At 48.4% G+C, this 140,128-nt stretch overlaps 5 protein-coding genes, 1 non-coding gene and 1 pseudogene across 30 annotated transcripts in view; 4 read left to right on the top strand and 3 right to left on the bottom strand.

Annotated features, from left to right (window-relative positions):
• FNBP1 (formin binding protein 1) overlaps positions 1-57,757 on the top strand; it is a 136,400-nt gene extending 78,643 nt beyond the window's left edge. The window contains exons 5-18 of one of the 18 annotated variants that reach the window (XM_032418587.1): positions 640-702; positions 1,117-1,221; positions 23,907-24,035; positions 25,160-25,306; positions 30,813-31,010; positions 31,947-32,129; positions 35,209-35,292; positions 37,853-37,867; positions 41,513-41,622; positions 46,895-47,027; positions 48,425-48,546; positions 48,828-48,967; positions 50,619-50,777; positions 54,605-57,757. In XM_032418587.1, the coding sequence (XP_032274478.1) occupies positions 640-702; positions 1,117-1,221; positions 23,907-24,035; positions 25,160-25,306; positions 30,813-31,010; positions 31,947-32,129; positions 35,209-35,292; positions 37,853-37,867; positions 41,513-41,622; positions 46,895-47,027; positions 48,425-48,546; positions 48,828-48,967; positions 50,619-50,777; positions 54,605-54,612 (1,596 nt within the window). In that variant the 3' untranslated portion in view covers positions 54,613-57,757. Of the gene's footprint in view, positions 1-639; positions 703-1,116; positions 1,222-23,906; positions 24,036-25,159; positions 25,307-30,812; positions 31,011-31,946; positions 32,130-35,208; positions 35,293-37,852; positions 37,868-41,512; positions 41,623-46,894; positions 47,028-48,424; positions 48,547-48,827; positions 48,968-50,618; positions 52,190-54,604 lie in introns of those variants that run through there. The other 17 variants (XM_032418593.1, XM_032418591.1, XM_032418588.1 and 14 more) reach the window with 17 other exon arrangements.
• On the top strand, positions 33,329-33,436 carry LOC116641458. Its single transcript, XR_004301177.1, has one exon. It is a non-coding gene; the product is annotated as a U6 spliceosomal RNA (small nuclear RNA).
• A 3,610-nt stretch (positions 57,758-61,367) lies between the features above and the next one.
• Positions 61,368-101,542, bottom strand: USP20 (ubiquitin specific peptidase 20). 6 transcript variants are annotated; one of them, XM_032418625.1, is made up of 26 exons: positions 101,462-101,542; positions 89,972-90,136; positions 88,745-88,841; positions 84,640-84,693; positions 84,148-84,210; positions 83,645-83,776; positions 82,590-82,698; positions 82,064-82,133; positions 80,393-80,506; positions 79,342-79,420; positions 76,492-76,939; positions 76,070-76,210; positions 75,651-75,766; positions 75,202-75,374; positions 74,484-74,578; positions 68,812-68,845; positions 68,566-68,611; positions 67,495-67,675; positions 67,291-67,417; positions 66,411-66,580; positions 66,241-66,322; positions 65,184-65,292; positions 64,242-64,344; positions 63,321-63,392; positions 62,772-62,948; positions 61,368-62,629 (listed from the first exon to the last, which is right to left on the bottom strand). In XM_032418625.1, the coding sequence occupies exons 3-25, from the start codon at positions 88,823-88,825 to the stop codon at positions 62,788-62,790; spliced, it is 2,760 nt and encodes a 919-aa protein (XP_032274516.1). In that variant the 5' UTR covers positions 88,826-88,841; positions 89,972-90,136; positions 101,462-101,542; the 3' UTR covers positions 61,368-62,629; positions 62,772-62,787. The 6 variants fall into 6 exon arrangements, with proteins under 6 accessions (XP_032274516.1, XP_032274514.1, XP_032274519.1 ...); XM_032418623.1 differs by having other exon boundaries at positions 61,368-61,693; XM_032418628.1 differs by having other exon boundaries at positions 61,368-61,693; positions 82,590-82,686.
• Positions 101,543-101,716: 174 nt separating this feature from the next.
• Positions 101,717-108,304, top strand: CUNH9orf78 (chromosome unknown C9orf78 homolog). Of its 3 annotated transcripts, none has more exons than XM_032418419.1 (9): positions 101,717-101,856; positions 102,179-102,238; positions 103,133-103,184; positions 103,314-103,384; positions 104,120-104,197; positions 104,977-105,174; positions 105,977-106,113; positions 106,208-106,306; positions 107,612-108,304. In XM_032418419.1, the coding sequence occupies exons 1-9, from the start codon at positions 101,774-101,776 to the stop codon at positions 107,701-107,703; spliced, it is 870 nt and encodes a 289-aa protein (XP_032274310.1). In that variant the 5' UTR covers positions 101,717-101,773; the 3' UTR covers positions 107,704-108,304. The 3 variants fall into 3 exon arrangements, with proteins under 3 accessions (XP_032274310.1, XP_032274312.1, XP_032274311.1); XM_032418421.1 differs by having other exon boundaries at positions 101,734-101,851; XM_032418420.1 differs by lacking the exon at positions 101,717-101,856 and adding an exon at positions 101,886-102,025.
• Positions 108,305-109,490: 1,186 nt separating this feature from the next.
• Positions 109,491-116,297, top strand: TOR1A (torsin family 1 member A). The gene is made up of 5 exons (XM_032418897.1): positions 109,491-109,749; positions 110,208-110,473; positions 111,374-111,549; positions 111,647-111,774; positions 115,663-116,297. Exons 1-5 carry the CDS (start codon positions 109,572-109,574, stop codon positions 115,911-115,913), a joined length of 999 nt encoding a protein of 332 aa, XP_032274788.1. The 5' UTR covers positions 109,491-109,571; the 3' UTR covers positions 115,914-116,297.
• A 2,727-nt stretch (positions 116,298-119,024) lies between these two features.
• TOR1B (torsin family 1 member B) lies at positions 119,025-124,397 on the bottom strand. Its single transcript, XM_032418912.1, has 5 exons — positions 124,139-124,397; positions 123,254-123,519; positions 121,662-121,837; positions 121,055-121,182; positions 119,025-120,722 (listed from the first exon to the last, which is right to left on the bottom strand). Exons 1-5 carry the CDS (start codon positions 124,350-124,352, stop codon positions 120,481-120,483), a joined length of 1,026 nt encoding a protein of 341 aa, XP_032274803.1. The 5' UTR covers positions 124,353-124,397; the 3' UTR covers positions 119,025-120,480.
• Positions 124,398-128,235: 3,838 nt separating this feature from the next.
• Positions 128,236-128,621, bottom strand: LOC116641352 (annotated as a pseudogene).
• Positions 128,622-140,128: the final 11,507 nt, after the last annotated feature.

The following is a 140,128-nucleotide window of genomic DNA, read 5'->3' as shown; positions in this document are numbered from 1 at the left end:
GGTACGTGAATTCCTCCTCAAAGCAATTAAAAACAAAGATCTAAGTGATTGTTGTGTTAACGAACGTTCCTGTTGTTTTTCCAAGTGCTGTATGTAGGTCTTAGAATTCAGTATTATCATATCAGAAGTTTTAAAGGGAACTCTGTGACCGTTTGCATTTTCACTTCCTCTTTATTTTTTTAACCCTTACCTTTCTTTGGCGTGCACGTGCTAGATAGTCAGTATTTAAATGTGATTGAGGGGGTGCCTGGCTGGCTCTCTGTTGGTAGAGCACGTGACTCTTGATCTCAGGGGCGTGAGTTCAAACCCCACGTTGGATGTGGAGACTACTTAAAAAAAAATGAGGGGCGCCTGGGTGGCTCAGTCGTTAAGCGTCTGCCTTCGGCTCAGGTCATGATTCCAGGTCCTGGGATCGAGCCCCGCATCGGGCTCCCTGCTCAGCGGGAGGCCCGCTTCTCCCTCTCCCGCTCCCCCTGCCTGTGTTCCCTCTCTCACTGTGTCTCTGTCAAATAAATAAATAAAATCTTAAAAAAAAAAAAAAAAAAAAAAGAAATATGAATTTAAGCAGATGGATTTTTTTTCTCACGTGTGAATGTGAGAAAGAGGGGGTGCTAATCCCTCTGTATTTTCTGCTTCCAGTACTTCCACGACGGGCGGAAGGCACAACAGCACATAGAGATCTGCTGGAAACAACTCGAATCAGTAAGTGGACAAGAAACAGCTCAAGAAATGCCTGTAGACTTTCTAATTTGAGTGTGAGCTTGCATCGATCCGTAAGTGCAGAACAAAAACACCAAAGGGATGCCATGCCCTTAGAGATTTTCTCCAATTTGAATTACATTTGTTTCTAGACACCATTATCGAGACCAGAGTGTGGAGCCCAAAGAGCTCAAGCAGAGTGTTTTTCTAAAAACTCATACGGAAAGCACAAAGGTTGGACAGGTGGGGTGGTTATAAATGCAGACTGTAGAATAACTCTTTGATGTTAGGACATACAACCAAGCAGCTCAGAGGAGAAAGCTCTTTGGGGGATTGAGACAAAATGATACGTTCTCATAGGAATCCCACGGCTTCATTCACACCTGCTCTCCTGTCACCACTTGCCTTTGCTTTCAGAGTAAAAGACGATTTGAACGGGACTGCAAAGAGGCGGACAGAGCGCAGCAGTACTTCGAGAAGATGGATGCGGACATCAATGTCACCAAAGCAGATGTTGAAAAGGTGAGGTGACAGTGAGCTCCCTTCTTTCACTTGCCCTGATGCCTGTCGCCTCTCCTCCCAGGCTGCCTGTCCCCAAGCTCTCCTTTTTTTCATGTCACCGCAAAAGGCCACTCAGCCTGGGAAGAGCTGTTAGCATTTTGTGTCCCCCATCTTGGGGACCAGAGGCTGACTTCTGGGGACTCTCCAGTGTTGTGACTGGAGCAGTTTGTGGATTTGTGTCATCCCCAGGATGATGACTGGGAGACGTCGCCTAGGAGTGGCTCTCGCGAGGTGGGGGGTGGGGGTGGGGGCTTCCGGAGTCTGTGGTTTTCCCTTAATGGCTTTTCAAAGAAAAAGTCAGTCCCTTTAAAAGCCAGAGCAAACCAGTTCCGTGCCATCTGGCAGAGCTCTGTGGCTTAATGCTTCCGTTGGGGAGATAAAGGGACTCGCAGGCTGGCCTGACTTTGGAGGTGATTCATTCAGGTTGTTAGCAGGGTGCATCTGGGCGTCCCATCCAGGGCTCTTTTCTAAATGGACTTGTGTCGCAGTTTGGAATATCATAAAGCTCGAACTGTACCTTCTTGTGGTTCCACATCTTTCTCCCGAGAAGCTGAGTTTTCTTTTTCTAAAAGTTATCAATGCAGTGTAAACAACATTAGGCTGTTAAATGACTGTATTCATCCCATGGCTGCCCGGGGCTGTTTCGGCATCTGCAGCGTCATGCTTTACGTGGGGAGAAACACAGCGTTTTCATAGATTTCTTTCACTTTTGCCAGATTCATGGGAGATGGGTTTAGTTGGAAAATAGTGTGGGTTATTTAGTTACTTGTCCAAGTCTGCCAAATTCCTTGCTTAAAGCCTAGGTATATATTAGCATGCCTTCCTCGATAATTATCTAATATATTAAAATACACATCCTCAATGTCTCTATTTGAGCTGGAGTGGGGATACTTTACCGAAAGATGTATTAATGAGCTGATAAAATTACCATAAATTACCATCAATTTGTCATAAATTCCTATGAAATAACCAACTCCCCAAGGGATTTAAAATGTGACTCAGATAAAATAGATTGATCCAGAGTTTATCAAAAAATCATTTGGGGCTAAATGAGGTATGTCAGTATATGCATAACATACCTAGCAAAGGTATGCATTCTTTATCAAATATTTTATTATTTTATTATCATAAATGTAAAATCAGAGTGATTTTTATTCATTTAAAGATTTTTTTAAAAGAAATTGCTTTTATGACCTTTTCTTTTTTTTTTTTTTTTTTTTTTTTAAAGATTTTATTTATTTATTCGACAGAGAGAGAGACAGCGAGAGAGGGAACACAAGCAGGGGGAGTGGGAGAGGGAGAAGCAGGCTTCCCGCGGAGCAGGGAGCCCGATGCGGGGCTCGATCCCAGGACCCTGGGATCATGACCTGAGCCGAAGGCAGACGCTTAACGACTGAGCCACCCAGGCGCCCTATGACCTTTTCTTAATATAAAAGCTGTCCATGCTTATTACAGAAATTGCTTATTTATACCATTTTCTCTTTTGGAGGGTCAGGTTTCTGAAATCATTTTTATTCATATTTTGAGAACCCCAAATTTATCATGGAGCTTCCCTTGTCTATTTTTATTTTCTATTTCATTTAGTTTCTTTTTCTTCTTTGCCTTCCTCTTCTTTGGATGTATTCTCTTGCCTTTTCAGAGATTTCTTTCTTCTTGCCTACCTCCTTTCAGTTTTTCATCTTTCCTAATGTGAGCATTTAAGTAACACATTTCTTAGGGCGCCTGGGTGGCTCTGTCGGTTAAACATCCGACTCTTAATCTCGAGCTCAGGTCTTGATCTCAGGGTTGTGAGTTCAAGTCCCACATTGGGAGCCTACTTTAAAAAAAAAAAAAGTAACACATTTCCCACTTATGTACAATTTTATCTGCAACCCACGAATTTTGGTATGGAGTACTCCTATTGTTTATTTTGAGATACTTTTCATTTCCTTTACTATTGAATCTCTCCTGTGATTTATTTGGAAGCCTCTTTAAAAATCTCCAATTGTGGGTGCCCGGGTAGCTCAGTCGGTTAAGCGTCTGCCTTGGGCTCAGGTCATGATCCCAGGGTCCTGGGATCGAGCCCTGTGTGGGCCTCCCTGCTCAGCTTCTCCTTCTCCCTCTGCCCCTCCCCCTGCTCATGCTCTCTCTCTCTCTCACTCTGTCTCTCAAATAAATAAATAAAATCTTTAAAACAAATAAAAATTTCCAATTGTATGACATTTAAACTTATTTTTTCTTTATTGATTTCTATAATTTAATTACATCATTATTCAAGGAAGTCTGAGTTTGAGTCTTGGGTATTTGTTGAGACTTGTTTCATGGCCCAGTACATGGTCAGCTTTTATTGGCATTCTGTAAGTAATTGAAAAGAATGTGTATTATCCGTCTGTATGTATTTTCATTAGAACCAACTTGCTGATGATGTTATGCAAATCTTCCCATTATGAAGATTTTTTTTTGCCATTTGTTGTATCATTTTTTGAGAGAGATATGTTACTTCTTTGTGCTTTACTTTTCCTGTTTGTAAAAAGGGAACACAGAAGAACTGGATTTCATCCAGTCTGATGGTCTTTTCCTTTCCCCTGGAGAGTTTGGGCTCATGTATACCATCTCATCTTGTTTTCTCTTTGTCTCACTTTCTCTGTGTTCCCTTACCTCTTGCTCTGACACTTTTTGTTTCTTGCCTTCTTCAGTTTTGAAGTTTTTGTTTTTACTTTTCTCATTCCGTCTTTCACCTATATGAGAGATTGGAGATTATGTATTCTCTTTCTGTGCTTTTATTGGTTGGCCTAGATATTTTAACATACATATTCAACCTAAACTACGAAGTAATTTGGAATCTTTACTAATGTTTTCCCAAACAACCTTTAACTAAACCAGCTCCCTTTGATTATCGCAGTTTATTTGTGATTATTTGGAGTTCCATTATACAAGTTAGGCTTTCATAATTTTATACGGTCCTCTAAGTGTGCTTTCTACTTTCTTTGTTCACCATTTCTTTTTGTATCTGGGATCTTATTCCTTCTTCCCAAAGGACATCCTTTAGAGGTGCCTTTAGCAGAGATTTATTGCAGTAAAATTCAGTTTCTGTTTGATTGGAGTGATCATCACTCTCATTTTTGAAAGATGATTTCTCCATGTATACAATCCTAAGGCGATTGTATTCTACCTGGAGGAGGAACTTAATTCTTCCATCTTCTGGCTCTCATTTGTGTTAAGTCGCAATGGGGAAGAAGTCAGTGTAACTGTTAATCCTTTGAAGATAATGCCTTTTCTTCTTGGTAACTATGGAGATATATTTTTTGGTCTTAGTTCTTCACTGAAATTTCACTATAATGTATCTATCTGTGAATTTCTTTTTTATCTTGCTTTTGATTCGGTGAGTTTATTAGTTTTCCACCGCGTGTCTATCTCTCATTCTGCTAGTTCATCTGGAACCCTGATTATTAGGTGTAAGTTAAAACTTCTACTCTGTATCCTGTCTGCCTATTAACCTGTATTTCCATTTCTCATCTCTTGGTCTTTCTCTGTTGTGCCCCATGTAATTCCTTCAGATATAATTTTCCTTTCACTAATTCTTTCTTAAACTGTGTCTAATCTGTGGTTTAATGTATCTATTAGTTCTCTAATTTCGGTTACATTTTCACTTCTAGAAGTTCCTTTAGGCTCTCTTTAAAATCTGTGTAGTCTTTTTGTTATTTTCTTGTGACTTTGTCACATTTTCATGTCATATTTTACTTATTTAATATACCAATTTTATATTCTCTATTTAATTAATTTCAGCATCTACAATCTTTGTGGGCCTGATTCTTCAATTTGTTGTTTCTGCTGACTTGCTCATGGTGACTCATTTCCTTGTGTATTTTTGTGATACATACATTTCTGCTATAATACCATAAGTGCATTGTTGCAAACCTTACGTTCTGAAAAAATACTGCTAAAAAAAGACAAACAGGACTTCTGGGGGGAAAATAGGCCTAGAAACAGATCACTCAACAACTAGAGAACTTTGTAACCAGAACAACAACCCTATAAAACTGGGCATCTGCATCGAGCACCACAGCCCTTGTCCTTCAAGATGTGGGTCTTTCGGAGTATTAGGACCTTCAGAGATGTAGTTTCTTGGGAGCATTCATTTCTGATGAGACTACTTTCATCAAAATGAAAAATCTGATCCAAATGGTAGTTTTTGGTAGTTATCCATCGTTTTCACACAGGGGGAAATATCTTCCCAGTTAACATTAACATACTGTGAAAAACTGCATACAGACTAGCAAGGCTTTTATGTTGTACCAAGGTCATAGTCCTATATTTTAGTCCTATAAAAAGGTATAAATCACAGCAGAAAAACATGTGAGGTACAGAACAGACTGGGTGATTATGAATGTATGTTCCTTGGGATTTTATCTGTGTCCAAGGTTTAAAAGGAGTTCTCCAGGGAGCTGACATTCCCTGGGGTTGCTCCCAAGCCAGGACTGTGTCAATCTAAATTTCCAACTGGGGGTTTGAGATCCACACCTGCTGTGTGAGTTCTGGCCGTTTGTGTGGTTCAGAAATTTCCATGATGATTTTTTTTTTCCTTTGTTTATCTCCCTCAGGCCAGACCCAAGTTCGTTATCGGAAGTGCAGTTGCCGGGTCCAGTTATGGCTTTCGGACTTTCTGATAGGTCCTGGCCAAATTGAATTGTTCTCCTTGACTCTTTTTTACTATTTCCAAGGATATATTGTTTTTTCATATCCCGAGAACATCATTTTGTTATTTTTACGCAAGTACCATTTACGTCCTCTCCAAGGATCTGATAAATTACCCGATTTTAGCATCACAACTTCGAAGCAGGTAGGGCAGTGTCACAACATTGGAATTCACAAGTTCTTTTGCCTAAGAGTATGACTTAGAGCTCTGTAATTTCCCCAAACAAACGGCAGTTTGACTGTTAGATCAGTGCTCTGCTTCATCGCCAGTGAAGCCTTTCGTCAGAATCAAGCTGAAAGGATGTGATGTTTCAGTTTTTGTTGCTACATAATGTAATTTCCCATTGTGACTTCTGACAGTCTTTGAATCTAATATAAATGTCTTTCCCCCCAGTGTCCACAAATGATTAAATTATCCGATTGTATTAGAAATAACTCACCCTTTCTTGTACAGCAGTCAGCTCTGCACACTTGGAACGATATGACCGTGTTTACAAAGACATAACCCTTCCCACTGTCAGCAGAATGGACTTTTCTAGATTACATTTGGGGTGTGATGACACAGGTGATGTGAACTATATGTGCACGCATCTTCTAAACTACTTAGGATCTGAGTTTGAGCCTGATTTTCTTCTTCTTCTTCTTCTTCTTCTTCTTCTTCTTCTTCTTCTTCTTCTTTTTTAATTAAATGCCCCACACTTATTCATAAGCACTTTGTTCAAATCATCTGAATCTGCCCAAGTCCATGTGGAGCATCAGTAGACTTGCTTTGTGTTCAGCATCAGTGTGTAGCCAGATATTTAGTAATTTGCTTACAAGAGGGTTTGTGTTGTCCTTGAGGCACCCAGTTTAACTAAAAATAAATATATGTTTGTAAAATAGACATAAGAAAAACTGGTAGTTTTATCTCTGGGCCAGTGAATAGATTTGGATGTTGTGAGGATGCCATGTTCCTCAGAGGAATGATGAGGGAAGAAATAGCTCAATGGAATGGATTTTATTGGTGATGAAACTCAAGGAAGTATGCAGTCTCTTTTCCTTTGCCAAATGCAGCTGTTGGAAGGTTTTGAACTTGAAGACTTAACATGAGTTCTAGTGATTAGGAATTAGGTGATCTGGATTTGCAGAAGAACCAATATATGTTAGACTAGGTCATCCTGTGGCTCATGATCCATGTGCTTATGTTGAAAGTAAAACCAGACCCTTTCTTCCTCCCTTTTAATGAGGTGGAAAATATAGTCCTTACCATCTGTTTTGTAATAATGAGAAGTCAAAGGACTGCAAGGGAACATGGAAAAATCAAACAATATATGTCTTACTCAAATACAGGATTCTCTTGTAAAATAATGAGGATAAGGCGCAAGTATTCTATGCTGTCGCACCTCCCCCCATCCCAGGCCCTCCTCAGACATGATCACTCTTGCCACTTGATATGTGTCCTTCTAGAATGTTTAAGATAGTTTTTTTTATTGGGGCACCTTGCTGGCTCATTCAGTAGAGCATGCAAGTCTTGATCTCAGGGTCATGAGTTCAAGCCCCACATTGGGCATAGAGCTTACTTTAAAAAAAAGGTTTTTATTGAGGTGAATTTACATACAACAAGGCGGCCACGTCGTAAGTGGACTGCTCAATGAGTTTTCACACATATATGAAATCATGCGCCAACACCTAACACAGGGGACATTTCTAGAACCCCAACAGGCTCCCTTGAACACTCCCCCACTCCAAAGGTAACTATTATTCTGACCTCTATGATATATTAGTTTAGCCTGCTTCTGTATTTCATACAAATTATTCAACACATATTCTTCTGTCTGGCTTCTCTGACTCAATATTATGTTTGTGAGATTCATATTTTTGTTGCATATGGTGCATATTTTTTGTTGTTTATGTTGCCCACTTGTGATTGCCATGTGGCATTCCATGTGTGGATATACCACAATCTGTTTATCCTTCCTTGTGTTTGTGGGCAATTTGGATTGCTTCCATACTGAGGCTAAATTAAGGAAAAATCTACCATGAACATATTTATATGGGCTGCTGGTGGACATCATCTCTCACTTTTCTTGGGTATATACTTGGGTGTGGCATCCTGGGTCATAGGTGTGTACCTGCCTCTGGCATGATGTCAAAGAGCTTGACAAGGTAGCTGTACCAATGGACACTCCTCTAGGGGTTGCTTCTCATCCTCACCAACAATAGGTGTTTATCAGTCTTTTTATTTCAGCCTTTTGGATGAGTGCGGAGTGAAATCTTGTAATGGTCTTAATTTGTGCTTGCATTTTCTGGATAAAGGATGATGTTGAGCATTTTTTGAACCATGTGAGTAACCTGTCTTGTAAAGTGACCAAATCTTTTGCTCATTTTAAAAATAGATTTTCAGGGCACCTGGATGGCTCAGTCGGTTAAGTGTCTGCGTTCAGCTCAGGTCATGATCCCAGGGTCCTGGGATCAAGCCCCACATCAGGCTCCCTGCTCAGCGGGAGTCTGCTTCTCCCTCTCCCTCTGCCCCTCTCCACCCTGCTCATGCTCTCTCTCAGATAAATAAATAAAACCTTAAAATAAATAAATAAATAAAAATAGATTTCCTTCTTTTCGGTGTAGAGGTATTCTTTATGAATGTGTATATGTATGTGTTTATACATATGTTCATAGGGATGTATATAATTATACAGTATATTTTTATGTCTCACTTCTTTTGATGAGCACAACTTACCAATTTTAATAAAGTCCAATTTACCAGTATATATTTTTAAAAAGATTGGTACCCTTTGTTTTCTGTTTAAAATATCTTTGGGGTGCCTGGGTGGCTCAGTCGTTAAGCGTCTGCCTTCGGGTCAGGTCATGATCCCAGGGTCCTGGGATCGAGCCCCACATCGGGCTCCCTGCTCAGCGGGAAGCCTGCTTCTCCCTCTCCCACTCCCCCTGCTTGTGTTCCCTCTCTCGCTGTCTCTCTCTCTCTGTCAAATAAATAAATAAAATCTTTTAAAAAAATAAAATAAAATATCTTTACTTACCTCAGTAAAGCCTTTTGGTATGCCTTTAATTGTTAGGTGGGTGATGCTTTATCTTACAATTTTCATCATTGCTATCAAAATATTGTTGTATAATGGAAAAGCCTAGACAACCAGAATATTATTGTTTCCAAGTCACACATTTTTAAGGCTCATGCTTAGTTGCACAGAGAGACCGTCTCTCACTGGCCCCATCTCTCAGAAGCCCGGCGCCATCAGAACTGACTTGGTGCCAAAGGACCGTTGTTCCTTGACACTCTGAGCAATTAAACTCTTCATCTAGTCGCCCCCCCCCTTTTTTTTTTTTGCAGGTTTAGAGCATAGTGTGTAGACAAATGGGCAACTGATTACTTTTTAATGGAGTCAGTATTTCAACCTTTATGTAGTTTGGAGATTTCTTTGGAAGAATCAGAATTTTAAGTAACTATTTGTTTATTTTATAAAAATGTTTCTACTAATTCTTTTCTTGCACTTTGCTTCTGCTTGGTACAGCTTTTTACCCAACTAAATCTTGAACTTGTCTATTTCTGTTTAAACATGGAGTTACCCTATACCTATTTTTGTTTTTTTTTTTAATTTCAGGGAATTCTAATGGAATCATGACTTCATGGTCTCAGTCTCATTTTCAAAAAACATGTAACGGGTTGAAGAATTCCTAAGTTGCAAAGTGTTCATGTTCACCGTTCATTCCCTGACCCATTATCCCCCGACTGTGTGCTGGCCAAGCCTGGTGGCCGCACATAATCACACATTCCTTGACTTTAAGGAGCTTGCCTTTCATTTTCTTCCTGGTACTCAACTCTCTTTGTTGTGAATTTTCCCGTTTGCCCTCTAACCAACTCTTCAATGGCATTTTGGTGACAAAGCCTTTATAGTCAGGTTTTATCTGTCACTCTGCTTTGGAAGAATTACATGCCAGACAAACTTGGGTGAGGAGCAGTGCCTAATCTCTGCATTCTGATAGAGCCGCAGCTGGTTAGTGTGGTGTTGGGATGAAAAAGGAAAAGGTTATCAAAATGAATGGAATGTGAACTAATATTTCTGAACAGAGAGAACAGTGTTTTCTAAATGCATGCATTACACGGAGTTCACCCATGTCAGGCAATGAATAATTCCCTTTCTCTAATTCGCCCTTGCCTTGTGACTGCTGGCTCTTACATAATTTCTAAATGCAAAATAGGATATTGTTTAACAAAAACTGCAGTTAGTGGTTACAAGTAGCTACAGTAATTGTTAGAGTTCGAGTTATGTTTTTAAACTCTGGTGTCAGTTTCTCCTTCCTAGAGGTCCAGTTTCATTTATCTTGTATGAATCTTTTACTGAAGTTTATAGGCAGCTGTTTGCCATGAAACAGTTAACATGGCTTCTTTATTCAAATTCATTGCAATTCTGAATATTGGCTAACCAGAGGAATTCTCTATAGGATGGGAGAAGTTTCCTTACCCGGCTTACTCGTGAGTGTTATATAACCTGATTTGAGGAAATGTTTTAAAAGTTAAATTAAATTCAAATCCCGACCATCAGCACTCGGAAGAGCGGGTCAGTTTCTCAGGGAGTTTGCATTTCCATTTCTGTGTAATATTATGGCTTCTAAATTACGTGGCTGTGAACGTTCTTTGCTTTTTAAATTCTACAGAGATGTCCCTATTATGAGGTAGATTAGGAACTTCTGAGCCACTTATGAATGAAGGTAGAATTGTAAGGAGTATGTGATAAAACTTCACGTTTCTGATTATAATAAAATACACGTGCTCTTTTTTATATCATATGTTACATAATAGAATAGTTTAAAGGGAAAAATAAAATAATAATCTATGCTAATTTTACATAAGAATGAAGGAATTTACTTTGAATGATTATCAGTTTGATAATTATCTCAGTAAAATAAATGAAATGTAGCAGTTGAGGAAGGTTTCTTTAGTTGGAAGCTGTGCTGAGGACTCCGTAAGCACTGACAGGGTAGGCTTACTTCTATTCTAACTGAAGCCAGCTGAATAGCAGAGTGTTAAATTTTTTTACCATTTGGGGAAACAGCCTCTTGCAAGATGACTACTTTAGTCATTGTACGTATAAGGAATTGTACTATTAAATTTTTTCACTGCCCTTTCTCTAACTATGAGGTTTGACATCTTTATTGAACATGGTAATATCTTGAGTGCTTTTCCCAAATTTGTTTCATATCAAATGTCTGACTGGTTATCTGAAGGAATTGTTCACTGTAACAATTTAGAAAACAACCAAAAAAATTTTTTGAAAGAGGAAGTGGTTAGTCTGAACGCAGGAAATACATTTTGCAACTGCAGCTTGATCTTTTTTGGTTTAAAATGCTTTTTTATTTACGACGAGAGAAAAATGTGTACAATTTAAAGGAGACTCTCAAAAATGGATATTGTTGCTATAAGTGGATCAATGTTCAAATCAAAGATTCTAGAGAAAACACTTTTTGTTATTCTCTTGTTTATGTCTCTATCTGTAGAGTTTATATTCTGTGTATTTTTTCTCTCAGTATGCCTGTATTAAATGAACATCCTGAATGGTTTTGGTTGTTTCTATTCTTAATATTTGTCCTGGGTAGTAATGGATATGTTTTCCTCTTTTGACACTTCACATGGGAAATGGAATTTAATGGAAATTTTCTCCAATTATTAGATGTGGAATAAATGTATTTATATTTGGAAACAGGACATAACTTTGATCTGTGTCATAAGTGAACATTAGTAGGATGAGTTTTGTGTTTTTTAAAGGCTGTGACATTCCATGTTAGTTTTACCATTAAAAATGAATTTGGGGGGGCACCTGGCTGGCTCAGTTGGTAGAGCATGCAACTCTTGATCTCCAGGTCATGAGTTTGAGTCCCATGTTCAGTGTAGAGATTACTAAAAATAAATAAATAAATAAACTTTTAAAAAATGCATTTGTGATAGGAATGTTGAAACATGCAATTATTTACTACAGTTAAGTGTTCCACACAAAAGTATTCAAGTTGCATTCAGCTCCAAGTTTTAGTTCATTTGCTACCAATTGCTACTATCTCTATATTGTAAACCTTAATTTTCATTTACTTATTTCTGAAGTAAGTGGTTTTTATGCTAAAAAAATGGAGTTTGGTTAAATAAACCTCCAAAAAGAAACAAGGAAGTCAAAATGTCAAAATCTCAAGAATATCAGGAATGTTGGGGGTGGAGGTATTACCAAAAGTGAATTTATATAGAGATGAAATACTTCTGGGGCGCCTGGGTGGCTCAGTCGTTAAGCGTCTGCCTTTGGCTCAGGTCATGATCCCAGGGTCCTGGGATGGAGCCCCGCATCGGGCTCCCTGCTCTGCGGGAAGCCTGCTTCTCCTTCTCCCTCTCCCCCTGCTTGTGTTCCTTCTCACTGTGTCTCTCTCTGTCAAATAAATAAAATCTTTAAAAAAAAAAAAAGAAAGAAAAGAAATACTTCTGAAAGCCTCTTCAATGAAATAGTTGCAGTATGCATTATTTATTTACATTAAAATGTTGACATGAGAATCTACCTTAGCCTTGTTTTAGTGTTCCTAAAAGCATAACCATTGACAAACTCCAAGTTAATCTGCAACATAGTAATGGAACCCAGTAAGGCATTCTCATACCCCAGACCTGATGATTAAGATGACTTAAGTAAAAATAATATGAATATAAATATATATATTATATATGAACATATGAATATGCATACAAAATAAAAATGAATTAAATTCATAAAAATGATATTCACTTATTGATGTGTGTATGTGAGAGTGTGTGTAGCGTCAGACACTTGGCACTCACTGTTCTAAAGGCTTTCTTATGGCAACTCAATAAAATTATTTTATTTTATTTTATTCTGTTTTATTTGCGGGGGGGTGGGTAGGGGCAGAGGGAGAGGCAGAGAATCCCAGGCAGGCTCCATGCCCAGTGCAGAGCCCGACTCAGGGCTCAATCTCACAACCTTGAGATCCCAACCTGAGCCAAAATCAAGAGTTGGACGCTTAACTGACTGAGCCACCCAGGTGCCCTATCATTTAATAAAATATTTTAATTTTCACTGATAATGAATGGCCTGCTTGGCCAAGAGCTCGTTCTTAATCTTGCTACTACATAGAAGTGGGTTCGGATCTTGTTTCTACCACTCACTAATGGTATGGCATGAGGCAGCTTGCTTCATCTCTGAGCGTGTTTCCTAGTCTATGAAATAAGGATAATATTGTGCACCACAAGGGCTTGTTGTGAGGTTTAAGTGGAATGTGATACACATAAAGGAGAGACCTGTTTTTGGACCGCAGTTAATTGGTCAACACTGTTGTCATCATCTGTATTTTGCCTGTTTGTGTCCTTCTCTTTTGATTACTTCTGGCTCCTTCCTCCTGCGTCTTGCTCCTTTGACCTACTGTGAATCAGTTGATATTTTGAACATTCTAGGCATGTAGGCATTCCACAAGAATATTTATTGAACAAATAATGCATAGCTTCAATAGGATTACAATAGGTACCTTTCATGAGGGCTCTTGTTAGCCAATAATGATGAAATGGAGAGACAAGGAAAACTTGAGTCCACTGGAGAATAAGATAGAGTATCATATGTTATATGCCAAACTGCATGGTGAAGATAATTAGAACAATAGCAGTTTGAAAAAAAATGGCTTATGAGATACATCGTATGTAAAATCACCCGACCCTCTGAGCAGCAAATACTGGGAGTTCAAAGTCGTTCATGGATTCTGCATCTGTAAAAGCTCTGTGCAGATTACAGGTTGTTGAGATAGGCCTGAGGACAGAATTGGGGCGTGAAGATGAACGATGTGTAGAAATGGAAAAGATGGAGCAGACAGAGAGCAACTGAGTGGAAAGAACCCCATCCAGGGCTCTGTGGGAAACATGCTACCCATGTTGACCTGCCTGGTGGGACAGGGGGCTGAGCAGGATCTCCTGGAGAGATGAAATGAGAACAGATTATGACAGATATTAAAAGAAAAGCCAAATGGCAGAATGAACATGACCCTGATGAAATGCTATTGAACCTCCTTCTCAAAAAACTCACACTGGAAAAGTGCTTTATATTTTCTAAAAGGCTTTTAACCCCCTCTAGAATTCTTTTGGATAAAAAGGGTAAGGCTATAAGCTCTTGAATTATCATTAGCCTTAAGTGGCTACTAGATTATGTTAAATGAGCTCTTTACTGTTAACCACTGTAGACATATAAGGCAGGGCCAGTGTCGTTACTTCTTACATATGATTCCTCTCTGGGTTACATTTCTTCCTTCCTGGATGATAGGTTGTTTTACTTTTTTTTCCATGAGGGTTTGTGAGCAGTAAGTTCATTATTTGTCTGAAATGTCTTTATTTTGCCTTCCCTCGAGTGTGATAGTTTAGCTAGGTGTAAAATTCTCAGCTGACGTTTATTTTCTCTCAACACATTTTGAAATATCATCCCATTGTCTTTTATCATCGATCGTTCCTCTTGGGAAGTTGGCTGTCTACTTAATTGTATTCCTTTGTAGATATTTGACTTTCCTTCCCTGGTTGTTAAGACCTTATCTTTGCCTTTGGTGAAACACTATGATGTTTCAAAGTATACACTTTTTTATTTCTAATTTTCCTGCTTGGGGCTCAAATGGGAGTTTGTTCCTTTTGTAAATGTAGGAAAAGCTTTCAGGTGTTAACTCTTCAAATGTTGCCAGTGTTTCATTCTCTCAAATTGTTGGTTCTGGGACTCACAGTAATTGTGTGTGAAACTTATTTTATTCCAGGTGCCTCCTAACTTCGTTTTCATTCCTTCCCTTTCTTTATCTCTATATATTACATTTTGTGTAACTTTCTTAGCTACTTCATGAATTCTCTTCAGTTATTCTATTATTTAACTCACGTTTTAAAATTTCAGTGACTGTATTTTTTATTTCTAGACATTCCATTTGGTTCTTTCTCAGATATGCTTCATCTTTATAATGTCTTATTATTTTCTTGTGAGTTCTATTGCTTCTTTTATTTCTTTAATTATTTTAAATATTCTTGTTTTCCCACTCTCTCTCTCTTGCTCTCTCTCTCAAATAAATAAATAAATAAATAAATAAATAAATAAAATAAGTAAAATAAGGTATTAAAAAGGGGGGGCACCTGGGAGGCTCAGTCTGTTAAGTGTCTGCCTTTGGCTCAGGTCATGACCCAGGGTGCTAGGATCAAGCCCCACATTGGGCTCCCCAATCAGTGGGAAGTCTGCTTCTCCCTCTCCCTCTGCCCCTCCCCCATGCTCTCGCTCTCAAATAAATAAATAAAGTATTTACATATTCTTGTTTTATATTTTCTTCCAAATTGTTCTTTTAGCTTAAATTCTTATGGTGATAATTTTTCTATTGTATCACCTCTCACGGTAGTTTATTCCCTTGTGCATTTATGATTATTATTGTCTTTTTCATATGAGTGTGTCTTCAATAGGGATGGTTTTTTCTCTGAGAATATCATAAAAGCAGGATTATATGAAAACCAGCAAGATTTTATATTGGTTTCTTCCAGACAACCTGGGACTGCTTTTTATGTTAATTACTTGGGTCGGGAATTCTTGTACCATCTGTATAATACATACAAGTTTAAGATTTTGTTTCTCAGAGGACGCACTTCCTCTACTCCACCCCATAGCCTGAGACCTTAACAAGCTTCCTTGCTGTCTTGTCTGGTCACTAGAGAAGTTTTGTTAGGTGTCACCCAGCTTAAAGAAAAACAGAGAAAAATGAACATTGAGATTAAAATAAAGGGCCTGTGGTCTTATGTCTTGAACTCATTGATGAGATATGCTGAATACCACATGGAAGATTTTTAGTATTAAACCCTACTGATTAAACATCTGCTGTGACTTGGGTACTCAGGGTGAATAGCTGCTAACCTACCACCAAAAACACATCAGATCTCTTCAGAACAGGAAGCCTGTATTTTCTTTCCTTCGGGAATGTAACATGACTATTTTTTTTTTCCTCTTCTGAGGAATGTATCTTTTCTAGAACAGCATTCCATATTTTTGTTCTTCACGGTAGCACCACGGCCATAGAGAATGATCGTTTGGGCATTAACTTTCTAGAATCTAGGCTGTCATTTTCAGCTGTATGTATCTGAAACCTTATGAGTGTCATATTCTGGGGTGAAGTTATTAAGGTGAGAGGGAGAAGAGAAAGAGGTAATCTATTTCTACCCTGCCACAACTGAAAACTCAAGTCTCTTGCCAATGACAGTGCATTAGAAACCAGGGAAGAGAAGGGAGCCAAGTCTTGGAGACCATGATTTATATTTTACCAAGATCTCTGAGCTCATACCAAATTTTTCACGAGCCTACCCTGGAGCACTGCCAACCTCAAAATGAACAATATCAGCATTGGCTTCTCTTTTAGCAGAAATGGTCACTCACCTTGAGTAAATAGATATTTCAAATTCTACTTTTCAAATAAGGCAACCAGGGTATAGCGGAACAGAAGGCCTTTTCTTAAAACTGTTTAGCAAGTGAATGGCCCATGTGGGATTGAGATGCTGGTCTCATTTGCTATCTTCCCGTGTACTCTCCTTCTGTTTCAGTGACTGTGCACCAAAGTAACCTACAATACTGGGGCTAGAAGTTGTAAGACTGTTGGGAAAAAAAAAAAATCAGGAAATTGCTGAAATATTTCAAGCATATTTCTTTGGTTAACTTATTTTGAAGTTTTTCTCTGTTTTGTATTTTAGCTGCCTTTATAATTTATCAAAGACAGACTCATTGTTTTGGCAAGTCCCAGGCCTGGAAGGCTCCAACAAAAACTCCCAGCACTCCATCTGAATAGGAATTTTTAAACGCATTCTTAGTCTTGAATTTAAAAATGTATTCTAGATGCAACAGTTTGCTCGGAAATTTAAACAATGCCATTTATCATATAACAACATTGCTCCAGACAGAGAACTTTTTCATCTCTTCCTTTGCTAGTATCCCTCCTACTACATTATCTTTTTAGAGCTCTTTCTTTCTTTTTCTTTTTCTTTTTCTTTTTTCTTTTTCTTTTTTTGTGGGGCGTGGATCTCAAAGGCAAGCCATACCTCTTCAGCTTTTAAGTTTCTGGAATTCAGCATTAGAATTTGTTTCTTTAACTAATCTTTTTGGCAAAATAGAATATTCCTTAATCACTCGTATAAGAAGTGATCACTATTAATGTCTTATTTTTACAATAATCGAATTATGCTGTGAATACTGTTTTGGAAACTGAAAAAAATATTTTTTTAAATCACATACAGCTTTCATTTTCCCTAGTCATTAAATACTCTTTTACAATTTTTTTTTATAGGCTACACCTTAGGCCATCAAGGTTATGAGATATCTTTAACCAATGACATTACTGGGCATTTGCTTCAAATTACTGTCTATTATAAATAATACTGTGATGGATATATTCTGTGAACATTTAAAATGATTTCATTAGCAGGGCGCCTGGCTTTTCACTCAGTCAGTGGAATGTGCAACTCTTGATCTTGGGGTTTGTGAGTTCGAGCCCCACATTGGGTGTGGAGAGGACTTAAAAAGTAAATAAACGTAAAAATGAATGAATGAATAAAATGATTTCATGAGGATGAATTCCCAGAAATAGAATTGCTGAGTCAAGGACTCGAGGAGATGAGCTTTACTGACCAATCCTAGAGAAATCCAGTATACCAACTAGAGTTTTCAGGGATTCTCCACCAGTTGCTGTGTGGGTTTTTTTTTTTTTTTTTTTTTTTTTTTTAAGATTTTATTTATTTATTTGCCAGAGAGAGAGAGAGCACAAGCAGGGGGAGCGGCAGGCAGAGGGAGAAGCAGACTCCCTGCTGAGCAAGGAGCCCCATGTGGGACTCGATCCCAGGACCCTGGGATCATGACCTGAGCCGAAGGCAGACAGTTAACCGACTGAGCCACCGAGGCGTCCCCACCAGTTGCTGTTTTTATGGATCTCAAAAGTACCTAAAAAATAGGTCAGAGTATTCAGTGGCCCCGTCCTCCCTCATATGCTGCCAAAGCATGCATGTTTCTCATTAACCCGGCGTGTCCAAAGGAAGGGTGCGCTGTTGGTCGGAGCTCCTTGCCGCTCTGAGAATCACCAAGTTTGCCAGCTGTCGATTGGGGATCGTTGTAACGTGCTGGTGTCATTCGGTGGCATCACTGCAGCTGTGCTTCTGGAACTTCCCACTGACTTGCCCCAGGCTGCCTTATCTGCTCTCAGTTTTCACAGATCACAAATTAAGGACTTCAGGTTGTCACATTCCCAGTGATCATCAGACAGAGGAATGAGCAGGCACTTTGACTTTCTAAACCACCCATTTCTGTAAATGGGAATTATTTACAGCAAGCAAATTTTTGTAATCGGGTGAAAAAAGAACTAAAGGTGGAGAGAAGCCAGATAACCCAGGTTATTAAATTTTATAAGTTTAATTTTATCCACCATATATTTTTTTAAGTCATCTCTACCTCACTCAGTGTGGGGCTTGAACTCACAAACCCCGAGATCAAGAGTCACATGCTCTACTGACTAAACCAGCCAGGCTCCCCAGTTTTATCCACAATATTGAGTCAGTGGCTCAGATGATTTGAAGGAGGGTGAATTTGGAGCCAAGAGACCCACTGGATCCTTGCTGTGCCTCCAGCCCAGGCTGCTAACCCTTCTGGATCCCGGTGATGGCAGTCAAGCTCTGGAGCTGCCCCAAGTCTCCAGCTATTGGATAATAATTATGGGCAGCCTGGCAGTGGTGCAAAATCATGAATTCCGAATAAAATCTCGATTTAGCCCCCTTTTCCGTCCAGCCTAAAATACAGTTGGTTTCTTTTTATGATGATGAAATAAAACATCGAAAGTACAGCTGCCCGGGAGAACCTTTACTGTCGTTTGAGCTTACCAGTGGTAACTGTAAATTATTCCTCACTGCTGTCCCCAGATTTTTGGGAGCAAAGGATGGGCCTTTTAAATTTGTTCTATTACATGCTTTTAACAAAGGAAAAAATGGCTTTCCAAAACCTCTGAACACTGCTGCAGTAAATGGTTTATCACTTAAGGACCAGCAGTGTATATAAAAATGTGGGAGGTCTGAGGCCATGTTCAAAAAATTAATAAATCTCATTATTTATTTACAGTAAATATATAAATGGAACCAGTGCATATTTGCCCATTTTTGTGAAAAGGTCAAAAGCCATGAGCAGCCCTGAGAAAAGACCTAAGTGTATAATTTCTTAAGCAAATCGACCATGTGCCCCACGTGAAAGCAAACATGTTTCTTAGTACGCCTTATATTCTCTGCTCATGACAGCTGAGACTGAGCCAGCAGTGTTGTTTTCTTCCTTAATATCTGAAATATTAAGGGGAAAAAATAACACTGAACTGAGCAGGAAGTCGCAGCACATTTTGGCCAATGCTAATAGTCTAAATTTAACTAACTAAATGGATTACAGTATTTTTATCTTTAAACCCATTAGGATTTAGAAGCATCGGGCTGCAGTTCAGTTTCTAAATTATTGTTTTCTTTATTTAGAAACTGCAGCTCTGACCTTTTGGGCAATCCAGCTTTACTTCCATAGGACATTTAGAGGGGTCGTGTAAAAAGCCAGTGAAGTCATACTCAAAAGAGGTACATACATAGGCCTGTTTGGATTTATTTGGGGAGATTCCCAAGGGTTTGTCAAAGAAATTCTAAAGTTTAAATTCAGCCTTTCTGATTGACAGTGAAAGTGGTCTAGATCTTATTCAAAGATGTCTATGATTTACAGCCTCAGGCGATTGTGGTCATTCTGGACTTTTTAAAAATATTTTCTCTAAATTCTATAACTGACTCATTAAAAAAAAAAAATCTTCTGAACTTCCCCCTGCACTACAAGATGCAGTGTCTTGTATTCTTAGAATGATAACTTTAATTGCAAGATACAAGCTTATGGTGTGGCTTGGGAAGGAAGTACCTCTTGAAGATAATAGTCACTATTTTTAGACTGACTTAAACAGAGAGGAGAAAGAGTGATCTTTATGATCTTCATTTAGCCTTAGACTAGGAGATGCACTCTCTAAAATATCTAGTTACTTACTGGTTACTCCAGATAAGTTTTCAAAAGCACTTTTAAAGATATTTTTAAAAATGTATTTGTAATGAGTAACTGACTCAATGCTAGTTTTAGAGAAAGATTCCTTCTAATTCCATTGCAAAATAAACATAACAGCTTACTAAACAAAAATAGATTTTCCATAGTAAAACTTATTCAGAACAATGGCACATTCCTGGGCCCGGGATTCAAAAGTGGGTATTAATTCAAAGCAGCTGGATGCTGGGATTGAGAACAAGACTGTCCTGTCTTCCTGCCTCAGCCCTGCAGAATTTGATGTGCGACAATATTTTACTGCTTTTAAGTGCTTCTCTATCCTATTAGTGAGAGAGAGGGGGTGGAGGGAGAGAGAGACTGTAGGAAAATTCCTACAAAGACTATATAGGAATACATACACTTTGCAACCTTATGTCCACGTTTTTGCATTCAAGAAAAACTCCCAGAGAGATCATGCTTCTTTAACATAAAAGGTAGACCCATTCCCTCTGATTGTCTGATTTGTTTTCTTCTATTCAGCTAACTTTCCAGGGCTGGAGTTTTATACTTTTTTCCTGATTTCAGCTTCTTCCACAGTTCCCATCTAGTGGTCCCTAGTTATGTTTTGGGATCACTGTAGATAAAATTTGTAAAGGGCATCGTGAAACTATTATGAGTTAGTATGCTAACGAAAGCAATTATATAACCCAAGTGAACACATTATTATTAGAGATTTAGGGGAACTGAGAGGAGAGGATCATTGCCACTTCCAACCAGATGGTAGTGGGGTACTCCAGCAGGGCACCCCAGTTCTCATGAGTAAAACATTTCATGGTTAGTATGATGGGTTTATTGTCAGGAAGTTTGTATCTGCTTGTGGTGTGTGTGTGTGTACATGTCCATATGCACATACCTACACATGCATAATGATGACATTCAGCTCTCTGTTTCAGAGCTGAAGCTATTTTAAAAACTCACCAAGTTCGAATAATTTCTCCAAAATAAATAAGGGGACTCCATCTTGTTACTTGTTACTTTTATTTACAAAGGAGATGAGGAAACAACCCCCCTCACCTTGAATTTTGGTAAGACTGTTTCTGAGGAAGGTTTGTAAACGAAATAGAGAATTTTTTAGAAATTTGAGGTCTACCTGGGAGTTTCCTTGGTTTTTTTTTTTCATATTCGTAAAAAAGTGATACATGATAAAACTAAGTAATTGAAAGAGTTAAAAGGTTTTTTGTGTTGGAAACATTAGACGAACAGATGGTATGCGCGTAGGTGGGAAAGCTATTATTTAAACAGAGGAGGGCTAGTGTATACTGGAAGGGCATAGATTTTTGAGGATAGCTGGGGACTTAACATTGTGGGGGCCAGATTAATATATTTACTAGTGGACACGGTAGAAGCGGAAGCCAGAGCATATGGTCAGGAAGGGAGTTAACAGGCTGCCGACAAAGAGGAAGAATATGGCCGTTGAAGTAACCAAGGGGAGATGAGAAGTGGATAAAAATGGTTTTGAGATCCCTAAGGGCCTTGAGAACCTAAAAGAACCTCAGGTGATAAGGAAATCAGTTTGGCAATATTTATATTGTTAACCTTTGTCTGAAAAGTGTTCGAGAAGAGAATGAAGGAGGCAGCTCTGAATGACCACGCTGGGCTTTCACCAACACGCTGATGAGTGAAATGTGTCAAGGAAGTGAAAATCAGGTGAAGCCTCCAAGTCACAGAGGCAGGAAACCATAAAGAACACCAAGATGCGGAAAATCTGGTAGTAGATGCTACCAATGATCAAACAAAGTGGGGCGTTGACTTTACTTTTGAACGCGTCCATGTTCTTTTTTGTCCGTTTAAAAAACGAGTGGGTTTAGTAAAACAAAACAAAAAACACACAAAGAAACAGAAAGTTCCCGTAGTTATGTTGGAACAAGGTCCTTTTCCTGTTGTGTTTTTGGCTCGGTCTGGTAATTGGCCAAGTCACCTGCCAGCCAAGCCACTCTTCATCTGACAGGGGGTGGTTTTTGCCCTGCGTGAACTTCAAACTGTGTTTGAGATTCATGAGGTCATATTTCTCAAGACATCTCCAAAGGGCTAGATGAATCCAAGGTGGGATCTCCAGCGTAACCATCAGTGGTATTTGTGGATGACTTCAGAGTTTACAGGCATTCTTGTTCAAGCTTTAAAATCAATTCTGGGTGCACCTGGGTGGCTCAGTTGGTTAAGCGACTGCCTTCGGCTCAGGTCATGATCCTGGAGTCCCGGGATCGAGTCCCACATCGGGCTCCCTGCTCAGCGGGGGGTCTGCTTCTCCCTCTGACCCTCTTCCCTCTTGTGCTCTCTGTCTCTCAGTGTCTCTCTCAAATAAATAAACAAAATCTTTAAAAAATAAAAAAATAAAAATAAAATAAAATCAATTCTGCAGGGGCACCTGGCTGGCTCGGTCACTGGAGCATGTGACTCTTGATCTCGGGGTCATGAGTTCAAGCACCACATTGGGTGTGGAGCCTACTTAATTAAAAAAATAATAAAATAAAATCGATTCTGCGCCCTTTCGTGTGGGTGTGTGATTAATCAAAATATTAATTAGAGGAGAGAAACAAATGTATGAATTTTGTTATTGATTATTTAGGAGAAGATCAATGCAGGAAAACACAAGATAGCACATACTCATACACAAACAAAAAACACAAAGAGGGCGCCATATTTACCACTTCTTTTTTTTTTTTTTTTAAGATTTTATTTATTTATTTGACAGAGAGATAGAGAGCACAAGTAGGCAGAGAGGCAGGCAGAGGGAGAGGGAGAAGCAGGCTCTCCGCTGAGCAGGGAGCCTGACATGGGGCTCGATCCCAGGACCCTGGGATCATGACCTGAGCCGAAGGCGGACGCTTAATGACTGAGCCACCCAGGCGCCCCAAATATTTACTACTTCTTTAAACTGTATACTAAAAGTAAACATCTGGATGCCTCCCTGGCTCATTCATGGAGCATGCGACTCTTGATCACTGGGTTCAAGCCCCATGTTGAGTGTAGAGATTACTTAAAAAAATAAAAATAGGAATGCCTGGATGGCTCAGTTGTTTAAGCATCTGCCTTTGGCTCAGGTCATGATCCCAGTTCTGCATTGGGCTCCCTGCTCAGCAGGGAGCCTGCTTCTCCCTCTGCCTGCTTCTCCCGCGGCTTGTGCTCTCTCCCGCTCAGATAAATAAATAAATAACATCTTTTTAAAAAATAATAAGTAAAAATAATAATAAACATCATGGAAGTGTTAGAAAGGTCCATATAGATCAGGGTTCCTATGCCTTTGTAATTCATGAACTCCATTGAGAATTGGATAAAAAAATTTATGGATTGGGGTGCCTGGGTGGCTCAGTTGGTTAAGTGTCTGCCTTCAGCTCAGGTCATGATCTCAGGGTCCTGGGATCAAGCCCCGCATGAGGCTCTCTGCTCAGCGGGGAGCCTGCTTCTCCCTCTCCCTCTATGCTCTCGCTCTCTTTCAAATAAATAAATAAAATCTTAAAAAAATTTTATGGATTCCTCCATCCCCTCCTTAAGAAAAAAAAAAACTATATATATTATATAAAATATATGTACTATTATAAAAATATATGAGCATAGATTCCCACAGGGGCCATCTAGGTAACATAAATATGTGAATTGGGCCAAGTGCAGACAATAAAGAATAGGGACACTTGTGTCAAACTAGAAAGTAATGCCAAGTTAAGACAATAGAGAATGGTAGGGTTTGTGAAAAACTAGGATGCACATCCTTACCTAAACTAAATTCAAATTCTAAACAATTTCTAGAAAATAACACCTGCAAAATATAACACATTTGAGGTAAATTTGACTGCAAACCCCTGCGGTTTGCAGTTCTAGGCTCTTATTATATCTAAACATGGGGGTACTCTCATTTTTTGTCCCCAGGCACGACAGCAAGCTCAAGTACGTCACCAAATGGCAGAGGACAGCAAAGCAGATTACTCATCAATTCTCCAGAAATTCAACCACGAGCAGCACGAATATTACCATACTCACATTCCCAACATATTTCAGGTAAGTAATTCAGGCTTCTCAGATTGGCTTTGCCTTTAGAGACACATGGCTTTGGAATCATGATTGCTGGGCTTATATTGAGTATTTACAGAATTATAAATTTCCTCAAACTGAAGTCACTTTTGAAAGCAGGGAGCGCCTGCGTGGCTCAGTCAGTTAAGCACTTGACTCTTGATCTCAGGGTCATGAGTTCAAGCCCTGTGTTGGGCTCTGCTCTGGGCATGGAGCCTACTTTTAAAAAAAGGGTATATATATATATATATATATATATATATATATATATATATATATGTATATATATATATATCAAGCATTGACTGGCAATAAGATGAAATATAATATTAATCTCAAGGTTAATCAGTGACCTTTGCAGATGTCCTCAGTTTGCACCTGCAGCCTTTCTTTGCTAGTCTTAGAAATACAATTCTTAGATTAGCACCCTCTTTGCTAAAAGGACCATTCAGATTATAAAATGCCAACTTAATTTTAGGAGTTCCTAGCAGAATTCATACGGTTGTAGAATTTGAACAAATGACAGTCCTTTTCTTTGGATTGTTTTTCTTTTGGCTACTTTAGGTTGTCAGAAATGGCATGAGAAAAGTTGTAGACATGTTCTCCCACTTTGGGAATCTTTTACAACTTGTGAACTGGGGTCCAGTTGTAGAAAAAATAACAAGTATCTGCTTCTTCATGTCTACACACACAGGAAACAAGAGCCTCCAGCTTGTAGACGGAAGATACACAGTTACCTCTCAGCCTGTGTTGGGTTGAGACCATTAACCACACCAGGCTTTTGGTAGAGTGAAATACCCGATCAAAGGCGGAGGAGAGGTTTGAAATGTATCACCAAATGGTGTCAATGATAAAAGCACTTCAGCTTGGGGTTCTCACTGAAATTGGGATGGAATCCTATAAAGTATACATTTGGACAGCCTAACAACTCATAAAATATGTGTACAGCTGGTGAAGATGGAGGCAATAATGATAATGATCATGTAGCTCTAACCCTACCAATTGGCCCATTTCCGTCCCAGACTATTTGTTCGAGGTAACAATGCCGCTGAAAACAACTTCCGTGAGTCATAGTGGACCAAATTAATTTCATACAAAATCTAATGTTGCAGAAAATACAGGAGATGGAGGAAAGGAGGATAGTGCGAATCGGGGACTCGATGAAGACCTATGCGGAGGTGGACCGGCAGGTGATCCCGATCATTGGGAAATGCTTGGATGAAATAGTAAAGGCAGCCGAATCCATCGATCAGAAGAATGTAAGTATTGTAGTTTGGACTTAATTTACAACGAAGGACTCCTGGTTCCATTATTTCTTTGCCGCCGTCCACAGTGACCTCACTGAGTCATCTCGAGATGGGTAGTTGCTTCCAGTGCTCACGAGTACTTTGCAGCAGTGGTAACACCACTTTTGAGTGTTCTGTTCAACTCTCGGTGTTTTGGATTTAGCTCTCAAATTTCTTTTCCAGAAAACACAGATAAGTCTGAGACATTGCAGAATTAAATTGTTTTCCTGTCAGTTGGCTGAGTAACTCCCCACATCGGGATCTGGTTCTTTAGGTCACTGTTGACATTTTGCAGGCCAGATAATTCTTTATTCTAGGGCACAGTCATCTGTCTGAGAACACTACTCAGGGCCAATGTCATTCATTTGGATTACTTTCCTAGAAACCTATTTCCCTCAACAAAAATATCAACTAGGACACCAGCATAGGCTTTTACAAACATCTATTAATTTGCAAAACCAAATATTTAACAAAAAGCGATGTCATAAATATTCTTTGTCATAAGAGCATCTTAAAATGAATCTAGGCAAGGGACCAAAGTGGTCTTTCCTGTATGAACATATCTTACATATAGATTCTTTATTGCTGTAAGGACATTTTAGGTGTATTAACATATTTAAGGCCATCTGTGTAAAAAAATTGTTATCGACCCAATGTGCAGAAATACTTCCAAATGTGTTAACTAATAAGTGTTTGTAGGAAGAATGGTTCCAGTAGCGGGCATATTTTTTTTGATTTTAGGATTCCTTGATCTCTATTTTATTAACATCTATTCACCTGGAGCCTCCTTCTTCAGTGATTTCAGCTAACTTTTTTGAGGAAAATTACTAATGCTTATTAATTGTGTTTCCCCCACAAAACTACATTATGCCAAGAAGTAGTTTCAGGTGATCAAACCATCCTTTCCTTACAATGAACATGTCTTTATTTGACGGTTTTATCTCCTTTAAGCATCTCCAAAGAGAGAGAGTCCTTTTGCTGAACACATGTCTTGGTTGAGACACATGTGACTGGTCATGCATCCATGCAGTCCAGTTTCCCGTTTTCTTACCACCATTACCTCATTGATTTTGGACATCTCTGCATCCTCAGTTTCAGACAAAGTCTTTTTTTTTATTTCTTTTTTAAAGATTTTTCTTTATTTATTTGAGAGCGAGAAAGCACGAGCAGGGGGAAGGGCAGAGGGAGAAGTAGGCTCCCTACTGAGCAGGGAACCCAACTTGGGGCTCTATCTCCCAGGACCCTGGAATCATGACCTGAGCTGAAGGCAGATGCTTCACTGACTGAGCCACCCAGACACCCCTTGGACAAAGTCTTTTGGTGGTTCATAGATGCCTGGCTCATGGAGGGAGATCAAGAAATAGTCTTGGTGAGGCTTTCTCTCATCACCCTATTTAAAATGTCAACAGTCACCAATGACTGTGGAGAGTGGTCTTTTAAAGGGAAATAATAATAGTGAGGTTTATAAGGTAAGCCTTCACCTCTGTTGAATCTTGACTTTTTTCCTTAGCCTCATTGACTTCTGGCATTGATTAAAATCTGAAACAAGCCTGATTTTAATTTCTTATATTAGAAGCTTGGAAATGTCTTTTTCCTTGAAACTTCACAATTTTACAAGATCATGTCTGAATGATGGTTTCCCTTGAACAGTTTTACCTGGGAAATTGTGAGCACCCTAGATTTATAGGATATTTCTCCCATTATGGGAGCCTTGTTTTCCCATTTTATCACTGATCATTCTTTTTCACCTACGACTTTTATGTTGCTAAATACAAGGGTCTTTTCTAAGTCTTCATTCAAGTTCTTTTTGTTGTTGTTTTAAAGATTTTATTTTACTTATTTGGCAGAGAGAGAGCAGGAGAGCACAAGCAGTGGGAGCGGCAGAGGGAGAGGGAAAAACAGGCTCCATGTCGAGCAGGGAGCCTGATGCGTGGCTTGATCCCAGGACCCTGGGATCATGACTTGAGCCGAAGGCAGTCGCTTAACCAACTGGGCCACCCAGGCGCCCCTTCATTCAAGTTCTTATTCAAGAATTTGAACTCTTAGCAGCACCAGCCCCCGCTTGACCACCCTCCTATCTGCTGTTCCTTCACTTGATTCCCAGGAAACCATACTGTGATGGCTTTTCTCCTCACTGACTCAGTCTCCTTTGCTTGTTCTTGTTTTCCTTCTTCTTACCATTTAACTTGGGAGTACCCCTGGGCTTTGATCTTGGACCTGTGTACTCTCCACATTCGCTCCTTAGAGTGATCCGTAGACTCTTGGAGCATTAAGTCCCATCTCAACTCTGAATCACACATGTTACATTCCCAGCCTGGACCTGTCCCCTCCACGGCAGGTTCATACACTCAGCTGCCAAGTGGCTTCTCCACTTGGATGTCTACTACGTTCCTCAAGCTTAGCATATCCAAAATGGAGCTCCCGGTCTGTCTTGCCAAACCTGCACCTCCTTTAGTCTTCACTCTCTCCATCATGGCATTTTCATCCTTCCGGCTGCATGGATCTTGGAGTCATCTTTGATACCCTCTTCTTCTGATACCTGCATCAGTGTGTCAGCCAATTGTATTGGCTTTACTTCCAAAATACATTCAGAATCCACACAGCTCTCACCACCTGTATTGTTACCCTCCTGATCCAAGATCTCCATCCAGTTGGATTGTGCAGGGAGAGCCTGGATTACTGCAGGAGATGTCTAACGTCTCCCCACCTTTGCTCCCCACCCCATTCTTAACACAGAGACCAGAGGTGTTCTTTTACAGTAAGTCAGATCACGTGTCTCCTCTGCTCAGAGCCCTCTGTGGGCTTCTGTCTTACAGGAAAAGTCAAAGCCACTGTGGCCTCAAAGTCCTAAACTATCTGCAACACCCTCCCTCCCCATTTATCTGTCTGACGTCACCTATTCTGTATTCTCCCCAGTGCTGTAGCCACAATGGCCTGCCTACTATTCCTAAAAAACTCACAAGTATGCTCCTACTGTGCTGTTCCCTTTGCCTGGAATATTCTCCCCATAGATATCTGCCTGGCTCACTCCCTCAGCCTCCTTCAGGGGTTTACCTGAATGAATGTTTCATTTTGCTCTTTTTTGAGAATTCAAGGGTCAGATATTTCTTAATCCATACAGATCATCTTTCCTGGCACATTCCCTTCCTCTTTCCGAACATCCCTGCTCTGTTCTTGTGGTGCATCTCAAGTTTATCTTCTCTTGTAGATTCAGCTCCTAGCAAAGTTAGTTGTGGTCTTGCTGCTTTGATCTTTGCTATTTTTATTCTAGTTTTCCTTTGATCACACATACTCTTTATCTCTGCCTCTTCGTGTTTTCATTTTGAGAAACACTGATGGTAATTTTATGAAATGGTTCCCTGAACATTTACTGAACACCTACTTCCTTCCATGCATGGCGTGCTCACCACGACCCGCCAAGGAGAACCTCGAATTCAGAGAGGTTGCAGCCCTGCCCAGGGCCATATAGTGAATGTGTCCATCTGGTTCCAAACCCAGGTTCTTCCCTTATTTAGAGTGTTAAAACAGGATAAGCATTTGGGAGAAAATGAGGTAGGAAAGGATGCTAGGAAGTACCCGAGGGGGTGGGCTGGCTATTACACCAAGAAGTTACATTTGTGCAAAGACTCGAAAGAGGTGATTGAATAATTATTTAAATGGGATAGGAGGACAGAAAGCTCCCAGCTCTGTTAGCCCCCCCGCAACAAACTGGATGTCCCCTCTCCCCCTTAAAGCAGTCTCAGAGTCACATGATTACTTAGAAGTTCAAACTGGTTTATTTATGTATGGTTAATTTCCATTTATATCAAATGACCGTGTTTTCATTAGAGCACATCAGTGAGTCACTGGCACACCTGGGCTTGTAGATCTGCATCTGCTCGCGTACGTTTGACTGCATGTGACAAGAACAGTAGCGTCTTACACAAGGCCATTTGTTTTTCCTCTCACATAAAAAATGTCTGCAGGCAGAGGGTCCAGCCCTGGCATGGACAGATGGTCTGTAAGTTCTCAGGGACTCAGGCTCCTCCTAGTTCACAGCTTTTGATGATGTGACCTTCAAACTCAGTATGGCTTCTGGAGCTCCAGCCATCACATCCAAATTCCAGAAAGCAGAATATAGAGAAGGACCCATGCCATCCCTTTAAAGAGTCTTCCTAAAATTACACACCATCCTGTCTACATCTCAGAGATCTCAGAGGTCAAAACTTAGGTGGCCACTTCCTGCTGCTCAGAAGGCTGGGAAATGAAGCCTTTAGGTGGGTGGCAAGGTACCCAACTTAAAATCAGGGTTCCTATTCCTAAGAAGGGAAGGTAGTTGGCTGTTGGAAGATAATCAGCAGTCTGTGGCCCATCTACAAAGTAAGTAGTAGCTAAAATAGCTATGACATACCAAAATGTGGGCTTATATTAAGAATTGAGATCTTTCCAGGGACGCCTGGGTGGCTCAGTTGGTTAAGCGTCTGCCTTCGGCTCAGGTCATGATCCCAGGGTTCTGGGATCGAGCCCCATATCGGGCTGCCTGCTCAGCGGGCAGCCTGCTTCTCCCTCTCCTGCTCCCCCTGCTTGTGCTCTCTCTCTCTCTCTCTCTGACAAATAAATAAAATCTTTAAAAAAAAAAAAAAATTGAAATCTTTCCAGATTGTCTTCTCTAGTGTTTTTTTTTTAAGTCAGATGATCATTGACTTCAAATGTTACTACGAATCACATGTGCTTTTGTAATACTTTATGTATACATCTATCTATCTATCTATCTATGACATCATGATTGTGATCGCCTTACACATTTGTCTGCACCACCCGACCCTGAGAAAGATGTAGCACCCAAAGTTCCTAGCAGGGTGCACACCCTAGAGTAGGCGTTCAGTTCATTGATTTATTCAGCATTTATTGCGCACAGTTCTCGCTGGGCACCATCTAGGTCTAGGGATACAGTAGAGGAAAAACAGATGAGAGCTTGCATGTGAGTGGGGGAGGGTCTATGAACAAATGCATCCATAAGGAAAAATCATGCAATGAATTAATATCCCTGAACCACAATGAACCAAAGAAGTGAGAGAGATTATCTACTCTTTGCTTTGACTTTCTGTATGCTAAACTACCTTAAGAACTCCTGGTGAGAACCAGACTTCTGTATTACTGTATTTTTCAAGGGAAGTGCATAACAGTAGCCCATTTTTTTCTGCTTTTAGCAAAGTCCTTCTTACTTAATATTTGTTTCTCCAGCTGCGGAAAAATGGTTATTGAGAATATCTTTCCATCTCAGCTAGGCATATAGCTTTTTGAATAGTGCTTATTCTTTCTAATGATAAAAATATTACTAGAAAAAAATCTGTTATTAATCAATATAGATAAAATTCTATAGATAACTATAGAGATACAATTCTTTACGATAGCATCTGTATGAAGCCATCAAAATTCGTTGTGTCGAAAGTATTTGCACGTGTTTGAATGCATTCGTGTTTGATGGGTGTAATTTCAGGATTCCCAGCTGGTAATAGAAGCTTATAAGTCCGGGTTTGAGCCTCCCGGGGACATTGAATTTGAGGATTACACTCAGCCGATGAAACGCACTGTGTCAGATAACAGCCTTTCGAATTCCCGAGGAGAAGGCAAACCAGAGCTCAAGTTTGGTGGCAAATCCAAAGGAAAGTTATGGCCCTTCATCAAAAAAAATAAGGTACTGATGGTTGGACCAGTGTGAAATGAGTTTTATCAAGTGTGGAGATTTTGACTTTCTCTGTTAGTCTTAAAAAACAAAACAAAACAAAACTTAAGAATGTAGGTCTATAGTTCACAGAATGCAAAAAAAGAGCTAGAATGCTATTTTATTTTAAACCATGATTTCTCTTTGGTGGTGGTCCCTTTGCCATGGCCATTTGTCTTATTTCAGATGCATTGCCACCTGACTCGTGTCACCCACACTAACACTGACCTCTACTGACCTCTCGGCCATTCCCCATCATGCCTTTCACTGCTAAGTCCACTAGCCACCTGGTCCCCTCGGCTGGGAGGGAGGGCACTGCGCAGGATTTCTCTAACAATTATCAGCAGCTCTGATTGAAATTGTTTCCACGGGTTAATAGCTTTGTTTTTGAATTCATGATAACATGTTCCTCCATGAACATCGTGCGTTTTCTTTTGGTAGCGTGGTACATAGGTGCATGACAGTGTTAACCTGGGCGTCACATCACTGTGCTCTGCTGAGAATAACTGCATATTTAATTTTTCAAAGACTGTCTTGCTGTTTTGACAACCTTGGCATCTAAGGTCCTTTACATTCTCTCATCAAGCTCTGGTGGTTTAGATGGTTTAGAACTCTTTACCCTTCTGGCCTTAACTGGTTTAGCGTAACTAATCAGAAATGTAGTTTGCATGTGAGAGTCTGCATGAGCTTCTTGTCAGAGATTTCTTGCTCTTCTTCCATTGCTTTACTTACTAAAACCTCCACTTTTTGTCATATTCTACATGTTTTCTTTTGGACCATGGCCTAAATATTTAATCGTTTGTGTTTTACTTGCTTTGGATTTCAAATATTATTTGATGCTTATTTTTGTTTTGTGTCTTATCTTCTTGTTTCTGATTTTACTCTGTCACTGCTCCATCTTACATGTAGCTTATGTCCCTTTTAACATCCCCCCATCAGCCTCCCCCTCCTCCCCCTGCCTCTGCCTCACCCTCTGCTGTTCCCAACGGCCCCCAGTCTCCCAAGCAGCAAAAGGAACCCCTCTCCCATCGCTTCAACGAGTTCATGACCTCCAAACCCAAAATCCACTGCTTCAGGAGCCTAAAGCGTGGGGTAAGTTCTGCTCTGGAATCCCGTCTCTCTCGTGCGCTCTGGGTGCATGTGTCGTTCTGCATGACTTATTTTGTTTGTGAATGAATCCGTTGTGTTTTCCCATAACACGAAACAGTAAGGACCTGGGATTCACCATAGCTAGAAAGAAGAACCACAATAGGAGGAGGAGAGAAGAAAGAAGGAAGCAGAATGGATGGAAAGAAGAAGAGAAAGCCAGCCAGCCGGCGCAGAGTCCTTTTGGTCTCGAGCACATTTTAGAAAGTCTTTTCTCTACTTCTCTTTTAAAACCTCTAAGTCATTAATATTCTACCTTGATTTTACCGAAAAAGGAAGCTTAGATTCAGTTTCCAAAGCCAGTGACATCTGAGATGAGGAATTGGAAGTCACTGTAGACTCAGAAAGTGTTTGCTTGGTAATTACTGGAACAATGTGAGTGTCACAAAGATACTTCTCTCTGAGCTAAGCTTCGGGGTTCGAAGGGGAAATGGCACGAGGTTACAGTGGTTTCTTTAGCTGTGTTGGTGAACTTATAAGATGGTGATAAAATACCTGTTGGCTGGAAGAGACCTAACGCCGGATTTATCTTTAGAGGCTGAGATAATAAGCAACTGACATTTATTGAGCACTTACCACGTACCAGACTGTTCTGTGGGATCATTTACTTTTCTTCAACTGCCCTATGAGCCTAGGTACTACGACATCCTTATTTTCCTGATAAGAAAACTGAGGCCTAAAAAGATGAAGTTAGGAAGAGGTAAAGCTCATTGTCTGAGGTTCTGTGAAGTCCACCCTCGGGGAGCATCTGTTATAATATGGTTGACTCACGAGTGGGTGTCCTTTAGATCCCAGCTTGCCATTCGAATTAGGATCACCTGTGCTAAATTCACAGTTTTGTGCAATTGATCCCGTAACCAAAAGGAGTTACCAGTTTGGTTTACGGTAAAAGATTGGAACAAAGTCGTTTGGAGCCTCCCAAATAAATCGAACTGATCAGTGTAGTCTAAGCCATCCCCAGATATCCTATATAATGAATAATGAGGTGTGGCGATCAAGAATAAACAGACACGTGTGCCCAGTAAGGTCTTTTATCCTGACCTGTGGGGACTGCAATACAGCGGTCGTGGGATGTGTTCTCGTACAAACATAATTTTTACTCTTCCCTTCCTTTGGGTAAGAAAGAAGGTAAATGTATAATAGCTGTGACTAAAACAAGGGGCGGCACATATACTAAAATTGGAACGATACAGAGATTAGCACGGCCCCTCCGCATGGATGACACGCAAATTCGCGAAGCGTTCCGTATTTTAAAAATAAGTAAATAAATAGAATGAAGTACAACTCCCCCCCCAATTCTTTAAATGCAGAGTTCCTTTAATAAGAGAATCTCAACATTTTATGCAAAGAATACATATAGTTGGCGAAATTATCTTGTCTTAAGGTTTCCCAGCATATCAGGTTAAGAATTAGAAATGTAATTTCCTCAAGATTTCAAGAGAGCCATTGTTAGAAGGCAGAGTGTAGCTTCAGAAGTGGATGATGGATCGCGTTGAGCTCTATAATTAGATCTCAGTTCCTGGCTCGATCAGGCTGGCTTTTAAAACTCCCCGTCCATCCTGCTTGCTCATGGAAGAATTTCCAACATCTGGCCAGGGTGTTTTTGCGACATTATAAAGTTTCATGTTAACTGTAAGTCAGTTAACCCATCTCTCTGCCACTTGCAAAACCTTTACAGAGCACTCATTTGTTATATTTCTAATAAGTACCTCTGCATGGTCTTTTGGAACCTCACGTAGAGTATGCTGAATATTTGTGATTGTTTACCATTTGTTTCTGTGTCTGTTTCATTCTCTCAACACTACACAGTCTGTTGGTTGCAAATGGTTTTCCGAATCTGTGTTTCATGATGTTCTGTAAATGTTTAGGAAAAGACCAAAGAATGTCAGTAATCAATAAGTGTACAGGAAAGATGGCTAAGAAAAATATAACCCTTCAAAAACAGTGAAATGAGAAACAAGTTATTATGATGATTTAGAGGAAAATCCCTCTTTTAAAAATTGTAATGAACAAAGTGAATTTTATTTCTTACTCTTTAAATCTGTGCTCAGCAAAAACTCAGTCAAAAATTTTTTTTCTCAATGCTTTGTTTTCCTGAGAGTTAACACACACACGTACACATTCTAGAAGAATTAGTAAATAAATAGAAACACATTTCTGCTTCCTTCGTTTTGGGTCAGCCTGTTCTTAGTGAGGGTCAGATTTGAGGTGCCTTCCTTCAGGAAGTAGAAGTGAACAAAAAGAAAGAAAAAAAATGAAAAAGGAAATGCATCACAGAAGTAAAATTAGGAAGTTCAAAAATAAAAAACAAATCTGAAGTTTGGGAAATAAATTTGATTTTAAAGCAATCTCAACCCAGAAGGTACACAGATTACAGGGCCCATGATGAAAATGATACTGTCCTTATATTTCCTTTATTCTTACTTTTTAACTTTAAGACTGTTGTGCCAAAGATAGGAAAAGTGTCCTAGAATAATAGATCTGTGATTTTAACACATCTTTTAATTTATTGTGTTTTGCAGCTTTCAGATCCAGATTTCAATCCTTTGTTCCTATTATCTGAATGTGTAAATCCTATGCAGACATTTCTTAGCATAGGCGATTTTGTGTCTAAATAATTAACCAGGATAAAATGTTTTTTTGTTGTGCATCATTGGCATCTGTAAGAAAATTTTGTTTCACTGAACATTTCTAAAGTATGCCACCTGAGCATTATTAACCATTTTCTCATCTTTACCTAAGTCAAGGAAAAATGAAACTAGATAGTATGGTCTCGGTTTGCAATTTACAAATGTAATTTTGTTGTCTTAAATTAAGATTTCTCTTTCTGCTCTGGGCAAGGGCCTTCTAAATCTAAAATATGGACCTAGTTCCCACGTGTTTTAGAGTTCATTGCATGGAAAAATCCCACCGAAGTTGGTCAAAAGGTTTGGAAAACCCTTACCGATTGTTTGTCAGATGTTACAATTTCATGGTTACTTTAATTTTATTTATTTTATCTTGTTCTCTTGCTGATTATTGGCAGACTCAGTCTTTCAGTTTTCACAAAGAACTCATGAAGAGGACGATAGGGAAACCCACGTATGCTTTTGAAGCTAGGGACTATGTTGTAAGTTTACCTGGGACGGCCAGGGCATACGGTCATGGCACAGGTACTAACCCCTATGACAGCACCAAGACCGGGGACCTGGCAATGAAATTCCCCACGGGGAGACCTGGACAGGGGAAGGGCCTCATTGTTAGTATAAATTCAACCCCAAGCTACTTCATCTGGAAAGCTTGGGTGGGAAAAGGATCCCAACTTCCCAAGAACAACCAAGCTGCCTCAAAATGCCAATGGACCGAGCTTGGCTCTGCCCCCCCTTCGCTGATCGTGACTGCCATCTGAGATGTCAGTGGGTGTGATTTTACGATGGGTGTGAATCTCACCCATAAACGCAGCCGCAGAGCGTGGTGCCCGGAGAAGGACACTCTTACACACGGCAGTTGTGTAGCTCGTACGAGGACCCACATCCCCGTTTGAAAGAGGTGGATCCGTCGGGGGGTTATGCCATGACGCTTGGAGAACCAAAACAATCACTGGGGCGTGAGCAAGGTCGTAGAGTAGTCACGTGACTTCCCACGGACCTTAATTAAACACAGTTACTTGGATATTTATTTTCACTGTCCCCTTTCTTCGTACTTGAGGTTAGTACCTGTGGCTGAGCAGTAACACATGGACCCGCTGGCTCTGTGACCCCCTCATGTGTTATTGACATGTGTGGCCCCCAAGCCTCTATACTTGTTGCCTGAAACTGACAGCTTTTTAGCTCCTCGGATGTCTCGCAATGCACTTAATGCAGTCTTTACAAGTATTCTCTTAAATGATTCGGTTCCTAATGTTAAATGATCTAACTGGTGGGCTTACAACTTAAGACCGAAAACCGGTGTAGGATCGTTACAAGAATACCACATCCCGTGATGGTGCTTCTTGTAGATGACCCATTGCTGTCCACTTCAGAACATTGAATCTGTCTTGAAAATCCGGTATTTCCTATGGGTCCTCAGATTTATTTGCAATCCTAATGACTCATTTTTTTTTATTATGAAGTGGTAATATTCCTATGCTATTAGTTTTGGTGGTAGAATGCTTCTTTTGGAACGCTTAGGAAAGAATATATAATTGATATATGCATATAAGTAACGGAAGTTAGCCGAATAGAGAACAGGTAGTATACGGAGTTCAAACGTCAGGTCTTTAGACAATAATGTGTGAGAAAACATTTGTAGGGGGTAGTGTGCTTTGTAGGGAAGATATTTGCAAAGTTTTCTGCTGTGCACCCTGAGTGTTGTCTGTAAAGAACTCAAGTCGTGACCAACCGATCTGTGCTAAAGCTCACAGGAGGGGCCCACAAGAATAGTCAGGAATGTGCATGTACGTACCTCGTTCTCCCAGAATTTTGTCTTACTGCTTCTTTCCTTAAAGTCTTTTTCCCCATAGGGGTGATTTCTTTAAAAGCTTGATGCCTATTTAAAAAGAAGTGTCCATTTTGAGTTCATCTTAAGAATAAGATTTTTAAAAATCCGGGTAAGGAATTTTTAACACCCTGCACTCTCAATTTAAAATCAGAGGGCGCTTTCTTTGGTACTTTGTCTCCAACATATTTTTGATCCTGCTGCAGCTGCCTGAACTTTTAGGATTGACGACAGCTAAGTAAAAATTCACCGCGCTCTCAAAACACTGCTTTCCAGCCATAGAGCATGTCTCACCTGTTAACGAAGAGCCACATGTTTCTTTTTTTCTAATTTGGAGATGCCTTTTAATCTGTTTTGTGCCCAGTAATCACTCTACCTTTGCTAATCTCCAGGCCCAGCAAAATTGCACCAGCTGTCTCCTGATAATTGTCAGGAAACCCATAGCAAGGAGTACCCCTGGGTAGTTGAGATAATTGGCTGTTTCCTAACAGTAACTTTTAGGGCAGCTACCCCTGTTAGTTCCCCAAGTGCTGTGTAAGCCCCGTGGGTAGGGCTCAGAGTGGATGGAGAGCCCCTGAATACACCTTCCACCGTGCCGGGGCATGGTTAGCGGTGCCAGAGTGTCGTCCTGCCTCCAGCCTGGTGCAGAGAGGCTTTCGGGATCCTGCAGATGGTTTCCTAGAGCAACTTCCAGCCCCTAGTTACCTGTTCACCCATTCAAGAGTTTGCCTTCATGCCTTCGAGAAATGCCAGTGTTCGCATTTATTAGAGTTCCTCAAGATAAATACATTACTTGTACGTTGTGGAAACAATTGCTCTTGAGACGCCCCCTGTAAGTAAAACTCTCCATGTGAAACGTGGTGAACAAAAGGCGATGTGATTCTTTTTGTCTTTTATTATCAGCATGTGTCACCAACTGCAAACTTATTTTAGCTTATATCCAGGCTGATGTGATCCACACAGAACTGTGAACAGAAACTCTCCTTTTCTATCTTTATTCTTTGCCCTGGCAACATGGCAGCTAAAGGAAGGTTTTGGCAGGGCCCAGCCCCTCTTGTGAACGTTTGCACAGATCTGCTGCAAGTCATTTTCACAAGCGACAGGTGAATTTATGTGTTATGTTAATACGATGCAACTGACCAAATTCCTCTTCTTCTGATGTGTTGTCTCTCTCTTTCTTTTTTTCCCGTTACCTCTTCAATTTTTACGTGAAGCTTTCTCTCAAGCTGGTAAGCACAATTATTCTATGCATGTCCCGAATCTAATCAGGTTTTTTGGTGTATGTTTCTGTTGCGTGTGCTTTCGTTGGTGTTTCTTCGTTAGACCTTTGCAATCCAAAGGTCCAGAATCTACGAGGGGCGATCTTAATCTTTTCAAGTTGCTAAGAAAATTAACGCTTAACTCATGATTTGGTTTCCTTTCTTATTGGGGCCTTAAGAGGAGGACAGATGTTAATAAACTTTATTTAAATGTGAGCATAAATATAAATATTCAATATCGGGGAGTTTATTTATTGGATCATTTGGAATAAAAGTAAATTTAACAGCTAAAGATGCTCCTCCCTGGGAGCCACAGAAGCAGATGAAAAACACAGAAAGCCTGAAGGAGACGTGCAGGAATGGTGCCAGTCTCAGACTCAGGTCCAAGGCAGCCTGCAAGATTCGCAACCAATGGGATCTTGAAGTTGCAACATAAATACGTGGGTGCCTTGTGCATAGCTGATTTAAGAAATCACAAGATGACTTTATGGACAGTTAAAAGAGCCTCCTAAGCCTTTCTAAAATAATTTACTTAGTATTCTGTGTTGTTCCTACCTAATTGCATAGCCCTAGGAAACAGACTAATCATTAAACTTATTAAAAGAAACCCTTAACTCTATAACCCCTAACTATACTTGAGATATGTGTAAGTTCTCAACACCACAGCTGAGAATGTCCTAAAATTATGGACAGTGATAAGCTGCAATAATTCAACCAGGAATGAGGTCAGCTACTTTATGCACTGCTGTTGATGATGCAGGATAATAGTTTCTGGTTGTCCTGATATACACATTTGTATGTGTGTACATGGATACATATATGTGTGGATATCCAGAATTTTTTCAACCTGACTCAGTATTTGGCAACCAACCCGACCCTAGAGAAAACATTTTATTAAATGGAACATTTCTTAGACTGTGAAATAAAATCCCCAGACGAGTCCTTAATTAAGGTCTCTACGAGAAGGAAAACATTCTAAATGTTTCAATGAACTGTGTTCAGTGGCAGCATGAATTTGGGAGAAACTGGATCAATTAAGTAGGAGTCTCTCAGGTACCGGGGTTTCTTCCTTGCCCTTTCTGTATTTCTTCTTTTGCCATTACTTGGAAGCCAGTAAAAAAAAGTGAAGCATTGCCTGGGGTGAAAAAAAAGTGTAAACTCTCAAGAAGCAGCTCATGCTTGTGCTATTGGGGAGAGATGCTCAGAAGCAAGCATTTGAGTCCAGAAGTGTGAAACAAGGTCCTCCTAGAGGCTTAGCCACTTAAAATATCCATATACGCGTTGACCCCCTCTTGCAAAACCAGCGCCACTTCTGGGGCCAGTCTCTTTCCAAACTGGGCCACTCCAAAGATTTCAGAAAGTCTGCTCTGACTCAAAGCTAGAAATATAAATTCCTTCATGGCAAAATGAATCATAGGTCAGAATATGGTTTAAAATAATCCAAGCCTTAATGGCCTTTTAAGGTACTTCCAGACACCTGACGCACCTTTGGATCTAGAAGCCGTGACCTGAATCTCCAAGGGCAATGCAAAGTTTGAGGCACGGTTCACGAGATTAGTTTCTAGATAACAATACAGAAACACAGACTACCTATTGAAAGGGCCCTAATTCGTTCATTTATTATTTAATGGGTTTTAGTTCTCGTAAATAAAGTTAAATTTTTTGCTGTAGAGGGTATCTGTTAATAAGTCACAAGTGCTGTTTATACACTGCAAACCTTACACCTGCTCACAGTCTACACCTGTGTCCCATACGGTAGCCACCCATCACGTGTGCCTATTTAAATGTTCATGAATTAAAATCCAATAAAAACGTAAAATTCAGTTCCACAGTTGCACTGGCTGAGTTTCAAATGCTCAGTAGCTATGTGTAGCTACCGTATTCACCAGTGCAGAGATGAGAACTTTTCCATTCTTTGTAGAAAAAATTCTTTGGGGCTCCTAGCCCGTCGTTAGGCTTAGGAACTATTGATGAATTAACACTGAGCGCTCCCTGGATTTCTGGCTTCTGAAGCAGCGCGTCTTTTGTTTTGTTGCATTCCAGCACCTAAAAACAAAACAAAACAATCCCCTGAATTTTGGAAAACATGCTCATGTGATTTAAGTAAAATCAGCATGAATACAAGGTATTGTGCTTTCAGGCTCGGTGACGGAGCTGAGCGAAGTGAAAAGCACACGGTCCAGGTTCCAAGTATTCCAACACGATAATCGCATAGGGGACAGAAAAAACAAGCCTGATTTATTTCTATCCTGAAGATGAGTTGGGTTCATCTAAGCTTTAGAGGCAACTGAGCTTGCTTGGCTTGCCGTGAGGGACTAGCCACTTGTGTTCTGGTTTCACTCATCTCTCCCTCTTTCTCTTACGCACGGGCACACGCACACACGCACGCACAAGTCTAAGAACATCAGCTGAAAGGCCTGTGCGTGGCCTTCGACTAAACTCTGCTGCCTCACACGCTCCCAGCACAGCCCTGGCACTCTGTCCTAAGCAGCCAAGGAACCTGGTCACAAGCACCATGTCAGCTGCTTGGCAAATTCAGCTCAGTTTTGGATTTATATTACCCGGGTCCTCTCTTCCACCCACGCTCCCAAGCCAGCCTGTTTCATTGGTTCGAAAGTAAAATCTCTTCTAAAATTCCTTGGCTTCTCCCTGGCGATTGAATACGTTTCTCTTTCTTTATGAAAATCGCTTCATTGAAGCAAAGGCACTTGATCACCGACAGCTTCAGCCGCAGCTTCTGACACGTAAGCATCTGCAGGAGTCTGGAAGCTCGCTGTTGATGTGTTCTACTGAAATCGCCTGCACCGAGGAAAGCTACTAATTGTTTCTGAAAGGGGATCAAGATATCAAAATAGGCTCCTTCTGCTGGATTGGAAACAGCTGGCTTGGATTTCGGGCGCTGGGAAGTTGGTGTGGAGGTCGGGGAGCGCATTCTATGTGGATTTGCTGAGGTCACCCTACAGATGTCAGAAAGGAGTGACCAGACTTTGAGAGGCCGTGGAGGGGAGAGAGGGGGAGAATAGATGTTTTAATGTCCTTCCCCCCACCACATTCTCTGAGGAACCAGACGTCCCATCTGTCACTTGGTGGGGATGGAAACTTTTGGCCTCAGCCTGTGTGGCGAAGTGGAAAGACTCCGAGTAGGGAGTAAAACAGTGCCTTCGACATGAGACAGTTGATGATGGGGGCACTTGTCCCTGTGTTGTATGAGGGAGCAGAAACCTCAAACTTCCTTCACGCTCCAGTGTTGGCTACCAGCGCTGACGGGCAAGTGAAGAATCTGCCTCAGAATTTCTTTTTCATCGATTCTCGTGGGGGGGGGGGGGGGCAGAATTTTTTCTTCCCCTCCCTCCTCCTGCAGCCTTGCTCCTTGCCTTGGCGGAGGTGGTTTGGCCAGCAAGCCTGGACCCCGAACCGGTGTGTGGGACTTTTTTGCAGTTTGCATGCATTGATCTTGCATCTCAGCTGGGTGTCGTGGGAAAGAGCTTCCCTTTAGTTCATGAGAACACATGCAGACATCTGCATCCCCTGGTGTCTGGGGAATGTGTCCTGCGGGCTTCACTCGGTGTCTGTCCTCAAGGAGGAGCGCCGGCTCATGCCTGTTTGCATTTGCAGGGCGCCACGCCAGAGGATTTCAGCAACCTCCCGCCCGAGCAGAGAAGGAAAAAGCTGCAGCAGAAAGTCGATGAATTAAATAAAGAAATTCAAAAGGAGATGGATCAAAGGTAGAGTGGAGCGATACTACTTATTTAGAAATTCAGGTTCAGTGTGGAAAGATGGGAATCCTAAAACAGCTTCAAGAGAAGTGATTATTTCAGCCGTGTGGTTTTTTTCATGGAGGGTCTACTGGATGGCTTCATTACAGATCGGGAGAATTCTTTTAACAAATAGGTTTTACTCTCAGTTTGGAGAACAAAATACATTTGGCTATCTTTTTTTTTCCTGTATTTCTGTACTTTTTTTTAATTTTTATTTCTCTTTAAGTTTTAAATTTTAATTCCAGTTATATTAGTTTCAGGTGTACAATATGGTGGTTCAACACTTCTACACATGACTCGGTACTCGTTACGATAAGTGTCCCCTTAGTCTCCTTCACCTGTTTCACCCATCCCCCACCCTCTTCTTTTTTTTTTAAATCTTACGTATGTAGCTGAGTTTTTTGTACAAATGAGGAAGAGATACGTGGTGTGAATCCTGCCCCCTTCCCTTGCCCCACGTTCTAGCTTTGGGTCTAAAATGTCCTTGTCTTTCTATTTGAGGATAAGTGACAGTCAACCTTTCCAGAGGTTCCCGTGTCTCCTTATCTTGTTATAGAGCGTACTGATAGTGTCTAGAAAACAGATCATAGTATGTCTTATTACACACACACCACCGGCCATCAGAGTTATGATGTTTGCCTGCTCTTGAGAAGCTTCTGCATCAAGATCCCACTGCTGGGGTTCCCGGTTTTCTGAGCTGTTTTGTAAGTTTGATCCCAGGATGGTATATATGCAAAAAATAATAAGAAAAGATTTGATATCTCTTCATTTGCGCTTCCCTTCCCACATTTATAACCTGTAGATCTTTTCTGTCACTTAGGGGTTACTTGCTAATGAATCTGATTGAAAAACCACTTTATTAATTGTCTCTCACCTTATAAATTCTCAGAGTGAATTAGGTGAATCATTCATCTATTTGAGATTTTCTAAAAGATAACTTGAGATTTTGTGCCCTGTACACAGGCCAAAAAGTGATTCTACATAAATTTAGTTATGGCGGGGACACCTGGGTGGCTCAGTTGGTTGAGCGACTGCCTTCGGCTCAGGTCATGATCCCGGAGTCCTGGGATCGAGTTCCGCGTCGGGCTCCCGGCTCAGCAGGGAGCCTGCTTCTCCCTCTGGCTCTCTACCCTCTCATGCTGTTTGTCTCTCTCTCTCAAATAAATAAATAAAATCTTTAAAAAAAAAAATTTAGGGCGCCTGGGTGGCTCAGTTGGTTAAGCAACTGCCTTCGGCTCAGGTCATGATCCTGGAGTCCCGGGATCGAGTCCTGCATTGGGCTACCTGCTCAGCAGGGAGTCTGCTTCTCCCTCTCCCGCTCCCCCCTCTTGTGCTCTCTCTCTCTCTCACTCTCTCTCTCAAATAAATAAATAAAATCTTTAAAAAAAAAATTTAGTTATGGCGAAGCTGGGGTTAAAATTTGGTTATGCAAAAAGCCAACAAACAAACAAACAAAATTGGGGAAGCAGTACAGTTTAGTACATGGCAAAAGAAAAGTAATTGCTTATTCGTTTACTTCTGGTAGAGCAACTCCTGAAAAATGGGTGGTTTTATTTATTTTTATTTTTTATTTTTTTAGAGCGAGAGAAATCGGGGTGGGGGCGTAGAGAGGCATAGGGAGAGAGAGACTCTCAAGCAGACTCCACACCCAGTGCAGAGCCCAATGCGGGGCTCAATCCCACGACCCTGAGATCATGACCTGAGCCGAAATCAAGAGTCGGATGCTGAACCGACGGAGCCACCCAAGCGCCCCAAATGGGTAGTTTTATAAACCCTATTACAGTGCATAACAAACAGCACATAGAATTAACTTCGGTTTTGTTTTGTGTTAGAAATACACCTCATGAGATGAAAATTTTCTTTATCCTTTTTATTACATGTGGGACCATATATAAAAAGGGTCATGTATATATAAACCAGTTAAATCTCGGGGTGTTGAATAAGTAATATTCTGTATGGGAGTAAGAAGTTCTGGCTCGGGTATTTGAAACGACATTGAAAAAGGTCGTGGACACTATTGTCCAATAGTTATACAGAAAAATTTCTCTGCCACTTGGGTTGTGGCCGTGGAAGCTGGTTAACCTTTTAACCCTCACAGCGGCCTTGCTGGTAAGAAGGCAAATCCAGTTTAACCATTTACTTGATGACTGTTTATTGAGCATTTACTGTGTACAAGGAAGTATCCTAGACCCTGGGAATAAAGCGATGAACAAAACACATGAAAACCTCTGCTCTCATGCAACTTGCATTTTGTACAAGAGGGACAAGGCAGGACTAATCAAAAGCACAAAGTGTGAGGGCAGATTTAAAACACCCTGGGGTTCAGGGGTGCCCGGCTGGCTCAGTCAGAGGAGTGTACGACTCTTGATCTCCACGTTGTGGGTTCGAGCCGCACGTGGCATACAGAGATGACTTAAATAAATAAAACTTAAAAATAAATTAATATACCCTGGGTTCAAACCTGGTTCCGCCTATTTCTGTTGCAGACTTTGGATAAGCTTCTTAACTTCTTCTTGATCTTAACCTCTTAACCTTACCTCGGTTTCCTCATCTTGAAAAGGAAGTTAATAGTGAGGATTAAATGTGTCAGTGTATGGAGGTGCTTGGACCAATGCCTGGCACATAGTGTCTATAAAATAAAATGAGTATGTTCAGTGTCAACAGACTACATGTCCCAATTAGATTTTCAGACTGAAAAACAAACAACCCAAAATCCACCTGTATGCTACCTACAAAAGGCACATCTAACTCATAAGGTATAAAAAAATAACATACCTCATAAGGTATAGACAGATTGAAAATAAAAGAATGGAAAAAGATATACCATCCACGCGCTGGTTGACCAGTGCCAGCCAGAGGAAGACTGACTTTCAGGCCAAAAAACCCCTCAAACTATTAAGCTCAAGAAGTTCAACTTCATAACATTAAATGCTTTGAGTAACAAACAGCCCAGTTTAAAGCTGTAGGACTGTCTGATCTCAAAACATAAAAAAGGTTATACTATTAACCCTTTGCCATGAGTATGTACAAGAAATACAAACACATCACTGTTGGGGGAGATGTTTAATGCTCTTCTCTGAATAACTAGTAAAACAAATTAACAGATTCAGGGTAGAATATTTAAATAATATAATTGACAAAATCGACCTCAATCATGTCTATCCAATAATTGCATGGTGCACATTCTTTTCAAGCACACACACAACATTTCCAACAATTGAGCATATCCTGTTTTCACAAAGCAAATCTCAACAAACATCCAAGGGTAGACACCATTCAAGGTGTGTTCTCTGAAGCCTGCAGTAAAGCTGGGTACCAATAACAAACATTTAGAAATTAAGAAATGTAGCCCTAGATAACTCAAAGACTAAAGAAGAAATCATAAGAGACATTGGAAACACATACCTGTACCCCTGAAACAAATAATACATTATATGTTAAAAAAAAAAAAAAGAAGAAAAGAAACACACTGACAGCACAACAAAGAGGAAAAAAAAGAGAGACATTGGAAGATACTGGAGCAGAGCTGAACCTGAACCCATATTCTATACATCAGTTACTGGGCTGTCACTAAGGCAATGCTCATAAAGGGAACGATATCTTTCCATATGTATTAAAAAATGTGTATTTTTTCCATATGTAAAAAAAACACTAAACATCAGTGAGCTAAGTGTCCATCTCAAGAAGTTAGAAAAAGCACAGCAAATTGAACCAAAGAAAACAGAAGCAAGAGTGTAAATTAGTGACATAGAAAAACATACGCACTCAACAAAGAGGATCAACAAATCCAAAAGTTGATTCCTTGAAAAGATGAACAAAATTAAACTTCTGGAGAGACCTACCAGGAGAGACAGGAGGAGGAGAATCAAAGGTAATGGATCTCGACAAGTCTTTCGAGAAGTTTTGCAGAGAGGTAGGACAGTAGCTCGAGGTGTAGCCATAAAGTCAAGAGAGGAATTTGGTAAAGGTAGACACTACAGCTTGTTTGTAGTAAGAGCATTTATTCATCTCAGATACTTACTGAGCATCTACTGCGTGCCATGTAGTGTCCCGCCACTGGGGAGATACCAAGTTAACAAAAGAGCTTGAGCCCGGAGAGCTTCCATTCTAGTAGGAAGAGACCGACAATAAACAATAACAAGCATAATAACAACTTACATAATGTTGGAAAGCGATACACGCTGTGGGAAAGAAGGAAGTGGAGAAAAGTCAGGGGGCGCGGGGAGTGCAGGTGGAGGGGGAGGGCTGTAGTGGAGGTGGGACCTCAGGGAAAGTGAACAGTCAGTACCCACAAAGGAGCAGCGGGTCGGAAGGGCTCAGAAGGGCTCAGATGCGAGGGGATGGGCCCAGGCCTGGTGAGGACTTGTGGAAATTCTCTTCCTGTTATTTCTGTATTTTCAGTTAAACTATTTCCCATGACTCAAAATAGGGTTTGGTTCATTGGTCTTATGTTGTATAACAGGTTGAGGCTGCCTTTTACTGAAGCTCATTAAAATTGGCCCCCTTACCAGCTGCAGAGTCATTTGCTCTAAACTTTTAACACCTCGAACCCTACTAAAAGTCTCTCAGAACCAGAGTTCAGAATTAATAGAGCTCTTTGGTCCCAGAGATAACCCCAAGCTTGGCTGCAGCGCTCCTGTGGGGATTCATTTACTCAGGTTGCTGTGGGCGGGCCGCCAACACGATTTCAGGAAGGGTGTGGGATCTTGCGATATGTAGCTTTGAGGCTCAGTTACCCGCCTGTCATGGATACCAACTGTGGGTTTGGTTTCTTAATAGTTGAAAGAGTGTGTAATAAAATTTCCAAAGCAGTTAACCGTGCTTCTCCATGAGGGGAACATATGGTAGCCCACAAGACCAGGATGCAGGCTGGAGCTTCGGTTTGCACGAAAAATGTGCGTCTGGGTATTTGGGCTTTGTTTTTGTTGTTGTTTGGGGCAAAAGGCAAAGGCACAGGATTGATTTATGTTTCTCAGTTGCTGAGGGCAGAGGGAGGTACCACATACCGTTCAGAAAAGGCAACCGAAATGTTCATATCCATCTCTGGATTATACAGACCTCGGGAGCAGAATTCTTACGGAGTTTTAGGATGAAAGCCGGCCCCAATACTCCCTTCCAACCCACGTGGTGACATCGCCTTCCCGTGCTCCCATTCACACGGCGTGCAAGATGGTGGGAGAATACACTAGGCGGGTGACATTCACCTTTACCGTGTCCTGCTCCCTCTTTTTTTTTTCAGAGATGCCATAACAAAAATGAAAGATGTTTACCTGAAGAATCCTCAGATGGGAGACCCAGCCAGTTTGGATCACAAATTAACCGAAGTCAGCCAAAATATAGAGAAACTGCGGCTAGAATCCCAGAAATTTGAGGTATGAAAACGCTGTGGGTGGTGAAAAGCTCTGTTGGAAAAAAAAGAAAGCGAGGAAGGGCTGTGGATGCTGTAGAACACCAGCCATTCGTGCAAGAGGTGCGGCTGGAGGGTGTCGGGGGGGCTTGGCAAGTTGTGATAAAAGGAAAAGTGGTCACCCACCGGCTGTTCTGCCCCTCGGCATGCCCTCTGCCCAGGATGTCCCCTAAAACCGACATGCACGGTTGTATTTGGATGCGTTGTTCTTTGGTTTAAGCGCTTCGCTTAGTCGGTCCTGTTCCAGCGCCTGTTGATGATGGACACAGTGGCCAGTGTGCCATTGTGAATCCAGAAGTGAAAAAAAATCAAGTCAAATACGTTATGGTTCTTACAAAGGACCCATCATCAAAGGGTCATAGAGGTGACAACCGCTGAGAGACACAAATTAGAAATGAGTAGGAAAGATAAATAATAAATGTTTTAAGGAGGGAGAGAGAAGCACTCGAGAGCTATGGACAGAGGGCTTCTTTTACCCACAAATTTCGAGGCTACAGAACATGGAAAAATATATCAGTGACTGATCGCTCCAGTCGGAATCGGTTACTTCTAGCAACGAAGGGTCAGATACGGCTTTTTAAGATTCTTCCTAGAATCCGTCAATCAGTTACGACTGTTGGAGGGTTTAGAACCTAGAAATGTTCTTTCCTGGTCATTGTTATCCTTTGGCCTTTTTTACACTATTTCCAATGTTGCCCAAGATAATTTTATCTTTTATCTTATTTGATTTCCTGTATATACGTTTCTTTACTATTAAAAAGAGTGACATACTCCTCAAAACAAGAAAAAGTGAGTGTAGCTTTCACACTGAGTCACCGCTGACGCGCGGCAGGAGTCTCCTCTTCTCCGGTGGGACCTCACGGTCACAAACTTTTGGAACCAGAAGGAACTAGAAGCGACTTACCTGAAATCACACAGCTGTTTTAAAAAGCCCAAGAGTAGAGGGGCACCCGGGTGGCTCAGTCGGTTAAGCGTCCGACGCTTGATCTCAGCTCAGGGCTTGATCTCAGGGTTGTGAGTTCAGGCTCTGCCTCGGGCCCCACGCGGGGCATGGAGCCTACTTTAAAAAAAAAAAAGTTTAAAAAAAAGTGCAAGAGTCTAACACAGTCCAGCGCTCTTTCTGCCCCATTGTGACAGTTGCCTAAACACGCTTGCTTCTACTTCTCCAACGTGAGATGCACTAGGAGCAGTTGCCTATGGGTGCCTTATACAGCTGAATGCAGAGACCCTAGAGACGGGGGGGTCCTTCTCGAGTCTCAGCTTCAGTGACCATTGAGCCCCCCGAATTTGGGGCCTTTAAGACTCCCTGGCCGGGCCCTCAGCTGAGCTCAGAGCAGCGTCTTTGGTGGCTTTTGCTCGCAGGCCTGGCTGGCGGAGGTGGAAGGCAGGCTCCCGGCGCGCAGCGAGCAGGCCCGCCGGCAGAGTGGAATGTTCGACGCCCAGAACCCGGCCACGGTCAACAACTGTGCCCAGGACCGCGAGAGGTACAGTATCTACCGCGCCTGGCGTCCGGCGGGGAGCAGGTTGGCTTTGTGTTCGGGTCCCGATTCTGGAGGCTGCAGACGAGCGTGAGGCACTTGCTCTGTTCCCAAGAGCCCAAGATGCCTGACCTGCCCCTTCCCCACCGCGCGGGTCCCTAGTGCCGCGTGGGGCGGTGACGGAGCACGCGGGTGACCTGCGATGGCCTTGGTGACGGCAGTCCGGGGGGGGTGCAAGCGCGTCACTGGGCAGTCGCTATAGTTGCTGTGTGGTTTCCTTTCTTGAGCAGCCCGGATGGCAGTTACACGGAGGAGCAGAGTCAGGAGGGTGAGGTGAAGGTGCTGGCCACGGACTTCGACGACGAGTTTGATGAGGAGGAGCCCCTGCCTGCCATCGGGACCTGCAAAGCCCTCTACACGTTCGAAGGTGACCTGCGTCCGCCCGGTTCCCCACTCACGCACGCTGTCCCTTCTCCTGCTGTGATTGGACCTTCTTCCAGATCTTTCTCTCTCGTCTTACCCTATCGTTCTGCTCACCGTCATCATCATCATCATTTGGTTCATGGCTGCACGTTTTGCCCGTTGGTCCGTACAATGGAACAGTTTCCGTGCAGCTTACCTGCAGCAGATAGTGTGAAATAATGATGATTTCATCCGTTCATCCAGTATTTCCGGGAGCTCCTGTCTTGTAAAGCCCCCAGAGGGGTGGGATGCGGGCGAGTCAGCGTGGCATCTGCCCCCGGAGAGAGCAGACACACATTTGGGGGAGGTCAGCTGACAGCACTTACAGAGGTGGGGCCCGGAGCGATGGGGGTTCATGGGACTGCGAGCTCACTTCCTTAAGAGAATTAATTCAGGGAACTCTCCAGGCTGCTCTGCCCCCAAGGCAGGGAGGTGAGAGAAGCAGGGGCCCGTGTGGCTGGAGCTTAGACGTCTTAGGTAGGAGTAGTGGAATCTGAGGCTAGGAATGGTGTCCTTGAGGGGGGAGGTGGGCAAGAATCGTTTGGATTGTTTTGGGCCACAGTTGAGGAGCTATTGAAAGCGTTTGAGCAGGGAGTCGATACCGTTAGAGCTGTACTTAGGACACGTATTGTCCTGTGTGTGGGGCCCATCGGAGAACAGGGATGAAGGGTTCGAAAGACTAGCCTGGAGTTGCCAGAACGATGTCCCGTAGAAAGATATTAAGGATGCTGTGGAAGAAGCGTCCGAGCTCAGGGAGGTTTGGGAAGCCCTGGGACAGATGGATCTTCCAGAGCGCCTCACGACAGACCACGTGTTCAGTGGGACAAGAAAGCACCAGTTCAACGTCGCCAACTTAACCCCATTCCCACGCCCTGGCCCCACCCCCACAGCCCCCCTGTGAGCAGCTCCCCAGACAGTCTGCCCTTGAGAATTCTGTGTGAGCAGTGGGGCGCTAGACTTGGGCAGTTATCTTAGCAAGTGGTCTTGGGGACCCCCGTTTAATTAAAGAGTGGGCCCAGAGAGGTCACGGTCAGCAAACTGCTCAGGCCCCTGGCTGACTGGAAGCGGGGAACAAAGACGGGAGGAAAGGGAGCGGATTCCTGAAGGTGCCCTCCCGGGGCGCCCCTGAAGTGGAAAGGTAGGAGAAAGATGTAGTTTGGGAAGAGACACAGCGAGGCCAGGTTTAAGAGCCAGGGCCGACGCTGGAAGTGGACACGTGTTTCAGGCCCAAGAAGGGGAAGCTTAGCTACCAGCAAGAACCGGGATGGGAGAGAGAGAAGTGGGGATAGTGTCTGAAAAGGTGTCATTTAAGGCCACAGGTGGTATGCTCCCCGCAAGAGACAGAGGAAGAGCAGAGCAAAGATGTCCCCTGGGGAAGCACCTGGCTTCCCGGGGGAGGGGGGGGGCAGCTCTGGGGTAGCTGGAGAAGGGTCCCGGAGAGCCGCAGTGGGAGGCCTGGAAGCTTCTGCGTGGTAGGAGGAGCCCTTGCAGGGCAACGGGGGAGGGGTCCGTGCATCTGTCGCTCGCCCGCTGCACCTCTTTCATTGCCAAGCTCCCTGTTTGCGCTCCGCCTGGATGTGACGAGAAGCTGACTCATTCTGATCTTGCTTCTCCAGGTCAGAATGAAGGGACCATCTCCGTGGTTGAAGGAGAAACACTGTACGTGATCGAGGAAGACAAAGGCGACGGGTGGACCCGCATTCGGAGAAATGAAGATGAAGAGGGTTATGTCCCCACTTCGTACGTCGAAGTCTATTTGGACAAAAATGCCAAAGGTGCTAAGACTTATATTTAATACAACTTAAAAAAAAAAAAAAACTAAAAAAAAAAATTGGAGTTGTCTCTCCCCACAACTATGACTGTTCCTGGCGGTTCTTCCAAAGCGTGGCTGGAGGATACCGGACCGGAGTGCCTGTTGTCACATGGCCACGCGGTGGGCTTGTAGGCATTCGACACCCGAATTTCCATGGCTAGTTTTGACTATAATCACGTTTCACTTGCTCATGAAATATGACGCGGAAAGCTGCCAACTGCCAATTTACAATTCTGTCATTTGAAATCGGATAAACAGTTCTTCTGGCAGTATCTGTAGGTATCCAAAAAAAAAAAAAAAAAAGTTGCCTTCTAGCTTCTAATCGCTATTTCTGAATTTAAAGGTCCACACACATCAGAGGGGTGGGTAAGACTTCAGTTCTATCTCGCAACTGCCGTAAATGGAACCCCCTTAGAAAGTGTTACATTTTGTAACTTAATAACTTGAACTACGCTAGTTTGTTTAATCTTACAATCATTTGCTTTGGAGGAAATCATAAATAAAACCTCCCCCTCCTTGAGGAAAGAGTAAGACGAGTCCTATATTGGTACTAAACGTGTGTATTTTTCCTTAAACGTGTTTAAGATCATTGGTAGATCGCCGTGATTATCCTCTCCCCTCCGCACAATCCCAGACAACCAACTGAAATCTGGAAAAGCTTGGTTAACAATTAACCAGTTGACTTTTACAGGAGACCACTGAGCTCCCCGCTGCCACTGACAGAGTCGATCAGATGCCCTGGTGCTGTTTTGATCACTTAGAGAAAACAGCATGCTTCTGTTGGAGGTTTTGTGGCAAGTGGAGCTGTATTCAGCTCACACTTCCCCAGGTGGGGCTATAAATAGCAGCAGCTGCTTCTACACGCAGACCCCAGCTCCTCACTTCGCAGAGGTGTTTGGGGTTTTTGGTTTGTTCGTTTTTTTTTAATCCTTGACATCTTTAAGACCCAAAATATGAATTTACTGAAAATCGTTTTAGAATTGCTAGCTCGTCTTATACAATGAACTATAGCCAGACTAAAATAAAGTATTTCACCATCTTGAAAGGGATCTGGGTCACGTGGGGATTTGCATTTTTAAATTGGCAACATAGGTAATGAAATCGATCACATGCATAGAGATGGGTACCCAGCCCAATGTGTGTGCCCATTTCAAGAATCTACCCTGAGGTGACAGAGAACCAGCTATGAATGGCTCACAATAAAGGTGTCAAGTTCCAATTTACTTTTTATTTGGCTTTGAGAATTATTTATTCATGTCCTTCCTACCTTTAAATAGGAAATTAGCTCCTTGCTTTTACATCGTGAGCTCCTTTTATAAGCTCAAGTCGATTTAAAGCTGATTCTACCAAAAAAAAAAAAAACCGATTTAAAAATCAACAGCTGCTTATCATCGGGGTGTGGCAGCTGGCCAGAGTTACAGGTGCTTGTTGTAGATTCTAGCAGAAAGTTTGCTACATTCCCCAAGGACCACCAAAATGGAATTTAGTAAATGTTAATGACAGCCTGATTTTTAAAACACGTTTTATTGTTAAATAATGATAGATTGCCAGGAAGTTGTAAAGACAGTCCAGAGCCATCCCGTGAACCCTTCACCCGGTGTCCCCCAGTGGTGACTTCTGACGTAATGGTAGAATAATGCCCAAAGCAGGAAACTGACATCGGTCCGCCTGCTTATTAAAATATCATTTTGTGATTCAGATTTCTTTTGCCTTGTTCTACCTTTGCTGATGTAATATCGATAAAGCCATTCACCCTGGACCCCAGACCTCTCAGGAAAATCATTTCTGTTCCCCTTTTTAAATATTTGCCGCAAGTAACTCAGCTGGCCCTGAAACCACGGGGATCCCTCTTCACGAGCTAGGGGAGGTTACAGCACTAGGCACGGACCCAGGCGAACGGGGGACCTCAGATATTAAAACCAGAGCTTTCTGTCCGATGATGGGACTCATTTCCAGCCTGTGAACTGCTACAGGAAGCAAACCAAACACTGAAAAAGTCTTAAAATGGCCGAGACAACGTGAGCCTTTGGAAGCCTCCCTTGGAAAGTATGGCATTCCATGACGTTGTTGTGGGTTTATTTAGGTTTTTGTGTTTTTTGTTTTTTTCTTAACAGTTGTGCAAATTTGATTCAGAAAATGGCTCAGTTGGTTTATGGGGGGCGGGGGGGCGTGTGTGGGTTTGGGCGTGTAATTGAATGCTCATGATTTTAAGTTGTGTGCCTCAGGCCCTTAGCACAGGCAGCTGCGGAGGAGGGACAGAGCAAGTGTGCCTTGGTGCCCGCCGGTCAATGCACCGAGTATTAGGAGAAGTCCTGAAACCGTTCCCAAAGAATCAGAATTCCCATTTCTGCCCAGAGCATACTCTGGTTTTTCCTACCCTCCCCCCACCCCCGGTTATCTGCTAAAATGAAAGAAGTCAAGTCTTGGCTTGTGGGTAAAGTTTTCTCCTTTTATTTTAGAGACACATTTAGAGATTACTCGTGTATGCGTAGAAGCCTGTCTTCCCCACCTGGTTTCTCAATCTGCTCGGCACCCCCAAGAACACTGCCCCCCCAACCCCTCCCAGCCCGCGGGGAACTCAAAGCAGCTGTTCTGTGCCCGTGCACACGTGTGTGTGTGTGTGTTTGTGTTGTCGTCTACAATGTGACTATTTAATAATTGCCAAAATATTTAGACTAGAGGAACGTCCAATGGGTCAGTTGGATTGTGACTGTCTTCTTTTATGGTTCAGTTTGGTTTTTTAAATTGCTTTCTGTTAAATATGTCCATAATCCCCCCACCCCCCCACCCCCCATCTATTTGTATATACTGCCATTTAAAAACTAAAAGGATGACTTGAATTCGTTGTTTTAACGTTTGACTCTTTTGTCTGTTTTACTGGTGCTTCTGCTGCCTAATGACCATTTTTGTTTTTGTTCCCGCGGGGGAAGCCGGAAGGACTAGGTCCCCTGCCGGCCACTCCAGACTTGAGTTTATTGTAGACACTTGTGTTCTGAGTAAGTTTTGTCCCAGTATGGCCAACATGATTGTCTCTCTCTCTTCTCACCCTGAAAGAAAAGAATCTGTCTGGTTCCTCTTAGTTGTACCCTCGTATCTGCCTCTCTAATAAACGTATTTTTCTCAGTGTTGTGTATTTTAAATGATTTTTCACCTTTCCGAGAAAATGATTCTGTGTAATCCGGGTATTTAACTCTTTTGTCTTCAGTCATGGGGAACTTTTCCAGCCAAATGCTTTTTTAAAATTCTGCCCTCCTCCCCCCCCCGCCTTTTAAATGATGACACCTTCTCTGTCTCTCGCCCTGCGTGCACCTGAGGGCTTTACGAGTCTGTCTCTCCTTCCTCTCCTACCCCCTCCAGATGAAGAACTTTCACTGTTGATTGCTGAGTAGACGCTGAGTGACACGTTTTTCCTTTTCGCCAAGATTTTACTTTTTTTTTTGTAAAGCACCGAGAGTGTCGGTCAGGGAGAGAATCGGGCCTTGAAATTCCTTGCATCCTCCTGGGAAGCGGGTCATGTTTCTTTCTGCCGAGACTCGGCGGCCCCAGAAAGAGGGGCCGGGGGTGGGTGGGCGCGGGTCTTCCGTGTGGGCCTCTCTTCCCTGCAGGGAAGGCTAGCCCGAGGCGACCTGAAACCGTGAAAGTTCCTTATCTCAGACGTGCCCCGTGGTAACACCCCACTGCTCTAAAGCTGTCCCCCTCCCGGGCGGCGCAGTCCACGGAGCAGACTGCCCGCCCCGGACCGCCGGCCTCCCTCTAAACACTTTCTCTTCCTGTCTTTTTGTGTTGTAGGTTCCTAGAGGCGGCTGCAGGAGCTGGAGCCTCGGTGAGCCTTCCCAGGAGAAACCCTTCGGCCTGCTCGTCTCCGCAGGCCCGGGCGCCAGCGCGCACAGACGGCTCCCGGGCTGGGCCGGCGCGCGGCCCTCCGACGACATCACATCTCAGCCTCAAGCCGCGTCCCCCCGACCCGCCACGCGGCTGCTTGCCGTTTTCTTTCTTTTCTTCCGATAGCATGCTTCTCGTGGCCCGGCTCCCCCCACGGCCCGTCCGGCCACCTCTCCGGGGGCAGTTCTGTCCCTGTCCCCGTCCCCCCACCCCCACCCCACACGGGGCCACGGAAGGCAGCTAGACACGTGCTCCCTCCTTCCCGGGCCCCTGCCTTGGCCCTCAGTCTGCCTGGCGCATCCTGGCCCGTCCACGGTTCACACTGTGCCTTTCGTGAAAACTTTGCCACTGGTCTCCCCGGGGGAGACTAACAGAATCTGGACAAGGAGGGTCAGGCGTGCACCAGGCGGACTGAGCGCCCGATGTCATGGATGGGTTCCCGCGTCCCGAGTCCGTTGACTCTTCGGTGGTCCTTTTCTGGTTAGGGGTCCTCACCTCATACTAAACATCGGCCCTTGCAATGTTTCCTGGCCTGAGAGTGTCCGTGGGGGGCGCTGGGGGACACGGAGGCACGCACACGCATGCATGCATCCCCTCCATGGCGTGCACACGCGCGAGCACACACACGTTTTGATTGGGAGCCTGTGCTCCGTGGCCTGGAAAGGTCTACACCGGAAGTAAATTCCATCTCCAGGGCCACACGCAGAAGCGTCCACCTTTCACGGGGCGAGGGAGGGTCCCAGCCCACCTCCCTGCCATGGCCCTGTGAATGGGAGCTGCGGGACGTGGCACTTGAGCGAGCGTCTCACCTCGGCCCTAGCTCCTTGCAAAGTGACAATTCCCGTCTTCCCGTGAATTCCCGAGATTCGCATCTTAGGATTCTAGCGCTTTCCTCACCAAAGAGCCTGTGAGGCTGGCGGTCCTTCAGGTGGTCCTGCGGCCACGGCTTCCGCATGTTCTCACGTGCTCCGAGGGCCACGGAGACTGGATGGAGTTGGCTTTTTGAGTGAAGTTCCCTTCCTCTTGCGGATCCTTGAGGAAAACGTGAGGCCGTGTAGCCCGTGGCCAGTCATGCCTTAGAGCAGCCTAGCTTCCCTTCTCTGGTGCAGACACGGTCGGGAGGAGTCACTGGCTGCGAGTTTCTGTGAACGAGACACCATCCAGAGCCCAAGAAGGAAATTGCCCTCTGTCTTCTCTCGTTTGGCTGTTGGTAACTAGGTGGTCACCTCGAACATCCTCAATTCTTCTCGACCTTTATGAATCTAAGACAAGGATGTCTTACGGGAGCCGAAGGGACAGAAAGGACAGGTGCTGGGCCTGTGTTCAGTGGCCAAAACAAGGTTCCTCTCAGTAAACCAGGGTTGAGCTCGACCACACACCCCCTTCCGAGAGAAACCTCCAGCAAGCAAATGCCTGGGGAAAGCAGGTGAAGAGAAGTGGCTTTGGGTTTAAAGGCGAGCAAGCAAGCGAGCATGAGCTGCCCCCTCTTCTGTCTCTCTGTCTCTGTCTCTGTCTCTCTCTTGCCCTGAAGGGGGCCAGGCCCTTCGGGTAAAGACTACCTGCCTATCTGCCTGGACGGCTGAGGCCGTGGGGGTCTCGGGGCTGCTCTGTTGGCAGCAGGCCTCCGTTCCCCATGGCGGCGGGGAGCTCCTCCACCTTGTGAGAGGGCTGCTTGCCAGATGCCCCGGGGCCAGGGGGGCCGGGCCTCCCCCGAGTCCCTGCAAACCTGCAGGTGTGTGGTTAGGCCGGGCCGTCCCAGCAGCTCCACGGAGGCTCCTCCGCCAGCCCCGGGGTGTGGGGGGTGGGTGGGGTCAGGAATCTCTAGGAACCTCTGAATCTCACCAAGCCAAGCTGACTACTCTCCTCTCCACAAGGATGCTAAATGGTTTTTTTTAAATCGATTTTAGAGCCTCAGTAATGCATGTGCATTGCATCTTTCATATTCTGGGGTCAGGATAGATTCAGTTCTCACAACATAGGGAAAATGGTATAAACTGCAGTGATTGGTTCTTTTAATGTCTGTTAAGCCCAATAGAGAATATGCTCGTATCTTGTAACCCCTGCGCCTTTTTTTTTTACTCCCTTCTGTACCACGTGTGTCCAGAAAGGAATGGATCCTTAGTGCTTCTCCGTGTTAGCCTTGGTGTTTGCCCCCCCCCCCGCCCCCGCCGCTGGCGGGTCTGTGCCGTTGTGTGGGGAGGGGAGCGCTGCAAACCTGAGCTCATTCAAGGAGATAAGTCATTAGAGGATAGTTGAGGTGTATCCTTTACTCTGGGGATCCTCCTGGGAAATCATCCCTATAGGAGTATGGACCAGTTCCCGTAGAGTAGGGGAACTTCTCCATCTGCTTCTCGGGCCCCCCCCCCCTCCCCCCCCCCCGCCTGTCGTTTCTCCACCGATGCTAGAGTAGTGTTGTTGTAAGAATGACTAAGTTTTAAAGCACCTGCCCTGAACATGACCTAAAAACAACGTTTTTCTGCTGGAAAGAGAGGAACTTGTCATTCACCCAGTTTTTCCTTTGCAAGATAAAAAAAAGGCATGGAAAGCTGTTGTGGGATTTTCCTTCGGGGGTTTAGCGCGCTCACCTCGGAAGCTTCCAGGCTGTGAGGCTCAGGCCAGATAAGCTGTTGCAGCTTATCTCGCAGCACAGAGGCCCCCCTCAGGCCTTCTGGTGACATCTGTAATTACAGGAGAGAGTTTATGGAACGCGAAAAAGTGACATGGATGCTAAGTATTTTTCCAGAAATCTTAGTTTCATACTTCCTCATACCTCTGCCTCCCCGCGCTGGTGCCGTCAAAACAATTCTTTAAAGAGTGATCCAAAATTCTATTTTAACCTGATGTTGAGCACCTTTAAACGTTTTGGTTTGTGTGTGTGGCACTAATTCTAAACTTTGGAGGCATTTCAGTGTTGTAACGGCCCCCTGCCATTGTGAAGGTTCTGGAATTGCCCATTTGTCTCTGGAGATGGAATTAAACCAAATACAGTGCTTCCATTGGAAGGCTTATATTGACCTTGTAACTATATGTTAATCCTCTAAATGTTAAATAAAAGTATAACCTCTGTTATGTGGTCATGGGACTGTTTTGTGGCACGAAGAGGAGACCTCGGGCCCGGAAGCAGGCCGGGGCTGCTGGGCCTGGGTGGGGGAGGGGGGGCGGCTGGGGCTGGGCCCGTGTGCACCTCACTGATTTACTGCGTGAACCCAGGACAAGTCACGTAGCCATCCGCTCAGGCGCGCTTGCGACCTACTAGTTCTACCCACCACCCCACCTGCTGGAGGAAAAGCTGTGGGGGACACTGATGTGGGATTCAGGTCGGTTCAGTACAGGGATTTGGGGGGGCTCCTTAGGAGCAGGAAATTTGTTTTCCATGCACATTCAGCAGGCAGCTACTCTAGGTCTTCAGGGCCCCTATTGTGGGGGGTGGGGGTGCCGGGACCACGGGGCACGTTGGCATTCTGTGGGCAGTCTGCTCTGGCAAGTGCTCGAGCCCACCCTCTTGGTAGCCTGGCTGCAGTAACCACGGGCTTGTGCGACACTGAAGGGGGGAGGACTCCAGCCTGCCCCTCCCCCAGGATGTGCGCAGCGGGAAGCCCCGTTTCCCTGCCAGCATGGAGAATCCCACCCCAGGCCGTGGGGGGAAGGTACAATGATTTGTGCCCACCTTTTTAGGTCCTAAGGCCCCTCAGAGCTGTTTTAGTACAGTCGGGAGGGAGTGAGGTCGCAGCAGAATTGCTGGGGGGGGGGGCGGTAGGTGAGGCCACCAATAAGAGGCCAGGCCTCACCTCGGCCTTCACCTCCTCCCCCAAACGGATGTGAGTGGCCTTCAAAAAAGCAAGAGCTCCTGACTCCGAAGGCAGCAGACCTGTCGGTCAGGCTCCCCCAGTGGGCCTGGGAGACTCAGCAGCCCGCCCGGGGGCAGGGCCGGGCCTCCGCGGCCTCTCCTGGCCTCAGGGGCACCAGCCGCACCCAGGCCCCGCAGCACGGCCGCACAGGCGGCGGCGACCCCTAGCGGGAGAGGGGCCAGCACAGAGGGGAAGGACACCCCGTGTCGGGGACCGGGTGACCAAGAACACAGTGGAAGCGGGCTGAGCCAGAGGGGGGGGGTGGGGGGGTCAAGTGTCCCTCTTTTTTTTTTCAATTAAAGCAAAAGAGATCTCTGGAGTTGTTGGCCCCACGGGACAGCCCGGGGAGCCAACTCTGAATGGCTGCAGCCGAAGTGAGGCGCTGCAGGCCTGTGGGAGGGAAGGTGCTGGGGGCGGCCGGCCAGAGAAACGGCTGGCCTAGCTCAGCGGGGCTAATGTCCCTGAGTCCTGGGCAGTGAGGAAGCCCCGTCCCTGGCTGGAGGAGGCCTCGCCTTCCCTCCCTGGCCTCTGCTGTTCTTTTCTGAGAAGGGGAGGCAGCAGGCCTGTGGCCAGCACCCTCTCGGACCCGGGATTAAAGTGCAAACCTGGCACTCAGCAGCCACTTTGTGAGCATCAGGAGCTGCTTCCCCCGAAGTGCATCCATGAGGCCCTGGTTTAAACACTACCTGTCCAGGGGCGCCTGGGTGGCTCAGTCGTTAAGCGTCTGCCTTCGGCTCAGGTCACGATCCCAGGGTCCTGGGATCGAGCCCCGCATCGGGCTCCCTGCTCAGCGGGAAGCCTGCTTCTCCCTCTCCCACTCCCCCCTGCTTGTGTTCCCTCTCTCGCTGTCAATCTCTCTGTCAAATAAATAAAGAAAATCTTTAAACACTACCTGTCCAGATGGTATAGTGAGCGACCTGTACTTAAAAGACCTCCCATCCACTGGGGGCATTGCTGGGCCACAAAAGGTGGAGCAGAATCGGAGAAAGGCCCCCCTGTGCCTTTGTCCTCAGAGCTGAGGGGCTAAAAGCTGTGGGAGGAAACAATGGGGATCTCCTCATTCTCGGCTGTTGGGCCCGGGAAGGAGGCGGGGGGTGAGATGGGGCGGGAAGGATCCCGGGCAGCATTCTGCTCCCTCAGTGTGCACATCCTCCCACCGGTGGCACCAGGCTGCGCCCTGTCCCCCCTCCCAGCTCCCCAGACACCACCTGGGCCAGGCTGCTCACTGCTCTCAGATCCAAGGAAGGGCTGGAGGCGGCATCCTAACGCGTCCCTGGGACGGCTTTCCAGAACACACATTGTCTTACAGTGTGGCCTGCCCTTTTCATAGCTTCTCCTCAGGGCGTTCATCTCCTCTCTGCTGCAGGCAGAGGAGCCAGGGGGAGGTGTGCTTCCCCCGAGGCTCTGTGGGGCTCAAAACGAGGTGGTGTAAGACTCGCAGGATCATTTATGTTTGCACTGAATTCCAACTAGAACCAAGGTAGGAAGCTACACTTTTGGGGGGGGCCTGCACCTTGCAAATGCATTTTCTGATGCGGGTTTGTGAGCAGAAGCACGGGCAGCCGCTGGCCCCACGCTCCCCCGTCTGTGGGTAGAGGCTCTTGTCTCCTCTAAGAGGAGCGGCTGGAGGGAGGCCCAGGCCCAGCCGAAGGCAGGAGCCCGACGGCAGCGGGGGAGGGGATGCCTGCGGAGGAAAGACAGGAGGTGGCCTCCCCACTGCCCCGGGCTTCCGGCCCCACCCAGTCTGTGAACATCCACAGTCTCCTGTTTTGTCTCCAGATTCCAGCATCTGAGTTTGGCGGAGCCACTTAAAAGCCTGGTATATCAAGGGAAAATATAAAAGAAAGATTTTAAGGCCAATTTGGCACCTCCCTCTTTCTCCCCCACCTTCCTGTAGTACAGTGAGTATCCCCAAACCTCCGAAATCAGGCAATCCTTCTTCATTCTCATCTTCCATGGTAAACAAGGCCAATCACAAAATCCGTACCCCGAATTCCGTGTGTACAATGTTCAGATGTGAGCAAAGCTAAAAATAGTGCTTAGACTCCGATAGACACGGACGTGGGAAAGCTATAAAGAAAAGTGAAGGATGAAGGACGGGCAGGAGCTACTTCTGGGGCGGGGCGAGGTGGGGCTGTGCTCAGGAGGGACCCACAGGGGCTCACGGGGCCTGGTGATGGCAACGCCCGGGGGGAACCATTCCTGATGCTGAACATGGGTCTGCACACTCACATCTGATGGGATTTCACAAGCATCTGTGCTCCAAATAACACACAAAAACCTCCCATTCTTCTCTCCCCACCAGACCCCAACAAGTATAAACAAAAACCAACCAAAACCACAGGGAGAATAAAACACCAGCATCCTCAAGTGCCGGGGAACTCCCCGTGTACGACCCCAGCAACCGTGATGCTGTGATTGGAGGAGCCAATGTCTGCCGTCAGCCGAGGAGGGAAGGGTCCCTCCAGCTGTGGAGCCCTTGCCCGCCCCGGGGAGGGTAACCCCAGCTCGCAGACGTTACCCCAAGTGGCCGAGTGGCCGGGGGCGCGGCGCCAGTAGGGGACCGGCCCGTGGGATGTGCTGGCCTTTCCCCTCCCCCCCCCACATCTGGCCCCACTTCTCTGGGTCCGGGCTGGTTCCAGGAAGATGTGTCCGCGGCCCCCTCTTCCTCGTCCACTCTTGCAGCCTCCAGACGCTGTCTGGTTTCAGAGCCCTGCCAAGCCCCGTCCCTTGTGTGGTGGTGGGGACCGCTGACCCCCCAGCCCGGGCTCAGGCCCCCCGCTAACACAGTGAGCTGCCCGGACACAGACGACAGCGGGAGCTGTGGGGACGCGTACGTATTTATTAGGACATTCCGAACACCGACGAGGCCACGCCGACGGGGCGGCGAGTTTACAACCTGGCGCAGAACCTGTCACCGGCGGGGTGACGACGTGTGGCCGCCCAGCCCCACCACGGGGTCTCCTGCTGGCTGCAGCAGGAACTTTCAAAAGACTGTAGCACATGTCAAGGGACTCCAGAGCGGCTTGTTCTTCGATCACATGCTGCCTCGGTGGGGAAGGAACCGGGTAGAAGGACTGCAGTGAGCTACATGCCGCGCCAGCGTCCGGGGCTCTGCCGGAATTCCAGCCACATCTGCTTCGAGAGACTGAAGGCCACGGCGTGTGGGGGCCTGGGTCCTGAGGCCCCTTCCCCGCCCCCGTTCCCTCTGGCCCTGACGAGGTGGGCATCTGGCCCCAGCAGCTTCGTCCAGGGGCATGGGCGCCCCCGGAGGCAAGGCCCAGCCCCCGGGGCTCATCCCAGCGCCCCAGCGTGGCCTGGCTCAGCATCCAGAACAGGCTTCCACAGCCGACTGAGAGCTGCCCCAGAGCCACAGCTCCCTGGGCTCCCCATACAGTGTGGCGAGAAACAGGGAGCCCCCCAGGGAGGCCGCATTCGCAGCAAAGCACAGTGACACGGGGCACTTGTCACCTGGTTCCCCGGTGGGGACGAGCAAAAGCCAGACCGTGGGGCCACCTCGGCAGCAGGGGAGCCAGGGACCAGCTGCCTCCAGAAACAACCCCCACCCCAGGTCCCCACCGCACAGGAGTCCAGAGTCGTCAGCCTGCAGGAGAAACGCTGAGAGCAGCCCAGGGTTCCGGGGCCTTTCTGTGACACTGGGGATCGGGGCCGAAGCGGGGCCTAGGGAGGAGCTGGGTCCGGCACCCCCACTGCTCCAGCTCAGGCCTCTGCACCCCAGCTCCCTGCTGTGCGTCCCGGGTGCTGGAGCTCCTCCCGCCCCTCGGTCCCTAGGCCACAGCCCCTGACTTGGAACTCCAGGGACCCAAGCTGGGCCCGAGCGAGCGAGGGGGCGGGTGGGGGACACAACGACCGTGACAAGTGGGCACAAAGACCCAAGTTAAGGAACGTCGCAGAGCCCTGGTCATTTGAAGAGCCCGAAGTGGATGTATTTCCTGGTTGCGACATTACTCCCTGGAACCCAAACGACTTTTCTGTCTCTTTACACATCTGGGTTTCCCAAACGGCCAGCCTCTCTTCCGGGCACAAGCACGCCCTCTGCAGGGAGGAGGGCCAAGGCGGGGGCCTGTGGGGACACTTGGGTCACTCAACCCGGCGGGGCCCACGAGAGGGTTTTTCCAAACAGCCTCACGGAAGGTGCGTTCAGGGATGCGCTCTTCCAATGCACAGGGGACGGGAGAGGGTCTCTGCAAAGGGAGGGGACTTACAGACTGGCCCACCAAGTCACACGGCCCGGGTCTCGGCTTCGATCTTCTGCTCCCCGTGTAGGCTCTCTGGGTCCTGGAGCTGGGCCACGCTCTGTCGGATGGCGATCTCGGGGCCGCCGCCATACAGGTTGTTCAGGTAGACCCAGGTCTCCTCTGAAATCTGCCCGTAGTCAGCTCCTGCGGGGCCCCAGAGGCCACGTGGTCGGGGCTGGGCTTGCGCATGCCCCCTCACCCCGTCCGGGAAGCCATGGTCTTGGCCGTGGGGGCTCCGGGAGGTCTGGGCCCCACGAGGGAGCTTCCGTGCAAAGCTGCTCAAGAGCAATCTCGGGCCGCTCCACGGGGACGTCCGTCCGCTAAAGACCCCAGAAGGCACATCTCCACTGCCACCCGTTTCCCGGGGTGGGGGGGTGCCCGCAAAGGGCAGGCAGAGGCCAGCACAGGGCCCGGGTAGGAGTGGCGGGGGCTCCCAGAAGGACTGACTGGCAGCCAGGAGGGACCGTGGGGAGGCTGGCTGGCCAGGGAGGCAGGCCTGAAGCCGGCGAGACTCACCCTGCTTCAGTTGGATGTGGCCGCTTCCTTTGACCTGTGCAATCCTGCTGTTGTCAATGGGCCCAGGGGGCTCTGGAACAGACGCGGCTCAGGCTCAGCGCCTCTGGGCCCCTGCAGCAGCGGGCAGCCCCCCGGTCCCCAGCACGGCCCTCCAGCTCTCAACAGGTAAGAGCCGTTCTCAAGGCATGACTCCAACACCGCGACCCCAGAGAGGCCGTCCGGGGCCCACGGGGTCCGTGTGACATCCTCACAGGGGCAGGTGTTGGGCACCGGATGCTCATCCACAGAAGGGATTTCTGGGACCCGGGCACTGGCTTCAGAGCCCCTTCCCCAAACCTCACGTAATCCTCAGCCACCCTGGGCCTTGAGAGCTGTTCCCAGAGGCAGGGGGAGGACCGGCCCAGGGAAGAGCTGGCTGAAGGCGAAGCCGGGGCCCGAGCGCGGGCTGCAGCGACTCTCCAGCCCCGCCGAGCCTGCCTGCCTCCCCCAACCCTAGGGAGCCCCCGGGGCGCGCCTGGCACCTCACCGCCCAGCAGGGCCTGGACGGCAGCAAGGCCCCTCCCCTTGCCCCGAGGCCTGGCTGGTGCTTGGGCCCTGAAAGGCCAGTGTCCCGTGCATAGAACCTGCTGACCCTGCCGGGCCCCCCAGCCCTAGGCTGGGAGCCACGTGTGGAGCTCGGGCTCTGCTGTTTCTTGCCGGGGACTGCGGATGACTCTGGGAGGCAGCCTTGTCTGGGCACCAGCAGGGACAGGACGTGAGGAAGGGGTGAGCAAGCCGGCCCCTGTCCTGCCGCAGCAAGAAGGCCTGGCCCTGGGCGCTGGGTGGCCTGGCCCAGGTGGGGGGGGTGGGCCAGCGATCCCGGCCCTGGGGCAGGGGGAACACCTGTGCTGGGGGCGGGCGGGGGGGCCGTGCTCCACTCACCGTTGTCCTTGCCCTTGACAAAGGCCTCCCACTCCCGAAACCACTGCATGCTGATGCAGTAGATGACAGCCGGAGACTCCTCCGCCTGGAAGGCTTTGTTCAGCTGGGCCGCCGGGGAGAGTCCGCAGAGGGGAGCGTCAGCACCACTGCGCAGCACCCCGCTGACCCTCCCCTCATCCCCAACTCTTAGAACACACCAGATACTCCAGGTAGAAGACTTGGGGCTCCCAGACAAGTCCCACCACTCCAACGTCTGCAGGGAACACTTGGGGGGATCTCTCCAACCGAGACCACAGGCCGATGCGGCTCCCCCCACTTAACCGAATGCGCTGATTTGCTCCATTAACTCTTCTGACCCGTCATTTTTCCACGGGCACAAAGCTCAGTGGCCTTAACTGTCTTTCACCCACGATCCACCCCCGAAGGGCGGGTGGTCCCCGGTCACCCTGTTCCGAGCAGCCCCGGGCCTCACACACGCCTGCTTCCTTTCCTGAACAGGATCATCCTGGTCGTTTTGCCACTTGCTTTTTTCACTTAATGCACCTTCCGTGTCACTTTGTAGAGCCCCGTGGTTCTCACTAGCGGGGAGATCTGCCGCCCAGGGGACATGGCCGATGTGTGCAGGTGATTTTTGTGGTCACTGGCATGCGGGGGGCCAGGGATGCTAACTGTCCTCTCACACACAGGACAGCCCCCACAATAAAGAGTCACCCAGCCCCAAACAACAGGGCTCTGTTCTTTTCAGAGCTGCTCAAGCAGAGGGACCTGAGCCTCCAGAACTCGACCCCCTGAGAGCAAAGCCTGCACGTCTGGCCGCTCCGTTCTCCCACAGGACAGGTCTTCCAAACAGAGCCTGACCGCACACGGCTCTTCAGTCCCCGGCTCCCCACATGTCCCCCCCAGAGGCCAGAGGCACGGCACCCCGCCCCCGCCCGCACGCACCTTAATGAAGGTGTCGATCTCGATCCGCCTCCGCTTGGCCAGCGCCTCGATCTCCACCTGGCAGATGCAGCACACGTACAGATGGTTCACGGCGGGGCCGCCCCCAAACCTGCGCCCGGGGGGAGGGCAGAGAGAGAGAGAGCGCGCGAGCGCACCCTGAGGGAGGGGTCCGGGAGGGGAGGCGGCAGAACGTGACTGCCCTCCACTTGGCGGGTTTCTCCTCCTCCTCCGGGGAGCCTCCCTGATGCCGCCCTAGGTGCCCGGTGCTCGGGCCTGTTGACTTTTCTGTCTCCCTCACGCGACTGGCAGGGGGACCTGCATGCCAGTGGGCCCGCAGCACCCGGCCCCGCACCTGGCCCAGGCGTGTCACAAAGCTATGTTTAAAGGCTAAAGGGCAGATTAACATTCTTGCTTCCTCTCTTGGCTACTGGGCAGGAGCCGCTGTGGCCAACAGCCCACCCGGCCAGATCCCGAGGACGGTGTCAAAGGGAGGCAGAAGCTTGTCCCTCTGCAGGTAGGAGGGTGAATTCCCACGGGATATGGGGACACATCTCCCTATGGGGCTCTGACCCACCCACCACCACCGGCCAAGTCTGCACCGGACCTGCCAGCGGATGGGGCAAAGCCTGTCCGAGGAGAGGCCTCCCCGGCCTGTCTGATTACTCTCTTAGGGGGGCACATCCTGCCTGCCCATCTGCAGAGCGACCCGGGCCTAGGCAGGTCCTCGACATGAGAGCCACGTTTCTGGTCCTGAGGGACTTGAACCTGGAGGGCCTCAGGCCGCACAAGCCCCAGGCCATTGAGCTGGGCCGGCCCGAGCCAGCACGCCGGGGACTATCTGTGAGAGGGACCTGCTGGCCTTTGCTGGAGCCAGCCTCTGTCCCTCCCGACTGTCAGGGTCCGACGGGTGCCCGCAAGTGTCTTCGTCGCTGCAGTCACGCGCAGGGAGGCTGGCAGCTACTTCTAGACAGCGTGGGGGCCCCGGTGGCCTCTGCTCCCGGGTCCCCTCCCGGCCCCACGGACGGCGGCCCGGACAGGAGCAGGCACGGCACCTTACCTGTTGTACAGGTGCTCCCACACGTTCTGGGGCAGGATCACCACCAGGTCGTCGATGTAGTGGTATTTGTGGGGCGGGATGCCTGTGGAGGGAGGCACAGGGATGGAGTGCTGGGGGCTCGGCCGCCCGCCCCCTCCCCCCCACCCCGATCACAGAGGAGGCGCCCTCACCTCCGTGGGAGCAGAGGAAGGTATGATTGGTGATGGGCCCCGGCTCGGCGAACGTGTTGAACTTGTTGAGCCATTCTCGAGACACGTAGAACCGCAGCAGGCTGGGCTCCCGCATGGCAGCCAGGGACACCACTTGCTGCCGTTCCCGCACAGCCTCCTCACTGCTCTTCCTGCAGCAGGGGTGGGGCAGGGGTGGGCAGAGCAGGGGTGAGCAGGGGTAGAGCAGGGATGAGGCAGGGTTAGGGCAGGGGTGGGGCAGGGATGGGGCAGGGGTGGGGCAGGGGTGGGCAGAGCAGGGGTGAGCAGGGGTAGAGCAGGGATGGAGCAGGGTTAGGGCAGGGGTGGGGCAGGGATGGAGCAGGGTTAGGGCAGGGGTAGAGCAGGGGTGGGGCAGGGATGGGGCAGGGGTGGGGCAGGGGTGGGGCAGGGGTGGGGCAGGGGTGGGGCAGGGATGGGGCAGGGGTAGAGCAGGGATGGGGCAGGGGTAGAGCAGGGATGGGGCAGGGGTGGGGCAGAGTTGGGGCAGGGGTGGGGCCGGGGTGGGGCAGGGGTGGGTAGCGGAGCCCCTCAGGATCCAGCAGCATCTCAGCGGCCCCACCACCCCTGCCAGAGTGCAGGCCACGATCACTCCCACGGGAGCACTACGGGAAGACCCAAACTCAACTTCTTGGGTTCCCCGCTTTCCCCACAGCCAGAAGGCTCTTTCTTACAAGCTGGAACCCTTACTGCCCGGGGCCTAGAACCTTCCAGGCTCCACCCCCCACCACAGGCACCCAGAGTAAAGCCCCAGGGCGTAGGGGCTGGCCATCCCGGCCCACAGGTCACCATCTGTCCTTGACCCGGACCCCTCCCCGCCGAGACAGCCTGCCCGGGGCCCCACCGGTAGAAGAGCACGTAGGCCTCCGCGTTCTGCACCACCGTCTCGTGGACCTCGGTGACATACTGGTCGTCGAACTCGTACCACTGCCCGTTGATCACGTTTTGGCAGTAGGCGATGTAGTGGCCACCTGCGGCGGGAGGGGCAGGCTGGTCACGGATGCCCCAGGGGACGGGGACAGGGGTGAGGCAGGGGCGGCTGACTCACTGCCTGCCGTGCCGTGGTGGCAGATGACCGAGAGGAGGTCGTAGGTGGTGATCTGGGACGTGCACTCCTTGGCAAGGAATGGACGCAGGTCAAGTCCCTCGAGGGGGAAGGAGACGTGGCTGCTGATTTTGAACGAGTACATGACCTCGTGCCGAAAGCGCTTCAGGTGGATGCACAGGATCTGGGGGGCCGGGGGAGGAGGCGGCGGTCATTCCAGACAGGGCTGGCCGGGGCCCTGTGACCCCCGGTAACGAAGCGGGGGCTCAAGGCCGGGCTCTGGGACACCCGCCGGCCCACTCAGGTCTCGCCCTCCAGGTGAGCACAGGAAACGAAGCAGCGAGAGCCTTCCGGAGGCCCAGGCCGGCTGAGGGGTCCCGCCCACTGGCCGCCTGGCCACTCGGAAGAGCTGTGCGCGGGAGCTGAGCTAGCTCGCTGCACGGCCCCGGGCAGGGGCGCCCCCGCAGGCTGTGCCCGAGGGCGGCGCTGGGCCGGGCAGGAAGCTGACCATCAGAACTCTGACTACCAGTTCTGTGGCACCGACTTCCCCACAGCTTTTCCACGCGGGCTTCCCAAACCTGCTCGACACCACCCAAGCACCCGCATCCCGGGCCACGCTCCTCTGCGCTCCGGCCACGCGGCCCTTCCTGGGTTTGGCCAAGCCCGTTCCGGCCTCGGAGCTCTGCCTGCCTGCTCCTTCCCGCTCTCCCTCCACCAGGCTGAAGCCAGCCCCTGTGCTCAGGGCTCACTCAGACCCACTTCCCTCAGAAAGGCCTTCCCCAACGCAGACGGCCTGGTGGCCACGTCCCTCCCCAGACACCTGTCTTCCTCCAGGTGGCACCCTCCACCCCACACCCGCAGAGTGTAGGGGGAGCTGAGGGAGGGTCCCAAGTCACAAAGTGAGAGATGAGCCCCTCCACCTGCCAGAGCCTCCCCCCCCAGCAGGTCTCTCAGCCGAAGCAGGAGACGCCCCCCTGCCCTAGGCCTCTTCAGCTCGGGCTCCCTGAGGCAAGGGGTGACAGCTCCACCACACACCAGAGGCAGGCAGAGACCGCGGGAGGCTGCCCCACTCACCTCGGGCAGCCGCAAGACCTTACAGTACTTCACCCCGTTCCGCAGCCTGGCGGGGAAGAACGGGGGAGAAGCGGTGAGCATCCCGGTGTGCGGGCAGAGGGGCCCGGCGAGCACCCTCCCCACACGGTCACCTCTGTGAGGTCAGGGTCAGACTCTCTGGAGGAACCAGGGAAGTACGTGGGACACAGACAGACCGAGGCGTGGGAACGGACCACCGGGGGGAAAGCCCAGAACACACACACTTACTTTTTACACCGTTCACAGCTGTACATGTTGTCACCTAGGGCAGGAAATGCAGACAACGGTGAGCAGGGGCCGGAAGTGGGAGCCGAGGTGGACATAACGATTTATGCTTACGAGACACAACCCGATATGCCGCCTGCAAGAGACTCACTTCCGCTTTAAGGGCACACGGGCTGAGAGAGAGAGGGATGGAAGGAGACATTCCCTGCGGATGGAAAGCAACAGAACAGAGGACGCTGTACTGACATCACATAAAGTAGACTTTCAGTCAAAATCTGTCCCAAGAGACGAAGAGGGTCACTATGTAGTGATAAAGCAGTAATTCAACAAGAGGACGTAACCATTGCAAATATATGCATCCAACACCGCAGCACCTAGATATTTCAAGTGAACATTAACACAGCTGAAGGGAGAAATAGTCAGCAATACAATAATAGTTGGGACTTCAATATCCCACTTTCAACACTGGGCAGATCATCCAGACAGAAAATGAATAAGGGAACCAGACCTGAATGACTACAGACCAAATGGGCCTAACAGACATATACAGAACATTCCATCCAACAGCACCGGAATACACATTCTCAAGCGCCCACAGAACATTCTCCAGGACAGCTCCAGGAGCTGGGCCACAAAGCAAGCCTTAATGAATTTGGGAAGATGAATATCATATCGAGTATATTTCCAACCACAGTAGTATAAAACTAGAAACCATGAACAGGAGGAGAACTAAAAAATTCACAAACAACACACGCCTCAACAACAGACAAGTCAAAGAAAAAATCAAAAGGGAACTCAGGAAGTATCTCAAGATAAACGAAAATGAAAACACAACGTACCAGCACATACGGGATGCAGCAAAAGCAGTTCTAAGAGGGAATCTCATAGCAATAAACACCTACATTAAGAAAAAAGAAAGATCTTAAATGAACAACCTGACTACACCTCAGTGAATTAGAAAAGGAAAAATAAATTGAGCCCAAACTTGGCAGAAGGAAGGAAAGAATAGAGATTAGAGCAGAAATAAGTAAAACAGAGATGAGAAAATGAATAGAAAAAAAGTCAGTGAAACTAAGAGTTGGTTTTCAGAAAAGATAAAATTGAAAAAACCTTTAGCTAGGTCAGCAAAATGAGAGAGAGAAAGAGAGAGAGGGAGGGAGGACTCAAATAAACGAAATGGAAGAGGACCCTTACAACTGACACCACAGAAATACACAGGATCATAAGAGGCCCTACAGCCAATTAATTGTACACCAACAAACCGGATAACCTAGAAGAAATGGATACATTCCTAGAAACATACAACCTACCAAGACTGAGTCATGCAGAAAGAAAAAATCTGAATAGACCAATAATGAGTAAGGAGATTAAAGCAATAATAAAAACAAACAAACAAACAAGAAACCTCCCAATAAACAAAAGTCCAGGACCAGATGGTTTTGCTGGTGAATTCTATCAAACAGTTAAAAAAGAACTAACACTAATCTTTCTCAAACTCTTCCAAAAAACTGAGGAGGGTACCCTGATACCAAAGGGAGATAAGCACACGATAAAAAAAGAAAACCATGGGCCAATATCCCTGATGAATATAAATGGAAAAATTCTCAACAATATTCTAGCAAACCGAATTCTGCATCATATTAAAAGGACCACACACCATGATTAAATGGAATTTAACCGTGGGAGGCAAGTATGGTTTATCATACACAAATCGATGCACATGATACTCTACATTCACAGAATAAAGGATAAAAATCATATAATCCTTTCAATAGAGACAGAAAAAGCACTTGACAAATTTCAACACCCTTTCACGATAAGAGCTCTCAACAATTGGGTGTAGAGGGAACATACCTTAACACAACAGAGACCACGTAAGATAAGTCCACAGCTAACCTCATCCTCAACAGTGACAAGCTAGAAGCTTTTCCCCTAAAATCAGCCATGAAACAAGGGTGCTGCCTCTCACCACGCCTACTCAACCCAGTACTGGAAGTCCTAACCAGAGCAATTAGGCAAGAAAAAGAAATAAAAGACATCCAAATAGGAAAAGAGGAGGGAAGACTGTCTGCAGGTGACATAACCTTATACTTAGGAAACCTAAAGACTCCATCAAAAAATTGTTAGGACAAATCCATGAATTCCGTAAAGTTGCAGGGTACAAAATCAACATAAAAAAGTCGGTGGCATTTCTATATACTGACAGTGAAATATCTGAATGAGAAATAAAGAAAACCATCCCATCTACAATTGTGTCAAAGACGGTAAAACACATAGGAATAAATTTAGCCAAGGAGGTGAAAGATCTGTATGCTGGAAACCATACGACACTGATGAGAGACATCGACAAAGAGGCTGTGACATCATAGAAAATACAGCCCAAGGTTCCTGGCTCAGAGCCTCTGAAGTCCTTGTACTCTCCTAAGTGGTAAGAGCACTGGGAGCAGCATTTGTCCTGATATTTGCTCTTTGACCCTGCTTCCTGGCACAAGATTCCTAAGTCCCTTGGGATTTGCTAAGTGATGACAGTGACTTTTGTTCTATGAGGTGACTCTAGGGGCACCTGGATGGCTCCGTTGGTTAAGTCTCTTACTCTTGGTTTTGGCTCAGGTCATGATTTCAGGGTCATGAGATCGAACCTGCATCGGGCTCCATGCTCAGCATGGAGTCTGCTTGACATTCTCTTCCTCTCCCTCTGCCCCTCCCCCTGCTCATACGTTCACTCACTCTCTCTCTCCCTCCAAAATAAAAAAAATAAAATCTTAAGAAAAATAAATAAATAACAAGATGACTGTGGATGGTTCCGGAATTAGGGCTGGTCACCAGAAAGACCAAGCCATGATTAGAAGTTTGGAATTTTCAGCCACACTTGTGTTCTACAGACAGGAGTTTATAACTGATCATGCGTACGTGAAGAAGCCTCCATAAAAATCCCAATGGCATGGGCTTTGGAGACCTTTGGAGTTGGTGAACGCATGGAGACCGAGGGAAAGTAGCGAGCTCAGAGACTGGAAGCTCCGCGCCCCTTCCCACATACCCTGCCCTGTGCATCTCTTCCATCTGACTGTTCCTGAGTTACAGCCTTTTATAATAAACCAGTCACCTAGTAAGTAATGCCTCTAGCAAATTTATCAAACCCGAGGAAGAGGGGTTGGAACCTTCGATCTATAGCCGGTCAGTCTGAAGCACAGATGACAAGCGGGACTTGTGACCGGCTCTTGGGGAGGGGAAGTCTTGTAGGACTGAGTCCTTAACCTGTGGGATCTGATGCTGTCCCCAGGTGACAGTATCACAACTGAGTTGAATTCTCAATACCCAGCTGGTGTCACATAACCGTGTGGTATGGGCAAACCAGCACGCATCTGGTGTCAGGAGTGTTGTAAGAGTGATGGGACAAAGACGGAGCTGTTTCTACACAATGACCAAATAAGTGAGAAGATACCCTGCATTCATGGATCAGAACAATAAATATTGTCAACATGTCCATGCCAGCCAAAGCCATCTATAGATTCAATGCAATCCCCATCAAAAGTCCAGTGACATTGTCCACAGAAATAGAAAACAATCCTAAAGTTCATATGAAACTACAAAAGATCCTAAATGGCCAAACAATCTCGAGCAAGAACAAAGCTGGAGGCATCACATTTCCTCACTTCAAACTATACTACAAAACAACAGTCATCAAAACAGTATGCTCCTGGCATGACAACAGACACATAGACCAAGGAACAGAATTGAGAGTCCAGAAATAAACCCATGCATATATGGGCAACTAACATTTGACAAGGGAGCCAAGAATATTCAACGGGGGAAAAGAGAGTCATTTCAGTAAATGGTGTTAAGAACACTGGATATTGGGGCGCCTGGGTAGCTCAGTCGTTAAGTGTCTGCCTTTGGCTCAGGTCATGATCCCAGGGTCCTGGGATCGAGCCCCGCATCGGGCTCCCCGCTCAGCGGGAAGCCTGCTTCTCCCTCTCCCACTCCCCCTGCTTGTGTTCCCTCTCTCGCTGTGTCTCTCTCTGTCAAATAAATAAATAAAAATCTTTAAAAAAAGAAAAAAAAGAACACTGGATATTCACATGCAAAGGAATTGGACCCTTGTCTCGTACCACTCACAAAAATTACCCTGAAGTGAAATGGATGAAAGGCTTAAATAGAAGGCCTGAAACCATACAACTCTAGAAGAAAACATATGGAAAATGCTCTTTGACATTGGTCTTGGCAATGTTTTAGATAGGACACCAAAAGCACAAGCAACAAGAGTAAAAATAAACAAGCGGGACTACATCAAACTAAAAAGTTCTGCACAACAAAAGAAACAATTTGCAAAATAAAGCAACAACCCACAGAATGGGAGAAAATATTTAGAAACCTATATCAGATAAAGGATTAATATCCAGAATATGTAAGGAATTCATTCAAATCAATAGCAAAAAAACAATAATCCATTCAAAAAGTGGCAGAGGACCGAAGAGACATTTTTCCAAAGACAAACAGATGGCCAACAGGTACATGAAAAGATGCTCAACATCACTCATCATCAGGGAAATGCAAATCGAAACGATGAGCTATTACCCCACACCTGTTTTAGAATAGCTACTCAAAAAGAGATTTTAAAAATGAGATAACAGGTGTTGGCAAGGATGTAGAGAAGGGGGAACTTGTGCATTACTGGTGAGAATGGAAACTGGCAGAGCCATCCTGGAACACAGTGTGGAGGTTCCTCAAAAAATTAAAAATAGGGGGCACCTGGGTGGCTCAGTTGTTCAGCGTCTGCCGTCGGCTCAGGTCATGACCCTACAGTCCCAGGATCGAGCCCCGAATCGGGCTCCCTGCTCAGAGGGGAGTCTGCTTCTCCCTCTCCCTCTCCTGCTTCCCCCGCTTGTGCACTCTCTCTCTGGCTCGCTCTTTCTTTCAAATAAATCAATAAAATCTTTAAAAAAAAAAGGGGGGGGGGGAAGGAGATCCTGACACCTGCTACAACACGGATGAACCCAGAGGACATCACGTTGAGTGAAATAGGCCAGTCACAAAAAGACAAACACCATACGAGCTGACTTAGATGAGGTCCCTAGAGTTGTCAAGTTCACAGAGACAGGAAGTAGAAGGGTGGGCGCCAGCGGCTGGGGGAGGGGAGAATAGAGAGTTGCTGTCTCGGGGGTAGAGAGTTTCCATTTTGCAGGATGAAAAAGTTCTGGAGAGTGACTGCACGACAACGTGAACAAAGTCACAACGCTACTGGACTGTACACCTCAAAATGGTTAAGACGGTAAATTTTAGGTTATGTATGTTTTACCACAATTAATTTTATTTTTTAAAAGAGCTTTCCCAAAGGTTAGTAAGATGCCCAGCACTCAACAGAAAAATGGGCAAAGGACAGGAGTGGGAAATTTCAAGATAGGAAATAAAACACAGTCAAAACACTAATGAAAACTGCCGAAAACCATCGGTAACCGAGGAAATGCAAAATTAAAGCACGGTATTGTTTCTGTCCACCAAACTGGTAAGCAAAAGAAAAACAGGGGAAGCCCTAAGAGCGCTCCAGGCGGTGGGGCTGGGGGGACATGCAGGCCTAGGCTGATGGGGAGGGTGGGGGTAATACTGACAGTGGGTTCCAGAAACCAGCTGCATGCTCACCCAGCAAACCCCTCCCCAGCCAAGCCCACTCCGCTCACCCTTCAGCTCATCAGCAGCAAAGAAAGCAGCAAGGCAGTCTTCCAGGGTGACGACTGGCCCCCAAAACCAGCTGGGGGTACAGGATACCACAAACCTAGGGAGACAGAGCAGGGCTGGTGGGGTGGTGCCAGGGCCCGGGCAAGACTAAGACTTGGTCACTTTGGGCCCAGGGAGGCGGCTTGGCCAGGTGGGTGGGATGGGCAGAGGTCTGCAGCCAAATACCTGGGACCACCCAGCCAGCAGCCCCGGTGTCCTTGGGAGAGAGACGTCACCTCTCCCGGAGCCTTGCCTTCCCATCTGTGAAGGGACCCCGGTCCCACTGGCCCATCCTCTGGGCTGATGGGCTCCTGACATTGGGTAGGTGGAAAGCGGACCTCGTGGCACACAGTGAGGGCTCTAGAAAGCTGCCCACTGCTCTCCCCACAGGGCCAGGCCCGCTTTCCAGCTGCCACCCTCCTTTCTAGCTGCCGCCTGGTGACCCCCCTGTCGTTACCTGCTTTCAGACCCGCGGGCCCCCCCAATCCAGGCCACCCCGGTGTGGCTGAGGAAGCCCCCACCCCGCCCAGGCAACATCTGCACATCCAGCTGTGGGCGCCCTTCCAAACCCTGCCCTTGGCCCTGCCAACGCCTGAACTTTGCTGTTTGTGGTCTGCTGCCCTCCAGGGCTAGGGCAGTCTCGCGTCTCCGGCAGGCAGGAAGGTGGGAAGGGAGGCCTACCTCCGGATATACTCCATGATGAAGGCGAGCCAGCCCTGGGTGGCGTAGCTGTCGCCGCAGGCGCCCGGCTTGGCCGGCACGTTCTGGTAGATGGCCGAGTGCAGCTTGGCCAGGTCCTCCTTGCCAGGAATGGGCAGTGACAGGTCCTGGAACGTCTCGACTGTGGTGGACACCTGTGCGGTTGAAGGTCAGCCTGGGTTTCCATCTTCCAGGGTTCTGCCCTGCCCAGACCAAGCAGAGTCTGCAGCCTGGACCCCAGCCACCAGATGACAGGTGGAGGACAGAGGGTCTGCTCGCTGGACCCTGGACCCGGGGACCAGGCAGCCAGGGCCCTCTCCCTCCAGAAGGGCAGGGGCCATCAGGTGGAGAAGCCACTCCCCCCCACCCCCAAGGGAGGACCACCAGGGCCCCTGAAGGCTGGCCCGTGGCTCCCCACTTGCAGGGCTCACCCGGTCACAGGTGAGACACTGCACAAGGCTGAGGATGGAGCCGTCGAAGATGTCAGAGATGACACTGCGGTGGCGCTGCTCCTTCCGCCTGCGACCCCCGGCGCTCGGCACCTGGGCTGGGGGCATGCACGGGGCTAGACCCAGCCCCCCCCCCAGCCTGTCTGCCGCAAGGGGCGGCGCTGGGGCTTGCTTGGCTGGGACTCGGGGGTCTGTGTGCATCACGTGGTGGGGTACGCAGGTCCCCTCCCAGGGCCTGGGTCACTGTAAGACGGGGCGCCCCCACTCGCACCCCAGTGGCGTCAGAGGAGGGTTTGGAGGTGTCGCTGCTCGGAAAGGCAGCCGCGGCACGACTTGCACACCCAGCCCGGCTGCGCGTGCGGATGCCCCGCCGACCCCCCTCCCTGCCCAATCCTGCCAACCTTTCTTGAGCACGTACGATGGCCCCATCCTCACGGGGCTCGCCCGGGGAGGGCTGCCGGCCAGCTTGGCGTGGCCCTCGTGGTGGTGCACGGGGCTGCAGGGGCGGGAGGCGCTGCGCATGTGGGCCTCGTTGTCTGGCTCTGGGGGCAGAGAGGGGACCAGGGCTGGGCCGGGGGGAGCCACGTCGGCTCCGGGGCCCCGTCAGGAAGAGGCCCAGTGAGCACCTCCCAGGGCCCGAGACAGGAGCCCACCCTGGCCCACCCAACCCGCAGGACACATGTCCTCCAGTGTCCAGTGGGGGCGCGGGGCCGCCGGGCAGGCTGAGCCACACCCCGGCTCTGAGTGGGTCGGCCCACGCTACAGGCACGTAGGAGGTGCCAGACCAAGCGGGTGGGGGCGACCCCGAGCGGCTGTCTGGCACCTGGGGTCCGGCAGGGGCTGGAGGACCCCGGCGATGGTGGCTGGGCCTCCGCGGGCTGGTCGTCAAGGGTGGCCATGGCCGTGTCCACATCGGCGTCCTCGTCCACCTGCTCGGAGCTGGTGCGCTGCTGGCCCCAGGAGAACTTGCGGTCCTTCATGCGCTCCTTCTCGGAGATGGCGCGGCCCGCCTCGTCGGGGATCAGCAGCTCCGCCTCGGCCTGCGAGCCGCCCCCGCCACGGCCCTGCCCGTCGCCCTCACCGCGGTCGCTGCTCGAGTCACAGGACAGGAACTCGTCCTCTGACGGGCTCCGGTCGCCCTCCCGCTTCTCGTCCGTGTCGCTGGAGTCCGAGTCCCGCGCCTCCGCCAGCACCGCCGCGGCCGCCACCACGGGCTCCTTGAGCTCCTCGTGGAGCTGGTCCATCAGGCAGCGCAGGAACTCCTGGGTGTCCTGGAAGCGGGGGCTGCGTCAACAGGGCTTTCCGGGGTGGAGGAACCCGCCGCGGGTGCCCCCCTGCTTCTGCTGCCGAGGACACCAGCGGATCCAGCTGGCAGGTGCTCGCGGCGCCCTGGGCAGACGCCCTGAGCAGCCCTACCAGAGGCGTCCACAGCAGCTCTGTCCTGAACCCTGCTCTACTGCAGACACTGTGGCCGGAGGGGCTGAGCCACCCCTCCCCAGTCACGCAGCTGTGAAGCGGCAGAGCCGCATCCGTGTCACGCCCCGGGTCCTGCTCCCAAGCACCCATAGCCCTGCTTCCAGCTCAGTGTGGGAGAGTGGAGGAGTCACGTTTGGCCTCCAAAGTCACCTTGCTGCCTATAGGAGGGGACCCTGGGGGTGGGCGGGGAGCCTGTGGAAGCAGGAAGGGGACCCATAAGACACAAGTGCACGTGAGGGCTCAGCTGGCTTTGTAGGGGTGATGCCAGCCGCCAGGCCAGGCTGCCTGCATCCTCCAGCCTTCCTCTGGGCCTCCCTGCTCTCCCCATCCTCCTGCCAGCTCCCGGGGCCCGCCCCTTCCCTTGCCACGGTGGCCTGTGGTACGGGGACAGGCTCTGGAGGCAGGATGGCACCCTCCCAGAGACGTGGGCATGACTTGTCTAAGCTCCACTTCAGGCTGGTTGGGCCTTGAATCACAGCAGTGGCACTTTTATTCTGACCTCTGACTAGGTCACCGAACCGAGCAAAAAGCCTGGGAAGCGAGGCTTCCAACACCTGCCCACGGGGCCCAGCCGAGTGCCGCACCCCCAGGAGCTTCAGAAGACCAGAACACGGTGGCGGCGGCTGGTCTCCAACAACTGGGGGTACCGGGTGCCATGCTGGGCCACTGGGTTCACCGTCCTGCCTGTCACAGTGCCCCTGGCCCCATGCCCGACCAACACGGCATTGGGTCACGGAGTGGCCAGGCCCAGCCAAGCCTCCCCAGCCCTCTGTCACCGGCGTGGGGAGAAGAGCCTCATCCTCTCAGTTCTGGGAGAGGGAAGGGAGGGCTCTGGGTGGATTTCCTCAAGCAAAGTGTTGAACTTGAAGATCAGAGAAATCAACCACTAGCTTATCCTGCAGAAGGGAGCAGAGAGGATTTGTGGGTCCTGTGTCAGGGGCCTGGGAGGTTCTTTTAAGAAATGGGCCCCGATACACCATCTACTTTTCTCTCTGGTTCTTCCTTTTAACAGAGGTACGGTGTTTGTTGCTAAAATCTCCAGCCATTAACAGAGGCCCACAGCCGTGCCTACGTTTCAGACTCAGAAATGTTCCCTGTGTTACGTCTAAGAACCAGAGACAGGGATGCTTCTGGAATCCAGCTGGGTGTTAGGCAGCAGTCCTGCTCCATGGGGTCCTCACAGAGAGCCTGGGGAATGGCTCAGCTCGGCCTGACCCCCGCCCTGCCGCTCTCTGCTGTGTGACCTGAGCGAGCTGTAGAACCTCTCTGAGCCTCAGCTCCTTACCCATAACATGGGGGTGACAACAGGACCCACCTCAGGAGAGTTCTGTGAGGATAAACAGGGCTGTCCTTGTGGGGCGGGTAGTGACAACTTAATAAACGGTAGCTGGTGAACTGTGATCATGGAGGGCATTATCACTTCCCAGAAAGGGTGGTGTTCGGGCAGCGCTGGACTTCTCGGTCAGGAGCCTGGTGTTCATCCAACTGAGGGTGTGAGCAGAGGAATACCCAGCAACCCTCCCCCTGGGAAGGGACGGCAGGCAGGGTGCTGGGGGCCGAGGGAGAGGGCGGAAGGCATCTCTCGCCTGACAGCTGCCCTGTTCCTGGCCCCCACGTTCGGGCCGCAGGAACGGCCGCCCAGACAGGCCCAGCTCCTCCCACAAGCCCAGCAGTGAAACCCCAGGCCGTGTGGCAGTCTGAGGCAGGGTACTGGACCACGTGAACGATCAGCTCAGCCTGGGACTGGGGCATACGTGTGGCTGCATTCTGCTTCGTTTTGGCCCCATGAGTTTATGCAATAGAAAGTATCGTTGATTTCCAAAGGGTTCCCTATATTTACCAAAACTAGTTATCAAACGTTTCCTTTAATAAAAGTGAAATTCTGCCTGTGATTAGGGGAAAGAGAAAGCACGCAGCGCTGAGGCGCCCAGACTCTGCGGTCAGACTGCCCGAGGTCAAATCTCCAGCCGTGTGGCCAGGGCAAGTGACTTGCTCGGCTGGGACTCAGCCTCCACACTGTCCAGTGAGGAGAACACCAGCAGGCTCCGGGAGCCTACCGTGTCCTCACACACACGAAGGGCTCAGGCAGTAAGGGGACCCGCCCCGTAACCCTGAGCTGCACTATTTTCCACGCTGGTCTGAGCTTCAGAGCCAGGCCTGGTAATGGTGTGTCCCCTGCACAGCTCGGACGGCCTACCTGCTGGGCATAGCCTCGGAACATCGGGTTGACCAACTTGATCCCGTGAGACAGGCTGGTGGGAACCACGTAGCTTGGGCTGTAGGAAGACCAGACCCGTTAGCGCAGGCGGCCCGCTCAGAGCTACACGATCCCGTGAGGGCTGCTAGGCAGGCGGCCCAGGGCGGCTGCATCAGACTCAGTGAGGTGTCTGCTGGGAGGTGCTGACTTGGCCAGAAGCCCTTGCAGGCTCGCACATCCCCACAGTCAAGAAGGAAAACGTCAAGTCATGGCTCAACCAGGCAAAGAACTCTTGACTGGCTCAGCATCATTCCCTGCTAGTCTAGGACAAGTCTGCTTGAAAACTGTTTTCTTTCTGAAATACTTATTGTGGTTTTTTTCTCATTTCAAAAGTATGACACGTTCATGTTGAAAAATCTAAAATTTCAGAAAAGCCCAGCAAAGAAACATCACGGCTAATAGCACCACCACCCAGAGATAACTACCATTAAGATTTCCGGATTTTTCCATGAAAACAGACACACACAGAAAACAAACTTGGCTTCTGACAGAGTAGGAATTATATTACATCATACTGTTTTATAATCTGCTTTTACACTTGGCATATTTCTATGCACTCATTTTAAGTTATTCCCAATTTTACTGGGGAAACAGGCCTAATCCAAACTTCTGGTCTTAAAATTCATTTACACTGAGCTAAGCCCCTGCCCTGTCAGCACCAGCCACGGCCCATGAGAGTCTCTCCCACATGCACGGTGGTGCCTGGGCCTCGGCACACACATCTGGGAAGTGGCTGAGGGCTCGGGGCAATGCCACTTTCAAATTCTAGCTCCTTCTTTCACAAGCTGGGTGACCTTGAGCAAGATACGTAAATCTCTCCAAGCCTCAATTTCCCCAACTTGTAAAACAAGGTCGCCGTAAGGATCACACAGGTAAAGTGTGGCAAGCGCGCCGTGAGGGGCTGAAGGCACAGGTAGTGCTCGGTCGAGGGGCAGAGAGAAAAATCCCCAGCCCCAGGCACCTGCCCAAGGTCAGGGGCTCAGTCACTCACCGTCTCCTGTGCCAGACCTCAGAGACCAGCTTCTGGTAACTTTTGCACAGGGCTGGCTTCTTGTCTGTGCGCACCAGGCCTCCGCACTCCAAGAAGAACTGGGTCAGTGGAGGGCTAGGGGCAGGGAGAGAGCCGGCTCAGAAAAGGCACTGCTTAGAAAGAGCTGGCTGGAGAAGCGAAAGCCGGAGGGGCGTACTGTTGCCCCTGAACCAGAGATGCCTGCAGATGACCTGTCACAGGGTGAAATGTGTCTCCCCAAATCCACATGTTGGAGACCTCAGAAGGTGACTATATTTGGACACAGGTAATTAGGTTCAAAGGAGGTCCTCAGGGTGGGCTCTAGTCCGATATGACTGTGTCCTTCTACGAGGAGGAGGTTTGGACCCAAACACGCCCAGAGGGAGGATGACGTGAAGACACAGGGAGAAGGCAGCCAGCTAGCAGTCAAGGAGAGAGGCCTCCAAAGCAAGCCCCCCCCTCCCCCGCCCACGCACCTTGACCTCAGACTTCTGGCCTCCAGAACTGAGATAGAATAAATTTCTGTTGTTTAAAGTTTAAAGTACCCTGCCTGCCATGCTTTGTTATGGCCACCCCGAGACGCTAAAACAGCCCCCTTCCCTCTCCCAGGGCTGCCGAGCTGCCAGCTTCAGGGGCCGTGGGGTCAGGGGACGGCTGCTGCCTGATAGATAGAGAACAGTGCCTGTTCTTCCCGCCAGCCCACTCTGCGGACACCTTCCCCAACCTGAAGGCATCTTCCCTTTTCCTCAAGTTAACTTATCTCATTACTTGAGAAATACATATTCATGGTAGAAACACTGGAACATCTAGAGGTTGGCAAACAGTAAGAGACTTTAATCCTACCATGTGAGGACAGCTACTCAGAAGATTTTAGGGGCATATCCTTCCAGACGCTCCCAAGCACACATCCCCCCCTCCTTCACATATGCAGGCACTGAATCCCTACCAAGTGGGACATCTGTGTGCCAGGCACAGGAAATGCCCTGGCCTCACCGAGTTAACAGCCGATCCTAGGTAGAAATTAGGAATTTCTCCCCCAAATGGGATTGTACCACACAAAGCTTCAATAACCTCCTTCCTCCCACTGGCCATATTCTGACCCCCTCCCATTTGGTAAATACTGTCCTGCACTCACTGTAAAACTGGCCTGTAAATGTGGACCACTGGGGTGCCTGGGGGGCTCAGTCATTAAGCGTCTCCCTTCAGCTCAGGTCATGATCCTGGGGTCCTGGGATCGAGCCCCACATCAGGCTTCCTGCTCAGCGGGGAGTCTGCTTCTCCCTTTGCCCCTCCCCCGTTCGTGCTCTCTCTCTCTCTCTCAAATAAATAAATAAATAAATAAATAAATAAATAAATAAATAAAATCTTTAAAAATAAATAAATGTGGACCATCAAATCGTTCTCCATAAATAATGGGCTAGGAACATCCCCCTAGGCAACGTGCTCCACATCTCAGTTGACCTTCCTAGGATTAATTCTGACCGGAGGGACTGCTGGGTCAACGGACACATGTGTTTTTAGGGCTTTTGAGGTGGATCCATATACACACATCTGTGGGTAGCACACACAGCACAGCTTGGGGGCTGCTGCTACCTCCAGGGCACCTGGCGACAGCTCCAGGCCTCCCAGCTCCCAGATGAGGTGACAACCTACCAGTTGGACAGGGCCTGCAGGGCAGCGTTCATGTAGCAGGAGTTCCCGAGGTTCTTCATGCCCGTGAGGCCTAGGAACCAATCACGCGGGGGAGGGAAGGTGAGGGCCCTGCCCTCCCAGATGAGCTGTGGCTTCCGAGCCCCCGGGACCCAAACAGGGGAGGACAGAGATGGCTGGTGTTCCACCCCAGAAATCTGCCAAGTAAGTTAATGTGCTTCCCACTCATAATAGCTGGGGGTACCTGAGTGTTTCAAACAGACTCCTTTGCCCTCCACCCAGCCGGGCCCAGCGTCTGCCCTGCACAGCTGAGGCCAGGGGCCAAGGGACACCGGCCTGCCCAGGGTCACACAGCTGAGGCAGGGGATGAGGACTGGCAGGCCGCGAGGACTCCGCCGGATGGCCGGCACTCCGAGGGGAGCCACCGCGCTCTACGGGCCTTCAGGCTGTGGGTCAGGTCGCCCTTCCCTGTGCAGTGCTGAGGCCCCCGGCCCAGCCCCACGGCACCCCCTGTTCCAGGGTCGGCTACCTCGAGGCTTCAGGTCATCATCCTCTGACTCGGACTCTCCTTCATCGGCCACGGCAATAGGGACAGCTTTCAGCGGGTGGGAGGGCAGTGGAGAGTCCTGTGTGGAAGACTGAGTGAGGAGCACGGGGAGGTGAGGCGGGAGGGGTGGGGGTCAGAGGCCCATGTGCCCCCCAGGAAAGGAAAGGAAGCCCAGCCCCCAGCTGCGAGCCCAAACCGAGTCAGCCCATCTGAGCAGAGGACACCCTGGAAAGAGACGGCACCGGTGGCCCCAGCCCGGGAACTTGTATTTTATTTACAAAAATAAAAAATTATCTTAATTGTCATAAATTTGGGGGAAAAAAAGAAACAAATAACAACAGACAATGCAACTTTCCTGAGACAACCACTAGAAGTCTATACACAACTATGTAGATTTTTAACTGTTAATATGCACAGGCCCCCAAAACAAGATACTGTCCATGTACTATTTTATAGTCTCTTTTTGTAAAACATCATAAACATCTACCACGTTTGCAAACGTATCCCACAAACACTTAGGGAGCGCCTACCACGTGACGGTCGCTGTGTCACTGTGGAGGAGGCAGGACACACGGCAGCTGACCAGCCCGACAGTGGCGCCCTGACCCCAGCCCGAGGCTGCCCTCCACGTGCGGGCCTGCCGGGCCCACCACCTTTAGGTGCTGCACAGGGCCCTGCTCGGCGCCTCATCAGGGGGGTTTCCAGGCGTTTCCCACAGAGAATTGCACTGCGGCGACTACTGGGGATTCCCTTGGGATACGTCTTAGAGCTGGGGTGACAGGGGCTCTCCATAGGCCCCAGCTGGGCTCCCACAAGCCCTTGCACACAGCCTCCCCCCAGCCTGTGAACTCCCAAAGGGAGGCCCTTCCCATGAAGACCTGTGTGTCCTCAACACCCCACATGGGCCTTGGCCCAGAGCTGGGGCTCAGCAAGCATTTGGGACCCACCAATCCCTGCTCCAGCGATGCCTGGGTCACAGGGCCCTGCCCTCGACGTGTGTCACCACCACCTGCGCTGACCCTGCTCCACCCCCTTACCTGCTCCGAGACCCTGGGTGAGGGGCCTGCTGGGGGGGCTGCCAGTTTCCGCTCCAGGAACACCTCCTTCTCACAGGCGTAACACCACACCCGGAACGTGGTCAGGTTCACTGTCAGGTTATGCTTTTTCGCCTAGAGGGCAAGATCCAAACTGAGGTTGAGGATACACTGGTCCAGCAGGAGCCCCGTGGCTGCATCGGGGCGGCCTCGGTAAGAGGCGCGGTCAGGACAGACGCCTGGAAGCTCTCGGCATCTGCTCATCCTGCAGCCACGAATGCCCAGGGCTGCCGTTGACCAAACACGTGCACATGCCACAAGCATATGCTTGCCCCTGCATATCAGCTCTCGCTTCTTTGCAGCAACCCTGCTGCGCTTATTCCTATTTTAGAGACATAGCCACTGAGGCCCAGCAGGGGCAGATGGAGCTGGGAGGCTGCTGGAGCCAGGGCTTGAATTCTGGGCCATCTGCCCGCGGGGCCCGCGCTCCTGGCCACGGCACTCACCTGAGCATGAATGGTGCTGTGGTCAGCGGAGGATTCTCCGCAGCCAACATAGGGGCAGGAGACCTGCGGAGAGAGGGAAGGAGCGAGGATCGGGGCTGGCCCGTCTCCACCACGAGGACCCACAAGCGACTGAGGCCCTGCCACCACACAGGAGAACAGCTTTATATGCCCTGCGGTTCCAGCTGGACAGGACGGCTACCATGACAGCTGCCCCTGCCCTCGGAGTAAGGTGGGCAGGGTGCTCTGGGCTGCTGGCCTCCTGCACAAAGCCCAGGTAGGGACACAGCGAGACGTGGGCCAAGCTGAGGCCTGGCTGCGTGGCGCCCAGACCCTCTCCCTCACTCTGGCGCCCTCTTGACTTGGGCCCGGCCCCTGAGACATCCAGGCTGTGTCCCCACCTGAGGTTTCCAGCAGTGCCCACCAGAGACGGACGCTCCCAGCCCAGAGTCTAGACCAAGCTCCACGCCCCCAACAGCGACAAGGATGCCTTACCTGGAGACAGGCCCACAGGTTGGGTCCAGTAACACCACACGACTGACAGACTCCCTGTGGGAGAGGAAGAGCCAAGTGTGAGCAGCCTGGGGGAGCCGCTCCAGCCGGAGGCGCCGACGGCTGGACTCCAAAGCTCTCCACTTAAAGGCATTTTTGCCTCAGAAAGGCTTTCACCAGCCTGCCAATGTAAATGTCCTTCCTCACAGGGCACTTCAGACTTTACTGTTTGAATTTTGTTTCGTTATGTGCTGCAAAAACATTTTCCTCCGTAAAATCATTTGAAACTTAAATCAATAGACCCATTAATATGCTCTTTTATTGCGCCCTCCACTCTCCCTTTCTGTGTAAGCCTTTCTCCCCATCTTGACTCTGGGCTCCATGAAAGAGGGACGGTCTGCTTTGTCTACCCCCCTGACTTCACAGCGCCTAGTACAAACTGGGAGATCACTACGTCTGAAGACCACAGAAAACACCGAGGTTTCTGGTCTTCTGGGTGACAGAGCCTGCATCTTGTCCACCAGTATTTCCCCTTCTTGCTTTAGTAACAGAATGTGTGGATTTGGGCTGAGCACATGGCCAGCCAGCTGCAGACTGTTTCTCGGCCCCACTGTGGTCACGGGGCTCAGTTCTCATCAACGAGATGACAGTGAAAGTGATATATGTCACTTCCAGGCTGTGCACCCCCCTAGCTCCTTCTCCTCCTTCCACTGGCTGGAATGCAGATGCAAAGGCAGGAGCGGACCTTGGACTCAGAGATGAAAGTCACATGTTGGGAAAGGCAGGGTCACCCTGCCATCCTAGCTAGCTCTGGACTATTCTATGAGAGAAAAGGAAATGTCTACCTCATTTAAGATACTGTATTTCAGGGTCTCTTTGTTACAACTTAAACCTGCCCTAACGCCTAGGTGGCTCAGTCGGTTAAGCATCTGCCTTCAGCTCAGGTCATGATCCCAGGGTCCTGGGATCGAGCCCCACATCAGGCTCCCTGCTTGGTGGGAAGCCTGCTTCTCCCCCTCCCTCTACCTGCTACTCCGTCTGCTTGTGCGCTCTCTCTCTCTCTCGCTCGCTCTCTCTGTTAGATAAATAAAACCTGTGCCCTAAATAATCTTGTCTGTACCTGTCTAGAACAGCAATTCCCAGCTAAGCCTCCACAAAGCCCAAGGGGCCTCCATCAGCTGAGGTGAATTCTAAGTGCCAGCTCTGACAGCAGTTTCAACATGGGGCTCAGCCAGAGCAAGAGGGATACCTGCTGAGGATGACCATGGCTAAGTTCATCACACATGGCTCACGTCATCCCCACCAGTCCGTGCAGCACCTCTTTTGTTTTTTTTTTTAAAGATTTTATTTATTTATTTGACAGAGAGAGACACAGCGAGAGAGGGAACACAAGCAGGGGGAGTGGGAGAGGGAGAAGCAGACCTCCCCGCCGAGCAGGGAGCCCGATGCGGGGCTCGATCCCAGGACCCTGGGATCATGACCTGAGCCGAAGGCAGACGCTTAACGACTGAGCCACCCAGGCGCCCTGTGCAGCACCTCTTTTGGACAGATGAGGAACTGAGGCTCAGAGGTCCCGTCAGGCTATGGAGCAGGCTTGGGACGGGGAAGCTGGGGAGCCTGGGTCATCGAGCCCCCCATCGGGAAAGCAGGCCTCCCCCTCCCACGCTTCCTCGGGAACTTCTTATTCTCACGAAGCCCAGTTTGTGGCCATGCCTAAACATGGAGCTCCCCGTCGGGCTGAGGTGAAGAAGGTTGGAACTGAGGTCTGCAGTCAGACGGGGTCTCCCGCTGGGGGTTCTGCGGGCAGCAGGGAATCCATCAGTAGCCCCTGACCTTCCTGAATTTGTCATCTCCTTTGTGATTTCCTGATTTCACAATTTACTTTCATCTTCTGGGGCTTCCTTTTCCTTTCAGTCATTTGAATAACAAAAGTATCCTACGGTTTTTTTTTTAAGTAGGCTCTGAGTCAATCTGGGGCTCGAACATACGACTCTGAGATCCAGAGTCGCATGCTTTACCTACTGAGCCAGCCAGGCACCCGGTATGCTTGTTTTAACAGTTCAGATGACACACACGTTATACACAATTTGAAGTAGAGGATATAACGTGTAATAAAAATATGTCCCGGAATAATCGGAAACATGTCCCTCCATACTTTCTTCTGATACAAATGCATATGCGTATACTTAGGGAGGGGGTGTGATTTTAGGAAAAATGAGATCATACTATGCATGTTTCTGCCACCTTTTTATGGTCATCTTCCTGAGTCTGTACACAAATATCACACCTCGTCCTCTGCAACGATCGATCGCACGGTGCCCCGCGCTATGGGCTCAGCACAACTGACCCGTTCCCTTCTTGATGAGTATTCAGACTGCCGCCAGTTTCCTCCTCTTACACATGATGCTCAATGAATACTGCTGTATTTGTATCTTTATAACTGGTACTTACATTGCTGCTGGATAAATTCCCAGAAGTGGAATGGCATCCCTGAAGGGACAGGAATGCCTACCCAGCCCCACCACGTGTGTGGTCTCCTTCCCTCCATCACTGTCAGCTCTGATCCGACCAGCCTGTGGTTCGTCCGGCAGATGGAAATGCTATCATCTTGCTCTAGTCAGCAATATCCCCAACCACTCGTGAAGTTAAGCATCTTCTTTCAGAGGTGTCTCGGCCATTTGCATCTCCTCCATCCCAACTGACCTGTTCAGAGCCCTCCCTCTTCTGGTATTTTAAAACAATTGTGGTTTCGTTTTGTAGGTTCCTGGATGCTCAGAGCAGGGTGGAAGACATGCTCCCTGAAACACAGTCCTGAGACATCTCCAGATGCCCCTCCAAAAGGCTGCCGTGGGCCAGCCCAGACCTTCCCTCCTTGCTCACCTCTTTGCCCTCAGATTCCCCCTATTCCTGCCTCCTCTGGAGGAAAATCCCCTCAGTCTGTCTCATTTATTTCTCTGTGCACACTCAGAACCCAGCGTTAGACAATGCAAATATTTGCACCACAGCCTTGCTCGGCCCCTCCTCCAGATCACAGAGAAGCGAAACTACTTCAAAAGAAGCCACAGGTACTTTGAAGGCCTGATCCCTCCAGTGGGCCCAGGCTAAGCCAGCTCAGGCCAAAGGCCACCCAGGACCTGCTGGTGGAGGGAGGCTGACGGACCAGCATCAGGTGCCCAGAAAGAAGAGCCAGCAGTGTGTCTAGGAATCTGACCCCAGACCCCATTCCTGGGAGTGTCCTCCACACACTCTTCCCCACCCCCCCCCCCCCCCCCCCCCAGCACACAGCGGCACTCCCACGAGGCCATTCATCACAGCATCACATTCACCACATGCGAAGAGCCGCGGTGTCCACCCACAGAGGCTGAGTTATGGGGTCCACACAACGAGATACCATGCAACGCCAGGGCCAAGAGTGAGAACACCGTCTATGTACCAGGATTGAAAGAGCTCCAGGATACACTGTCCGGTGAATAAAGCAAGTTACAAAAGTGTCTGCAGTATGCAACCTTTTATGGAACGAAGGGGAAATGAAAAATAAGCATATTTGCATGAAGAAACTCTGAAGACGTACAAAAGAAACTCCTGTAAGTGGCTCCCTAAAGGGGGGGCGGGGAGGGGGAGCACAGAGGCTGGGAGGGGGACTTCTTGACGCTGGTATTTTTATATTGTTTGATTTTGAACCACAGGAAAGTATTACGCCGATTCAAAATATTTTTCCAGACAAAGACACATCCTCCCCACTCAGAGTGGCCCACCTTCTTGCTTTGGGCCTGCCCGGGGCCCTCCTCAGGTCACATGTGTCAAAACGTCCATGGACTCTCAAGGCGTGATTCATGCCCTGCCCTGGAAAGGCTCTGGGCACCCGCTCCAGCAGCTAATGCACAGAGCATTAGCGGCTCCCAGATGGAGTGAGCTAAGTGATAATTAATGGCCATTAGGACACAGCCCCCGGAAGGCCTCGAGCAGACTCCAGCCCTTCCATTTACACAAAAGGCTAACCAGAGACTTTCGGAGAGCTGGTTCTTCCACCGCCTTCAGAAACCTCTGTACCTCAGGAAGGCAGTGCCCCTGGGCATGGGCCCCAGCCCCGGAAGGTCTGACCCTTTACCTTAGATTTGAACAGCAAGTCCTCCTTGGTCACCTCCCCTATGGAGTCAAGGTGAGGGCAAAGGTCCCTGGAGTCCCCCATTCTGGCCTGGGCTCACCTACGAGAAAACGCAGGGAGACTGGGTTAACGGCAGCCGCTGGGGGAGGGAGGCATGTGGCTACTGGCTCAGTGCACAACTTTGGTCTCGGGCCCTGGCTCTGCCACATATCGGCTGGTGACTCGGGGAAGCCACGTAACTACTCTGAGCCTCACTGTCCTTCTCTGGGAATTGGGTGTGACGGTAACATCGACCCCAGTGGATTGCTCAAGGACTCACAAATGGGTACGTGTAAAAGTGGTAAAACGTGAGTAAGTGCCGTGGGGTGCACCACCATCAACTCTACCGGCTGGCATACCGTACGTCCTGCAGACATGCCAAAGATGTGGTACCGCTGGGGGAACTGAGCGACATTTGTGGCAACGTCCTGTGAGTTACAATTATTGCCAAAGAAAATGCCTAAAAAGAAATCACTGAATTTGCTTCAGCCACCCAAAAGTTTAGCAGAAATCGCACCCAGGAATCTGACTGTTGATTCTAGCTCCAAACTGTTGCCCAACAAGGTCCAAACCAACCAAAGATGAAGTGGAGCCAAGGTGGTTGGATCGAAGGCAGAGGCTGCGTGTCCACCGAGGGAGGTAGACCCCCAGCTCTCCTGGAAGGCCCCTCCCCACCAGAAATGGCCAGCCAGGGGTCGACGAGCCCAGGCTCCCAGCCAGAACAGCTGTTCCGGGGCACTGATAAGGTTCCAGGTAACACACTAAGTGGTCTCCATACATTAGCTCATTACAAACTCCCCCAGCCATCTTCCAGGCACCTGTGATTAAGCCCCTTTTACAGATTAGGAAATAGGGGTTCCTTCTTCTCTCAGGTCTCACAGAAAGAATGCGAGGGCTAAGGCTGACCTGCAAGCTGGTCAGACTCGTAAGGCCCCACCTGTGTTCGCTCTCTTTTTAACTTGGGAAAATGTAAACATAAGCAGCAGACAGAACTGCACGGCTCACTCCCATGTACCCATCACCTAGCTTCAGCCCTGAGCCCTGAGTGGCCAACCCTGCTTCAGCCCAACCTCCCACTTCCTCTTTTTTTGCAGCAGATCCCAGACACCACATCATTTCATCTGCGCATGTTCTTCTAAAAGATAAGGACTTGAAAAAAGAAAAAAGACAACCACAGTTCCGTTATTTCACCTAAAAGACTTTCCTCCTCGGTCCGTGCTTCAGGCGGGCAGGCTGTGGGCCTACCTCTGTGTAGAGCGCCACCCCTAGGAGGCAGCTGACATCCGCATTCTCCGTGGACAGCTGACGGTGGGGCGCTGCGCCGGCTGGGGTGAGTGCAGGCCTCTGGCAGGGAACCTGGGGGGACAAACCAGCGCACTTCATGCAGCTGTTATTTCAAAACCACTCTTCGCACCGACCAGGGGCTGAAAATAGGCCCGAATTCCTCCTGGGAGGGGCAAGTGAATTTTTGGACATTTGAGGCATCCGCGGGCTGGACAGGCTCCTCGGTCCATCCACAGGGACAGTAAAAACACATCACTCCCAGGGTAGCTAAAGGCTTGTGCAGAGCTGGCAAATAGGGCCAGCCCCTCCTTGGGGGTGTTGGACCCTTCACTAGCCACTGCTGGGCATTACCTCTGTGATCCCCGAGAGCAGAGACCTTCAAGGGTCTGTAAGAGAGGGCCACAGGGCTCTCCAGCTAATGCTCCCTCTGGCTGCCACCACCTGTTAACCCTCTGGACGGAAGGCTCAGCCCCTTCCACGCATGCCCGCGACCCTCAGATCATCCTTGGTGCCTCCCAAGGATCCTGTGCTGCTCAGAATCCCCGGCCCCCAAGTCTTGAGCAACCCCAGGCTAGAGGCACAACTGAGTCCATCCACGTGTCGCCACTGCCCCCCCTTCCCTGCTGGGCCACAGTCCCCCAGATGTGGGCAGTTCAAAGAGAGAGAGCCAGTTAGAAGCTAACATTTAAAATGGTCACATGACAATGATGGGCTCAAGGTTCTAAATTCCAAGCCCCTTCACTCAAAGCCAGATTTTTAGGATTGTTGTTGTTTTTGTTTTTGTTTTTCATTTCCACTGAGGTCAAGTGCACCGGGTTGCCAAGCTGCAATACAGTCAGGAGGCTGGGGAGAGAGGGGAGGGAGTGTCTTTGGTGTGTGGCCCATCTCTCCAGCTAGATGGCAGAGCCAGCTTATGAGCCTGATGCCCAGTGCCACGAGCGGTGCCCAGGACAGGGATGATGGCAATGGGCCCATCTGGATTCACACGTGCAATCAGACTACTTAAGTTCCTCCAACTTCAGATAGGGAAAAAAAAAAAAGCCCTGTGGCTAACAACCCTCCATGTACCCTCATTGCCCCTGTTTTACAGAAGAAACAGAACTGGAGCTTGAGTAACTAACTACAGGACTTGGCCAAAGTCAATCCTCAGCTAGTCAGTCACGCGTGGGTACTCGATCAGATTGTCTGGTACAGAGCCAGGCTCTGAATCCAGGTTTGACAAACCTTGTCTATAAAGGACCAGGCAGTAAATAATTTAGGCTTTGTGGGCCGTGTCAATCTTGATCACATATTCTTCTTTGCACTTTTTTTCTTTTTACAATGTATTAAAACTATTTTTTTTTAATTCATAGCTCCAGGGCTCTGCAAGATAACCCAGGACCTGCTGCCACAGTTTGCTGCCTCCCGTTCTAAATCACTGTGCTGTTGGGGCCTCACCAAAATACGCCCAGATCACTGACATTCCACATTTCACTGCACACAAATCACCAGTTTAAATAAGGCAAATAGCGAAGAAGAGTCCAAAGGGTTAACGTGGCTCCAGATTTTTTTCTAAGTAAGTAATCAGGGTATGTGCAAAGACAGAATGACAAAGATATGCGCTGTTTATAATGGGGGAACTGGATGTAATCTGAGCGAACGGCAACAGGCACTGGACAAATAATGATACAACCACACTCTGTTGTACTGTGCAGCCATTAAAAATGTAAATATTGAGGGGCACCTGGGTGGCTCAGTCGGTTAAGCGTCTGCCTTCGGCTCAGGTCATGATCCAGAGTCCTGGGATCGAGTCCCACATCGGGCTCCCTGCTCAGCAAGAAGCCTGCTTCTCCCTCTCCTGCTCCCTCTGCTTGTGCTCTCTCTCTGACAAATAAATAAAAATATTTAAAAAAAAGGTAAATATTGAATCTTCCTATGCACGGAATTAAATTAGATCTAAATATGTGAAGAGACACACCATGTTCGTGGACTGGCGTACTCAATATTAAGATATCCATTCTGCCCAAATTGGGCTACAGATTCAATGCAATCTCAATCAAAATCCCAGCAAGCTTTCTTGCAGAAATTGTCAAGCTAATTCTAAAATGTATACAGAAAGAAAGACCTAGAAGAGCCCAAACAATCTGGAAAAAGCACAAAGTTGGAAGACTTATACCATCTGACTGAAGACTTCCTATAAAGGTTCAGTAATCAAGTCAGTGTGGCATTGGTTTAAACAAAGACATACGGCTCGAGGGAATAGAAGCGAAAGTCTAGAGTTGGACCCGCACATAATGTGGTCGAATGATTTCAAAAAAGGTATTGATAGGGGTGCCCGGGTGGCTCAGTGGATTAAGCATCTGCCTTCAGCTCAGGCTGTGATCTCAGGGTCCTGGGATCGAGCCCTGCATTAGGCTCCACGCTTAGCGGGGAATCTGCTTCTCCCTCTCGCTTGTGCATGCTCTCTCTCTCCCAAATAAATAAAGTCTTAAAAAATAAAAATAAAAATAAGTACTGATGTAATTCAACGGGCAAAAGACAGTCCTTTCAACAAAGGCTCTCTGTATGGGGGAAAAATGACCTTTAACCCGCCTCACATCATACACAAAACTTATTTAGAAATGGATCATAGACTTTATGTAATTGGTGGTCAATAAAGTGTTTAAAAGTTCTTCCTTTTCTTCTTGTTCTTTTCCGAGGTTCTGGAAGAGTCGGGTTATTCTAAAATACATCCTTGTGGGGCGCCTGGGTGGCTCAGTTGTTGGGCGTCTGCCTTCGGCTCAGGTCATAATCCCAGGGTCCTGGGATCGGGCTCTCTGCTCAGCGGGAAGCCTGCTTCTCTCTCCCCCTCTCCCCTTGCTTGTGTTCCCTCTCTCACTGTCAAATAAATAAATAAAAATCTTTAAAAAAAAATAAAAATAAAAGTAAAATAAAATAAAATACATCCTTGAGATGCCCCGTTGGCTTTCTCATTTTCAAACTGACAACATCTTCCCCTAATTCTTTTTCCTCTAGTTCTTCATTTGCTCGTGGCGCCGCCGGAGCTCAGCTTCAGAGCCCTTCGGTTTTCCACCTTTGCCTCTGGCCTTCACATCGGTCACCGGCTGCATGTGCGGCTCCTCCGCCTGAGCCCCGCGCTCCCTCCTTCCATGCGTGCCGGAGGGCTCCGGGCACGCCGCCCTGGCTGCGGGCGGCCGCTTCCTGCTGCTGCGCATCTCAGAGCATACGTGATCGGTGACATCTTTCAAGTCTTGCGCATGTGTTCTTAGCAACACACTTCTTAGGACCGTAAAACCCCCAACGTTCACCGTTCTCAACCCCGGCAGCACCCTGCCTTCCTCCGACTCTTCTGCCCTTCACTTCATTCACACGATTGCTACCCGCCACACAGAGAGGTAAACAGTCCTTCGTGTTTTCAACAAGCTTTCTCTCTTCCTCATCTTCTGTTTCCAGAAATTCGTGTTTTCTTTCTTTTTTTTTTAAGATTTTATTATTTGAGCAAGCGAGCGAGCGAGAGAGAGAGAGAGCACAAGCAGGGGGAGGGGCAGAGGGAGAGGGACAAACAGACTCCCCACTCAGCGGGGAACCGGCCATGGGGCTCGATCCCACGACCCTGAGATCATGACCTGAGCCGAAATCAGACGTTTAACGACGGAGCCACCCAGGTGCCCCAAAACCACCTCTTTGGATTAAAACTCTGAACTATTCCACTTGTACAGTCTTGTTTATTCTGGGGGAAGCACCTGGATGCTCCGGAGACAACAAATCTGTGAGGAAGAGGAGTTGATTAACATCCACGTTCCCAATCTGGATTCACCTGCTGCCGTAATGTGAGTTCAAGCCCCGTGTCCACCAGTTTTTGGTACACTTGGTTTGGGAGCTTTGCAAAGCCCGCAGAGCCTTTGAGGTCTGTCTTTGGAGCCAGCAGGGTACTGGTGCAGATGCGCCTCCCCCAGCGGGGGTGGACCCGCGCCACCCCACATCCCTGACCCCTCCACCACCAGCCCCAGCACGGCCCCCGCTGCCAGTTCTCCTGACTTCAGACTGAACGAGAGCAAACATTAAAACTCTAGAACTTCTAGAGGAAACCCTAGGAGAGAATCTCTGCAACTCTGGAGTCCACAAAGGTCTTAAAAACGGAAGGTGTTCTTTATAAAAGGCAACATTGAAAAACTGGACTTTCTCAAAATTAAACATTTTTCTTTTCAAAAGATGCTGTTAGGGGAATGAAAAAGCAAGCCACAGCCCAGGAGAAAATGTTCACAATACATGTATCTAACAAATATCCAAAATACATAAAGAACTCTTACAACCCAAAGAAGGATAAAGTGTCCAATTTTGTGAAACGGGTGAAGGATGGAGCAGGTACTTCACCAGGTAAGAATGGCCAACAAGCACACGAGAGCATGCTCAACATCATTTGCAAGATAACATCTCACAGCACCAAGAACATCTAGAACTAATAAAAATCTTCAATAGCAGGGGTTGCTGAAGATGTGAAGGAATTTGCCTATATTGATAGGACTGTAAAATAATATCAAAAGCTGGAAAATAGCCAGGCAGATTCCTACAAAGTCAAGCACACACTTATCACATGAGCCTGAAATTCCACTGTTGGATATTCACCCAGGAGAAATGAAAACATACCTCTACACAAAGATTTGTATGCAAACATTCATAGTAGCTTTATACGTAACAGCCCAAAATTGCGAAGACCTCCCAGGGTCCAACAACAGGGGACTGAAGCCAACTACCATTATATTCATATAATGGGACACTACTCAGCATCAAAAAGAACCCTGGATATGCACAGCAACATGGGTCAATTCCAGACACGTTAAACTGAGCAAAAGAAGTCAGATACAAAAGAGCACAGACTCTAGGATTCTCTTCATATGAAAATTCAAAACAGACAAAACTAACCTAAGGTGTTAGAAATTGGGACAGTGGTTGCCTGGGGCAGAGGGTGAGGCTACGCTGTAAAGAGGGAACTTTCTGTGGTGTTGGAATGTTCTAGATTTTGATGGGGGTGTGATTTAGCCAGGTCTCTATACCTGTTAAATCTCAGGAACTACATCTTTAAAGTGCATGAATTTTACTGTATGTAAATTATATCTCAATAAAGTTGATTAAAAGCCCTTTATTTTTTTTTAAGATTTTATTTTATTTTTAAGTAGGCTCCATGCCCAACGTGGGGCTTAAACTCACAACGCTGACGGAGCCAGCCAGGAGCCCCTAAAAGATTTTAAGTAATCTCTATACCCAAGGTGGGGCTTGCTTTTCCCCAGGTCCCTGAGAGAACACTGGGGAAGCATGACCTCCATCCCTTGGGGGCTCTCCAGACCCCCAGGGTGTGAACAGGACACCTGAGGCCCATTTTAGAGAGGGGGCAGCATCTGAGTGGTCCCAGAAGCTCCGAGAGGAAGTGCCTCAGCTGCTACCCGAGTGGCTTGAAAGTAGAACCTTTCATCACGTGACTCATTCACTTGAAGATCTGCTCTTAACGCCTTTGCTTTTGCCTCATTAACTTCCGTGTTGGATTAAAATTTTTCATCTCCTCCCACTTACCCTGAAAATAGAAAAAGGCTGTTTGTGTGGTTTCAATACAATTAATATACACCTCTGTAGAAGCTGGAGAACACTGACAAACATAAAATGGCATAAAAATCACCTGTGATCCACCTGGGGGTGGGGGTAAGATGGTTACTGTGTTAGTCTTGTTCATGTGTAGGAATGCCTAATTTAAAAAACGAAACTAGAATATAACAGATACAGTTTGTATACAAGTTTTTTCTGTTTAGATCACGTACATTTCTCCTGTCAATAAACTTCTTTTCAACAACTTCATTTTTAATGGCTGACTAATGTCCCACATAGAATTTAAGCTACACCTTACTTAGTCGCTTTCCTACTCTTGGACACTTAGGGTATTTGTGTGTGTGTGTTGCCATTATAAATAAGGCAGTGAGAAATATTTTGAAATATAAATCTTTGGACTACATCTTTGATCCAGGAAAAATTACTAGGTCAAAATGTGTGTGCTGGGGGCGCCTGGGTGGCTCAGTCGTTAAGCGTCTGCCTTCGGCTCAGGTCATGATTCCAGGGTCCTGGGATCGAGCCCCGCATCAGGATCCCCGTTCGGCGGGAAGCCCGCTTCTCCCTCTCTCGCTGTCTCTCTCTCTGTCAAATAAATAAATAAAATCTTTAAAAAAAAAATATATGTGCTGAAGGCTCTGGATACACATTGACCAACTTCCCTCTAGATCCACTATATAAATTTATCTGCCTACCAGCAGTGTATGAGCATGCCCAACAAAGAAAGTTTGAGGTTTACTAACATTTTTTTTCAAAGCTGATGTTTAAAAACAGTTTGTAGGAAGGGCAAAGTTGAGCGGTAGTATTGTAAACTTTGGGTGTTTACTCTTCTGCACATAGGACCTGAAACGTCAGAAACACCTGGTCTATAAGGTCTACACTCAACTTTTCTCCGCTGCCTAGAAGCTTTCACTTCATTTTATCTTGGTACCCAACTGGCTTGGCTTGGTGTAATGTAACACACGCCAGGTTTGGGCCCTGCCCTTAACCCCAGGGTAGCTATATGCAGCCACCAGGGATGCGATCATTACTAGCCAAGCCGCCTTTTCCTGTGCTCTTCCCCTGTGTCGGCTGCTTCACATACGTTAGCCCTGGGGCTGACCCTAATTCTAGAAGGCAGTGAGATAGCTAGCCCTGCATTCAGCTCCTTGCTGGTCACTTGCAAGCTGTGTGTCTTTAGATAAATCAGTCGCCCCTCAGTTTCCACATCTGTGAAATGGGGACAAAGATGGCAACTAGCGTTATGGGAGGGTGCAGGGAGACAATGCATAGGGAGGATTTAGCATTCTGATCACGTGGACTTCCAGGGTGGCTCAGGGTCTGTATTTACCTGCAAAGCAAGGACGCTCAGAAATGTTCTGTGCTATAATTTGTGTTACTGGCCATGTTTTATAGATCAGGGGACTGAGACAGGTGGGGATGTGAGTCACACGCCCAAGGGTGCCCTCCATCAGCTTTTCAGCCTGGGCTCCATGGCCCAGGACAGCGCTGACTCTGACCAGGCACTATGCCCAGTGCTTCTCCTACACTCTTCACGTAAGGAAAGCTGTTTCTCATTTTAGGGAGGATGAATGGAGGCCCAGACACAGGAAGCCATTTGCCCAAGACCATACAGTGAGGAAGCGACACAGCGAGGAAGGAACCAGGCTGTATCTGCCTTCACAGCGCTTCCCATTCTTGCCTTTGTGCAAATAATTGGAGTGCACACAGCAGGCACTTAATAAAGACCGAAAGAAAAAAACCTATGCTGCCGAGGGAGCTGGCTCCCAGGAACAGGCCCCTGAAAGCAGCTGTGCTGCTGGGAGTCAGCAAGGCCCCTCCCTCTCCCGACTGGCCACGCCAGCCTCCGCTCCTGGGGCACAGAGTAAAAGCTGGGGGAGGGAGGCCCCGGCAGGTCTGGCTCAGAGCCCACCCATTGCAGGCCCCAGTGAGGCTTCCGAGAGGGTTCAGCCTGAGAGAGGGCAGGCACTTTTCCCTCCCTGGGACCTGCAGCAAGGAAGGGGGAAAGTGCCCCCAGCCAGCGGGCGGGCGGGCGGGCAGGCAGGCAGCACCTCTGGGCCTGGCATCAGCCGCTCAGACCAGGCCTAGGGTGCCCATTACTCATCATTTTCCTGGCAGTTCTGGCCACCTCCTCCTCCCAGCTAGGAAGCCAGTTCCTTAGGACGAGAGAGGGGTGCTGCCAAGTCCTCGCTAACACAGAGACAGCCACCTGGTCTGATCCTTATTACCCCAGCCATCCCACACTCCACACACCTGTCCACACCCCTCCATGACCCTCTGGCCCTCAGAGCATGAGCCCTTTCCCTCCCTCCTGCCTTCTTCTCTCTGCCCTGCTTCCAAGCAACTCCATTTCTCCTAAAGCCCAAATATACCCCTTCCGTCAACCCAGTCTTAATTCCCTAAGAATCCAACAACCTCCTGACTCCCAAGCAGAACCCTCAGCCTCCTCCTGCCTTGACAAATCTTGCTTCCCCCACACCTCTGTTCTCCCACACCTCCAGTGCTCCTCATTTGCCTTACCCACCCTACCCACCCCTGCCCTGAATGGCCCCGTGTACTGGAACTGACACTAACAGACCTCACTGAATCCTTACCACCATCCTGGAGGGCAGGCAACAACTGGGAGCTAAACCCATCTCCTGCCTGCCTGCCCATCACTGGAGGAGAGGCTGAGGCTCAGAGAGGTGGAGTAACTGGCTGGAGGTCACACAGCTACTGAGCTGCTGATCCAGAATTTGACCTTGGGACTGCCCACCCTGAAGTCAGTGCTCTGACCTGTCAGCTCCACAGTCTCCCCAACAGCCCCAGCCAGCCTGGAGTGGGGATGATCTTTACCTCCTCCAAGCCAAACACCCACATTCGGAGGGCAGCTTCCCCTGGCCTCCTTCACAAGAGCCACTTCTGAGTCATGCTTCACAAAGCATTTTTCTGCTCAACTTAAACTCCTGAAGTCTACAATAACACCTCTGAAGCCTGGCACTGCAATTTGTCCCAGGCTCTAGAGGAGTCAGTTAATTGGAGAGGGCATGGGTTTGGGGCCACCCCAGGCTGGTGGTCTTTGGGGGTCAGCAGGCTGGAAGCAGTGACTGGCCCCAGTCACTGAGAAGCCACAAACCCTAGAGTGTGTAAGTATAAGCAGAACTCAGACTAAGACCCCTAAAACCGCAAAGCAGGAGAGGGTCAGAGAGGTTCATGCCAAAGGTCACACAGCCAGTAAATGAAAGAAGAGGGACTCCGGTGGGGAAAGAGGCTCCGAGAAGAGAAGGCTCCTGCCCAGAGTCACAAGGTAAGGTGGCAGAACGGGGGATTGTACTGAGGGTCAGGACCTATAACTCAGTCCACTGCTTTATCATGTTACCGACCTAATCCCAAATGAGAATACACCAATTTAAATTTGCAACTCAATACCCCCTCCCACTCGTAATTCCCTTGCCTCGTTCTATTTCCATACCACTCATCACCTTCTAATATACTTTACATACTTATGTTACTAAAACCTAAAGTCCAGGGGCGCCTGGGTGGCTCAGTTGGTTGAGCGTACGACTCTTGATTTCGGCTCAGGTCATGATCTCAGGGTGGTGGGATCAAGCCCCGCCCTCAGCGTGGAGTCTGCTTGTCCCTCTCCCTCTGCTCTTCCTCTCCCCCCCACCCCCTCCTCAGCTCATGCTCTCATTCTCTCTCAGATAAATAAATAAACAAAATCTAAAAAAAAAGAAGAAGAAGAACCTGAAGTCCACTAGATCAGGGATCTTTCATCTCTTTTGCTCCCTGCATACTTCAAGCACTTAGAACAGTGCCTGCTCTATATAGTAAAAGCTCAGTGACCATCTGAATAGTTAGTCCAACAAACTTTTACTGAACACTTACTATAGTCAAACTGCAAACTACAATTGCTTTGCTGCATCCCAAATCTACCTAGACATTAATGTTCACTGAACCCTGAAACAAGCCAGGCTCCAGGAAGGAGCTCGCAAACCAACCCAAATTCAAGCCAAACGCGTAATTTCCTTAAACAACTAAACTCTCAAAACTATAGCATGACACATCTCTGAACTGAAGAGAACCCACATTTCTCAGAGGCTCCCTCTGAGAAGCAGTTTCATCTCACCCCCCAAAAAAGGCCCAGCAAGACTTAGAGGGTCTGCAGTCCCTTAGCCTGGCCACCCACTGCCACATTCACAGCTGCTACGTTTCCAGCACAGCTTTTGCTAAATAGGTCACAGTGAGATCTGCCACAGCCCAGGGGGTGAGTAGCACTGGGTACTCTGGCCCCCAGCTCATTTGTACCAGACGCTCCTTCCTGGGATGGCAGAAGAGAAGAAGGGTCCAGAAATGTCCTTGGCCTTCTGGCCCTCTCCTTGGTGCTGTCCAGTTCCTCCTAGTAGGAGGGCAGCTGGGTGGGCAAAATCAGAGCTACCTCTGAAAGGGTGATGTCTGCAGACACGGACTCCCTGGGTTCCCACAGCAATTCCCCGGGAGCTTCCCCTTCAGCCAGCAGGTATAGGGTGTCCAGTGATTCCCAGGTGCATCTGGGGTTGGTTGAACCAGACTGCAGAAGGCAAGACTTTGAGATTTTAATATATGGCTTTCGACCAAAGCCAAAAAGCTGTTCCAAGAAGTCCCGAGTTCATTTGTCTCAGTCCAAGGGAGAGAACAGCAATCTCAGGAGAGACTGTTCCAGAGAAAAGGAAGGCATTCCAGAAGTGCTGCCCTGCGTCTGAATGGTCTTCCAGAAGAGGAAACCAAAACAGTCTCCGTCAGCCCCTCCCCCCCAGCCAATGAGCTATAATAACAGCAGCTGCAGCAAACATTTACTAAGCTTCTACTGTGCTGGGTACTGGGCATAACCTGCAGCAGACGTGGGCCTGCCACTGATCCCTGCCCCACCTTCCAGCTGTGTAACTTCAGGCACTCACTGCCTCTCTGAACCAAAGTCTCGTTTGCAAAATGAAAAATAACTCGATCTACTTCATAGGATTGCTGTGGGAGCTCACCGAGATAACGCTTAGCCCAGTGCCTGCCACACAGTAGCGCTTAATACGAGGCAGTGCTTTCAAAGAAAAGGACTGGCCTATACTGAGAAAAGGAAAACTATTTAAGAGGTTCCTAAAAGTCCTGTAAGCCATCACTGATATATTTAGTTATTTCCTAAGCGTTCGTTGATGCCTGTTTGTTTGTTTTCAAATAAACTAAGCCTCACGGCATCCTCGGGGTGGAAAGGGCGGAGGGCAGAGCGACAGTCCTCGTGACAAAGGACGAAAACAAGGCCCCTGAAGGTCCGGGGAGGCGGACGGCAAGCACAAGAGGAGGGGCCCTCTCCCCTCAAAACCCTCCAGGAGTAGGTTCAAAACATCGGACGCGGGGATGAAGTGGCTGGAGGCCACCATTAGCGGGGCAGTCGGCGCCAGGACTTTAATTCACCACTGCTAAGAAGTGGTCATCTTTTATCCCTAAAGAAAAAAATGCACGTCAGGGCCCAGACCCCGGGGGAATAAGTCAGCGCCCCGAGACGCCACACTCGTGCTTTCAACGCTGGGTCAGGCCCCGCAGAAATAAAAGAGATGGCGGCCCCCGTTCCGGAGAAGCAACGAGCCCCCCAGGGCTCCAAGTGGGGCATCGGGGCCCCAGAGGACACCCCCTGGGCGCCGGCCGGAGGAGGGGAGAGGGCGGCGGCGGCCGGGGGTCCCGGGCTCCGCTCACCTGGCAGCGGCGTTCTGCGCACCTGGCAGGGCCAGGCCCCAGCCGGCCCGGAGCCAGGCGCGGGTAGCCCCTGCTCGGAGAGGCCCGGCCCCCCGAAGCAGCCGGCGGCGGCCCGGAACTCACCTGCCGTCGCAACCGCGCCGCCGCCGCCTGTCAGTCAAGCGCACCCACCGCTGCACCGCGCAGGGCCGTGTGGCCCGTGGGCCGCGCCCCGCCTCCTCCCCCTCGCCCGCCCAATCGGGAGAGGCGGACGCCGCAGATGGGGGCGGGGCCAGGCGGAAAGTGCCGGCCGGGGGCGGGGCCAGGAGAGCTTGGGGCGGGGCCGGGAGGGGCCGGCGCTGTGAGCCCTGCGCTCTGACCTCACTGCCGCGCGCCGGAAGCAGCCACGGCCACGGTGCAGGGGCCCGGCGTCCGGACCGCGGGGCCGGCGCGACGATGCCGGTCACCGGCAAGAGTTTCCGCCGGCGCCGGGCCGACTCAGAGTCGGAGGAAGATGAGCAGGAATCAGAGGAGGTTCGGTGCGTTTGGGATGGGGCTTCCAAGGGGCAAGAAGAGAGCCGGCTGCGGGACTTATCACCGGCCAGCCTCCTCTTTGTGAGCGGAAATTGTCCCTTTCTGCAGACAAAAACTGAGGCTCCTGGGGATGAGGCCGCCGCACAATAGGGAGAGGTGTCCCCAGGATGCACGGTGGGTCTGACACCCAATGGGTCTAAGCGCAGGGTCGCCTTCTGGACCATTGTGCTGGCGGCTCAGCATCTGAGCAGGGGTGCCAGTCGAAGCTGCCTTTTGAGTCTGAGTTCTGCGGAGGGTCTCTCAATCTTGTGCATTGCCTTTTTTCAGATTAAAACTAGAAGAGACCCGCGAGGTGCAAAACTTGAGGAAGAGGCCCAACGGGGTGAGGTGGGTGCCGCGGGGGGACCCGGAGGAGGAGGAGGAGGCGCAGATGACAGAGACACGCCCCTGCCTGAGTCGCCATCACAACTATCTCCTCAGACATAGCTCCTTCTCTTAACACGCTGTACACCTTCCACGGCCCTGAAAGGAGTCCAGCGTTCTTTTAAAGACGTTTAACCAGGAGATGGCCTGAGCTGTGTGGTCTTGAGGTTTGCCCCAGAGGTGCAGAAACGGGTTACTAACTCGTGTTTTTATTGCACCCGATTGTGAAATGCACATTGATTGTTAAGAGTTTGGAAAATTTAGAAAAGTGTAATCAAAAAAATAAGCAGCGCCCATAATTCTCCCATCCACAGGTAACCAGTGTTAACATGTAATGTTCTGGCTAATCTGTTTTTTTCCCTCACATTTCGGACATTAACATTTTCCAAAGCCCTTTTTAGTGGCTGCATAGTATCCCACCCCGTGCATGTGCCGTACCTAATCCCCTACTTAGGGGTCATTTGTAGGGGACAGTAGGTCATTTGTAAAAGTTCACCAAATAAGGGTGCGATAAGTATTTTTCTACATTTGTCTTCAGCTTCATGTTCCCCAAAGGCAAAATCTTAGAAATGAGATTTCCAAGCCACGATAATGTCAAATGGCCTTGTAGGAGAGTGTACCACTTCACCGTAGCCCCCACCCAGCATCTAAAGTACTTGCTGAACTCTGTTTCATGCTTGTAGGCTTTTCCAGCTGGCTTTGGTGCCCACTCCTCAGAAATTGCCTTTGCTCTAATGTTACAACATACAAACTTCCTAAGTGTTTTCCTCATATCTCAATTATGCAATTTCTATCTCTCTCTGTCTCTCACTCTCACTCACTCTTACTCTCTCACTTTTCCTTTTTGTTTTTGCTCAGTGCTGTGGCCCTGCTGGTGGGAGAGAAGGTACAAGAAGAGACCACCCTAGTGGTGAGTTGTGGGGGCCTCCCTGGATAATGGGGAGTTGTGGCTGCTCTCCAGTGGGTGATTGTGTTTAAAAAAAAAAGCCCGCTGCCAATTATATAGATGCTTCTTCTCAGCTGTGTTTGCTTTCTGCAGGATGATCCCTTTCAGATGAAGACAGGCGGTATGGTGGACATGAAGAAACTGAAGGAAAGAGGCAAAGATAAGTAAGTGCAGGCCTTACTTGATACACACTAACCTGTAGCCCCTGCCTGGGTCTGTGTGACCCCAGATAGCTGGGGCCTGCAGCAGCAGCTTTAGTGGGACATCCTGAGGTATCCTTCGTGCTTTGTAAAGGGTATGCAGCTTAAAAACAAATGAAAGCAAAACTCTTTTTTTTTTTTTTTTTTTTTTTAGAGAGGGAGAGTACACGTCCACACGCGTGCTGGGGGAAGGGCAGAGGGAGAGGGAGCGAGAGAATCTCAAGCAGACTCCCAGCTGAGCGCAGAGCCCAGCGTGGGGCTCGATCCCACGACCCTGAGATCATTACCTGAGCCAAAATCAAGAGTCAGATGCTCAACTGACTGAGCTACCCAGGCGCCCCAAAAACAAAAACTCTTGAAGTGTGTTGCGGATACTCTCTTTTTGTAAAGGTGCATTTAGTGTGTTTCAAACCCATGTGGAAGTTTTGTTTTTCTTTTCTAAGAAACATACAAAAACACAATTATAAAAATAATAGAAAAGTAAGAAGTAAAAGTATCTACTCCTTCCCCAGAGAAATCTCCAGAGGCCAACAGTTTTCTTGCTTCTGTTTCTTCTATTTACATATCACATATATATTTTTTCCCAACCATAAGCAGGATGTACTTTTCTGTGTATTTTTTTTTTTTTTTTGTATAGTATCAAACTCGGCCTCACTGAGTTGTGACTTTATGACTGTGCTTCATTGCTTCTCCTTATAGGATCAGCGAAGAGGAAGACCTCCACCTGGGGACATCATTTTCCGCTGAAACCAACCGAAGGGATGAGGATGCTGACATGTGGGTATCAGTCTGGCTGTGAGCAGTTCGGGGTTGGCTCCAGCCAGATAGAGTGCAAGATGTTTAGTCACAGATGACATTTTTTAGAATTATCCAAAGGCAGCAAAGGTGGCCCCTGTCACCCCACCTCCCAGGCTTTTCTAAAAATTCTTTAAAAAGTGGTTCTTGGGAGTTTAGATTCCTTGACTAGTAACTAAACACTGTAGAAATAAACATTGGATTTGCCCACTGTTTTGCTAACAAGGCTGTTGAACAGATGACTACCATCTGCCATTACCTTTCTGTTTTCGGTGAACCTTACATATATTAACACCAATAGATTGGGAGGGCATAATCTCATAATAGAGGTTGGTGCTTTAAGCTGAAAAAATTTTGCTTGGTGAAAAAACTCAAGTTTATTTTTATGTTTCTCATTTTTCCACGGACTGATGAAAACTTCATGGACCATCACTGCTCTGTGGGCCAGTGTTGGGGACCACTAATTTTATAAATGTTTTTTGTTGTTGTTTTTAGAGAAAAAAATTTTTTTTTTTAAGATTTATTTAAGAGAGAGAGAGAGCATGAGCAGGGGGGAAGGGCTGAGAGAGAGAGAAGAAGACTCCCTGCCGAGTGGGGAGCCAGACATGAGGCTCGATCCCAGGACCCCAAGATCATTACCTGAGCCAAAGGCAGACACTTAACCAACTGAGTCACCCAGGTGCCCCGGGGACCACTAAATTTAAAGACAGGTTTTGTGAGCCTCCTGCCTCTCCCTGAGGCTTGTGGCTTTCTCATTTCAGGATGAAGTACATTGAGACAGAGCTGAAGAAGAGGAAAGGGATTGTAGAACACGAGGAACAGAAAGTCAAGCCGAAGAATGCAGAGGACTGTCTTTACGAACTTCCTGAAAACATCCGTGTTTCCTCAGCAAAGAAGACAGAAGAGATGCTTTCCAACCAGATGCTGAGTGGCATCCCCGAGGTGGACCTAGGCATCGAGTATGTTTCAGACCCCTTCTGGCCTCTCTCCTGCCCCTATCCCACTGAAGAGCGCTCTGCTTTCCAGTGAAGGGGACTGTTTCTCACCTGTCTCCTTGGAAACCCACAAATAACTATATTTTCTTTGGCAGGCTGAGATGCTTGTGCCCACAGTGTCTCTTAAGGATTGGTCAGTGTTGTTAGACTTAAGGGAAAGTCTCCTGAACGCAAAAGTGTGATGTTTTGTTTATTGAGATATAATTAACATGTAACATTATATTGGTTTCAGGTATATAACATAATGATTCAATATTTGTATACAGGTGTTTATTTTTATTTAATCTTTGTTCACAGCTCTTCAGCTGTTCTAATCAGATCCTTGTAGTCCTCTCCTTTATTCTGGCAGGAGCAATGTTAAAGGCTTACCCATCTCATGATCCTCCTCTTTATTTTTTGCAAAACATCTGCTCTAACACTGGATTGTCATGGAAGAAATACGATGGTCAGAATCTTCTTTGGGTGTAGTAGGAAGTTGGGTTCTCGCCTCTTTTCTGGCCTTACTAGCTCTGGGCCTTGAGCAGTTCTCTTTCCTTCTCTGAGGCTCAGTTTCCTCTTGATCAGGAGAGGACAGTACGTCTATATCTCCGACAGCTGTGAGAACACGTGAGAACGGGACTGTAGGAGAGTAGGTCACCTGTGGAGCACTGTGCTCCAAGAGAGGATCTCCTTAGACACTGGTGGGCTTCCAGCCTGACCGTCAGTTCTGTCTGAGAACCAACAGTGAGACGATCTAATACATGGCGTGGCTTCTTTCTCCCTGCAGTGCTAAAATAAAAAATATCATTTCCACGGAGGATGCCAAGGCCCGTCTGCTGGCAGAGCAGCAGAACAAGAAGAAAGACAGCGAGACATCTTTCGTACCCACCAACATGGCCGTGAATTACGTGCAGCACAACCGATGTAAGCTTTTCTGGGGAAGTAGCCCTGCCCTGCTGGGGAGGTCCCCTGGTTCCCATATTCTGTCTGATGTGTCCCCTGGTCTCTTTTGATCCAGTTTATCATGAGGAGCTCAATGCCCCCATACGGAGAAACAAAGAAGAGCCCAAAGCCCGACCCTTAAGAGTGGGTGACACGGAGAAGCCAGAGCCTGAGCGTGAGTACAGCAGAGGCCTCAGGGCTGCCTGGAGCAGTCATCAGGGCCTATGGAGGCAGGGTGGCCTCTGCAGGGGTGGAGCTTGGACTTTGGGGCCAGGGCACCCCGGTTCCACTCCATGCTCCAGACCATGGCCATTTGCCTTCCCCTTTCCAAGCCTCAGTTTACTCACCTGTGAATGGGGACCGTCATAAAACCAACCATTTGGGGTTGCCCTGAGGATTCACTGGGCTATCAAATATAATAGAGACTTAAAAAATTAGGACATTTCAATAAGCAAAAATAAATTCAAAGTTACCCACAGTGTCACCCAAAGATGAGCGCGTTGACATTTTTATGTACAAGCTTCCAGACTTCAAAAACATATGTATATAGAAACGCATATTGTATACATATATAATAGGATCTCATAGTGTTTCACTCAGTAGTATGCCCTGCATGTCTCTCTGTGACAGTAAATACATACTTTCCTGTTCAGTGGCCATTTCGTGTTCCATTGTATGGATATACTGCAGTTCCCTCTGGTTGGACACTTCGGTTGTTTCTCCTTTTTCCCTATTTAAACACTGTATTTGCCTATATCGTGTCTTTAGGCTACATACCAAGAAGTCGCCAAAGGCTCCTCTAGACGTGGGGCTATTTGATCCCCCTGAGCCCCTTTCTCTCATGCTAACCAGCACCAGGGGGGGCGGGGGGGTCTCCCTTTTCATCAACAACAGGGTGGTCCTAAGGAAATGCTGAAGTTGCTGAGGCTTCTGAAAAATCCAGGCTGTTGTTTTCCCTTCCCTTCCACTTGAGAAATTAGTTTCTGTAACATCTTGGTTGCATAGTCTTTGATTCCCAGAGCTTTGTGTCATTCACACATAGTAAGCAAGGACTTTGGAGTCACGAGACTCGGCTTCCACTCTCAAGCTCCCTTCACTTTCTGAGCAACCGTGAGGAAGTCACCTAAGCTTTCTGGACAGTGGTGGCAACATGCCCCTGTTAGAATTGCGGTGAGGGGTAAAAGTTGTATCTGAAAGTATTGGGCACTTTGTACCTAGTCAAACTCTCACTGCACCCACCGACTGGTCACCTAGTCTGATGCTGTGTCACCATACGCCACCATACTGTCACCTGGCCCCACCCTCTGTTTATTTTCATTCACTCAATAACAGGTATTCACTGAGGCCCTACTATGTTCCTATTCACGAGGGTAGGCACCTGGGGCTCCTGTGTGGAATGAGACAGGCGTGGTCCTACCCTAAGCAGAGCCTCTCAGCGGCTTGCAGCATGGCAAACAGCTTTTCCTCTTTCCCTTTGTAGGATCCCCTCCTAACCGCAAGCGTCCTGCTAATGAGAAGGCCACCGACGACTATCACTATGAGAAGTTCAAGAAGATGAACAGACGGTACTAAGGGTGGCGAAAGGGAAAAGTGCAGAATAGGATGTAAATAGCGCTGTGCCTTCCGTACCCCTCCCTCCGCCCCAACAAAACGCTTCCTGGACAGAAGTTTGCTTATTTGCTAGCAGACCATTCCAAAAACAGACTCTATTAGCCCTGCTGCTTACCTGCTGGATTTTTCAGGCACCGCATTTATAACCTTTTGAAACAAAACAATGTGTAGTTTCCCTATTTGAGGGCAAACTCTTATTCTTGTGAGCATTATTAAATCTTGTTTGTAAATATGTTGACTTTCTCTTAATATTGGCCCCAGGGCAGGAGGAAACAGCTGTGTTCAGAGTGAGATGAAACCCTTTAGATTGTGCTGTTAATTATTAATATATGCAATCGTGTGTTCTACGTTCAAATACCTGGAGTTCAGAAATGCATCCTGCACTGTTTATGCCGGATCCAGCTGAAAGCAGAAAAATCTAGGATGGAATCAAAGGGACACTGGCATTTTCTGACTTTTACAAAGTTACCTATTTCTTTTCATTAAGAAAGAAAAAATTTCTATCATTTTCAGCACTTAAGTATTAAATATGAAACGAATCCAACCTTCTTGTTTGTATTGTGTCTCCTACCAACACTAGGTAATGTGTTGAGAGCCTGGGGCGTGGGCAGCTCAAATGCAAAACTCAGTTACTGAGAGATTTTCTCATTGAGTTTGAGAGATGTGGACAAGCTCCAGCCTGCTGGCCGCCGGGGTGGTGCACCCTGTGCTGTCATTTTCCTGAGGCACTTAACACAGGCCAAGATGAGAAAAGATGAGCAGGTTGTTTGACCTAGGGCTGATTTTTAGAGTGGGTGTTGTGGCTAGAGGAGTTCGGCTTTGGAGTCTGAGCTGAGCCCTGCTCACTGCGTATTACACCCTTGCACAAATCTCTTTCCCTCTGAGTCTGGTTTCTCATCTGTAAAATGGAGATAGTTTTTATTTTTATATTTTTTCCTCCATTAGAATGCAGGATCAGTGAAGGCAGAAATCATGGATGCCTTGTTTTTTTTTCTTGAATCCTCAGGGTCTATTCCATAACCCAACACATGGGCAATCCTCAAAACCATGAATGAATGGGTGAATGAGTGCAAGTAACTTTTGGGTGGAGAAATCTGAGGAACACTACCTCATCCAGGTGGTGAAGGTCAGTAACAGTCATAAATAATGTTGGTAGTATGTATCCTTCATATGTCATGAAAATAGCACTCTACCCTTGTAAATTATGTTCCTCCCCAACGCTCATATCCCCAGTCTAATCATGAGAAAACATCACATCCCAATAGTGGGGTATCTTACAAAAGATTTGACCAGCACTCCCCCAAAACTGTCAAGGTCATCAAAACCAAGGAGAGCTTGAGAAACATTCTTATCCAAGGAGGAGCCTAAGGAGACATGAGAAGGCAATGTAATGCGGTATCTTGGACGGGATCCTAGATCAGATCTAGGACATCAGGTAAAAACTAAGGGAAAATGAACAAACTTTAGTTGTATCAATATAGGTTCATTAATTTTAACAAGTGTAAAATACTAATATGTTAATAATACGGGAAATTACGTAGGAGGGTATATAGGACCTCTTTGTACTGTCTTCTCCATTTTTCCATATATCAAAAATTGTTCCCCGAAAATAGTCTTATTTTTTAAAAACGCCCCCAGCGGCCTCCTGCGCTCACCTCCCAGAAGCAGGCAAGGGCTCTGCCCCACACAAAGATGGCGGCGGCGGCGGCGCGAGCAGACCCGCCCCGCACAAAGATGGCGGCCGCGTCGGGGCGGAGCCGGAAGCGCGGCCTGGCAGTAGCGCGGGTCTGGGGTAGCGCGAGAACGCGCGGGGCGGCCCGGGTCCGGGTATGAAGCTGGGCCGGGCGGCGCTGGGCCTGCTGCTGCTGGCGCCGTTGGCGGTGCGGGCGGTGGAGCCCATCAGCCTGGGACTGGCCCTGGCCGGCGTCCTCACCGGCTACATCTACCCGCGCCTCTACTGCCTCTTCACGGAGTGCTGCGGCCAGAAGCGGAGCCTCAGCCGGGAAGGTAGGACGGGCGGGGCGAGCGTCCGAGGCGGGCGTCGGGCCACCGGCGGGGCCGGGGTCGCTGCCGGAGCGGCCCGGCTGGGGTGGCGCCTGGCTCCCGGCCACGACCACGGACAGACGGTTTGGTCGGAGACCTGCAGCCGGGCCACTTCCTCCGCCGGGAGTTTCGCTTCTTTCCAGCCGGAGGCAGGAGGGATGGTGGGCAGTGTGCTCGCGCCGTGGGCGGCGGCCGAACCGCAGCCCTGCCCTGCGGGGCGCGGAGGAGGGGCAGGCCTGGCCGGGGGAGGCCTCCAGGCCCACCGCCACCTGCGGGCCAAGTGCTGCCGACGCACCGCAGCGTTTCCCGCGGTGCTCGAAGAGCTTAGCCGGCTCTGCGGGCTTTCACACGCGCCTGCACACTTAGCCAGATTTCGCCAGACACACAGACACCCCCTCCCTGACTAGCTTTGTTTTTCCCAGCGCTGCAGAAGGATCTGGACAGCAAGCTCTTTGGACAGCATCTTGCAAAGAAAGTCATCTTAAACGCTGTGTCCGGCTTCATAAGCAACCCGAAGCCCAAGAAACCTCTCACCCTCTCTCTGCACGGGTGGACGGGCACGGGCAAAAATTTTGTCAGCAAGATCATCGCGGAGAATATTTACGAGGGTGGTCTGAACAGTGACTATGTCCACCTGTTTGTGGCCACGCTGCACTTTCCACATGCCTCCAACATCACCCTGTATAAGGCAAGAGCAGAATTTTGGAATCCTTCCTGGATGATGCCGGGTTCCCGGTTTCTTTGTCGTGGGGTGGGATTTGGGAATTCTGTGTTGGAGTGAGTGAGCCCTGAAGACGTCTAGACGTGTGGGTTCCCCCTTTGAAAGATATGGAAGTTAGGGAGGGTTTGAGGTTGTATGGAGCAGTTATACCATCCCAGCTTCGTGGTGGTTGCTGAAAACAGGCTCTGTATGATACTCTTTTCAGTAAGTGGGGTTAGACGTGGATGTCATCGCATCCAACCTAAAGATCATCACCTCTAACTCATTTTGTAAAAGAGGAAACATTTCTAGAAAGGCCTGAGGTTGTCTAGCCGAAGCGTTGCAAACTGCTTTTACAGTTTAACTCACTGATGGATAGCTTAGACTTCGGCAGCAGACACACCTGGTTGTGAGTCCTAACTCTTCCACCTGCCAGCTGTGTAATCATGGGCCTGAAGAAGGCTGGTGGACACAGGATACATACTAACATCGCCATTTAAATGACAAGGACCAGCAACTGAGTGACACAGCATTGCTATGATATCCGCACAGCACCGGAATTACAGTCAGTGTGGGGCTTTGGAACCAGGCAGGGCAGGATCCAGATCCCAGCTCTACCACATACTCATATTGTGATCTTGGGCGAGATGATGCAGTCTATGCCTCAGTCTCCCAATCTGTAAAATGGGTATGATAACCCGCACTGCACGGAGCTGTGGTGAGGAACCAAAGAGCTTGTGTGTGTAAAGTTCTTAGCACGGTGCCAAGCATACAGTAAGCACTCTGTGAATGCGACCATTGTGGAAGCATTTGTAGCGCTGATGCTTCTCTGCCATTTGTTTCTGTTGCACTCGCTGAGAACTTTGGCTTTTCCCCCTTGTCATTCAGGACCAGTTACAGTTGTGGATCCGCGGCAACGTGAGCGCCTGTGGGAGGTCCGTCTTCATATTCGATGAGATGGACAAGATGCATGCCGGCCTCATAGATGCCATCAAGCCTTTCCTAGACTATTATGACCACGTGGATGGGGTCTCCTACCAGAAAGCCATCTTCATATTTCTCAGGTAAGGTCAGGGCGGGGACCTGCTTGAAGAACCCTGAGCCCAAGTCCGTGGGCTTCGGGACGAAACCCGGTCCTCACTCAGCAGAATTCTGTTGCAGCAATGCTGGAGCAGAAAGGATCACAGACGTGGCTTTAGATTTCTGGAGAAGTGGGAAGCAGAGGGAGGAGATCAAGCTCAAAGACATGGAGCCAGCCTTGTCTGTGTCGGCCTTCAATAACAAGAACAGTAAGTGCCCGCCGTTACTAATCCCTCGCGTTCGTGATCCGGCGTTCCTAAGTTATAGATCTTCGGCATCGCCATGGCCTGGGAGCTGGCTAGAAATGCCAATTCTCGGTCCCTTCCCCAGACCTACTAAGGCGGAATTTCTTGGAAGAATCTGTGTTAAACTCCAGGTGACTTTCATACACCCTAAAGTTTGGAAAGTGCTGTTTTAAAGAAAGAGGGACAGTCTTGATCATCGAGGTCTTAAAGATTAGTTCCCTGTTTTCTTTAGCTAAGTCCTTTTTCTTTGTGGAAGAAAAGCAAGCGATTGAGCAAGGAAGGCTGCTATAGGTGCCTCCAAAAGAAAGGACCTGTTGGGTCCTTTTCTCTCTGTGTTTTGTCCTGGAACTTTGAAGAGATTCTGTGCCCAAGATTAACAGCCAAGCAGTGGGCGGGCCCTTGTTCTGCACTGGGCGCCTTGTAGAACACTCTACCTGTAGATTTCCTTTGATCTCCACAATAACCTCATGGGGTAGAAACTGTCATCGTCCCCACGGAAACGGAGGCTCAAAGGGAGCCGCTTGCCCAAGGCTACCCAGCCTGTTTGGTGTCTCTGGTCCCAGAGCCTGAGCTTTTCACTGCCCAGCTCATGGTTTTTCCAGTGAACTCACACACCTTTGACCTTGAACCCTTGGCGGTGGGAACTCCCCATGATGCAGAATGACTCACCGGGTAACCTGGGAGCTACACGGGCTGACTGTTACCATTTAAGTCTGCTCTGTTCAGGTTCCTTCTTGAGCTTAGAAAACAAAAGTTCTCCTTTGAAACAAGGAATTTGTTCTACTGCAGAGATACGTGAACAGTATCGCGTGTTGTATATCCGTTTGTGTAGCCAGAATATTACTGATGAAAGCCAGGATATTTTGTAATCTGTTAGATGGTTCCTTGGCACGCAAACAGTATGAACACATGCACTAGAAACCTTAGCCTAAATGCTTTATCAGGGTGAGGCCGGTTGCCTAGAACCCATGTTCTGGGGGGTTATAAAGGGTTCCAGAGTATAAGCTTCAGAATCAAGTGGACCTGGCTCAGCCATTTACTGACTGCAGCCTCAGGCAGATGGCTGAACTCATTCATTCATTCCTGTGTTTATTGAGCACCTACTAGGTGGCAGGCACCGGTCCAAAAACTGGGGACATAGCAGCGAACAAAAGCAAATCCTTATCCTCATGGGGTTTACATTCTAATAATAATAAATAAGGAAGGAAATGGGTCAGATGATGGATATCTGCATCTATATAGAAGTAGAGATATATTTTCCTCTCTAATAGGTAAAAAGTCAGTCAATAACGAGGCTTTGGGGGTGCTGGAATGAGGATGGGCTGCAGTTTTAAATAGAGTGATCAGGGATGGCTCACTGAGGGTAATATTTGAGCTGATCCGAGGACTGAGGGGGTGAGCCAGGTGGCTACCACAGGGAACAGCATTCAATCAGAGGGAACAGCACATGCAGGAGCACTGAGGTGGGGGTGTGCCCAGGGTCACTGTGGCACTGAGGAACAAAGGAGAAAGGGGTTGGATAAGAGGCAAGACTTGCCCTGGGCGTGCTGGTCATGGAAGGCCTGGAGGGCCATAGGGAGGCTTTGGGTTTGACTCCCAGTGGAGGAGGGAGCCCCTGGAGTATTTTGAGCAAACAGTGACATGACCAGCCTTGGTTTTAACAGGACCACGCTGGCTGCTGGGGGGAGAATGGACTGAAGGCGGCAGGGGCAGGGACACCAGGCAGAAGCTATGCAGCAGCCCAGGGGACAGATGCTGGTGGCCCAGCCCCTCATGCTAGTGGTGGGCTCGGGCAACATGGTGGGATGAGGATGCGTTTTGAAGGGAGAAACCTACAGGAGGTAGAATAAGATTTCCTAAGGGATTGGTGTGGGAATGAGAGTGCACTGACTCAAGGATCCGGCTTGAGCCGTGGAAGGGTGGCACTGCCATTTCGGGGGACACACTGCAGAGTTGCAAGTTTGTGGGGCCGGGTGAGAGATGGAGACAGGCGTGGACAGTGAGCGCGGCACCCCTGTAGAGATGTGGGGCAGATGGCTGGCCGTTCCAGTGGGGTTCTGGCGGGACACTCAGGCTGAGGGTACAAATGGGGAGTGGTCCATAGATGGTTTTTCAAGAGACCCCATCTGAGATAATTTTTTCGTCAGAACACGATTCCTGTGGTCGGGTTCTTGTCGTGCCCTCTCTGCCCAGAGGTCACCTCCAGGCCGTGGCTGCCCACTCTGGCCAAGTAGCCTGTCCTCCTTGCCCACTCATCCCATCTCAGTGCTCACAGCCCCTGGCACGATCTGAAATCGTCTGTGTACTGGCTTGTCAGCTTGGGAACCCGAGGGTAGCGTCCATGTCTGCCCGGCTCCGGGCTCTCTCCCCAGGGCCCAGGGCTTGCGCGACGCAGAGCAGGCCTTCAGGAAACGAGCTGCCCCCCCTTTGTTACTGCTTGGCCATTAGTTTTGTTCTTTCCCACGGCCGACTCCACCCCATCCAGGCAGTGAGATCTTTATGGAGCACCAGCTTTGTGCAAAGCACTGCTGGGAAAGGAAAATTATGATTTATAATAAGATGTATTTGCTCTTTGTCCCCGTTTCTGGCACAGATATAAAACGCTCAGAATTTCCTAAGTAACAAGAGCCATAAAAGTGTCTTGATATTCATAACAAAGCCGTTAACCACACCTGAGTTTGTGTTAATAAGGGTCCTTTGGGGAAGCATCTGAAGGGCATAGTCTGGTTTCCAGGGGAACCAACCATGTGACTGGAGGGTTGGAACTTTCAGTCCTATCCCCTGATCGCTGGGGAGAGGACAGGGGTGGAGGTCGGATGAGTCACCAATGGCCAATGATTTGATCAGGCATGTCTATGGAACGAAGCTTCCATAAAAACCCAGGATGGAGTTCAGAGAGCTTCCGGGTTGAACATGTGGAGATTTGGGGAGAGTGGTCCTCCGGGAGGGGGCGTGGAAGCTGCACATCCTTTCTGCATTCCCCGCCCTCTGTGTCTCTTCCATCGGGCTGTACCTGAATGGTGTCCTTTAACTGAGCTGAACTGTAGCACACCCAGCTGGTGTTGAGAATTGCTTGGTGGTGTGAAAAAAACAAAACAAAACAAAACCCCACACACGTGGGAATTGGTGTCAGAGTGAGACCAGGCTTGAGGCCCCAGAAGGAAGCGGCAAAGCGGAAGGGAAGCCGTTCACCTCTGCAGGCGTTGGGTGCGATCCGGCGGGCGCGCTGTCGTCAGGAGGGAGCATGTGCTGGGTCCTCCTGGGAAACCAGGAGGGGACGTGACTGGGTCACGGGGTGGGTGCCAAGCCCGCACTCGTCCCGGGTGAAAACACACAGCAAAGGCTGTGCCCTGTGGCCACACCAGAGCACCGCCGTCACCCAGTATCGCTCTTGACGGTTCCAGTTCCTGGTCCCTCGGTGCGCGCTGCGTGGTTTGGACATGCGGGCAGCTGCCCTGTCACTGCCGGTGAGTCCCAAGTTCCCCGAGTAAGGGAGCAGCTCATCCTCCCCTGGGGCCTCCTCCCTCCTTGTGCCAGCCTGGAAAGCTGGTTCCCCCCGCACCCCACTCCGCCTCTCTGCGTGCTCCTGGCACCCTGGGCTAGTGCGCCTCTCCCGCTTCGGATCTGTAGGTCCATCTGAGAGGCCTCCCCTGAGCCAGAGGCCTAAGGAAGGTGCCACGTCTCCTGTGCTTGGCTTTCATGGAGGCACCAAGTGCCCGGGTTACACCTGACTCACTGGATTGTGGGCTCCACCTCCGAGTCTGGCCCCCAGTGGACGCCCTGTGGATGTGTGTTGGATGGATGGGGGAGCAGGTGGACGATGGATGAACAACACCTTTTTCTTTTTCCCAGGTGGCTTCTGGCATAGCAGCTTAATTGACCGAAATCTCATTGATTATTTTGTTCCCTTCCTCCCCCTGGAATATAAACACCTAAAAATGTGCATCAGAGTCGAAATGCAGGCCCGAGGCTTTGAAATTGACGAGGACATTGTAACCAAAGTGGCTGACGAGATGACATTTTTCCCCAAAGAGGAGAGAGTTTTCTCTGACAAAGGCTGCAAAACTGTGTTCACCAAGTTAGATTACTACTACGATGACTGACGGCCCCGGAGTCACTGCTTCGACTTGGGAGAAGGAACTCAACACCCAGCTCTCTTCCCGGACCTCCCCAGGCTCCGTACTCTAGAAGAGGACTAAAGGGAACGCTTCCTGTGGAACAGGACGGGAATTTTCCTGGGCAGGTTGCATCCAGCGGAGCCTGCAGGCCTCAGACCCTACAGGTCGTGGACTTCGGAACAGCCCCCGGAGCCTTCAGAGGAGGAAGCAGCCAGCTCCCAGTCTGCTCAGCCTAAGGCTCATGATTTTTTAAAAATCATGTTTTAATTTCAAGTGTTTCTGTTTCAAGGAAGGACATCTAAGTTTTACTGAAAATGTGGTGACTTTATTTAAAATGGTTTTTAACATTATGAGAAACTTTTCAGACTACGTTTCTGGCTTTGTGTGGTTTTCTTTTAAGTTCCTGTCACCATATTGCATACCGTGATATCTTTACTGCAAAAAAGCCCAAGCCTGGGTTCTCGGCACATAGTCCCTAGGATAGCATAACTGGGGACCAAGCCCGGAGCAGTGATCAGACCTGTCCCAGGCTGACCATCGCAAGGGGCAATGAAGTGTTTAGATAGAAGGATGAGTGCATAAGAGGGGACACACTCAGGCAAGTCACAGATAAGCCTTAAATCCCCTTTCCAAGGGTTTTGATCTCAGTAACATTGTGAACTGTGGGAATGATCTTAGCAACATTGTGAACATTTGTTAGAAACAGTTTCCTTGGAGAAAAGTATTTCCAGCATCTCACTTGCCAGTCCTTCAGCTTTGCAAAGGAAGACCCTTCTCTGCTTTCCATCCCTGAATGAGCCATGTGTTATTTTGCCATATTTTTAAAAACTGTACTCGTTGCTAGTTTTTTTTTTTTTTAATTTTATTTATTTGACAGAGAGAGACACAGCGAGAGAGGGAACACAAGCAGGGGGAGTGGGAGAGGGAGAAGCAGGCTTCCCGCCGAGCAGGGAGCCCGATGCGGGGCTCGATCCCAGGAACCTGGGATCATGACCTGAGCTGAAGACAGACGCTCAACGACTGAGCCACCCAGGCGCCCCTCGTTGCTAGTTCTTGTTGTTTAATGAGAACTCCCAAAACCTCTTAGCTGCCCCCCCCCCCCGGCCACCAATCCACCCTGAGGATGCCGAGAATAGTGTTTTTACTTATAACTACAGCAGAGCTACCATTTTGCAATAAAATTGTGTGTAATTTGTGAATACATCTTTAAAGGAGGGAACAAAAAAACCCTCCACCGTAGGTCTTAGGTGCTGCAGCTATGAATTAAGACCTAAGAGGTGCAGTGCAGGCTGGAGTGACGTCTAACGCAGGCACTTGAGGATCCTGAGAGCTCTTGCTCTTCGCTCAGCTGCACTGGGCTTCATGGTGCTCCTGACACCCAGCCATGGAGTTCAAATCGAGAGACAACCCCAGCTGAGATGCCAGGCAGGAGTACAGAGCACCACAGGAGACTAGACGTGCCTTGGTGTGTGCAACGCCCATGTGTGCCTGCAGGTGGGTGGGGCTCCTGTGGGGGGTGGTACCTAAGTGCTCGCAGGGGCCCATTTTTGTTGCAGGCCCAGAGGACCAGCTGGCACCCGGCTGCTACAGGACCCCTCTGCCTTGTACCTGGCCTGCAGAGAGCCTCTTCAAGGGCGTCCAGGCCTCCTAAGGATGGCTGCAAGTGTTAGGAGTTTTTTTTTTAAGATTTATTCATTTGAGAGCGAGCAAGCGAGAGCATGAGCAGGGGTGAGGGTCAGAGGGAGAGGGAGAAGCAGACTCCGCCCTGAGTGGGGAGGCTGATGCAGGGCTCGAGCCCAGGACCCTGAGATCATGACCTGAGCCCAAGGCAGACGCTTCACCAACTGAGCCACCCAGGCACCCCAAGTGTTGGAAGGTTCTTGGTGTGGAGCAGAAGTCGGCCTGTCGTCCTATCCCCAGGAGTCGCAGATCGAGCTACTCACTTTCAGATGGCAGCCCCAGCACCTGGGCGCCCCTACTTAGGGAACCCAGGAATCCCTGACCTCAGTTGGCAAGTTCAGTCTTGGTAGATGAGGCAATACGGGGCAGAGCGGAAATTGCACAAGGCTGGGGACAGACCTGGAAAGTCCTGTCTCGGGACTTGAGCACCTTCAATTAATGGGGGGAGTGGGTGGGACGCTGGCAAAGAGGGTTTGAACTTTCTATAAAGTAGCTGGCTTGTCCTCAGTCCTGGAAAGAGGGTTGGTGTTAACGATTCGCCAACAGAGGAGAGGCCAGGTGGAGTGCGCTCGAGTGAGGACTTCACTGTACCAGTTCTGGTTTCGGGCTGAGCCCGGCCTTGCTCGGGTGCAGAATGTCAGCAGGAAGTCCTGTTTTCCCACTGCCTTAATTTCCTTCCTATGTTAATTTTAGGAGAAAACACTTGCTAGAAAGAAGTCCAGCTCTTCCTGCATTTCCATCTGTGGAACTGTGGTGTATAAGCCATCACCTAATCCAGTGTAACTGTGTGTGTGTGTGGCGGGGGGCGGGGGGGGGGGCCAGCCCTGAAGGTCAATACTGACTGTCTGACGCAGATGATCCGCCAGTACGTCTGGGGTGTAGTAAACCTGACACCCGAGCTGTTGAACAGCCTTTATCCCAAGCTCAAACTTTCCAGAGTTACCAAATAAACTAGAAAAAAAAAAAAAAAATGTTTGCAAGTGACATGTCACATGATAAAATGAAGGCTTTATTTCATATTCAGTAGGTCAATTCAAGTTCTTGTCTACCTCTTACATGGGGCGAGGGAGGCTGGGCTGTGGTCAGCCGTGGCCTCTTCAGGTTACAAGTCCAAAGGTGGCCCACACGTGGTGAGTGAATTGCGTCACTGTGAACAGGGAAAATCTCGTCTCTCTCTGACCAGACACGGGGTTATGAAAGAATTGTAACTCGGCTCCAATGCGAGAACACAAAACCAAAAATTTTAAGCCTTAACTTGGCATTTTTTTTTTAAATCAAAAATCGAGAGAGAGAGAGAGAGCACAAGTAGGGGAAGCAGCAGGGAGAGGGAGAAGGAGAAGCAGGCTCCCTGCAAAGCAGGGGGAGTGCAATGCGGGACTCGATCCCAGGACCCTGGGATCATGACCTGAGCCGAAGGCAGACGCTTAACCCACTGAGCCACCCAGGCGCCCCTTAACTTAGCATTTTTAAAAGACTAAAGGTGACCCTCTGTAAGGCACTCCTATGTCGTAAGGATGTTCCTTCTACATCTTCCATATGAACACACTGCACGCTGTTCTTCTAAAGTGTCTGTGGTCGCGTCGCAGCTGTGACACACACCAATTCACACGGGCTGGAATCCGTCTTACTTCCCGGTGACCAGGGCGGTCCAGCCTAGCGCTGTCATAGAGGGTGCTCGTCATCAGAGGACACCCGGGACCAGCCGCTTCACACTGACCTTGTTTGACCTACAGCTGTGACCAGCTATTGCCATGGACTGAACAATAAAAATGCATACTGTTTTTGTTAAGATTTCTGATAAAGGGATGGGCAGTTATTCCATTTTTTGGTGTCCTTCCCAGGTTTTAAAATAAGCCATGTCCTATATTTTTCTATTATCTAAGATTCACAAGTAAAAACATCATAAAAAACATACATATCCTTGAAAATTCTAGCATTTCTGTGTCCAGTACTTACACTTCTTTGGCAAAGCCAACTCTGCCAGCTGACCACTCTGGCATGTGGCATCCATGGAGACTTGAGCATGTCCTATGGCTTTCAAATGATTCTCTGGAATAAAGTGAGAGACTGATCCATGCATAAATTATAACACATTTCACCATGGGAACCAAGAGCTCAAATTCAAAACCAACGGCCTCATTCTGATTTGACTCTCATGATGATGTGTGATTGGGTGCAAATCTAGCAGCGACTGAAGTTCAGGAGCAGAAGTGGTACAAGGCAGGCTGAGATCGATACCAACTGAGAGACGGCAAAGGAATTCCAGGACCAGCCAAAGCAACGGACAAACCGCGAGGCCGTCGGTCCTGGTCTGCTGCAGTGGCCTCGGATGGAGACCCCACACCACAGGCAGAGAGGTCACCTGGTCGAGAATGTTCCGTGTGCAGGCCACGTCTCCACCGGACACTGTCTGTGCCTGAAGGTGCCACTGATTTCAACTGAAAATTCTTGAAGCCAGTGAACACTCTCTGTGCAAAGAAACAGGTTTTCAGCAGGTGCAAACCAAATGCTCCCCAGGTTGCGGCAGGGCCCTTGAACTCCCTGAGTTAGAGCAGCAGCTCCTGAGGTGTGGGTGCTGTGGGTCTCACTCACACAGCTGTCTGCAAGGCACTTCTGTCAAGGTCAGCAAGGGGCGGGTGGTTAAAAGTTCATCTTCCGCCGCAGTTAACAGGTGGATTGCTATCAGGTCCAAAATGACAACTGCACCCAACAGATGGGTGTCTGTTCAAAACTCAACTCTTAGAAACTTCTACGTCCCGAAAGTCCACAGGTGCAAAGTGCAAACCCCAAAGAGGGCTTCAAAGTGCTTCCGGAAGGCAAGACCCTCGCTGGCTGAGCTCCCAGCGGTCTCTTACCCCACTTGAGTAAGAGGTCAGTGAAAATCCAACCGTGACTGCACAGTCTTGCAGCCCTTGTCTGAGTAGATTTTCTCGCTTTTGGGGAAAAAAGTCATTTCATCTGCCACTCTGGTGACAACGTCCTCATTGATGGCAGAGCCACGGGCCCTCATCTCTGCCCGCACACACATCTTCACGTGTCTGTACTCCAGGGGGAGGAAGGGGATAAAGTAATCGATGAGGTTTCTGTCTATCAGTCCGCTGCGCCACAGGCCACCTGCAAAGCAAGACACAGCTGGGTCTTCCCATCACTGTCCCTGTCACCTGGCCAAGCTCACTGCGCTTACAGGGCCCATTCTGATCCCAACCCACAGTATATCCTTCATGTCTCTACCCCTTGAGATTCTCTTTTTATCAAGCGTGCAACAAGCCTGATAAAAGGACTGGTCGGTTACCCCTGCTAACTGGCTTCTGTTATGGAATGCCTGAAGAGTAAGTACCTATTTCAGCGAAGCCACAGAGGCCCACAGATTCAGTGGCTTTATGGAAGGTTTAAAGGAGGGGACTCCGCTAGCAGGGTTAGGGGGCTCCTCAGCCTGGGAGACTCACTGTGTTTATTGTTGAAGACTCCGACAGAAAGCACGGGTTCGAGATCCTTCAGCTGAATGTCTTCCCTCTTTCTTCCCGCCCGCCAAAAGTCAAGGGCAATCTTAGTTATGAGGTCCCCACCAGCATTGCTGAATTTGCCAAAGAAGCAGAGTAAAAATTACAGTTAGATTCTGTGTCTAATCGAGGATCATACCTGCTCTGAGGTTTCTTCTTAACTGGGGAATATTTACTAAGTGCTCCTGGACAAGGACAAAATAAGCGTCTGCCTTCACGGAGCTTGAAATCTGCTTTTACAAAACTTGCCACACAATGCTGACTTTTGACAACCTTCGGAGGCATGGCCAGGTAACAAAATTGCCTGTTATCAGCAATATCTAATTCATTTTCTTCAGCTCTCACACTCCTTGCCATGCCAATTGGAGCAACCCCAAAGTAAAAGAAAGAAGTCAACAATCTTAACATAACATAAAAAAAAAAAAGTCAACAATCGACTTTTGCCAGGCACCTTTGTCCCTGGCCAACAGAGTGCTGACGGCTGCCAGGACCTCTTTCTAGCACCGGGAGAATGAGTGGCTTGTGTGCCCCCGAGAAAACACCTCCCGCTGACCTGAGAAAGATGAAGATGGCCTTCCGGTAAGACACGCCATCGATCTGCTCGTAGTAGTCTAGAAATGGCTTGATTGCATCGATGACCCCAGGGTGCAATTTGTCCATCTCGTCAAATATGAACACAGAGCTCGCACATGCACTCACGTTACCCCGAATCCATCCTTGTAACTGGTCCTAGACCAAACATAAAAGAAAGAGGATGCAAAGGCTCAAAGGATGTGCCAAGGGGAGCAGAAGCACGGCACAGTTCCTCATGCTCTGCCAGATGATAAATCGGAGCTCTCTGGGCCTTTACAAAGAACTCTTGGAAACTGCATCCTAATCTCCATTCACTGGGTAACAGCTTTTCCATAACTTTATAAAAAGTGAAAACTGACAGGTGCTCAAATGCAAAGAAAGTTTTTTCCCTAACTCAAATGATGTGCTAAATGTGACTTTTTAAAGGTATGAGAGGAGCAAGACATGTGAATATTGATCAGTTCACTGTTAACCAGCCCATCATTTCAGTTCACCGTGGCCTGAAATCTCAAGTTAATTTTAGCAGACATACGGAGGAATAAGAAACTGGACTCAGGCTTGCACAGTGCCCCCAACCAGTGCCCGGACAATGCAGTGAACAAGGGAACTGGCATTTCATGGAAAGCACTGTTCCTATGCTTTCCTGAGAAAAAGACACCCAAGCAACAAGCCCTCCACCCCAAAACGTGAACGGCTCCAGAGGCCCCCTCATCTAATTACTGTATTTCTAGAGATTTATGAAAGAATTTGGAAAAAAACTTATTCCTTCTTTTCAGCAATTTCCCGGCTGTTTGTGTGGCAAATAGCCAGTTTCACTTCCTTGTTCAGTTCAGTTTCTGTTTCTTATTTAGGTCCCCACCTAACAGTGGACTATTAATCTTTATAAGGACAATGGCCATTGAAATGAGAACCCTACTAGACAACTTAATATAAATGTAGACAGAATATGTCAAAAGGCGGAACGGTCTTAAGATTGGGTTCTTCGAGGCTTTCATTTGAAGAAAGCAAGCAACGCCTAGGATTTGGATGTGAAGAACAAAGGAAATAAAAGCTACTGAGGGGGAAAAAAATCCTCTAGCTTACAGTGCTAACTGCTGAGTGTTAACTGCAGACGCTGTATCATAGGTGGGAGATTTTAATGAAGTCGTATCAGAACAAATCACTTAAGACTGCTCCACTTCACCAAGGGCTGGGATGGAAACAGCGAACACACTCATTCATTGCAGAACGTGGCTATGCCTCAAACAGGGAGTTTGGAGATTTGGGCCCAAGTTTCTGATTTGCCACAAGGCCAGAGAGATTGTAAGGAGCAAGTCCCCTCGCCTCTCTTGGCTCCATCTTTTAGCGGAAATAAGGTCAGCTACCCCACTGTATGATTTTGGAATCAAATGAGAAAAAAGCTGTAGGAGAGCTCTGCAAACAGCAAAGGGTTACTGGGGACAAGTGTGCCTTAACTCAGTGGGGGCCCAGGGCTACTGCTGTGCAAAGAGAAGCAGCAGAGGCCAGAGTTAGTGAGCGGGTCACCCAGACCAGTCCGAGTGGCTGGTGGACACGGTAACAGCATTCTCTTGCCTGGTACAGTTTTATCTGCTGCTCGTGAGGGAAGTGCAGAGTCGAGACATACAGGTGGACAAAGTTACTCTTCAGGCCTTTTGAGTGAAGATTTTCAGCCACAATTTGGCTGACAAAGTTCTTGCCCGTGCCAGCCCAGCCATGTAAGGAAAGAGTCAGCGGTTTCTTGGGATTTTGGTTGTTCTTGAAGCCAGTCAGCGCCTTGAGAATCACCTCTGTGGCCAGATGCTGCCCAAACAGCTTCTCCTCTAATTCCAGCTTGAGGGCTGCAGGAGCCAGCCGGAGAACAGAGAGAAAAATACACATTAAACAGGCACCAGAAAAGCAGCACTTTCCCCAGCTGGCCAAAGCGAGAGGCGATATTAGCAAGCGGTCCAGCAGGGCATCTGCCAAACCCCAGGGCTGGCCCAGAGGCAGAACCTCGGGGTGCATTGTCACACGATGCCACTTCCAAGGATATGCACTAGACGGATGTCCTCCTTAATAGTCCAGTGTCTGATAAGGAAGCTAAACGTGTTCGTTCATCCAAGGATTAGCCCTCTCTTGACTGAGCTGCATGCTATTCCCCAGCCACCCCTGCTGGCTTGTAAGAAAACCAAGGGCCAAATGTGGGCTTTCTGGGTAGCCGTTGCACACAGAAAACTACTTAATAGGACTGACATGGTGCAAAGGGCTGGACACGCTGCCTTCAGCTTCTTCTTACTGTACTCGCAGGGAGTCCGAGGCATTTAAGAAGGAGCTTGAGCAGAGAGCCCCACGATCTGGAGCATGGGTCTCAGAGGGCACGGCTTCCAGGGCTGGAGTCCGGACCGAGGCCCCGTCCGTGCTCCCTCCCGCCCCAGCTCAGGGTGAGCGCCGCGCCCCTCGCGGGCCCACCCGCCCTACCCGACGCGTTGAGCCGCTGCTCCTCGCGGCAGCACTCGGCGAAGCGGCAGTACAGATCCGTGTAGGACAGGTAGCCGGTGAGCGCCGACGCGGCCCCGATGGCGATGGCCACGCTGATGGGCTCGAACGCCGCCACCGCGTGGACCGCCAGCAGCAGCCCCAGCGCCGCCCCACGTCCTAGGCGACCACGTCGTAGGCGACCAGCCCGCCACATCGCCCCACTCGCAGCCCGCCAACCTCCGCGTCGTATGGCCCGCCCACCGGGAGCTGAACCGGACTTCCGGTGCGTCACTTCCGCCCCGCAGGCCCACCCACTCCTCGGAACGGCCATATTGGCGGAGGCGGGGCTCTGTGTCGCCATCTTTGTGCGTGGCGCGAGAGCTGTCCAGTGCCTCGGCTTTCACGAGCCCCACGCCTGCTTCTTACTGTTCTGTGTCCTAGACCTTTTCCGAACCCCCACACTTGGCTTTGTCATCCGTTCCCCTGGAGCTGTAGTGAGCCTCTCCCATGTCTGCCCACCTGCCTGCCTTCCTGAGACAGCTGCTCTGCGCTCTGGGGGCCCCGGCCAACCGAACACTGGGGAGGCACGGAGACTGCCGTGCCCTGGCGCAGTCAACCCCGAAGCCCGTTGCGTCCTTCCGCATGCTGCAAGGCCGGCCACTTGTCTGGTGCTGGGAAGACAGCAGTGAAGGAGCGGGAGTGGCCCTGGCCGTCCCGAGCCTCCAGGCTCTGGGAAAGGCAGGCGGTGGGCAAGGGTCCCACACTGAGCGGCGGGAGAGGCCCAGGGGCCGTGGAGCAGGGAAGGCTTCCGTCTAAACTGAGAATTCAAAGAGTTACTCAAGCAACAAGTGAGGAGTGGAACGTTTACACAGAGAACAGAAAGTGCAGTTTGGGGAAGTATCTCACATACTGGAGGCTGGTGAGAATGAGGATGCAGAGCTAGGGGAGACTGGAATGGGAAGGCCTGCAAGTGCTCTGGCCTCTATTCTGGGGGCCATAGGGAGCCACAGAAGGTTTCACACAGGGAGCGGCATGGGCAGAACAAAGATCACTCTGGCTGTTGGGTTCAGTGAGGAAGTGGCCCAGGTAACCTTGGCCCAGCCTTTGCTGAGACCGGTTGAGTCTACCCATCAGCTAACCGTTCAACAGATATTTAATGAACACTGGCTCTGTGTCAGATTCAGTGCCGTATGCTGGGGATATAGCAGGAGCAGGGCAAACAGAGGCCCTGTCCTCACGGAGCTCTCGGTCTGGGGTGAGGGAGACAGACGGGCAGCAGATGGGTTGTGTCCAGTGTGGTCAGTGCTGTGATGCGGGATGCATGGAGGAGGCACCTTACCCAATCTGCAGGTTGGGGAAGGCTCTCCTCCATGCCTCAGTTTAGACCTGAACAATGAGTAAAATTGCTATGGGCTGAGATTCCATTGAGTATGCTAGAAGAGCAAAGTAACTATCAGCTTAAAATGTTGGTACGATAGACAGGAAATCGGGTGTTTTGTAACCATTTAAGCTTATGATGAAAATTTTCCATGTCGATCTAAAAATGCGCAGAGGGGCTGTATGAGCAAAAACACGTGAAGACCCCTCCCGGAAATCATACCCTGCTTAGTAGGCATTGACTCTTCATCCTCCATGTCAACTCTGCATTTAGTGTAAGCAGTTGGTGCCTCCCCCCTTCTAGGAAAGGACTTATGTATGGATCCGGAGCTTGGTTCTCTAGCCAGATGGCCTTCTTCCTCTCCACCATCAGCCTCTTTGTTGCCACATCTTCCCTGTCTCCCCACTCTACAGTACTGACCTGCCCTGAGGTTCTCTTCTAGACCCCTTCTCTCTCTCTCCTCTCTCCCTGGGTGAGAGGCCCCAACTTTCTCCCTCAAGACCCTGCATCTGGCTGCACACTGGACATCTCCATTTGGCTATTCTCCAGACATCTCAGGCACCCATACAGTCAAACAGAAGCCTTGATTGTTTACTGCAAACATGTCCCTCACCCATGGTCCTTATCTCAGGAAGTGGACCCATCTTCCACCAGTTGCTTAGACCCAAAGCTAGTGGTTGTCCTGGATTCTTTTCTCCCCCAGCCTCCACTTCCAATCCATCAGGAGGTTGCTGACCCCATGTCTAAAACCTCTCCAGGGCGCCTGGGTGGCTCAGTCGTTAAGCGTCTGCCTTCGGCTCAGGTCATGATCCCGGGGTCCTGGGATCGAGGCCCGCATCGGGCTCCCTGCTCTGCGGGAAGCCTGCTTCTCCCTCTCCCACTCCCCCGGCTTGTGTTCCCTCTCTCGCTCTCTCTCTCAAATAAATAAATTTTAAAAATAAAAAAATAAAAAAATAAAATAAAACCTCTCCAAAGCTCTTCAGTCACCATTTCCATCTCCTTGGGCTGTCCCTAGTCCAAGCCTCCATCATGGATGGCCACAGTAGCCCCATAGGGGGTCCCCTGCTTCTGCACTCATCCTCCCTGATCCATACTCCCCATGAGAGAGACAGGTGGTGTTTTCACAACAGATGGGATCATGTCACTCCCGCGTTCAACCTGTCAATGGCTTCCAAAAACCCTTAAGAAAAAATCCACCCTTTTTATTCTGACCGCAAAGCCCTACATGATGTGCCCCTGCCTTCCTCTCAGACCTTCACATCCCACATACTCCCTTGTTCTCAAACCCACAGCTCCGTCTCTCTCCTGAGCATCCTGTTCTCTCTGCCTGGACTCTTGCTTCAGAGTCCCACCTGGCAAAGAACTTTCAGGCCTCAGCTTGAAGCCCACCTGCCCTATCTAAAGTAACTCCACTTCCACCCCCCATGGCCCACTGTCCCTATCACCCTGTTTGTGTCCTTGTCTATTGTCCGTCTCTTGCACTGGACTGAGAGCTTCAGGAGGGAACTTATCTGTTGTGTCCTGTTTCTCTAATTCTCAGAACTGTGCCACATACACAGTAGATGCTCAATAAATATGATTAACGTTCAAGGATAGCATACTCTCCAATAAGGCGAACTCTGATCTGAGGGCCAGAGATGCCACTATGGACTAAATATTCTCATCCCCCAAAATTCATATTCTGAATGTGGTGGTATTCAGAGGAGGGGCCTTTGGGAAGTGGCTGGGTCAGGAGGATGGAGCCCTTAACATTAAGATGTTAATAACTGGGGAAACTGGGTGAGGGCTATATGGAAACTCTCTGTACCATCTGCAGATTTTCTGTAAATCTAAAATAAAAGGTTTCTTTTGTTAAAAAAAAAAGTAATTTTGTCTGTGCTACTGTCTGATCATCAGTGATGTTGTAAAAATCCTAATCACACAAGCTTTAATTCTTCTAAACTGAAGTTGGTTTGTGAGAGTGTGTAAATTGCACTTGATGGGCAGAAATGCTCGAAAGACTGAATGTAACGTATGTGCAATGGATAAATTGTCTATTTTATATCTGTGAAAAGGAGGGAGGATCCCAGGGGCGGGGTGTGAGTGGCAGGAGCTCTGAGCCCTTGATGCTCTGGCATTGTCCTCGTAGAGAGAGAATCTGATTGGCCCAACCTGGGTCAGGTATCTCGACCTTGGATCAACTAACTATGGGCAGGGGTGTTGTTGTGCCAAAGTAGCCCCCAGTTTGTACTATTCTACACATTTCTGTGGCATTTTGTTCCCCTAAAAGTGTGACTAGTTCCTGACTTGCCATTTGGTCATTTATTGTGAAGTTGGCTACTGGAATCCATGGAGGGTGGGAAGATGGCCGTAAGAGTAGAGGACCTCCAAGCCCCCTCACAAAGAGCTCTCTGGGGGACCAAGACACACTGGAGCCCCAGGAGTGAACATAGCCGAGCCCAACAGTTGCCCCCCAACTACATAATCATTCTGACACTGCTTTGTGCTCCACTCCTGCTCTTTTAAGAAAGTTTTAAAATTTTTAATAAAACAACTTATATATTTCAAATGGACAAAAATCACTATCATTTACAGTATCTTAGGATACATTGCCTTAGAATGGGAACTTCCAGTACTCTGAGGTCTGCAATATAGATCTAGAAACCTGGATTCTATAGAAAATGAAGACTGTTTAAGTCAGATCAGGGGGAAGGTAGTGACAGCCAATGGTTCTTTTTTATTAATTGCTGTAATACTGTCCTTTGGTGGCTGAGGGAGTTTCATATTTTCTTTAGATGCCATTAGGCACCAAAACGCTCGTAGGACAGCTTTGATGCTATGCTAATTCTGCCATTTTGCTGGCACTGATGTGGCCTTGGGTGACCACTTCATTAGAACTACTACTCCATTCATATTAATTTCTGCTACAAATCTTACAAAGGGGAGTGATTCTGGACATTTAGATCCACATTCTATCTTAAGGCTGTCTGTTCGGGTTTCATAAATTGTCCAAGCCTGCGCTGGCTGCCATCTTCTGTTACTGTCACTGGAAGCCTGGTGCCTTCTTCACCCTCCACCCATCCCCTGGCCCTCATGCTGTACCATTCCCTTTACTCTTTCTATCATCGCTCTGTTGGAGCCATTGCTTTCAATGTTTAAATTGTTGACCAAAAACATTCAAACCCACCAGCTTGACTCCTCAAGGCTGTCATAAGTTGAAAGAGCGACCAGAAAAGTCTTGAAAGGGAGACCTGCAGGAGACAGGTCTCGGCTCTCTGGTTTCCCTGCTGGCTGAGATTTTCAGGACCAGAGACAGCGCCCCCCCCCCCCCCCCCCCCCCCCCCCCCCGACCCACACCTGTTTCCCGGGGAGCTTTGGATTTGACTGTCAGGAGAGGTGACCCCACCTGATAGACTGGGAACCTCCCCGACGCTGGAGAGACCTGGGGAGGGAAGCACTAGAGGGTGCTAGTGAGCTGCTGGTCTGAGGATTCGGAGAGGTCCACTCAAATCCTGACTCTATCACCACCTCTTCGAGCTTCAGAAGGTCACAAAAAATAATGACAACAAAAAAAGTTCAAAAAGCCTAGATTATTTAAAATGCCGATTGTTTACATTAAGGCCTCTTCTCACCCAAGTCTTATCAGTGTCTATATTATACAGAGGGGTTCTCCTGGGGGTGCACCGTGGTTGGTGTTTTCCTTCTCTTGTTTGTTACTTTGCATACAATGATACCCAGTTTGTTTCTAGGAAATCTTACAGCTATAGAATATTACATATGCTTTTAAACAGCTTTGTTGAGCTAAAGTTGACATGCAACAAACTGCACATCTTTAAAGTGTACAGTTTGACATGTTTTAACATCTATATACAACCACGAAACCATCACCATGGGGACCGTCATCCCCAGAAGATTCCTCTTGTCATTGAAAACCCAGCCACACCACTGCAGGCCGTGTGTCCTTGGCAATCACTTATTTCCACTTGAGTCTCAGATGTTCACTCATGAATTCTCGGCAGAATACGTTTAACTGAAAGCTGGCTTCTTCTCCCCCTGGGACCCAGCCACTCCCTTTGACCTCCTGATAGGTGTGGGCTCAAGGGCTGCCAACCCACTTGATAAACAGAACACAGTGGGCAAAGGAAATCCGCTGCCCAGATGGATCACAAACCCAATGCGGGAGAAGATGGTTAATGGATGGCTCCATAGCGACTGTGGGTTTCAAGCTAAAAAAAACACCCGTGCTGGGTTAAGCAGCAAAAGGAAGTGGATCATCAGGCCAGGGGAGACTGACAGTACCTTACCTAAAGTGCAGAGGTTCTGGGGGCCAAGGGAAGGACTTGAGTCAGGCCCAGAGTGCCCACCTCTCCCCCTCCTTCTCTTTCATCACCTTCCCTCTGTGGATCTGCTCCATTCTCTGCACAGCACCTGGCTTTGTGTGTGCTGCTCCAGACACCCAGAGACCACATACTCACGGTCTTCTTCTCCCCCCTCCACTCTTGACCCCAATTCCAAACTCCAGGGAAGAGATTTGATTGGCCCAGCCTGGGTTATGTGCCCCCTGATCCAGCCAGCTGTGGCCTGGGGTAGGGGCAGTATCCCCTGGTATGGACCATGCGAATGAGGAAAGGACTGCTCCCAAAAAGTGATCCACTTATAGTGTGGATCTCCCAGTGTCCTCCAACCTGGCCCCCGTGTTTGCCCCACCATTCTCACTCTGCCCAACAGCCCTGCTCAGCCCCGTTCCAGACCTAGGTCCTTTCATTCATTCACTCAACCAGAGAATTCTTTCTTACTCAGCATTTTGTTCTACTCAGACCTTCAACAGATTGGATGAGGCCCACCCACATGGGGGAGGGCAATCTGCTTTACTCAGTTTACCATTCAAATGTTAATCTCACCCAGAAACTCCCTCACAGACCCACCCAGAAACAATGTTTAACCAAATATATGGGCATCTCATGACCTAATCCAGCTAACACATAAAATTAACATCATACCCTTCAAAAGAGACAAAGTTTGACCCTTCTCTTTGTACCCTTCAGGCTTGTGACTGCTTTGCACGTGGTGGAGAAGGGGGGTGTCTTGTCAAGAATAGCAAAGGGGCTCAGATTTCACCCTGCTTGCAAATTCACATGCCGGCCTTCCAGTTTCACAGAGGCTGTCAAAGACATGAGCTTCCTAGGTCAGAGATGGGGACTTTATCACTCATGGCACAAATGTCAATAAATATTTGTGAAATGAATGAATGGTTGGATGCTCTGCAGTCCTAAGCTACATACCCAGGAAATGGCAGTCAACCAGATCTTTGGGGGGAGCAAAAGCCCCCCAAAGTCAGTTAAAGAGATAAGGTAGAAGACAAGACCAATTTGGCAAATACCTGGCAAAGTTAAGGTGTGTGTGCCCTGTGACCCAGAAATGCCACTCTTCAAGCCTTTATCACATTATGGCACATGAAGAAAATGAACATATGAGTACATCCCACTGGGGTCAGTGGAGGGGCTGCTGGATGAGGTGACTGGGCTCAGGGCTCTGGCTGCCCTGGCCTCTTCCTAGCTGCCCACCTGCAGCCCATTCATAGCATGGAGGGTATAAAGCCCAGCCCTAGAGGGATTCATACATGTGCATAGGAGATGCATTTGAGGATGTTTGTTGAGGCTCTGTTTGTAATATTAAAAATTGGAATCAAGCCTAATTTCCCATCATGAGGGGAGTGGATAAGCAAAGCATTGTCTAGTCCTATAGTGGAATATTCTGTGGCAGATAAAAATGGATGAACTGAAACTATGTGTATGAATGTCTGTAAATCTCAGGAACCAGAGTTGAGTGGAAATAATGAAAGGATATGGCACAGCACACCATTTATTTATCTATTAAAAATGGGCATGTGCTCCAACTTCAAGCTCTATTACAAAGATGTAATAATCAAAACAGTATGGTACTGGCACAAAAATAGACACATAGATCAAGAAAACAGAACAGAAAACCACAATTATATGGTCAATTAATCTTCGACAAAGGAGGAAAGAAGATGGAATGGGAAAAAGACAGTCTCTTCACAAATGGCATTGGGAAAACTGGACAGCTACATGCAAGAGAATGAGACTGGACCAGTTTCTTACACCACATACAAAAATAAATCCAAAATGGATTAAGGACCTACCTGTGAGCCCTGAAACCATAAATCCTAGAAGAGAGCACAGGCAGCAATTTCTCTGACATCAGCTATAGCAACATTTTTCTAGATATGTCTCCTGAGGAAGGGAAATAAGAACAAAAATAAACTATTGGGACCACATCAAAATAAAGCGTCTGCACAGCAAAGGAAACAGTTGATAAAACTAAAAGGCAACCTACGGAATGGGAGAAGATATTTGCAAATGACATATCGGATAAAGGTTAGTGTCCAAAATATATAAAGAACTGATACAACTCAACACCCAAACCCCAAATAATCTGATTTAAAAATGGATGGAAGACATGAACAGACATTTCTCCAAAGAAGACATCCAGATGGCCAACAGACACACAAAAAGATGCTCAACATCACTCATCACCAGGGAAATGCAAACAAACAAACAAACAAAAAACAGTGAGATACCACCTCACACCTGTCAGAATGGCTAAAATCAACAACACAAGAAATGATAAGTGTTGGCGAAGATGTGGAGAAAAAGGAACCCTCATGCTCTGCTGGTGGGAATGCAAACTGGTGTAGCCACTGTGGAAAACAGTATGGAGGCTTCTCAAAGAGTTAAAAATAGAACTATCCCTACAATCTAGTAATCACACTACTGGGTGTTTACCCCCAAAATATAAAAACACTAATTCAAAGGGCTACAGGCACGCCTATGTGTGTTGCAGCATTATTTACAATAGCCAAATTATGGAAGCAGCCCAAGTGTCCATCTATTGATGAATGGATAAGGAAGATGTGATACACACACACTGGAGTATTATCCAGCCATAAAAAAGAATGAAATCTTGCCATTTGCAACAACGTGGATGGATCTAGAGAGTATTATGCTAAGCGAAATAAGTTAGAGAAAGACAAATACCATATGATTTCATTCATATGTGGAATTTAAGAAACAAAATGAACAAGCGAAGGGAAAAATAAGAGAGGGACAAACCAAGAAACGACTCTTAACTATAGAGAACAAACTGCTGGTCACCAGAGGAGAAGTGGGTGGGGGGATGGGCGAAACAGGTGATGGGGATTAAAGAGAACACGATGAACACAGAGTAATGTATAGAATTGTTGAGTCACTATATTATACACCTGAAATTAATATAATGCTGTATGTTAACTAACTGGAATTAAAAATTGTAATAAAAATGCGCATGTGCTACACGTCGTTTATGGATACATACACGTTTAAAGTAAAAACGAAACATGACAAGGAATTGATAAACCCCAATTTCGGCATGGAGATGCCTTTTGGGGAGGAAGGTCAAAGGGAGGGGGCTTGGAGCTTTCCTTATACAGAGAGCAGAAGGAACTACTGTAGCAAAATGTTATTTCCTTCAATGAAATCGTTTATACTTAAATACTAGAGTTAGGGTGGCCTCCAGAGAGGTAGCTTGAACACATCTGGAGAATCTAGTAACCTGAAGAATGTTGTATTTTTGTCCAAGAGAGAAGGGCCAGAAGGCGTTCATTTCCCCAAACCTTGCCTCTCACCTGGAGGCTCGGCAGAGAGGCTGGTGTAGTTCCCAACTCTAACCACTAGATGGTGCCAGCAACCTGAACCAAGGAAGAAGCGATTTTTTTTGCAAGACAGAGAAGCAGAGGAGAGAATGTATCTGAGAGCAGGAGAGGCAGGTAGAGGTAGAAAAGAACGCCCAGGTAACAGAAGGACCCCTAGCTGACGCAGCAATACCACTCACAGGTATTGATGAAGTGTCTATTTCTTAATACTTGAAATTATCCAAGATGCAGTTCTTCGGCATTAACAAGGGGTCGAGCTCCCACCCCCACATCTGACTGATATCATTTCACTCCTGTCCACTGAATGACCCAGAGGTGTATGTACCCACTGGAAGGGGAAAGATCCGTTTTTTAGTCTCAAGTGTCTGGACTTCGGCATAAAGGCCCTAAGTTCACATCCTAGCCCTGCTTCTGACCAGCTGTGTGACCTTGGGTTAATGTCTTAACCTCTCTGGGCCTCAGTTTTCTGATCTGCCAACTGGGGATAATAATAGTACCTACTCTGGACTGTTACAAGGGTTAAATGAGATTACACACATGGAGCCCCTGGCACATAGTAGGCCTTTGCCAAACGGAAGAAACATTAGGTGCTAATGCCCACACCACTCTAAAGTAAGTATTTCCAGGGAGTGAGCATGAGGTGTCAAGCCAGCAACACAGTGAACAAAGTTTAATGCTCTCCTGAGGGATCAAGATATTCCCAAGCACCCAGCCATGGGGAAAGAGAGTAGTTAGATATGTGATGAATGTGTAAAAGATGCAGCTGGAGACCCCAAGGGTGGGGGGATGACACCATTCTTTCCTTCTTTTACTCCTTAGACAAGTATTAGGAGGCCAGCTTCCTTTGTAGGCCGTGAGACATCGTGGTGAGTAAGACACACTGCCCCACCCCCACCCCAGGGACGCACAACCCAGTTGGGACAGAACAAACCTGTGAGGGTTTGGGGGCAAAGGGTGTGAGGTCAGGGATAAGATCATGAGTCCGAATCATGAGGCCCCGTGTGTCCACCAGAGGTGGGCAGGCCTGTCAAAAATAAGTCTCTTTGAAACAAAACAAAACACTATTTGTCAATATGTTCTAGCCCAGTGACATTTTAAAATAACATTATGGAGCATATTTGCATATCATGTAGCTCACCCTTTTCATGTGTGCAATTCAGTGATTTTTAATAAATTTACCAGGTTATGCAACCATCACCATTAATCAGCTTTAAACCAGTTCATCTCCCCAGTATGCTCCCTCCTGGATATTTACTGTTATTTCCTGTCCCCGCCCCAGGCAACCACATCTACTTTCTGTCTCTATGGCTTTGCCTTTTCTGGATATTTCACGTAAATAGGTCAATAACATATGGTCTCTTGTGTCCAGCTTCTTTTCCTGAGCACCATATTTTCAAGGTCATTCATGTCATAGCATGTATCTGTAGACTACTCCTCTTTATTGCTGACTAGTATTCCATTATAAGGACATTTAGGTTGTGTCCCATTTCTGTCTGATCTACCAAATTTTAACCTAGGGCCAGGGGGTGGACTTCACACATTCTGTCAGCTTCTTGACATGACATGCACAATGAGTGTGTGTGATTTTTATGGGAGAAGTTCTGTAATTTCCACAGACTCTCCAAGGGTACTATGACCATCCTCCCATATACAGAAACACGACTCTGGACTAAGTGAAGTTGGTTCAGTCTAAATTAGGTGGAGTTATTTATCGTTCTGGTCAAAAAATGTGGGCCTTTGGGTGGGGACATTGCTCAGAGCATCTCCTGGTGGAAGCTGGAGGACAGTGGCCAGCAATGACCAAACAGACATGATCCTGAACCCATGTCCAGGCTGCACCGGCCCTGCAAGGATGGGGGGTAGGTGGTTCTAGAAGTGTGCTTGTGGCAGTTCTTCCTGGGGACAGCATTAAGAAGAATGCCAAGGTTCCCAGGCTAGCCCACCACATGTGTTAACACCCAACCGTGTGCCCCAAGTGGGGGGATTCAGGGGAAAGAGAGAGAGGGGGAGAAAAGTTCCCAACCCCATTCCTAATACAACAAGAAAGCAAGAGCCTCCTTCTTAGAAAATTGGTAGCATTTTATTTGGGGGAAAAGAATCTGAACCTACAGAAAAATGGAAAGACTACTACGAAAAACCACTATGACAAATTCATGTGTCCCTCCCATGGATCCACCCAATGTGAATGTTCTCCCATTGAGCCACCTCTCTATCCCTTTTGCTGACCCATTTGAAAGCACTTTGCAGACATCTAAATTAAACTTTAACCCTAAACCCTTCATTGTGTATTTCCTACGGTTAAGGACAATGCCTATAAAACCACAAACCACTACCCTACACAATTTAATTTCAATATAATAATATTATCAATTACACCCCACATTCAAATTCCCCCAATTACCCCCAATACTGTCTTTTAGAGGTTTTGTTTTTTTTTTAATCCAAGATCTAATCAAGGACTACGCCTTGCATTTGGTTGTCATGGAAGCCAGATTTGGAACTGAACCAAAATTAATGTAAATTGCTAGCCTGTGTGAGAACTTGAAGGGCCCAGGTGCGGGAGGGAAGGACAGCGCAGAGGGCATCTCAGGGACCCTCAGAACAGCTTGGTGGGGGCTGCTGCCCACGTTTATAGAGGAAAGGTGGGAGGTAGTGTCCTTATCAGAGAGCTGAGCTGCCATCGCCGGGGTGTGGTAGATGAGAAAAAGCTGCAAAGCCTTGCGCCAAGTCCTCCGGCTTGAGAGTGGGGGAGCTGGGATTTGAACCCACTCTGGCTGACTCTGATCAAACCAAACGCACAATCCGGTGGCGCCGCTGGGGCAAAGCCAAGACGCAGGACCCCAGGGCGTGCGGATCCGGGGTGCGCGGTTCCAGGGCGCAAGGCTTGGGCCCTGGCTCCCTGCGCGGTTTCCTGGGGTTTGGGGGGCGGGGGGGCGTCTCTCCTCCACCTGAGACCTCACATAGGTTTTTTGAAAGAGCCTGAACAACGGAAAGAAGGTCTAACCATGGAGGTGGGGAGCCTTAGGCTGCCACTTGTGCTTCCTTTGACATTTAAATAATAAAATCAAAAGCACCATAATGTGCGCGTATATTTTTAAATATTTTTTTTAAATCACAGAAACAGGACACGTGCCTGAAGAAAATGAGAAAATACAAACAAGCAAAAATAAGCCAAAATGTCACACCCCCACCACCCAGACATCGTAGCTGTTCGAATACTAGACTTCCAGATCTTTCACCAGGCAGGTGCTTACCCAGGTTAGGGCTTTGTTTTCCGGACTGAGACCCCACACGACAGGATCACTGGATGAGGAGGTGCTGCAGCTTTATAGGAGAATGTCCATTGTTCCCTGGAGGGGCCGACTTAATGATCCTGATGTGCTTTCATGTGGGGGACCAAGCAAAATACACTGTTTTATGACCTGCTTTAATCTGCCAGTGATTTCCATGTTTCCATTTCAGACAATTCTCATCTTACTTAAAGCAAGATTTTATTTAAGATTTCCCAGTTAAGGGCACCTGGGTGGCTCAGTTGGTTAAGTGACTGCCTTCGGCTCAGGTCATGATCCTGGAGTCCCGGATGGAGTCCCACATCGGGCTCCCTGCTCAGCGGGAAGTCTGCTTCTCCCTCTGACCCTCCCCCCTCTCATGCTCTCTCTCTCTCATTCTCTCTCTCAAATAAATAAAGTCTTTACAAAAAAAAAAAGAAAAAAGATTTCTCAGTTAACCCCACCCTGTTTTTCATAGCTGGTTTGTGCATACTGGCATTCAAGCGGGGCGTGCATGACATCTGATTGTATGTCCTCAGGGTTCTAAGCTAGTGTGCCCCCTTTTTGTGACAGTGACCTGTTGGAGAGATGGAGTCAGGTGTTCCAGGGAAAGCCCCACCCCCTAGATTTGTCCCTTGCTGCCTTTTGGTGTGATGGAATGTATTCCTCCATCCCCCATATTTCCTCTAAACGGGAAGTTAAAGCAAGGCTGGATGGTGTGAAATATGAGCCCCTGATTAAAATCTCCCACAATCTGGGAGTGCCAGGGTGGTGCAGTCGGTTGAGTTGGTTTCGGCTTGGGTTTTAAACTCCGGGCCACGGTATCGAGCCCCAAGTAGGGCTCTGCACCCAGCGAGGAGTCTGCTTGGGGCTCTCTCTCCCTCTCCCTCTGCCCCTCCCCACATGCTCATGTGCTCTTTCTCTCTCAAATAGATAAATAAATCCTTAAAAACTATATAAATAAATAAAATCTCCCACGATACAGAAGTGTGTAATTAAGGAGAGATGGTCAGTCCTCCACCTTTCTGGTCCTTCTCCCCAGAGATGCCCAGTTACTGGCTGGCTGTCCCTACTTCCAGACCTTATTCTCTGCTTCTACAAATGGATGGCTGTTTCTATGTGTGGATATTTGCTGTTGTTTGTACAAAAAAGAGGCGGGGGGATGGACACTATAGCTATTGTTCTGGAACTTTTTTTAAAAATGTGACCACCTCTCCCTAGTTTGGCCATCTCTCCACGTCTTGATAGTGAACCTCTGTCAATATAACCTAAGATCGCATTAATTTTTCTGACTAAAAGCCATACTTCTTTTGTGTATAAGCTGCTGTTAGTTCGTGGCAAGTGTGGAGGACCTAAATGCAAATTCTGTGGACCAGATAGCATCGAACTTACTCAACAGACTTTCAACTCCTCCCCCCACCCCCATCCCTACCAGCCCTTCCCCTAATGCAATCCCCTCCTGGTTCCCATTGCTCTGGGGATGAAGTTCAGACCTCTTGCCTGGCCCTGCTTCCCTGCTCCGTACCCCTCCGTACCTTTGCACGTTCCGTGCTCTCTGCAGTACCCCTCCCCCCCCCAGAGCTCCTCCGGCTCTGGCTGTCTCTGGCTCTAGAAGAAAAGCCGCTACAAACAGGTGATCACTGGTTTCAGGCCAAGGTTGTGGGCAAGCATTTTCAATGTGTGCACCCCTTCAGGATTGAGTGGATCCCGCTGAGCAAGAGGGCCCCTCTTCCTACCCTGCTCTCCATCCCAGACCGGGCGTTCCAGGCAGGGCGTGGCAGCCATCTCCCTAGCTCCCTGTCTCCTTTGCCACCGTGTCTCCAGGACCCGGGACAGGGCCTGGCACAGAGTTGGCACTCACGGAAGGAATGGACGAACCCATGAATGAACACTGGCAGTCCTGCCAATAGAGACAACCTTGTTGGCAATGGGAAGCCAAAGTCTTTAGGACACGCTCTGATCCAGAAATTCTACTTGTAGGAAAATTCATCTGCATGCACACAGACGCTCGTCTTGGCATTGTTTATCCTGGGGAATATGCGCTGGGAACAATTTACATGTCCAGAGATTGGTTAAACTGAGAACAGGATGCTGATCTTTTCTTCCAAGTCAGCGTTTCTTCCAGTCTTCCCTCCCACCGCAGTAAATTGCACCCCTACCTACTCAGCTATTCGAGGCAGATCTGGGCCATTGGGATTTTCTTTCTTTCTTCCTCCTCTTCTTCTTCTTCTCTTCTTCCTCCTCCTCTTCTTCTTCTTCTTCTTTTCCTCCTCCTCCTCCTTCTTTTTTAATGAAATCTACCCAAATGGAGACAGAAATTTCTCAGCACCCAAGAAGTTCCCTCATGTCCTACCCCCCCTCTGCCCAGAGGTAACCACTATTCCGACTGCTCCTGCCGTTCTTGTTTTCACACTTCCTGTGTCTCTAAACCAGACAGCCAGCCCGCCCCCCGAGGCCTGCTGGTTCTCTGTTGCAGTTTTTCTCAGGCCCCATCACCTCTCCTCTGGGCAACAGCACCAGCCTCCTCCCTGGTCCCCTCCCCCTGAGCAGCCGGAGCCGGGACAGAACAGAAGACTGGCCTTGACCTCAGCAGAGGTGAGGATCTCTGTCTGCCCGGCATCTGGGCAGACAGACGTCAGAGGGCTGAGGGGCAGGCGAGGGGGGCCACCCGGCGGGGCCTGCGGTTTGAGTGAAGAAAGCGGTTGCATCAAAATGGAGAGCCTGACCACAGCCTGGGGCCTGTCCCTGCCTGAGTCATGCTAGAGAGACAGGGAGGGGAAGGCAAGAACCTGAAGCCCCTCGGATCTCAAGCTGGCCAAGGCCTTGGGTGTGACGTCTCTGACGTCATCACTGATGAGCTCAGGCTGTGGTGCCTGGGGACAGGGTGAAGAGGCAGGAGGGAGGAGGGCTGGGGCTGGCCCAGCGGAACCCCAGGCCTGGGTTGGAGAGAGGTCATGGGGTGGAGATGGGGTTGGAGAGAGGTCACGGGGTAGACAGCTCCAAACCACTCCCAAGGTCAGGATGCCTCCGACATGAGTCCTGTGTCCCCGGCACCCAGCACTGGACGTGGCACACTAGCGTGCTCAGGGTTCAAGAGTTGAAGGGATGAATGAGCCAGAAAGGCACCTCTGCTGGGCACTCCAGTCCCCCACTTTCATTCTAAAACCTTCAGAAATGGCCGTGCTGGGACCTCCCGCGTCCCTGGTTCCCACGAGGACTCACCCTGGCATTGTGGTCCCAAGCCTGCCCTTTTCACAGGCTCTGGTGTGTGGCTCAGTATGTGCAGAGCTGGGGAGTGACTGAAAGCTAGGTGCAAATCTGGCATCCAGCCAGGAGGAAGAAGCATTTTTTTCCCCCTTCAGGATAATGTTGTGCAAGTGCAATTCAGAGGCCCAGAACTGCTGTTCCCTGGATGGGATAAGAGAGTCAGGGCCTCCCAGGATCGTCATACTCGGTCACCTGGGTTCCTGGCTGCAGCTTGTGCTGGGGGTGGTGGGGACAGCAAGGGACCTATCCGGTCCTTTCCAGGCTCCAAGTTCAGAACAATTCGGGGACACCCCTCCCCTGGAGCCCCGTGCTCTGTGAGGAGCCCTCGATTACAGCACACGGGCTACTGCCTGCAGCACTGACATGGCCCGTCCAGACCGAAACCC

This window comes from Phoca vitulina, unplaced genomic scaffold, assembly GCF_004348235.1.
Source record: "Phoca vitulina isolate PV1807 unplaced genomic scaffold, GSC_HSeal_1.0 scaffold21, whole genome shotgun sequence".
Taxonomy (NCBI): Eukaryota; Metazoa; Chordata; class Mammalia; order Carnivora; family Phocidae; genus Phoca; species Phoca vitulina.
The sequence above is the reverse complement of the archived record's forward strand: the minus strand, read 5'-3'. Positions and strand labels throughout refer to the sequence as shown.

What these genes read in the sequence shown, in the direction of transcription:
- USP20 (XM_032418625.1), bottom strand. Translation starts at nt 88,825, where the DNA reads ATGGGGGACTCCAGGGACCTTTGCCCTCACCTTGACTCCATAGGGGAG. An exon ending in ACTTGCTGTTCAAATCTAAG is followed by an intron (nt 84,694 to 88,744) that starts GTAAAGGGTCAG and finishes CCTCTCCCACAG; the next exon opens with GGAGTCTGTCAGTCGTGTGG. An exon ending in ATCATGGAGTATATCCGGAG is followed by an intron (nt 74,579 to 75,201) that starts GTAGGCCTCCCT and finishes CTGTCTCCCTAG; the next exon opens with GTTTGTGGTATCCTGTACCC.
- CUNH9orf78 (XM_032418419.1), top strand. Translation starts at nt 101,774, where the DNA reads ATGCCGGTCACCGGCAAGAGTTTCCGCCGGCGCCGGGCCGACTCAGAG. An exon ending in AAGAGGCCCAACGGGGTGAG is followed by an intron (nt 102,239 to 103,132) that starts GTGGGTGCCGCG and finishes GTTTTTGCTCAG; the next exon opens with TGCTGTGGCCCTGCTGGTGG. An exon ending in AGGGATGAGGATGCTGACAT is followed by an intron (nt 104,198 to 104,976) that starts GTGGGTATCAGT and finishes TTCTCATTTCAG; the next exon opens with GATGAAGTACATTGAGACAG.
- TOR1A (XM_032418897.1), top strand. Translation starts at nt 109,572, where the DNA reads ATGAAGCTGGGCCGGGCGGCGCTGGGCCTGCTGCTGCTGGCGCCGTTG. An exon ending in GCGGAGCCTCAGCCGGGAAG is followed by an intron (nt 109,750 to 110,207) that starts GTAGGACGGGCG and finishes TGTTTTTCCCAG; the next exon opens with CGCTGCAGAAGGATCTGGAC. An exon ending in GCCATCTTCATATTTCTCAG is followed by an intron (nt 111,550 to 111,646) that starts GTAAGGTCAGGG and finishes ATTCTGTTGCAG; the next exon opens with CAATGCTGGAGCAGAAAGGA.
- TOR1B (XM_032418912.1), bottom strand. Translation starts at nt 124,352, where the DNA reads ATGTGGCGGGCTGGTCGCCTACGACGTGGTCGCCTAGGACGTGGGGCG. An exon ending in GCCATCTTCATCTTTCTCAG is followed by an intron (nt 121,183 to 121,661) that starts GTCAGCGGGAGG and finishes TGGCAAATTCAG; the next exon opens with CAATGCTGGTGGGGACCTCA. An exon ending in AGTCTTCAACAATAAACACA is followed by an intron (nt 120,723 to 121,054) that starts GTGAGTCTCCCA and finishes CTTGCTTTGCAG; the next exon opens with GTGGCCTGTGGCGCAGCGGA.